This window comes from Manduca sexta, chromosome 20 (assembly GCF_014839805.1).
Source record: "Manduca sexta isolate Smith_Timp_Sample1 chromosome 20, JHU_Msex_v1.0, whole genome shotgun sequence".
Lineage (NCBI taxonomy): Eukaryota > Metazoa > Arthropoda > Insecta > Lepidoptera > Sphingidae > Manduca > Manduca sexta.
The window spans coordinates 1,502,649-1,624,544 of NC_051134.1; the positions used below are offsets into that span (position 1 = coordinate 1,502,649).

Sequence of the window (121,896 nt, forward strand, 5' to 3'; positions counted from 1 at the left end):
CTACAACAATGTTCTTCATATTATTTATTTCCACGCAACTTGCGTTATTTTTTATCTGTTGAAGTAATTTATCCTGAAGACGGTTCTTTATATTATTATCTCACATAAGAATTCCAATATCGTCCCGCCTTCGAATGGCAATATACTCTTATATACTCGTAGCGTTCCGTTCGCTGGCATTCTCCTTCCATGGCAGCGATCGTGTGTTTCAACGCATTCAATATTGCAAATATTGTGCCATATAACCAAATAAACAGGCTATCAGCGAATAGAACTATGCTTCTGTTATTATACCAATAGTACGCTGCGCCATATCTCGTTCGTAATAACAGTTCGAACCGATGTACTCACAAATACTTATCAATGTCTTCTCTACTCAACATCTTTATTAATATTGTTGTATTTATGTACGATTGTAAACTTCGTATATTTGTTTTGTACCACTAAGAGTTAGGGAAGCAAATCACACACTCGTTCTATGCTGCGCTATACGGACTGATAAATGGGATATTATTGTTATATGGTACTCTATTAGTACTACTAGACTAGACTGCATTATTACAGTTTTTCTAATTTGCCTACCGCGCTTTCCCCTTTCCACTCATAACACTATCAAGTACGCACACAACAAATACTTTATATTATGTTATGTACTTGTTTACAGCATTCCCTTTAAAACACTATCTACTGTGGTACTAATAAATAAATTGAAGTCCATTCGATAACAACGAATAGCACTGTACTGAGGTATAAATTCTATCATTTTAATAATAAATATTAAAATGTCGAATTTCAAACACAAAAGCCGAAAAGACGTTGATACCGATAATCCTACAAGCTATCGCGTATTTCTTATTCAAATATTCAGTCAGCGATTTTAATGTTTTAACACAGCATACCATCAATCTTTGCCGAGCCCGAACGTGGACCATTACGACCGCCCCCTTGCAATTATCCACTCGAATAAAAACGTTTTAAGTGTTAAATTAACGATATCTCAGCGGGACGAGAGCTTGTCTGCCTAAGTGATTAATTCCAACCCTGAGAAGTGATAGTGGAGCGAGTGCTCTGCGCTGTACCGCCTCGGAAACTCATTTATATCTATTATTACTGTCGTAACTACAATATATATATAATACATAACATAAGCCTTCCTCTCTGAAGGAGTAATAGAAGCACAACACTTGCGCACTGTCAAGCTTATTTCCGTCCCATATAAACAGGTCATAGGGTGATGGAGATCGACTGAATTGGCTATTTAAAGTGAAAAGCTCCCTAAAATATTAATAACCACATTTTAAATCAAACTCAAGATCTCTCCAATTTCACAATCAACTGGTGTACTTAAATGAGGGTAAAGTAGGTATCCTGAATTTTGAAATATTTGTTGGTTAATGTTGAACAAAAATCGGTAATCATCTAACATAAAGGAATGTTAATATATAACAATTGAACTTTGACCTCGGTTGAAACAGTTTAAACTGAATCTTAACGTCAAAATGTGTTTTGTCTAGTTGTAACTAGTTTTCGCTGATAGTTATTTTAGCAGCAGTTATTCTAGTTGTAACAAAGGCATTTATGGGAAAACTAGCCTAAACTAGTGAAAACGCGTTGTAACTACAACGTGTTCTAATTGTAACATATACATCGCAAAATGTCGCGGTATTAATGAGCTACAGCTGTAAAAATCTTTATTATTGCGAACGTTTCCTAGTCGTAGTCACTTAGCTGCGTAAATATAAACAACCGTCATTCTTCTTTACGCGCCTCGGGCGGAGAGAAAGAATGACAAACGAGTTAAAGAATAATGGAAAGTAAATGAAAACGGTGAAATCGCTTTTGTCAACTGTTTTTCTTTGTGCATTGTTGACGTTCTGAATATTTGAATTTTATTTTAAGATACAAATGAGTTAATGGGATCTCATAAATTCGCAACATAGAATTTAGCAACAATTCATAAAACAGACTAGACGCGTGGAAAAGAGAACACGTTCAGTGAAACGAGTTCCATTTAAGCACAGATTTTTCTGTTCATGAAATTTGTTCCAGCTTGCCTTTAATTAACGCTTCTGCAGTGTTACAAAGCATTATACAGTATCTGTAATTTACTTTTTACTTTATTGTATGAAAGAGTACTGTTCCCATTAATTTATGTGCGTTTATTTTGTTAAATACTTAATAAAATACACTAGGGATAATATAATATAAATGATTACAAGTCCTGAATATCTTAAATTTACAATATCTATTTTTATATCGCGAAAACTTCAAACTAAAGTTTCAGTTATTTTTAAGCTGCGATCTAAAACAAGTGGTTTTATAAGTTCGCCCCCTTTATCTGCCTACCTGTTTGTTTAAGAAGTTCGACCTTTTGAACTTTTTTTTACTTTTTGTTTTAAACATTTAATCAAACTCTCGTATAAGTACAGTCAGCCCAAAATTACCTGAATAAATTCACAATTTCAAAACGTTTCTACACATAAGTTCAATCAAAATATTCTTTTTTCTTTGTCTAAAATAAAGTTAAACCCTTTGAACTCTATTTTAATAAAAAAACAATTATTCATTTAAACATTATTAAAGGCGATTTGAAATTTATAATTTGTTCAGCTACTATTGTAGCTGACTACAACCAAAACAGTAATGTTAATGCAGGTATATTTTATATAGAATATTTTCATCCTATACATGCACATCACACGTGACGAAGAGATACTCCACAAGAACCACGTTTTAAAACCTTGTTGCCAGTAATAGAGATATTTTTTATTAAAATTATTACATAATGAGGCTACAAATATAACATTTACGCTACGTGATGGTTTTCACTTTTTACGAACAGAACTACAAATGTGTTCCTGTAAAGTGCTTCACTTTGTTTTATAAAAATAAATTCAGCAGAAGAAGATGCATCTTGTTTTAAAGTTTTTGCTAAGTTACAGCGTAGTACTGTTAATGTATGTTTCGAAATTGTTTCAGAAGAAATATAATATTTCCAATTCAATAAAAATGAAATAATATTTTGAAATTGTTTAGATATTTTTCAGTCAACATATTGATATTTCATCAAAGTTTTTACAAATTACTTTCCATTAGAGTGAAAATAATTTAGCTCAACAGATGTCACTTGGCGAGTAGTGGCCCAACGTTGTCTGTCTCTGTCAGCACTAATCAAATCATCGTGAGTTCGGGAGATTTGATTTTAACCATTAAAATTTGTCCATTTTTATTCAATTTACATTCTAGATATAATACTATATAGTGTGGTATCACGCTGCTCATTAACTAAAATCTATTACAGATTAAAAAAAAATCCTTCCTTCATTCAAATTGCATTAATCACCATCTAATAACATCTACTGTCTTTCATCCAGCTATTTCATGAAATCTAAGGTAACAGCTAAGTAAAAGCCAAAACAATTGCTACTCAAACGTAACAATATAATAAAAAATAATATTAACACCTATATAATAGTTTGTCGTGCTTTCTTTAATATCTGGCGTGAAATGTTAATCAATGTGGTGGGACCAGACCAAAGCAATACATACTACGGAAAGCAAACAAAACCTTGAAATTTCTTATGATTCTACCCTGTACACTCCTTTTATACTTATTAAATAACATATGATAAGTACATTAAAACGAAAAGGGTTAATTTTAATTGTTAATCATAATTACCGCGCGGCGACATAAGCACATGTAACACGACCTAAATAAGCAGTAACATAGTACTACGTTTATGTTTCCTTGCAAAGAATCCAACAACATTAAAGAGAGGATGCGAGGGTTCGCACGGAGCACCCTCAGGTAAAAACCAAATTGAATTTTCCCTCGGCCAAATAGAACGGTATCGCGTAGATAAATCTCGAAGCTGCCTCATCCCGTATCTACAGAAAACAAAGTTTAATAGAAAAGTAAATAGAAAAAGTGGAAGTAAAATCACTGAATGTTGAAACTTTTAATTCATACCCGATTTTCAATGGAAACGATTAAGTCTCTATCTTTTAGTTATACGTGTACATAAATCAGATCAGTTGTATCGATAAAGTATTTCTATAAGCAAAGCAAACTTTCTAAACTGGGAAATCTTCATAACATTCCATTTTTAATTTATATTCGCATCGAGTGGGTAGATCACAAAGAGCGTGTTCTTATTACTCCGAATAATTGTATTAATAAAGACCTTTTAAATAAACCCGCAGTAACATCTTCATCTCATTATTATAATCTAATTTATAACGAGTAAAAGATGTGGGTTTAATTTGAGTGCGGTAAGGGGATGCCGCGCGCGTTTGTGGTGAACTGCAGTAGGGAAAACAAAGGTATACTATTATATACCAGACATTCTAATAAACAGCACTGGTGCAATTAAATTGAGTTACACAATATAAAAGAATGTTAATTTCTCCATTAAATGCGTGTTACACATTTCGTCTCTATATTTTTAATTAAAAAGAAAACGACAAATTACCAATTCTTTAAAAATTTTAAGTAATAATGTGTACTTATTGCTTAAGATGTAATAAAACTTTTATTATATACTGCGTCATTATTGGAATCGGGCATCTTCTACTAATTGGACGAGTTAACCCTTTGGTCCACCGTATTGGCTTAATGCGTTTTGGTCTCTACCAATTTCAAATTCCGACGAGATTCCTGTAGAGATTTTCCTGGTACTCAGGATTACACGCATCGTTTTCTTTCACTGTTAAAGTATCGTATAATTTAAACTTCAAAATAAAATTATTGGTTCTTCCAAATGTGCGTTTAACAAATTAATTAATAATAAAAATAATAACAATACTTGTTGATGTCACCATTACGCATGACGATAACCTTGATAACGCCTAAAAAGATAAAATGTCTAAATATTTAGACTTGGCACATGAGGTTGCCGACATGTGGGACGTGGACTCTACAATTATTGTCCCGATTGTCATTTCTGCGCATGGGTTGATACCAAAGAGCCTCTACCAACATCTTCGGAAGCTCTCAATTGGCCGTTGGGTCGGAGGCCAGATGCAGAAGGCAGTATTGCTGGACACGGCGCGCATTGTGTGGAGATTCCTCACTTTAAATCCCTAACCGCCGGTGGCCTGGGTCTTGAGCTTCGCCATCGGAGGGTCATAATTGTTTTTTATATTTTTATATGCATGTTTTTTTAAATGTATATGTAAAAATGTAAAAAAAATACCTTTAAAATAAAGAGAATTGACCAAAATAATAAAACCAAGTAGTAAACGAAAGCAAGAACGAGTCTTTAGATTTAAAATTATGCTCGATTGCACAGCGATGATTACGGGACGAACTTGTATTTACCAACTGCCGCGCCATCGTTGAATTTTGTCACAAATTAAGCAACTTTTAAATAATTAATTACATATACACAAACATACACATCCACTTTCCGCTGTGTGTAATTATTATAATAATTTACGAATTAACATTTTTTGTGTACAGTGTACCTATATTGTAGTACTTAAGCCTCTAAAAGCAACAAATCTACCCGCATTAGCGGGTTTCAAAAGATGTATTCTACTTATTGTTATTTAAGGCACAAATAAAGGGGTCAATAAAATGAGTCTCAAATATTGCGTATGAACAAAATGATAACCTTTTAAAGAGAATGCCTGGACTAGGTCATAACACAGAATGTGATGCCTTAGAATTAATATCTAGATATTACGCCTCATCAACCGTTTTGTATAAGTGTCTTGCCAGGGCACAAAAGGAGACGCACATGACATGAAATCTATATTTTACCCATATTAAGTAGTACCCATATAGTATATTATATACATATATATAGTATACTATCATTTCAAGCTTAGATTCATAAAGTGATTCTACGTTAATTGTAAAACGATAAGCATGACCATGCATTCGAACCTGCTATTTGATGATAAGTAGAAATTTACAGATACTATACTAATATAAAAATCTGTATAATCCAACACTAAGCGTCATAATGTACCAATGTAATCAATATCAATTTAACATCACGGTTCTACACCGCGGCATGGGTCGCATCACCGCGTGATACATTTCTGGCACAATGTCGTAGCAAATAATTAAAAAGTTTAGATTCATTTCAACAGTGTCAAGGGGTCGAACGAAGCAGAGCCGCGACCGCGCCTGTCAGAAAGTTGGGCATTAACTTTTCATTTGCAAGTTTGGAACGAGCTTCGCAAGCTATCGCTTAAACTTTCCAATTTTCAACCACTTACGATATGTAGAGCATGTGAGTGGCATGCCGGTGTGTCAGCGCCGCGACTTACAGATCATTTCATATAATTACTGTGGGGAATGGCGCTGTGTGTTGAGATACAGGTTTCAAACCTAGTTCGGCATATGGAGGCTTATTTTTGCTTTATATCATAATTTTTTTAGGGCCTTTGTTGTTTGTATCATTTTATTGTAATGTTACGTGCAAATAAATAAATTATTAAAATTATTAAATTATTAAATTGATGTCTTTATATTCGTTCAAAGTGAATTATGCGGTACTACTCTGGTTAGAATTACTATACTTATACGAACAAGCTTTTGTTCGCAGCCCCACCACTTGGTCGTTCTATGAACCCTTTGGGTACTCCGTCGCAGGTTAATACATGATTGAATAACATATTATTTCTAAAAATAGGTAAAATTTGCTCCGACCAGATAAAACGCACCTAGCCTAAAGGCCAGCTGTCAGTTGATGTAGCAAATAAATCAGGAAGCAGGAAATGGATGAACACAGATGATGTTGAAGTTAGAGCTTAGCAGCAATTTAGAGTGATCTTATATGTTTATTTACGTAAGTTACCACGGCGCTCGTTATGTTGAATGACATCTTTCCCAGCATTTTAACAACTTCGTTTAACTTTCCCGAATTAATTTTCATTTGATCATTTCATTGGGAGATGAGTTATAATTGAAGGGGCGCGTCGAAATCGCTCTGGATCCACAAACGGAATAATGTCAAATCAATTAAAAGTTGAATTCGGCGGGCAACGCGCCAGTCTCCACCAGAGTTGATTCATTAGTATGAGGCAGCGGCGCGGCCCGCTTTCTCTCACGCCGACTAAGTATTTTACAATATTACCGGTTATCGCCGCTGCGCAGGCTAGTCCGACTCCCATACGTTCAAATATTACCGACACATATATTTTATTCTGTAATCGATACTTTACAAATCGTAAAAGAATTTTTACGGATGTGGAAAAGCAATATTAAAAATAAGCATTATTTGTGAATACAAAAATCTACAATATCGCTTAAGATACATATATGGTTATACACAAACGTGGTGGTGGCTCACTGCTTCAGTCGTGTTGCTATGTTTTCTTAGTAAACGCAATAACATTTGCATAGGTCCCGTCAACTGCTGGCATACTCATAAAAGTAATACGAAAGGGATCACACTTGCGCTCCGTAATAGTAAAACTTTTCTGGGGATCAGCGAAAGTAATTCCCTACCCTGACTTTACTAAACAAGGGCTATTTACAATACCAACCCGTTAGAGGCTTTTACCCTAAACGCCTGTTTAGTAAAAAACAAAACATGGGCCATGCCTTACGAATCCCTGTACTTCTTATCGATATAATAGTAATACAGCCGTGTATTTTATCCTGCTTATTGCTAAGCACGGGCCTCCACTACTATTGAAAGGGTTTAAGACAGTCCATAACGCCTAGTATAGGTTGGCAGACCTCACATATCTTTAAAATTCTTATAAAGAATTCTCAGGTTTTAGGTTTTCTCACGATGTTTTCTTCACCGTTCCTACTAAGATTAAATAAAAATGAGAAAATATGTGAAGAAGTTTCAATATTTACTTTAAGTTAACGTAGATATCGCTGAAAAGAAAAAGATGATAGAAACACATACTTGTATACCGTATCCTAGATTGAGATTTACTTAGGCCGCTTTTTATACCGGTGGTACTTTAATTCTAAGTAGGTAAATATTTTCATACGGCCGAAACAGTAAAAGCAACACCTATACCTGAGAAACATGATAATGGTAACCTCATTTCAATAACTTGAGCAAAATACCAAATTTTTCGTCTTATATAAACTTGTAAATTGTAATTAGTATAGATGTTCATTTTTTAATCAACAAATAAGATCTAACGGACTAAGAAGTCTGTAAACTTATAATATTTTTATATAGAAAATAATCAAGTCGTTTTATGAAAGTTACTTGCCAATTAAAAATCAGTGCAAATTATAATCAAGCGTGTGACATTATAAAAACACATGGATTTTCTTCTATGTTCCTATATTGCTCTATAAGCTAGGCAAAAATTAGTAGTAGGAAAAAGGAAAATAACACAAGTTAAAGGCTTGTCCACCGCGGGCGATTTATTCAAACGACCAATAAATATTCAAGAGTAATTAACCGCCGCGCCGCGTCGATACAGCGCAGAATATTTTTCGCTGCCGTCAATTTTACGTTAATCCCTGCAAAGGTAGATTACGAAGTGTTGCAAACTCGGTAAAACGGCCGCGGGGAAATCCATATTTTACGCTAAATGGAAATAAAAACGGTATTAATAATTAATTAGACTTTTTAATTACTTTTGTGTATTATAAGGTATTTATTGCTGGTGGATTCGACCGCGTGATAGACCTTTCGGAAAAAAAAACTCTTTATACGTTTATTGAATGAAAAGCAGCTTATCTATATTACGATAAGAACACGGATTGACTGTGTACCTTTCATATAAATCATTTCAGCGATTTCTACAAATCTACACATTCGAAATTTCGCCATTGTATAGGTAATATTATAATGCTGTAATTAAAATATACTAGTAAATAAATCAATTTACAGTGCCTATTTTAACCTTAGGTAAATAATTCTGTAATAATATAATATTCTTAGAAAAATGCTACTGATTTATATGAGAATAAGTATAGAATAGTAATACATATTATTATTAGTACAGCCAGTTTATAACAGGTCCAGTAAAATAACGCTTGGATCACTATATGGTAAGTGATCGCTACTAAACACGAACATCCACAATTTCACGGGAATCAACAGTGCGTGCGGATGTTTTCATTTTAGCACAAAAGTTAGATGAATTTTTGCTATCATTTATAAATTTAGGTATATAAAACCAGGCATTGCAACATTTTTTGTAACATAACACACATTTAAGAATTATTTTGTATCGTAAAAAAAGGTAAAACATAACAAAATTAGTTCACTAAAACCTCGTCTCTATTCCGTCTGAAGGGAGCTCAAAAGATTTCAGCCAGCGCGGCACGACGCGGCGCTGACTGCGAGGCAGCGGTTACGTTGCAGCTCTATTGTCCGTTGATATCACGACTCCCTAGAATCGTGGCACCACGCTACAGTAACCTTACGAATAGAGGCAAATCTTTGTTCATTGCCTAGAACGTTTGGGTTTTTTTTTAATATTCGTTTGTCTTACATAATTTTATATTGCGATAGCATCATACTCTCAAATAATTTACTAAGATAATATTAGTTGATTCTAGAATACTATATAGGTATTTATTCAAGGACCTATTTACATCGTTATGACTTCTTACTAATATTGGCAAACTAAGAGCTAACTTACATCATAATATTGATTTAAACTTCCAAGTAGATACGTTGATATTTCTGAATATATCAGTGGGCGAAGCGTAGTCAATCAATAAGGTTGTAAATACTTCATGGCTTTCTATCGATCTAAAGTAAACGTATTTGGAAAACGATGCGGGCAAGTTATTTACAAAATTTGAGTAGTATATATTAGCAAAATATTCGATTATAGAGTCTGTTTTTTTATTGAGCATAACTGATCGAAGAAAACCTCAGATGAATAGTCTGCTCGTGTGTTATTCATTGCATTTCGAAAGGCTGCCTAATCTACTGATCTGTAACTGCGTTTACTTCTTACAAACATCCATACATTTCCTCAACATTTCGCTTGTATAATATTAGTAAGAAATAAGATAAGATTACCTCCACCAATAATCACATAGCCATGTTACACTATATTGGCCGTCATAGACAATATAACAGTCGATACCTACCGTCAATTTATAAATGTAGATAGTTACCATGAGAATTGCATTATTAATCATTGATGTACATAATCTGACACAACTCCCCTGCCCATACATACCAATGCATAATTTCCTCCCTCTCGATTCATCCCTAGAGGCCCTTAGCGGGGAAATCAGACCGTCACGAAAAACGTTCCACTATTTCCGATAGTTCGTTTATTGTTTAGCAATTTGAAACTATTAGTCAGATTACACCCAGCGGGTAACGTTTGCGAGAATTTGTTGTAATTGGATCGAAGAAGTATGCTTAATTAAGCATTAGTCAGTATTAAAGTGGACACGCACCTAATTGTTTAATTTAAACTTTAAGAACATATACAATCCAAGTTGTAAGCGATGTCGTAATTTCTAACTGTAACTATACCGACAAGTCTATGCATTTTGTTAAATGTAGTGAAGTAACGTTTTATCCTTAAAATGTTTATTGTAATGTACATATAGACAATTAAATACCTACAGTATTCCCATTATGGGAATTGGAATGCTATGTCCATAAGGTATAGTTTAATTGGTTTAGTGGATTAATTTCTTAAATTCTCCTAAATTTGCCATCCCTTTGATATGCCACGCCACTTTTGACAAGACGATATTTCATCGCCAATCACTATGTTTCAGGAAAGTATCTTTGGATTTGTAGTAGCTTCTCGCAATGAAAGACAATCAATGTTTATGTTATCTCAAGAGTGATATAACATGACATGCGGCTTTCTTAAGAGAAGAGTGCCTAAAATTTAGTTAAGTGCAAATGTTTAGTTCCATTTTCCTCAGAAATATACAATTCAACATACATGTTTTGTTATGGACTGATTTTTTAATCATCAATTCGTATGATTTAATCAGTAACTATACCAAAAATTGTATATTTCAAATTATATATATCTATAATGAGCGATAATTAACTTCTATATGATAAATGCTAATAGAAAAGCAATATAATTTCGGTCTAATAATACAATCCTTCATTGGCGACCCCGACGAGGCATCACCCTATCACCGCATCTACACCGACATATGGAAAACGTAAACGCGTACCCTTATATGGATCGAAGATTACGTTTGGTGTTCGAACTTGGAATCATAGTGAAATTAAATTAGTAATGTGACGAATACAAATATCTATGTTCGCAGAATATCGCAATTATGCCATGTTGTGGAAACGTACAACCGTTTCCTACGAAAATAATTTTATGAATATAATAAATATGTTTTTATTATACCAGGACCCCTTATGAAGGTAAGTAGAGTACCTATAATAGACATGTGTTATAGGCGGACAGAACATACTAAAATTAAGACATTGAGAAAATAAATGTGGGTTCATCTATTCAAATACTAAAAGAAGAAGGAATTATAAAATATGATTTCAAAAGAGAAGTTAACGTATTTCCATGTTCATGTTTTTAGGTAAACCCATTGAATAAATTTTGATAATTTATCCTGTCTCTCGTAATTTATTTACACCATTGTTATTAATCACGTTACAAGGTGGATGGATATCATCGTCGAATAAAATCTTTATTCTAATAAATTGTTAACTATTTATTGTTCTTTATATTTCCTTTTTTTTTTTTAAATCGTATACAATTCTACCACCTATTTATAAACTTTTGAATTCTTCCACATTACCCACAAAATAAACCAAAACAACTGAGGTTACATTGACATTTTCAATCACGTAATAGGTATGTGGATTGTGGGACATTTCCAACACGGCCTGTATTCATAATACGACTTTTATTTACAGGGACAACCGACACTAATGGACCGCGCTAATTAAATGTACGTCAAAGACCCTTGCAATGCAATGCTTGTATAAACATAGGTACTCGCTTAGTTGCTTCAATACATGTGCTTAATTAAATCTACATAAATCTTGAGTTGTGGTTCTTTGAATACGAAGTGCTTTGAACCATATTTTTAAAGGAAAAATCGTCCAGTCTAGATTGTTAGTCTTAAATCATTAGAATATATTTTCGGCTACTTACACCTAAAGTTAAGATACAATGTAAAAAGGGAAAGGAAAACTTGCAAACAAAATAAAGTTAGCCGAAGCATTTAAACAAGCTACTTTAGAAATTTTTACATTAAAAAATGTAAGGTACATTTTGAGGCAAAGCAAATAAGTTCAGAGTCCTTATGCTAATATAAATGGAAACTAAAACCGACTTATAAAGATTTATGAAAAATTCTATATCTAACAGAAAATTGAACTCACAGATGTTACAAAAAGAAACGACCCTAATTTTATACAAGCTGTCGCTGCTAACAAAAATAAAATTCTTTAAAGTAGGTATTAACTTAACTTGATAATTTAAGGAAAGGGTATTTTTAAAGACGTTCTTAAATACTTTTAGTTTGAGATAAAATTATGAAATTATCCTGAAGGGGTACCTACTACCTATAGACGGAAGTAGTACATCTACGGATCTTGTGATTTATTTTAAACACTTCTATTTTGTAGAGCAAGCCTATTACAAGATCGGGTAGATATTCCAAACTCTAAAAACCGCGTGTTCTTCGAATTGTAAACCACATAGGAATTTTGAATATCCCACCTGGGGATCGAATCTACGACCTTAATAGTTTTAAAGACTTACTATACTCCCTACAAATTCAATTAGGGATACAAACTTACTTACTAGTAATATTATTAATGCAAAAGATCATGAACATGTTCGTATGTTTGTTAGAAATAAACGTGGTAACAATTGAACGGATTTGGAAATCTGGCACACGAGTTGACCATGTCCTGCAATAACACATGGTAGGCTACTTTAATCAAGGTTATTTGGTGCCATAGGAAATAATACATTTTTATTCAAAGTTTCTCAATAGAGGGCACTGGCTTCGTATCTTGTTTTTGGAATTTTGTAGCAGTAAAGGCTTTCCATGCGGACAAAGCCGCGGGCAATACCTAATCTTCAATGCACATTTATAGCACTTGATAAGACGACGTTTAATCAATGATCTTTTTTGTTCAAAAAGCACAGGTACAGAAAAATAAATTCTTATTAGTTTACCTTAAAAAAGGCAACACTAGCGATAAACGTCCCAGCGATAGCTTATGATAGGGGTTTCTCCTCTAATATTTTTGCCGCAAGCAAAATAAATACCGGGCGCCCAAGCGAGCTTTGAAAGGTTGAAGTCGTTGCAGGTCGCCCCGTGTAGAGATCCTTCATTCACTGCGTACGTGACGTGACTTTGTGAAAAGATGCGAAATAGTGCTGTAGCCCACACTCCACTGAACTATCGATCGCGCGTAAATACGTCGACAGTAATGTACGCCAAGTGAATACTGATCGCTTAACATTTATATTACTAATATGAGGCTGCCGCACTTAAAATGTACCACTTCAATTGGAATGATTGCCACGCAGTGTGGGTCAGACCCTCAGGCACGCTAGGCTTGTATAAATTCTATAGATGCTTGTATTATATTATATATGGCTTCATGTACAGCTGTAAGTGTATATAAGTATACCAATTACCATATCTTGTATTCATAATTTATTTTTCACGTTCGTTTATTCATTTAATTGTGTGGTTATACTCAAATATAATCTTATTATTGTCGAACAAATGAAGCATCGGGTAACATAAGCTACCTGAATTCATTGCCATTTGTATTGAAATCTACAAAAATATAGAAAAAAAAGAGAATGTAGGTGAAACTGTTTGCCATAAAACTATAATCTCTCGCTTATTACAGCTCGTTTTACCTAAATTTACATTTCTACTGATTTTGTTTTGATCTTTAGTATCCAGATACCTACATAATTGTAGGTGTTTCATATTTTTACTCAAAGGCAACATAGTAGGTACTTGTAAAACGTGAGTTATTCATAATATAATTTACTCATATTATATATTTGATTCCTTTGCGATTTAGATGATAAAGCATTAGAATTACAGTTGAATATAAATATTGAGAAATTAGCGAATATACCTAATAAAGCTACTCCAATGTGAATCATTTTTTTAAGACTATTTTCGTTAAAAATCATTTCACTTCCATTGAAGTAGAAATTTAGAGTTAATGGTGTAGTTAACGAACAACACTACGATCTACTCAAGTGTGCCATTGCACCAAATGGATTTTTATTCCGTTCAAGTTACGCGAGCCAATTAGTTTTGTACGAGTGCACCGAGAATGTTCGCAACCTTATTACTTATCTCTTAACTTAACCACTATTCATCTCACGATTGAAAAAATGGCTCGCAATATGGCCAACAGTGTGATCATATCAATAAAACAACGAAACCTCTTGGATACCAGGCTTTTAAATGTTAGGGACGGTTCCGTGCCGCTATCTCAGTTCTACCTCGGGGCTATCCCGTAAGCGTTGAAGAAAACCACTGCGTATTTTGGCTGGTATGTTGATTTAGAGTATACAGGGGTTGAAGACTTGGTCCAATGCGCGCTCGGAAGATGATATGCTGCCGACTGTCGGCATTGGGCCGTAAGACCGGTGAAACCAATATACTCAATCATTCCACTGATCCCCAAGTGGTGGTAGCGATAACGCATTTTTTTTTTCGCAAACAAGGTTTTAAATGTGGTTAATTACAAAATGTTGTTGCCAAAACATACAGAATAAACGCGTCAGCAACGTATCATCTCAGTCGACTTTTTTAAAGCATAGTTGGAAAACAAGCTACATTAAATATCTTCCATCGAATAAATCTTATCAGTGGGAAATTAACTACATTTATTAAAATAAAAGTGTATGAGGTACATAGATACAACACAGCCCGTAATTAAAAACAAACATCGTCTGCAATGTTTCTACAAACAACGATCTTCTGAATGACACCTCACTAGTTGCGTCCCTTAGAATTTGTAAACCCTTGTTCCCCTTTTAAGTAAAAAAATATATATTTTTCAAAGCGGATTATATTTGCAAGGATGAAAATATCTGCTCAGCATCCTTCATAACAGACTAACAAAACAGGAGGTAATTAAAAGAGTATAAAATAAAAAAAAATATCAACCAAATCCTAAATTATGCTTCGAATATTAGTTATAAATCCCCTACGTGTTGCTCGCGACTTCGCCGTTTTGAAATACCTTTCCTGCTACGCAAGTCCTTAAAACATTGTAGCGGTTCAAAGCGAATTACCGAGTTAAAACTAGCCTATGCGTTAACCCTGTAAATGTGCATCCGTATGTCAAATTTTATTTAAATCAGTCCAGGTGTTGCTGGTATTACTTTTGCAAATATCCAACCATTTTCATAAATTTTTGCATTCATATTAATAATATTGCAATAAAATAGTAAAATTCTAAATAAGAAGATAAAAATCCATAATTTCACTAATAAAACATTTAATTAAATACACATACTTTGTAACAACCTTACATTAATTGTGACAAGATTAAATAATAACAGTGAACCACTAACACGGAAATTGTTCCACTCTAGGCGTCTTAAAATTCCTGCCCGGCTTTCGTTTCTTGAAAGTGGTAGTTTCACAAAGAATTTGTGTCAGTGGGAAAACACTCATGTTCTGAATGACTTGTTGAAGAGACCTACTGCCTAATGAGGCCACAAAATGTACAGGTACGTTTTTATAATTCAAGCACTAATGAACACGGGTTTTGTACGCGTTATGGAAAGGGTGACTTGATTAATAGGTTTATACTTTATAAATATAACAAATACGTATTGTGGCATTAAAACAAGTTATTTCAAACCATTTCTTTTTACATTTGTAAGTCATATTATGTGATTATATTACATACATTTCATGTATATGATTATATTTTGTAAACAAGGCATTTTAGTTACCACTACAGGTATTAGACGGAAATATATGGATAGCTTGTAACAGCTATTCGTCCTTGTCCAAACAAAACGGCATGTAAGTAGTAGCACTGTTACATTTCCCAATTTTGTCTACAGCTGAAATGGGGTAATAGGATGGTAACTTCTCATCACAGCAAACGTCGCCACCTGTCAAGTGGTTCTCTTGCTAAAGTGAATTACTAACTATATTTGCACACATTACACTAAAATATATTGTCTGGAAAATAAACTTCGAAAAACAAAAAGCTTTTATATCTACTATAGGAAATCAACCAATGTTTTATTGAAACCCAGACTCGCTTGTTTCCACATTGTTAGCCAAGGATCAACACAACAAGCGAATTCGTACTCTTATAATATTTTGTTTACCTATTCGGTTGATCTCCTGCAAGCGAGGGATTGATTTATTTCTGCCGGATTTCATCCTTGTCTTCTCGGTTGCAAGACGAACTTATCTGTCGGCTTACCCGTGGCTACCTGAAGGGTGAATTTTTATTCGACCCTCTTAGTATTCAAAAGAAGTGGGCTTATAATTCGCCCGCGGGTAAGACCACAACTGGTAACGCGCTCACGCGTCCCAGGCCTTCTTGGGGCTTTGTTCTGTCATTCGTCTTATAAAAAATATGTTTTGGTAAGTAGGACCTACGGCCTCGATTTTATAAGGGAGTGCAGGACACTTAGATTTTTTTTTAACTATGCACTTGGACGTATACATTCTTGATTCTTATACTTAATTTCATATTCATATAGAAAATTTAGTTAGTCATGACTTTCTACGAAAATAAATAAGGAGTGTGACCAATGTGTTACTTGAATATTTGTAACAATAATTTAAGAAAATTTTGCAAGGGGATCCATAGAGGGAGATTGGTATATAATTACTTGGACTAAAAAAAAATTTATTGTGTAATGAATAAAGATTTTCTAGATTTAAAATTGACAGTTTCTTTAGATAGAAAACAAACTTCTATTATAGGTATTTAAAATGTATACTAATTAAGTATGATATTATTTAGCCGAGCAATTATTTTACATCTACATCTAGGCATTTATCGGACGAGTTACTAAATCGAGATAAAAAGTCTTAATGGTTATAAAACCCTCAATAAAACCGCATTAAAGACTCGTTTCAATTGTCGTTTGTGGAGATAAAAAAGAGATTCTCAATATTATAAAATTTGCATATACACAAAACTTCTTGACTGCATAGCGTTTGCTGCACGTCGTACAAATTGAGTTTAAAACGCATCATCAGCTCGTTTTAAAACGTTTCGTCAAGTCGTATAATGACTATTATATTAAAAATAGTATTTTTGGTGATTATACTGCCGTGCTAAGCGCAAAAGCGGTATGACAGGGAAACCTTATTTCGAGATAATAGAGGTGTTTTTAAATATAGTTTTATACTTTTGTATGTAAAACTGAGATAGAGAAACTCTTTTAAGAATTTTTATAACAAGTTCTAAACAAGATACTGTTATTTAGGTAAGTTCGTTGGATGGGTATTTCTTTAAGCTACTTATCTAACGACATAAAAATCAAGATTATGTTTTTTTTTTTTGAGATACCGCTTTTGAGCTTAATGCGACAGTATAGTTTACAGAGCTGTACGTAAATATTCATTTCAACACTACCACAGTGCTGACTCATGGTAAACAAGGGCCAGTAACATTTGGGTTATAATAAATGTTTTACGAGATATATCCAACTGGCAGCATTAGCACCCCTGCTTCGACAAAACGATTACACAGCGTGTGCAATTTTTCATTGTTGCTCACCCCTGTTGCTGAGTTTACGATACAATTTATAACACTGAGAATGATTTTTCAACATCCATAAGTTAGATTTATATTTAATAGCCGAAGAAGCCAGACTGCGAAACTTTTATAATGTGAAACCGATCCGCTCAATCTTATAAAGATGTTTAAAGTAGGTAGGTGGCTCAGATACTTGCTGGCATTCGACTGTATGTACAATCTACACAAATAGGGAATACTATAACAAAACGTTCAACCATAATGTACATTGTACTGGTAGTGTTGCATACATAGCAATTAAAATAAAATCCCTTTAAATTAGTGGGATTCCAATATGGAAAACAACCTGCGTCCACATATACCTAGTTAATTAATTGGACCGAAAGCGAGATAAACGCGAGGTAATTTATTACAATTCGCACAACAGCCGCCCCATTACTTTCAAAATATAGCCTCACCAAACAAAAATTATGAACATTTACCGGAACGGATTTATAAAATATACCTACCTAAAATGGGAACAAATCTCTTTCATTCTTTATTGAAACATTACCTCTGATTTATGCATAATGACTGGAATTAGTGCGAGTTGCGTTATTATAATTAATCACTGTGTGTGTGTAGTATAGCGGCGATAGCCTAGTTGGGTGTACAACGGACTGCTAAGACGAATGTACGCAGGTTCAAATCCCAAGGGCACACACCTCTGACTTTTCTAAAAATCATGTGTGTATTCTTTGTGAATTTATCGTTCGCTTTAACGGTGAAGGAAAACATCGTGAGGAAACCTGCACATCTGAAAAGTTCTCTATAGGAATTTCGAAGGTGTGTAAAGTTTACCAATCCGCACTAGGCCAGCGTGGTGGACTAAAGCCTAATCCCTCTCAGTAGTAGAGGAGGCCCGTGCTCAGCAGTGGGTGAGTATATAATACAGGGCTGATATTATTATTATTATGATTACTGTGTGTAACATGTCCCGCGTGTGTGGTGAAATTCAGCACGTTTGCACATCACTCATCGCGTCACATTTGGTGTCTTACAGTACATTCCAAATAGTTCCGCAAACTGACCTAAGTAAACAGATCTATTGTCTATTTAACATATCTGGGGCGAGCAAGCACGGGACAAATTCGGCCGCCAGTCTCGAACACTCAAATTGAGGGCATGCATGAGACGCTACGCCAACAAATATCCGGGGCGGCGTTTAACGTGATTTATGATGATATATTGAGAGATGATAGATCGCGAGGACTGCCAGGTCATTCTAAACATTAATTTGAAAATAAACATCCGTGTTAATTGATTTATGTACACATGTTAATAAAACCATTTGAAATGATGGAGATACTTTAACTTCAAATTCATCTCATATTTTTAAGACAATAGATCCTTTTAAAAGTCACGCCATTTCAGCTATTACACAAATTATTATAATATTTTATTATAGGTATAGATCGATAAAAACAACAATTATATAGAAATAATAATAATAATAATAATATCAGCCCTGTATTATATACTTGCCCACTGCTGAGCACGGGCCTCCTCTACTACTAAGAGGGATTAAGGCCTTAGTCCACCACGCTGGCCTAGTGCGGATTGGTAGACTTCACACACCTTCGAAATTCCTATAGAGAACTTCTTGGATGTGCAGCTTTCCTCACGATGTTTTCCTTCACCGTTAAAGCGAACGATAAATTCACAAAGAATACACACATGATTTTTTAGAAAAGTCAGAGGTGTGTGCCCTTGGGATTTGAACCTGCGGACATTCGTCTTGGCAGACCGTTCCACACCCAACTAGGCTATCGCCGCTTATAGAAATATACTTAGTTATTTACATTTACAATAATTGTTTAGTTACAAAAGAATTTAGAACTAAGTACCTCGACATTAGCAAAATTGTGGCATAAATTCAGTAACAACAGGAATGCAGGGCGTTTGAAAATGCCTGCATAAACCAGCCAGGTATCTCGATAAAAGCCTATTATCTTCATGGCATTGCTGCCGAACGGCCATCGCTGAATACTAAGCAATGCCGAATTGATAGGACGGCACAGAACACAGTACACTGCACAGGTAGAGCCGGTAAATGACGAATAGTTATATCACATACGGATTCATTGTTTCTTAAAAATATCTCTAAAATTGATTATTTTCTAAAATATCTCAGCGTAAATAAACTATATGCTTATATTAGGTTTGATTACATAAATTTAGAGCGTTTTCTAAGCTACAAACACAAAAAAAATATTGAATAAACTTGTTTTAATCTTATTTAAATAATTCCTAAGATACATGAGATACACCTCTGAAGTGTAGATATACGATAGCTAAATTAATTAAGACCGACGTGCCTTCGTTAGCAACGTGTAAATACTATCATCTAACCACTATTGTATAGTACAGTCTGGTAAAACACCTCACCTGTAATTTTCACTGAATTGTTTAACACATGGTTGTAACTTTGATTTTGTTTAACTATATGAGTATTTAGCGCTTGTCATTGTAGTAAAGGTCGATCAAATACTAATAGAATTCAAGTTTTAAGTATCTGTACATTAAGTATGTGTATTTAGGTAGATATATACCTATGTTTAAACAATATAGGGCTTTGTATATATATTTAATTTGCTGTAAAGCGTTTCTAAAAGTTTGCATAATTATGAATGTAAGTATGTTCATTATTTTCGTACACTAGTGCTATCTGTAAAAAGCTTTAAAATTTTCGTTTTTCTACATAATTTATTTAGAAAATCGTTCAGTACCAAATTTAAAGTTTGTTGGTTTCATCGATCAATCAAATATCGTATACAAATGATACATAATATTTATATCGATTTACGTTAAGAAGTAAGAACTCTATTTTACGAAAAATGTCATTCTAATTTAACTTGTTACCTCAAACCATTTCTCAACATAATCACACGAACAAATAGAGGCGCACAGCCAAGTGCCCTATAAATGGTCCGTTTCTCGATAATGAGGTTTGGATCCCTAAAAATTATACGACCCCAGTGCACCGTTCCTGCGGTTAACTCCCTTATGGAATTAGAAAGATTCATTGAATAAAAATAAATTTGTGCGTTGCTGAAGCTGATTCTTTTTCAATTAAACAAACAAAAGCGTTTTACTTTTCAGGATGTAATATAAGAAAAACATATCTATAACTCGGAACAGTCAACATACGAACAATTTTTATATGAATTTCTATCAGTAACATAGTATATGAACGCTTTAAATTCGAATTTTATCTACATGAATAATGGGAACCAGTAACCTATCGGTAATAAGACTGACGTGGAATATACCAATACACATCGCAATAAATTTAACAAGTTGGGTCATAAAATAAAATAGGCACTAGAAGAAGACGCAACGGAGAGCGGGAGCAAGAATCGTAAAATTTTGCATGTTCCGCGGATCGCACGATCGCTCGAGTAGAAAATTTCACTCGTACACGCCAGTACGCAACATTTACGACTTTTTCATAATGTTCCACAAGACTGCCTGTTTTTCCAGACAGCCATAAAATCTTTCCTTTACGTTTCCCCTCATTAAAATTTTAATTTTGAACAACTAAAATTGGACGGTAAGTAAGTTATTGTGGTTCTAAAATCTGGGATGTTGTATAAGTGAACCGCACCGTCACATGTTCGGCAGACAGAAAAACTATCATTTTTTTTTCAGCTTGTACATATATATGTTGTTTAGTTAGTCTATGTGTCTGGCATACGTGGCCGTTTTAAAAATTGCCCTAGACAGGCCGAACCAGTTAAAAAAATCTAATTAAGGAGATTTCACTTTGCATATCGTGGTCGATAATCAGTACATACCGTCGGCAACGAGAAGCCGTAGCAGCAGACCCATACAGCATACTGTGTACCTACCATTTTTTCTAGCAGACAAGCCACTTGCACATCCTTTAATTTAGTTATAGATATAGTATAATATATACATTGGTCTATGGGCTGCAGACTGCGAGCGCCGCCATAGGTAAGTAGGAATTATTAAGCTCCCACTCCTTCACACAGAGATTGCAAAGAATTTAAAATGTTTTAATAATATCCTCATATAAATTATAAACTCAGCGGCTTGGCTGTGTCCCTGGCATTGCCGATGTCCATGGGAGACCGTGACCACTTAACAATAGGACCTTTGGGGCCAATAAAAAAAATATACACTGTCTACAAAGTTGATTTTTAATATTAAAATGATTATCTCCAAAATTGTAAGTCTTTTTCATTTTAATTTTACGTGCATTTTTTGTCAAAAAATATTTTATCAAAGATATCTTAGAACAAATAGGTATTAATCTAATGTTTTATTAAACTGCTTACGACAAGGAAAGTGATACCTACCCGTAGCCCTCCTTGAAATGAACCTCGGCTAAAGAGGGCCCACGTCCGGAGGGCGGCGCCCGAACTATAAATCTCATACGACGACAACAACAGCGCTGCGCATGCCAACGCACACCAGGCACAACACCACATTAGCTGCGACAGACAAATGTCCCTAATATAACATCTTACACGTACCTAATGATGCGCAGTGCACATGCTGTAAACATCATTTATTATAAAATTATCAGTAAATACTTAGTCCAACTGTGATAGATACATTATCATATGTTACTCATTATGGACCTCTCAGAGTGGGGTTTGTTTACGTAAAAACCGTAAATGGACCTAAAATATTGAAATATCCTTTCTAATAGATAAAACACACATTTAGAATTCACATTGTAGGCCTAGTACTAGCGATGGTTGGTTATCTTTAACTATAACTACCGCGGACGTAATAAAAAAATGGGTTGCATTATTTAAAAAATATTTTTTTTTACACAAAAGAAGTTTTATCCTCTAATCTGATACCCCATAGCCCAATACGTAATCTAAGAAATTCAAAACGCCTTTTTAAGATATCTATAACGTATAGAATGGCTCATATTATTATATCGATTTAGTTAGCTCTATTGGGAATGTACTTGACTCAAATAGTTACATGTAGATACAGATCCCAAATTGGATTGTAGGGTACAAAATTAACGCGTTTGTGGCAGCTTGTGGCTATGTTAATGACGCGAACACAATCGGCAACTGGTTAACACATATGTTAAAGTATACTACCAACATAAACGCTCCCATCGATACCTATGGTTATCGTACATTATAGCAGCTTTGGAGTCATTTTGATTTTACTGTTTATAGTTAGCGCAATCGCAGTCCGTAATCAAGTTGATTGGTTATATAGGCATATGTTAGCTTTAGTCAATAGTATTTAATGGTACCTATACGAAATATTGGTAAAAATCCTATCTATTAGATGTCAGGGACCGCATAAGTCTAGAATACATACAATTCCTATTTTTAATACATATAATATGTACACTAAAGTAAAAATTCCGTCAACAGAATGCAAGAAATTAAACATTCCCTACGAAAATGTCTGTTGTATAAACACAAGTAATAAACGAATAATGAACTAGACTGACTAGAGAGTAGAGCTGTATAAAATGTTAAAAGGCTAGGTATGTTCCGGCCGTAGTCCATAAGTCTTGATTTCAGCAACCATTCATCTGCCAGCGGTTGGGCCGATCGTTTGTCGTGCCAGATTAATGGCGATTAGATTTGTTGCTCACGTTGTCTCCATGCGCTCGGAAACTTGGACAAAATTAATTGTTAATAAGATGGTTTTGATTTTATGTAACTGATTTGTAAATTGTTACATAACTGTATTATAAAAACTTTACACCGGAGGCAATCATAAGTCACAATGAGCTAATCATTAACTGCACAAGTGGGCAATTTGAACATTATTCACGTAATTGACTTGATTACACAATTGTGAGAAATTCTAAGTAAAATTGATTTTTCATTTAGTTACAAGAAGATATTAATGAAAATATAATTAATTAATTAAATAATGGACTTTGGATAATATACGGTGCACAGAAATGTTGTTAGGTTAATGGCAAAATTGAAAAAAAAACATAATTTACAAAGGATCATCTTAATCCATAGGCAGATATTATAGTAGGTAGGTACTAATGCGTGTAGATGATTTTAGCTATACCATGTCCAAAGCCAAAACGAATACGAAATAAGTCTTTGTTTACTCGTCGTACGTTCTGTCAAGCGACATATTATTTTTTAATCCGAATATATTGCAAGCGACATTTTTCATTGCAAGGCCGCGTTTAGCTCAGTCTGTTTGTTGTTGTGCCATATTGTGAAGAATTGAAAGAGCGCTAAAGCTCACATGTACAGAAATATAGCACAAACGTTGAAAGGAATTTATGGCAACGGCCATTCACTGCGACCAATTTGTCTTTTGAAACAAACATGAAACAATATTTGCTAGCTTTTCCCACTTATTTTCTACTATAACATTTATCCTAGATAGATATTGACATAGATCCGGCAAATTTAAAAAATACCTTCCCACAGATATTGCTTATAATCGAGAAGAAGTTTTTAATAGTTTACTCTAAAGTGGGAATAACACTTTATAATTAATAGCGAACTACAAGCAGTATTAGACTATTGATTCGGAGTTATGGCTGACCATTGACCAAGAATTGGGCGGACGCGGTTATTATAAGATTGCAAAAAATAATTTACTACTAAATTATTAAATTGTTCCTGAGTATAGTTAGCTAATTTTTAATCCGAGAACGGACTTTAAGCAAGCTGGAGTAGAAAACAAAATCTGCTACAATTTATCGCAATTAAATCCAATAAACATACTTATTTCATTATAATTAAATAAAATAAACATATCTTACTTTTTGAGTACGATTGAGATAAAGCAACACCTAGATTAACATTTTTATACATTTAAACCGGAGTTGTTTTAACCCGAAAAAAGACATTTACACAATGGGGCCTATCTACCGAAAAAGGTCTTTCACGCAGGTACCTGATCATTCAGTGAGAAATAATTTTCATAATAATAATGTTTACACGATTTTCCTACGGTAATTTTGATAATACGTAACGGGGTAAATGGATTGTGTTTGTTTTCAATAGCAGCCCTGCACTGTATTGCACTGTAGGCTATAGACTAATAATATATAATCAAATATTACAATCACAAACCTGGCGGCCTGAATTGTTTTGAGCTCTGTGAGATTTTGAACAGCGCTATTCCACCAATAAATATTCATTTCGCTAAAAAAAATTACGACCTCAAATTATAATACCATTCGTAGATACAATCATCAACAATTTGCTCAATAAACGTGTTAGAGAGAACGCTACGATATAATAAAATAGGTTTACTTACCCCGTTAATTGCCCTATTAGTTAGGTACTTACTCATAATTATTTGTATAATTAAAGTTTTGAACTTACCTCAAACCGCCTCGGCTTTTACATGTTGACTTATAATGTTTTTTATAAGAACTTCTGAGTCTTAAATAATTTTGGTGCATTTTACTTTTGACTACTGAACTGGTGCTAAAGCAGCTAATGTTTAGAGCAGTCACGTTATAGGGTCATTATGCAGATTTCGTGAGCAGCTCCAGTAAGCGACCAGTTGCCTGAATATATGTTTTTAATTATAGATAGAATAAACCTTTGTTTACGAAATAAAAAAAAATGTATTCTCAATTTACGTGTTGACTGGGATGTGTGGAGTTATGCAATATAATAAAAAAGATATTTAAATTAACAACTACGTTTTCTTTATAAAATATTGTCTACCTTACTCATGCAAAGTGTTCGATTTCTAAATGATATAGTTAACAAACTAGGATCGATTGATGGCAATTTGCAACCAACAAGACTTATTGCAAAAAAAAAGACCGCAAACTAAAATAAGGTGCTTAAGGCGATACCTCAAGGTCCATTTTCATACATTTTGTTTCGGCTTTAATCTGGGTAACTAAACAAGTATTGGCAAGTAAAGAATTTAAATTCACGTCTAGTTAGTGATTAGTTCTCGCAGTTGAAAGAAAAACGTAAAAATAATTAATAATCATGGATATTTCGGCCTTTAAAATTTCGTCATATTAAATTTTAAAGGCCGAAATATCATGTATTTTTTCAAGCAGCTTTACTACCTATTAAGCAAACAAAATATAAATGGACCTTGAGCTACCACCTTAAGTAAATATGTTAAGGCGATACCTCAAGGTCCATTTTCATACATTTTGTTTCACCTTTAATCTGGGTAACTAAACAAGTATTGGCAAGTAAAGAATTTAAATTCACGTCTAGTTAGTGATTAGTTCTCGCAGTTGAAAGAAAAACGTAAAAATAATTAATAATCATGGATATTTCGGCCTTTAAAATTTCGTCATATTAAATTCGCATCGTAATAGAACTACGAAACCAAAGCAGTGTAATCATTTCATAAAAACCACATAATTTAATACTAAGTATAGGTTCATAATATATAATGTATTGATTATAATTATTTCATATTCAATTATGTTTATTTAAAAAGAAAAATAATTATACATATTTGGTTTATACACAGGTTTGGTTTTATCACTTTAATTTTATTGTTAGAAGTAATGGTCACACTCTAACACACAAGTGGTCATTATCGAATATGTTTTTTATCATTATGAATGGCGCTGCGATGTTTTATATTTGATCGATAACCAGACTATATTATTTAAAACTAATTTACATGATGTCCATCTATTTACATGTAAAAATACATCATATATTTTGACTTGTCTAAAATTAACAACTCGTAACTAATTATTTGCTAACCGGCCCAATACTAACCAACGTACTACATCATGTCCTGGATGAATGAATATTATGCTACCTACCTTTTATTCTAGCGATTTGTCCACTAGTAAGTAGATGGCGCCGGCGTCATACAGATCTTAGTGATAGGGAAAAACACATACTTATATTATAAATTACATGATATTTGAGATTGTATATGATTTTCTTGTTATTATTTATTTTATATATAAATTGCTAAATCGCCTTACACGTACTAAAATAAGTAACCTTAGTTGTATGGATCCAGCTAATTGTTTTAAGATGAAACATTTAAGAACTGGTACTTATTGCATTTTAATTTAATTGCTTTCAATGACTTCTGCTATATGAGACGAATAAAAATCAGTCATTAAAACAGGTACATTTTTATTGAAAAAAATATGTACACAGCAAAACAAATAAATAATCTTATGTTGTATATTAGTCTATAAAACATTAATTTCATTGAAATAATATACTATACATAACTACAGTAAAATTATGTACATAATACCATCTCACAAGGAAGTGCTATCTGATTATAATAATAAACAATATCCATTTAACATTAAATACTATACCGTTATCTGAAGTCACATATAGGAAAGTTAATTGGAATCTCTAAGTTTTAAATACGATATTATAAAAACAGTAAGCTACAATAATTCCTTGTTATTTATTTATCGGACATCCAAATTTTAAAGATCATTATAATTTCGCACATTAATATATCTAACAATGACTGTCAATAACAATTTTACTATAAAATGTAATTGTGATGACGCGATCTATTTATAATATTCTACCTAGAATTAAAAAAAAGACCTTTTATATATTATTCCCGAACGAATGAATCCAATTCTCAAGGTATTTTACAAGATTCTGAACTATAATGTGTAAGAATCAAAATATATTTCTAATGAATAGCTTGATAAATATCTGTAACATAATAATCATGAGATAGTAAAACAGGTTTAATGTTTTTATCGGCTGCCCCTTGTAATATATTAATAATACAATAATGCTATGCCCTGATAATTGGATCCATCATTAATCACTTGTAAATAATAAAAACTTTAGAAACGTTCTAAATTAATCTCCCTTGTTTGTCCATTGAAAAGTTACATTTGGGGTTGCGTTTTTTAGAGGACGCAATTTTATTTTTTTGAAGTGTAGGGGGGGTCAGTGTAAAGCTAAAACCAAGTTTGTGGGGTCGCCACCCTTGTCCCACGGCCGCCATCTTGAAAATAGGGGTTGAAATGGTTTTTACGATGTATCTCTTAAACTATTTATCTGACAAAAAAAATATATAAACATTTTTTTGTTGCAAATTAAATTCTCTACAACTTTGGTTCAGTAACTTTTTGTCGTAGAACTATAAATAAAAAAGTTATAAGCGAAAATGTTAAGAAATTCAATGTTAAGCAATGTCCATTGCAACGTCATCAGAACGTGTGTTTATAAGGTTCATAATACTTTATTTTGTACTCTCATTTATACCCAAATACCCAAGGGACCATTAGGGAACAAAAGAACATCTGCCTGCTATTATTATTATTATTTGTAACCTCTCTTATTGTAAGAATAGCTGATAATATTGTGTTGAAGTTGTCGTTCAACTTATATGTTTTAGTTGTGCTACATATTTCTGTACGTGCAGATGTATTTTATTCTGTTTTTAATTGTGAAGACGATTTCGAATGATTTTAGACATGATTTTAACTTTAGTGAAAACTACTTTTTTTTTATTAGCATTTTGACTTTTTAAGTGTGCTTTTTTATTATTCCATCATGAGTGATTGTTTTATTTGTAAAAAAACCTTTAGGTGAAAATAAAATAAGAACTGTGAAGGCAAAAGGTGTAAAAACTTTAATAGAGCGAGTTGTAGCAAAAAATGATGAGGTTAATGAACAATTTTTACGAACTGTTTCGGAAGTTACTGTACATATTGCGTGTTATTGTTATTACGTGGACAATCGAACCGATAATGTTGTTCGTCGTTGCAGCAGCAGCTCCAGTAGTTTATTTTCAGTTTCAGAAGCTCCAGAGCCAGACTTTGATTTTGTGAACAATTGCTTCATCTGTGCCAAAGCGATTCAGGATCCAAGTAATTCGCGTACAAGCCGACAACCGCGGGTTTGTGTTGTACGTAATGAGAGTACAAAAAAAGTATTATGAACCTTATAAACACACGTTCTGATGACGTTGCAATGGACATTGCTTGACATTGAATTTCTTAACATTTTTGCCTATAACTTTTTTATTACAGTTCTACGACAAAAAGTTACTGGACCAAAGTTGTAGAGAATTTAATTTGCAACAAAAAATGTTTATACATTTTTTTTGGCAGATAAATAGTTTAAGAGATACATCGTAAAAACCATTTCAACCCCTATTTTCAAGATGGCGGGCGTGGGACAAGGGTGGCGACCCCACAAACTTGGTTTTAGCTTTACACTAACCCCCCCTACACTTCAAAAAAATAAAATTGCGTCCTCTAAAAAACGCAAGGTAAGGCCTAAAAAATGTAACATTTCAATGGACTATGTACCGCAAATTAAACACTTATCAATTAAGCAACACTACTACCGTGACTATCATAAAGTTAGAACTTAAAATTGAGGTCACGTTTAGTCTCTACAGTTAGGCTAAAGTGTGATTGTCTGTGATGCGACACCATTATATATGGCTGCGTTTTTTTTTTTCTATAAATCTCGAATGCCCGTATATTTTCTCAAATAGGCCCCTTATTACAATAGACTTTTAAAAATTCCGTACAAAATGTGACGATGTTATAATTTTTTTCTCTATCAAGATAGTAATCTATTATTATAATATTATAAAGATTGAAATTTTGACACGAAGTCACATATAGTAATGCCAAAATTTCAACCTAAACGGCGTTATTAAATTTATTTATATCAATCCTAGAACATTTAACGGAAGTATATAAAATCAATAACGTAAACAAGTAGCACAATGTTGAAAGTAATAATGTATGATCTGTACTTATAATATTAAACCCAAACAAGTCGACGTATCGTCTGCGTCCCGGAGCGGGGACGCCAGGCCAGCGTTATTGTCAGTTAACACATCTATAATATCTACATTTCAATATGTTCAATATTTTGACTAGAAATCGTGTTATACTTATTACTTTCTAACAAAACACATAATTTACAGAATATATAGCATTTTTTTTTAATAATTTACAGTTTACTATAATTGTACAAGACATCGATGGCGGTCGTGGAATTTTACAATTTATTACATTATATCGTGAGAATCCAGTGAGGTTACTTAAAGTTATCACTTATTTAAAATATTACGCGGAATAACGATGATTCAAAATCACGTTTTTAAATCTACACTATACTTACAACGTACTTTATAAAATCTGTGATAAATCATTATTACATTAGCATCTCTTTTATAATGGGAATTATTTCAATTTCGCATATAAGTATTTATTAGGAACATCTAACGTCCCGAAGGAAATCTGATCTAAAGATGACATTTATATCGTAATATTCACAAAACATACATTGTGATCCCAATTATCAAAAGGAATGGTAAAAGTCACCTATAGATAAGCAAGAAATATACTCGTTACGATTTTTTAAATTAAGCTTTATATAGGTACATACATAAAATCTCAAATTAATTGTTCTAACTAGAATTAATTTAAATTTAAAATAGCTACATTTTATGTTAATGTCATACTGCGGTGATGATAGTAATTTGATTATGTGATGATGTTCCGCACATCTTATGCCGATGTTAAGTCTTATTGGACACGTACCATGTAACGTCTTATCAAAATATTAATATAACATAATATGGTTACCCTTGGAACCCTATACAATAACTTTAACACTATGTTAATACCATCCATCAAAAGTCATTTACGCCACCTACATTATTCTAAGGAAAGGTTTACGACAGCTTCATGAAATGTTCTCCATCAATATTACCGCGTCGTCATCGGGAACTGCGCAGCCTCGCATCTGCTGGTTTGTTTGTATTAGCTGATAATTTTACAATACTTTTCTTCTGGTGCTTTTCCCTGTTCCTCATTTTATCCGGCCTTTTTCCCCTCTTTGGAGTCTCCGTCACTACAGTCTCCTCATTTACCTGTTCACGGGCCCGTTCATTAGCTGATTTGTTTATCATTTCTTCACTCTTCTTGTCAAGTTCAGCCATGGCTTCCTGTATTGCATTCTCGAGGAGACTGTTTAATTTTCTACTCCTGTTTTAATAAAATAAAAAAAAATACCAGTTATAATATCGGTAAACACTTAATAATATAATAAGTGGCGGTCAATTTCAGCTCACATAATTTTAATACTTCGTCACACAAGTCTTTGGGTTGGGTTAATCACACAATTTCAACGACTTCATTTCACCGCAAACAATATAAAGCGTTAGGTACTCTTATGCTTATAACAACGGCTCGAACACAAATGTCTTCGTGATTACATAATAAAGTAACCGCTCAGCGGTGTGTGTGGTGTGTGTGGTGTGTGTGGTGTGTGGGGTGTGTGGCGTGTAGTGTGGTGTGTAGTGGTGGCGACTCACTTCCGGTGCCTGGTGCTGGCGGCGTGGTGCGCCTCGAGCCCGTCGCAGAGCGAGAGCAGGCGCGCGCGGTCGAGGAGCGCGACGCCCTTGTCGGCGCCGAACCAGCGCACGGTCCAGCGGCCGTCGGCGGCGCGCGCCTGCAGCTTGCCGGGCCACGACGCGTACCCCTTCACGGGCCCCCACACTAGGTCTCCCGGTTCGAAGTCGTGCGTTTGTTTGTCGCAACTGGACTCTTGCGGCCGTTCGTCGACTTCGTCTTCGCTTTTAGTATCTATTGACGTTACACCTGACTGAGCCTACGTTCTTTTTGTATCGCAAGTACTTAAATAACCTCCACCGTACTCCACCGTCACCATTAAGAATTTACGAAGTTTTACCAAATTTTGAGGACGCATTTTGACCCAATGCAGTAAAGCTGCGTTGGACCGTTATTTTTATTTTATCAGAATTACCTTCAAAGCTAAATATCGTAATGTAATCGGTATACAATTTAATATTTTCTTTGCGGTAATGAAGATTATAAAATAAAGGTGAACGAAAAAAGCACATATAATATTTTAACATCTAATACGTGAAACATACACATAATATTATACTTTTTTTGCCACCCTTAAATAATATTTAGATAAAGACCGAAGTATGTGAAATGTGCTTACTTACAATGATGAACAGATGAAATGATGATGGCTTAACAATGATGCGTTAGTAATGGAATCCCAATTTGTGAGCCAATTTGGTTACGTTCAAATGTGGTGCAATGGAAAGCGACAGAAAGCCGGGTGAGAACGTTTCAACGCTGAACATCTCTGTTTTATTCTGATTAGTTTCCAGTACACCCTTTATTAACAGCTGTATCTTGTATTAACCCAACCAAAAGAAAACCAATGACCAATAGTATTGCATTATGTAGAAGCTGAAATATACCACAACACACATCATTATGACGTAATCAGTGATAACTATATGTTCATAAAGTATTTTATTTAATTTAGTATGTCCGATGGTAAAAAAGCAATCCAAAACCAATACAAGACACAACATCATAAAAATTTTGAATTTTGTTAGCTGTGACTAAAGCGTGAAATGATTTTGTTTAGATATATTAGTATTATGACTTTATCGGCGAATTAAAAATGGGAATATTTGATGGAAGTGTGATTTTCATCACATAGCATTTTACAAGCCAGACTGCTAATCGTATTAAAAGTAAAGAAAAATAATGCAGTATAAAATTTTCCTACTCCTGAATATTGTGAATAACTTAATCTAAGATATTTCTAATGGACTACACACAAATGTATCGAACTCATTTAAAGGCCATATAATTATTAAAACCGTATACATGAACAAAAATAACATGGACGAAAAAACCTTTCATATATCCACATAAAAACAACCATTAATCACGTCACGAAACCAAACAATGTTTAACTTGTATACAGAGTTGATGCGGAGTGCACACTGAAGCTGATAAACAGAAAAATCCCGATAGATTAAAATTGTAAACTGCAAAGAGTTCGAAGCGTAGCAAAGTGATAAAAATAATAGACATTTTGAAAATGTACTTACCATCGCCCGACCCTAAATGTCGGTCAAACAACTTTGGCAAAGATGACATCTCCGAACTGGATCCAGATGGAAAATGTCGCGTGTGCGATTTGTCGTGAGAGCTAATACCAAGCGTGTCATATTCTGACTCTTTGGGTAGTCCGTGGATTGCATTGTAACTGTTCGTCCTCATTATTTTGTCCGATCTGTACGTGGAACCATCTCCGAACTCATTCTTCCTCTTATATGTGTGAGTTCGGTCGTAATAACTATTTGACGTCATAGCCATTATATGTTGGTTGTTCATAGACGGCGTGCTCATATTTTGATTGTAATGTATGTCGGTAGATTCCACGGTGTTGTGAGGACGATTTGACCGCATTAATGTAATGTTTGAAATCATACCTGTAATAAAATATCCCTAGCGTGAAAAAAATACCTCACAGCAAGTATAAGATGTAGCAGTAATAAGGTTGACTAGAATAGAATAAGATCAATGGCGGATTCACACACTAAGTATACGAAATTCTGTTGACTTCATTATTATTTGTTTATTATTTGTTAATAAACATGCATATTCAACCTTCTAATTAGGACCCTCCCCCGAACAAATGGCTTTGAACATTCTTTCCAGCGCTACAGTGACGGGCTGATATATTCAAATATTTACGAATAAAATCTATTTTTTTTTAAGTATTTTTGAAACTTTTAACTACTAAAGGATTTCTTCTTTAATAGTCTATAAACTAGTGTTGGTTGTAAAAATAATGTGTACTTTAAGAAATGCACGGAATTGTCAAATTTAGTGGCATTTTCATTATGAAATGAATGAAACAATATCCACAGTAAATAATTTAAAACGACCAAACTAAAGATAATAATAATTTATTATATAAACATGATTACTTTTTTTTCTATATGTACTATCAATTTCGCATAAGATATATTTTAAATATTTCGGTTCCAGTTAGAGCTGTATAAATGTCGATTGATCGAACAGCCAAGAGGCTTTTAATAGGATTCTATAGCCACACTTGTGACTCTGATTTCATAAACGTCCAAAGCCAACACTGCGTTTAAGTAAATATAGATAGTATTAAATGAAACATTTACTTTGCGCGTCGTTGTCTGCGCTGAAGTCATTGCGTGGCGCAGACCACGAGTGGTCGCGCGAGTCGGCCATGTCCTGCTCGCTGCTGGACACGCACTGCACCATTGCCTACAAACATTTTTATTTAAATATAATTATTTGCAAATATCTGTTACCGAAAAGCGGCGATAGCCTAGTTGGTTGTGGAACGAACTGCCGAGACGAATGTCCGCAGGTTCAAATCCCAAGGGCACACACCTCCGAATTTTCTAAAAAATTATGTGTGTATTCTTTGTGAATTATCGTTTGCTTTAACGGTGAAGGAAAAACATCGTGAGGAAACCTGCATACCTGAGAAATTCTATAGGAATTTTCGAGGGTGTGTGAAATCTACCAATTCGCACTAGTCCAGCGTGGTGGATTAAGGCCTAATCTCTCTCAGTAGTAGAGGAGGCCCGTGTCCAACAGTGGGACAGTATATAATACAGGGCTGATATTATCTCTTATTGGCTCGCTGTTGAATACGCAATGTATACAGGGTCATTTTGACATTGCGTTACTTAATGAAACCACATAACCAATCTTCTTGAAAACAACAACTTACAAACTACTCGAACCGTAGACGTGAAATAAAAATTTCGAACAAATTAATACCAATAAAAGATAATTTTAATTTAACACGCCTTAAACACTACTACTATAAGACAATTATTTGTAGAGGCAATATCACACCATCGGTCAGAAATAAACTCTTGCACACGCCATATTTGCACTAAACTACACATTGATAAAAAAAATCAGAGAGGTAAAACCGAGATTTTTTATGAAAATATTCGTTACTCGTGGATGATTTTTCGCACAATGTTAGCAGAGGTTAACTTATAAGGGGTACTTCAATATGAAACTCACCGAGGAGTTAGCGTCTGCCGGCTCCGGGGACTCGGTGGTGGTGTCGGCGTAGTTAGCCTGCGTGGAGAGGCACCGCGCCGCGCACAGCCGCGGGCTCGGCGCCGGCTCCAGCGCGCCCAGCGGGCTGTGCGTCGTGGTGTCGGGCGGGCTGCCCGTCGCGCCCGCCGCGCCCGCCGAGCCCGCGCACGCGCCCCCGCCCCCGCCCGCGCCCGCCGCCTGGTTCACCAGCGTCTGCGTGGACACCGAGTGGCGCGCGTGTCCATCGACCGCATCCCTGCCGTCGCCGTCCGCTTGGCGCTGGCGAACGCCGCCAATGATCTTCCGTTCGACGATTTCCTCAACGCGGACGTGTTCCGCGGCCGCCTCGGCGAGCGTCCTGCTCTTATTCTTGGCGCCGAGCGCGTCGCCGAAGGGTCGGACGTGTGGAGCGGCCGCGAGCGCCACCTGTGCGGCGCCCTGCGAGTTGGATACCAAAGTGGTCTGCTGCTGCACTATGGTCGTGTTCTGGTGGACGAATGTCGGATTGCCCCTGTTCGTGGGTGCGGAGGCGAGCGAGACACGCTTCGGCGACAACGGTACCATTAGCGTCTGTCCGGCCTGGTTTGTCTGGATGTATTCCTGCGTCTGAACACTTCCGGGACGCATTTGAGCAGCTGTGTTAAAAGTCACACTCGTCGGACTGAGATTAGCGAGCAACGGGCTCAGTTGACCATTAAAATTAGGACCATTCATGACGACTTGGCCGTTTGGAGACAAAAATTGAGCACCGGGGCTGTGTTGGGACTGTATTATTTTGCTCTGTTGATTCTGAGCTCGAATGACAACTCCACTGTTTGGGCCGGTGGCGAACACGCTAGAATTTTGCATGGGAGTAAGGACATTCTGTCCGTTGACCGCTTGCAGTTGAAGCTGCATAGGCATTCCGGTAGAATTATCTTGAATAATGGCAGTACCGTCGGCAGTCATTACCATACCGCCGAGATTAGGCACGATAAATTGTTGGAAAGCTGGAAAATTTGGCATGACGCCACTAGCATTGTTCAATAAGTTAACTGGTTGTAACAGATTTATTTGTTGCGACGGGGACGTGTTGGCGATTATTTGCTGGGAACCATAATTATTTGTGTTACCTTGTCCATTCATTACTATATGAGCTGGAGTTCCAGATTTGCCCGGCAATATAGTAAGCGCTTGCAGCATAGGTGTGGGTGATATGTTGTTATTTGGAGACAGTTGAAAATTCCTAGGTGAAAATTGTGGACTAGTATTGTGTTGAGGCGAGGTATGATGCACCATTATATTACTAGGGTTCGGCTGTGGTGCCGCTATTTGTAAAACATTCGTTATGTTAGGCGATTGAGTCTTCTTTTTCTTATTTCTCTTTTTTAAGCTCTCTGGAGACAACATGGCTACACCCTGCACGAAACTATGATGATTTTTAACATCGAGCTGCCTGGTGTTTTCGTTCGGTGATTGCCCTGGTACGATGCCTCCAGTCATAATTTGTGGCAACACGGCATTCTGTTGTACGACTTGGCCGTCCACGGCTACCATTGGCGGCTGCAAAACGAATGGCGCTGGTAAAGTATTCACCACCACTGTAGGTTGATTCACCATCGGCTGTACCGTACCCACTGTCGGTATAACTTGAGTAACAGACGCGCTGACATTTGTCACAGCGCCAGAGCTTTGAATTGCCGATGTTGCGGTCGTAGTCTTAGGGGGTGGCGGCGGCATCTGATTGTTGGATACAATTATTTGACCAGTCGAGGATATGAGAATTTGGCCAGGTGTTGTTGGACATGTCTTCCTCAATTGTGATAGAGAGCCTGATTGTGTGATTCCCGTTTCCGATTTAGCTGGCAAATTCCCAATAACATTTTGCACCATTTCTAGCGGTGATTTAGTAATCATGCTCTGCGCCGTTGTTCCAGCTATATGTAAAGGATAGCTGGTTGGTAAGTTTACTGAATTAAAGAAGGGATCCGGTTGATTATTTGGTATTGCGTACGTGGTGGCTAAATTGATGCTTGGCGGTGGGGGCGGCCTAATGAAATTGGCTTGAGAAGCATTTATTGATGTAGTTGCAGTATTTGCCTTACCAGCTAGCACCGAGGTAACGGTATCTCGAGTGACAGAAAATCCACTAGCCATAGTCGTTACAAATGTTTGGACGTAACATGTTTGTATTAGTGAGTGGGCTGGACCTCCGCCAAGATGCGGAGGGGGACAGTAGCCCGGCATGGTATTTTCTATCCGTCTTCGAGATTCTAGTCTATACATATCCGGAGACGATTTTAAACCGGATTTTACTCCGACCATTGTTGATATGTTATCTACTTCCATGAGATTTTTATTCACGTTATGATTCGATATGAAATGCATCATTTGAGTACCAGTAATAGACTGGTTGTTTGGCGGTCCAGGGGAATTATAAGCATAAACTTGACTGCTGCCTGGTGTCGGGGGATTACTGTTAAAATTGTCGCGACACGAACCGGAATTCGAACATGCCGGACTTGGTACTGGATATGAACCGTTAGGTAGCACTTGAGAACTATTGCTGCCGCTACTATGTGGAGTGTCCGTGTTCCTTGAACTATTTGATGACGTCGGCGATGGTTCTGGAGGTTGAAGAGTCTCTGTGAGCGAAACGTTGCTGGTGCTAACAGTTCCAGCCTGTATAGGACCGCAGTTGTCGTTCAACGTGGGACTTCGTTCAATGAATGTCGATGTTACTGGATTATCATCATAACTATGCTTGGGACTTGAAATTGCATGGCTGCCATCTATTTCCATCTTGTATACATTGTGCTTCATATATTTAAGTCTCACCTGATTGTCTGTATACTCAGGGCTATTATTCTTCATTGATAGATTACAACCCTTACAACACTGAGGCATAACGTTGTCCGGTAACATGCTACTGTCAGGTATGCTGGTCGGAGAAAGTGATGGATTTGGCACATTGTGTCTGTAGATGTTAGAAATTTCGTTAGATTTTACAACGGGCTTGATTTTCTCCACCTGGTTTTGCGTGACGAAGCAACTGTTATTAGTATTATCATACTGATTGTTATCATATGACGAATTTATCCCTACTTGTTTCGAAATAGTATTATTCAATAATACTGTTTGCTGGGCCAAGTATCCATTAGGGTCTTCCATAAAAGATGGAACATTATTGCTCGATAGATCGTCACATGGCATACCTTTTGCATCTTGTAAGAGGCGCATTCCGTTACATCCAATCGTGACAACTTTATTTTCCGCTGGACTATTTTTCTTTTTACCGCCTTTATTACCTTTAGTCTTTTTCTTGTTTGTATCTGTGGCAGGCCATTGTTGCCCCATCATGGTGTAGTGTTGCGGTAACGGAGGTACACGCGAGCACATCGCTTGATTCACGGCTTGTTCGTTACTCGAGAACGAGCTGTAGGAACTAGAAGAATCCTCCGATATGTTTGTATTAACTTCATCGTAATCTGTATTATCTGGTTTTTGTAATTTCGGTCCGGGACTTGTTATAGGATTAGAGAAATTAGAGTCATTCCTCTTCACTTGCCATGGAGGCGTTTTCGCTGGATTTGTTTTAACCACTGCACCATTCTGTATTACTAACTGAGCTTGAGGCACATATTGACTTTGACTTTGCTTATTTTGGCTAATATTTTCTATCTGTGTCCTAAAACCTTTCATTTTCATTTCAATTTGCTTCTGATTTTGTTGTATAAATATCTGTTGTTGCTCGTTAATTTTTTGCATTACTTCTGGAGTTAACGGTTGGTTTAAACCACAAAATATTTGTGATTCTTCCTCTTTGTAAGGGTGTTTTAAATTTAAAGAATGGGAATTTTGCAACGTCGTTACATCTTTCTTATCTTCTTTTTGTTCAATTTCTAAATTCTGAGAAATGGTTGAAATATTTTTGTAGCTTGAATGCTTACTAAGTCCAGTATTAACCCCAATTATTTGGCCGTTAGTGCCTAAAACCGGCATTCCAATATTAATAGAGGAACTAGCTGATACAGCAGAAGACTGGCTGAGCTTCTGTCCATTGTCAGAATTCTCCTGATGTTGTGATATCCACCCGCTGTTCACTGTGAGATAGTGAGAACTCCGGTGGACGTGGGTATCTTGCCGTATATCTCCATCTTGGGAGACTGCGCCCTGTTGCGCTGGTGGAAACGTTGATAGACAAGATTGTTGCGTGTTGTTCCCGCGCTGTATCGCGATAGCTGATGACACTTCGCGACAAGGTTCCGAATCTTGAGACTGAAAAGGTAAAACGGTATCATCAGGTATTTAAAATGATAAAATTTTGTATAAGGTAAAAAGTTGCAATACCCACCTTTATCTCGCCATGGGAGCGTTCCCTCTGCACCATTAATTGGGAGACACTCACATTAGTTGCGAATCCGGACCTTTTCTTCATCTTTTTCTTGACTGCTGTCGACTCGGTAGCCGCGACTAAAAAAGTATTAAAAAAATATTCTATCAAATTTACTGTTTTGGTGTTCTCATTTAAAAACTTACGCAGTACAAACATTAAATGAAATAATTCATTAACATAAAGAATGCCCTATTGTATGATTTAGTGTTTAATACACTAATAGATTGAACCCAGATGATTCAATTTTTAGTTGTTTTACTAGCATAAAAATATATTTATGTAAATTACTGGATTTTATATGAAATGATGTATTCGTGGTTTACTCAATTAATAATAATAAACTAATAATAGTTAATATTTTCAACTTTCGTATCAATACCAATTTACAATATAAAATAAAAAACAAAGGTATATTCAACTGACAATTTGTTTTAGTAACCATTAAATAAGAAATGTAAACTGATGCCCTATTTAGGAAGACCTTGATTTGTCCAGATAGTACGTTAATGTTTTTTATCATTGGTTGTAAAACAATAAATACCTACATTATAATTATTTTGTATTTTTAAGCATACCGTTGCTGCTATTGTCTTGTAACGTCAATGTTTATCTGTAGTTTTGAACTTTCCCCCTAAATATTAATGTTAACATTTTTAGGATCCTATAGTAACAATTATAAAGTGAAATACAACAAATGCAACCATTAGCCAATGCGCTGAGTACGCGAATAAACTCGAAATCTTTAAAATAATTTGACTGTATAAGAGAAGATCGGTTCTCGATATGATTTTCCTCCACTAACTCATCAGTGGTATTGTATCAGAATATTCTCCTTAGTGGAGATAAATGTCAATATCCCTATACTTAACTGCAGGTCCAGTCGCATTGATGGGGATACCTTTCGTACGCATAGGCACAGATCCAATATGGGAAAGTTTTCAGCGCCTAATGAAATCCAGAGTACCTTCAATGACATCAATAGGTCTGCTTCTGTTAATGTATTTTCGAGTTTCACTTTTTATTTAAAAAGACAAATCCTGCAATCATGCGTATCTAATACTTTATGAATACTATGCTTGTTGTGTTTTCGTTTTTATTCTATTTATGTTGGTATTTTTTGTATTTATGTTTTTTATGTTAAATTGTTTTAATTTCTAATTTTGAAATTATTTCCTTCAATATGTTTCTCTTTTATATAAATACTGTTACACATTTATAATTTGTGATTAAATTCGTTCATAACATTGTAATTTTAATTAAGTATGTTGTGTCTATTCACTGATGGTGTGCCTTTAAATAAATAAATATTAAATAATTTAATTCAAAATGTTAAACAAATGCAATTTTATTTTAGCATGGATATTTTATCGTCTTCAACTTCTAAATTAAACTAATAAAATACGCGATGTTTGGCCAAAGTATGTGAGATGCGGTGAGGCCGACCCGGTGACTTTGAGCTGATCTCTAGACGACCTAACAAATGGAAAAGAATGAAAAATGAAATATTTTTATTTATTTGGGCAGTCTCTTCACATCAATAAAGCTTTGTAAGTAAATATTTGTGGATCTAATTCGAATAGTTACTTTATTAGTGCGTTAAACATCAATAAATATATCCCGCTGATACCTTTTTTTGTAAAATGAGTTATCAAATATTGTTTTTGTTGGTTTGAGTGAATTTGTTTTATTACTTGATCCATCATAACGAAATATATTTGTTGGAGTACTGAGGCTGTGGGAGAACGTTGGCCGCCTCAGGAATATTCTATAAATTCTCCAGCTCCAATCTCCAAATAAACTGTGTCGAACGCAATTACAGCAGATAATAGTATACTATGAAACTATTTATTTATATTTACTTATATATTTATCTTTCGAACTACGAAAGTACTCTTCTCATTAAATGAATCGAGAATAATCAACGAAAAAATATTTTCTTTTATTTTGTAAATTTTTTCTTAGTGAAAAAACCTTGCATCGTCTTGTTTCACTAAAGATAATTTTTGTTCTTTAGGCTGCGGTGTCATCGCGCGGTAACCACGCGGCGGTATCCCATCAGTAGATGTACGCGAAGAAACGCGCGTGGGACCACGGCCTATCAGATCAGGCGACCTTCGCCTCCCGCACTACGCTCAGGCCGCGTAAATTTTTTTATTAACATTTATGGAGTTGTGCGCAAGCGCAAGCTGGCATTCTAGCAAATACGGTATAATAACTATCGACAATTAACTGAATTAATAAAAGTAAAGAGAATAGATATTTCATTAAGTATTCATTAATCATATTACATAAATAAATCTAACTTTTACTTCGAAATCGTTGCACGCTGCCCCAAATTTCAAGTGATTGTTACAGTTACTTGATTAAAGTTGATCACGTTTATTCATAAAATGTTAAGACCGTCTGCTTATAATTTCATAGCGTTCCAAATTAGTTAGCGAGCCGAGTATAATGCCGTTATCTATTTGCACATTATCTGCCGATTTGCAATTAAAATACGGGTTGCGCTCGTGGGGTGGTTCGAGGCGAGGGTGGTCTCCGAGGCGCCGGGCCGGGCGTCGGGCCGGGCGCCGCGGCCGGGCGGGCGCGAGGCGCAGGGTGGCCGCGGCTCGTCAGATCAATATAGTCGGCGGGGCGCGCACCCACCACACCGGCCGCCACACCGCTCTGCACCACCGCCGATTGTTTCAAATTACACCCGCCTTTGTTCCCGCCACTGATCGACTCGCCCGCGTTTTTGTTTACACTGAACGGGAGCGTTCCTTTACGGTAATTACGCAATTCTGCGTTTCGCCGAGTTGAGATTTGTCCGTTCTGAGGTCAATAAATTTTATCCGCTTGCAATATCTTCCTTTTGAATACATAAGCACATATTTACGTTACACTTGAAATGAACATTGTTATAGTTTATTGCAACAGTTATAAATCTTAACATTTACAAATAAAAATGAATTTAATTTAATCAACTTCTGAAACTTTTTGTAGTTTTAAATTTGATAGATAACAAGCGATGATAGATTAATTCGGACAAACGATGCAATTGAAACAGGAATTTGATATGAAACACACAAGTCGAGATAAAGTAGCGGGGCCTGCGAGGGGGGTTGGGTGCATTGCAGGTTGTTACTCCCGGACGGACGACTGACGAAGTGCAGTTACCCGCTATTCATGCCGCACTAAATGCACCCCTGCACCCCTGCACCTCACACCCTGCCTGATGCCACTTAACAACAAAGACACCGCTCTACCCTCTTTGTTACAAGAAACAACTGCGTACAACCACTTATAAGCATCAGTGTTTTTTTTTTAATAATATGTCTTGGTGATTATTTTTATCTTTGTATAATACTTTTAAGGTACTGTGCGTAAATATAATAAAACTCATAACATAATCCTAAGGCAGATGCTGTATGTCTTTTAATTTATCTTGTTCTTGTATGCTGTCTTAAAACCGATAAACATTTATAGTTTTATATTTTTAACTGACTTCAAAATAAAGAGGAAGTTCTCAATTCGACTGTATTTTTTTTAATACGAGTACATTTGACACCACCAATATAAAGTAATCTGAATGACCTTTAAGGATATAATTAGTAATTAATAGACGTCGTTGATATAGTGAAACTATATAATAGGATACATTAAGGTAGCAATTAGGTAAAGCATTTTTTTAATTTTATCGCCCTACATGGACGCTATAGAGTCGGCATCGATCAAATGTGGGTCATCCATTTTAGAGTACTCTTAAAGAACTTGCGTAAGAATGAAAACTTCAAGGTAGATACTGCTGTCTATAAAACCATTCAAGTTATTTGTTTCAGTCTTTTTAAGGCTCATGCTGGAATTAATCTTACTTATAGATCGAGTAATAATAGAACATGAATAAGGCGCAAGCATTCCCAAAATGTAAATATTAATTGTGTTTTAGTTTTATCCTAGATACCAACACATTCCATAAATAAATAAGATGTATTAAGTTTCGTACAGGTTTTTTATTTATTTCTACTTTACAAAGAACCTGACTCGGCAGTATAGCAAGGCGTTTACATTAATTATTTATAATGTACAAATAAAAAGCACTATCGTAGACTTCATAGTTTAGCAGTCTTCAGCACTTACGCACATTAATCTTTAATTTCAAACCACAAATTAGCCAAAAATAAATCTCTTCAGCTACGCTATATCAATATTGGTGCATTGTATCGTTTCTGTTTAGCACAGATAGCCCGTAGGCAATAGTCAACACACATGGGGGTAAATCGATCGGCTTTGGTGGTTTTCTAACGGCCTGATTCCCTTAATGTACCATACCTCTAATTATCTATGCGGGTACACTTTCTTTGACGTTTAGATATTTACGTACCAACCAATTCTAAAATGTTTCTCGTTTTTAAATTATACACAAAAACTAATTACGTATTAAAGTCAAAATGTAAGCTGAGCATTAACACAAATGACTATTAATTTACTCGGCTAGCAGTTAATTATCATACATTAACAAAAACACCCGTAGCGTACCAACAAAATAAATAAACGTCTGCAGTATTTATATTAGCAACAAGAAGTTAATCGCTACGCCATTTAAAATTGTATAATGACTGGATCAATCGGTATGCGTATGATAAATTCCACTTGGTTTAATGTGTATCAAAGACAAACCGGTAATACACGGGACGCTGGTTTCCGGGCTAATCCCGTTCGATTCACACTCCAGTAATTGGATGAAGGCGCGCCGAGCAGATATCGTGCAGCGTACATTTATGTACTTACAAAGATGTAAATTTGTGGATCTTTGATCAATATTTGAAATATAAAAAAAAATAACAAAGACAACCGATTTAAAAAATATGTCTTTGCATATATACATATTTCAGACTAAAATATACACACACCCAACATCACGCATTTATCCCCGAAGGGGTATGCATAGGCGCAACCCGGGCGGCCACTTTTCGCCAAGTCTAGTCTGTCCCATGATGTGATAGGGGGCGAGCCTATCTCTATAAGAGTAAAATATGATATTCAAAATTTTGGTATTGTACAGTTAACTCTACAATAAATAAAATAAATTTGTTTGAGTACTTCAGCTTCGAAGTTACATTTCTATAAAGTTTTTTTTTTTCAATAACCTGGTGTATTATACTTTTAATAAATCCTGATATTTTTTTAAATAAATATCATAACAAGCCTTACTACATACAATATTAGAGCACGACTAAAATTATGAATGAATTAATTAATTTAATTAACGATTTGTGACCATTTTAAATACTTGCATTTAATAGTTGCGTATAATATAATATACATAAAAATGTTTATACAACAATTTTACCTTTTTTTTGTTCAATATTCTGCGGGGGTGGCGTAGCGGGTGACTGGGAGCGCGCTTGCAGTGTTGCCAGTAGTTTCCGTTTATGATTGCACAATTTCGTCAACTCTGCCCCAGAAACAGCTTGATAAGGTTTGCTAGCCACCTGAAAATATTTTAATACAACATTAGTTTTTAACTACAATAATTAATGTTACGACATATTTCTGCAATAGTTAAGAATTGCGTCGATGACAGGTTATTATAAAAGAAAAACGCGGGCGTAAACCTATCGCTTATAAATTAATTACAGGCGTGTACTTGAAAACTACTTTTGTTTCCTCCTCACTTAAAAAACATTTTATTCTTCGGCACAGATCACGTTAATTTAGTGCCTTTAAATAATGATAATCGAATATAAAAATAATATTAAATAAGATCATGATCGTTCAGCATCACTCACACTATTGCACAAAATTCACGCGTTTAAATTTACGCTAATTGTTGTCACGTCTTCTTACGATTTGTGTACTTGTAATTATTAATAGCATGTGTCATATAAGGGGTCGGGGCGTGCAGTGAGAGGCTATCTTAGCGCCCTTGGTACTTCATTGTATCGCGTGACCTCGAGATACGCTGGACGCGCGGACAGTTCGTCTCGTCCTTCATTGCGTTAGGACGTCTGACCTCCAACTACACATGGAGATCTGCTGCAGGGTGACACTGTGCAAAGACCGTTACAGTTGCCAGCCGGGATGCTTCTTGCCCTAAAAACATCCCTAGAGCACTCAGTAATCTCCTAAATGTTCCCTACTTTCCCAGCGATGTAAACTTAAATCGAATGACTGGTGATTTTAACAATAATGTTTTTAATCATTATTCAAAAAGCTAAGAACTGGACCGGGAGTAAGAAATGCAATTTCTTACACAAAAACAAAAATATATTGGCTGATAGTATATGACGTTGTACAATGGCAAATTAAATCAGATTATAATCCATTCCGCTAAATAGTACACCATCGCGAGTTGGTCCATAGCATTCTTGAAAATCTTTGCTAGTTTGATTAACGCTAAGCTGACCTGGTGTATCCCGAGAGTACACAGTTTTTCTAAAGGAACGCTAGGTATAACCGCGAAGCACCTGCGCACAAGTGCGTATGAAGAAAGTTAGATGGTAGGGGAAAATCCTGTAACGTCGGACAACACCTAGCGTTGGACTCTCGTACTTTCTCCCCGAGTAATGAAAGGTTCAATTAAAAGTCGGATTAGATAGGTGCTGGGAACTATAATGTTAAAGGCTCACGGTATGCCGTTTGCTAGGGACGCTGTAGGGCAGAATGTATGAGTAGGCGATTGTTGTTATTAGATGGAGTACATGCTGCTTCATATTTGATTTAAGTGAGTATTACTGCGAGTTTAATTGTTTACAATAATTTATATAAAAGAGATGTTTCAGTATTATTAATAAACTGTAAAAAAGTGTTGATTTAATAAACCGATATAATATAGAAAACGTAAAAACTGTCCTCTGTTTCCGGACACAAAATGGTCGCTTAACACCGAACTATAATAGTCCTCTTTTTGCTTCACAATTTTAATTTAACTATGACTTTATGCGTTGGATAGACTTGTATATTGATTTAGATTATTAGATCCCAGCAGTGACTAATATTTAATTGAAAGAAGTATAAACAATCTCAAACGCAGCAAATTGCGAATTACAAATCAGTCAGCCTAAACCAACGACGAGCTTTAATTCAGATATCGTCCCGACTCTTCATAAATTGCCACCATTGCCAAATGTTGTCAAAAACGACCAGCGTGTCGAAAATTGTTTGCCATATCGGGCATAAATTCCAGAGTCTGGGCTGATAGTGAGCAGAAAAACCCAATTTCACTTTGCCCGCGCGAGATACGAACTCAGGACCTCAGAGCAGTGTGGTATCGCGAACGCTTTACAACTACGCTATTAGGCAATTCATTAGCTAAATTTAATATTGTTTTTCAGGCGATAATGACAAGACCATGCAGTGTAATAAAATCAAAATTTCAAGCATATTTTCGACTTGCAATCCTAACATCACAATCGACTTTAAAGTGTTCTGATAGTGGGTCAATTAACCTGAGTATGTTTTCAATGCACTTGAGTATAGACTATAAAGGTATCATCTATCTATTATAATGCATAAAAAATAATAGCATGGCATCAGAAATAAGATAACATTTCCTTAAAAATATAGTAAAACTAGCATGACATACAGTTTATCTATTTTACATAACTTAACATTGACACATATACATGATGACTTTCTTTCTATCCTAATCAAACAAAAAACAATCCAGTAAAAAGCATAAACATAAAATCTAAAAGAAAGCAAATATCCTTTCCATAAATTATTATTATCAACATTGAGCTTAATTTACTTAGGCGCAATTATTTTCCGGGGCACCATTCAAACGTGCCTATATCGTACAAGCAAATTGAGCTTACGATGTGAACACAGTTTGCCCGCGATGGTGTTGTACTTGATCTACGTACGCGTCTGCCATTCATTATGGACGGACGCCCACTGTGCACGGCTGCACATGCAAATTGCTCCAATGTTCCCCGCTGACACAGCTGTACACAACTTGTACACAATGTTTGTGCAAAACGAGGAAATTGCCGTTCCCGACGTCGTAAGTAAGTGGTGCGTGGTAAGAACGCTGCTAATGGGCGCGTTGCAACTACGCAGCTAATTCTCACATCATACACAACAATGAGTGAACGTTTTTTAATTTGCCACGTTTATAAATATATTGCCAAGCATGTTTCAAAAAACTATCAACGTTAATTAATAAAAACTGCAATTTTGATATCATTAACTCATATCATTAACGTCTTATAAGTTTGTAATTACATGAGAGGCACTTGTTTGGCATAAAGTAGTACCGAGTTTATAACTGTGGTCGGCACACCCGATTTTGATCAAATACAATGTGCATATTTAGTCGAGGGACCTATTTAAACACACAGTAGCAGGTCATGCTTGGATGTAAATATAAAAAATGTATGGAAAAAAAATACAGAGTAAACCTATTTTTTTCGTAATTAGACTCCCAATGTCCCATACATACATACAAACTATGTTTTATTTCCGTCATGCAGCATCATTTATCCTTCCTAAAGTCTAACAAAAATCTATACGATAACTCTTTCCGACTCGCTAGTTAATAACGGGCATTACAAGCGTGAAAACGCTATAAATGTTCAAAAAAACAAATTTTTAGATATAGATAATTTCGGTGTTACCATCCAGGAGAATATTTATCATTCTTCAAATTAAATCAAAACATTTATCCTGAACTTTTTATACCGTGTTATTTTTAGTGTTCGTATTTTGAGCGTAATTAATCAAGCAACACTTCAATTGTGGTCTTGCAAATGAAATGTATGTGCCAAATAGTATTAAGATGCAGTGTCTGAATTTTTGTTTATACTATATTTGAAGTATTATAAAGTCTAAATTACGAATACGTGTTTTAAAAATCCTATCAAAACACAAACTCAAGTATCATTATTTCTGGAGCTGTTATTTGCCACTTGGCTTAAAAGTATTTAAACTAAAAGCTATACTCTAGTACGCTAAATGCTTGGGCCTGCAGCTGCACACTGACGGGATGAAATGGGATTTATACTCCCCATTACAACAAAAAATCATACTTACGCGGCCGAAAACAGGTCCTAATATAAGTTATAGAAATATCTAGAGCAAATTAATGTAAAAAAATAACATTGCTATTGCTCCATCGTAAATTATAGATTTATGGCAGTGTAATGTGCCTCCATCCGGCGAACAGAAGGTCTCGCCTGTCCTTGTACGCGTTAAAGTGCAATCACATTTGCAATTAAACGTCAAATAATGAGTTATACGAGTTATGCAAACATTGAACGATCTGTCAGCTAATATTATTTATATTAATTGACTCGGTCAACGTGAACGTTATCATAACGATCGAAATATACATACTTTGAACAGCTTAACAAATTACTGTATAACCTTTTAATATCCTCACCATGAAATTACGCAGCGAATAAATTATCCTTAGTGCAGCAAATTAGACATTTAAATGTTAGTGATTCAAATTCTGAGCGAGCAAAATAGATGCCTTGGATCCTTTAAAATGTTGCAATCTCCATTGTGTACCGAAGCACAGAGATCATAACTGACAACTATAATAATACAGTCTTTGTCCCAAAGAGAGTTAATAGCAAATCCACCTTAATGGGATGTCCGTCTGGACAGATAGATAAGCTGATGCAATACAATGCAGCAGGTCATTTCAATATGAAACCAATCAACATGATGGATGCGGCTACGTCCGCGTCACATCGGTGCGGTGCGGCGCGCGACAGACACGTTCCATACGGGACATGTCGTGCCAACTAATGACTGCGCCCTAATTAATAAATACGTTTTGTGACTGAATTATATTCATTTCATTTTACCACAGTTTAGATAACACATATAAGTACTAGTTTAAATATTAGCTTAGATTCCCATTTGGTTGGCATTCTACTAGAGCAGCGATAACTCAATGTAATAACCACTCAATAAAATGTACCACATTTATTTTATGACATACTTCTTATACATAAAAGGTATACAGATGTAATATCACAGACATTCACTGACACTTGCTTATATTTTCGACGCATTTGGCAATAAATGAATAACAACTCTTTACAACAAAGATCAAATCAGAATATGTAGCTACATTGATGGCGTTTTCAAATATCAAATGAATCAATATACCAATTATAGGCAACTCTAATCCACAACAGAATTAATAATGTAATGTGTGTAAATTCAGCAGCACACACTGTATTTGGAACGACGGAATTTTTTCAACTGGCTGCGCAGAAAATCGATGGCCCTGACCTCGATACAAAATGTAGGGGGATGTTAGAGTCAGTTGTTCCCTACAATTGACGTAAACATAACCTAACGTAACAAAACAAACATGAAGGAAAATCACATTTAAAGATTTATGGTGTGGAAGTAACTCGTGTCATTAGGTAGATTAATACCACATACATATTAATTATTGTTATTTACTGATTTAATTATTCCAAACAGAAAAATATACAATAAATGAATTGGATAATAATAATAAAATAAGAAAGGGCGTAATGAATTCTTGAGACGGGACTTGTGCTCGATGAGGCGATAGATTCACGTCTCACATCACGGGAAAGACATACAGTTGAGAAACAGTGGGCGTCTCGCCACGGACGCGACCGTCTGCTACCCCTGCAGGTATATAGATAATGCGCAGGGTTGAATGTACTATAGGTAGGTAATTGAAATTATATTACCAATAATAATACGCAGTTGTTTATAATATGCCGTGTCTTATTTCATAATACTTAATTAATGGAGATGACGCGTAAAAAGTCAAATAACCCAACAGATGAATGTCCTACTTGGATAAGGCATTACCGGAAATACAGCATAATGGAATAACGCCAATTTAGAAGAAACTTATCAACAATAATACAATAATAAAGATTTTTTTATATACCTATAAAGTTACATTATTATTCATTCTACGATAGCTTTCAACTTTGTAAATGGTAGTATCGTGGCGGGCATTCTATTAATCAGAAACAAATAAAAGTTGCAACTTGCAACATTACGGAAACCGAATGTTCAGTAATTTGATGGCCTACGCAAAAAAGTATTCGTGCCCTGACGACACGCGACATTACATGATTGATAACGCATCTCGCGTTTATACATTTGGTTATTGGAAAAAAAATAAAGTATATTGCAGAACATATTATGCACTACATAATGTTTAAAGTGTAAATGCCAAAGTTTTAGATTTTAATTCAATATGTTATTAGTGGTAAATGCTGTGTTCACCTATTAGTAGCACTCTTATCAGATGCTGTACCCTATTGCTTTTATAATATTGATTGATGTAATCTGGAGTGCTGTTGGTGTACCTTATTACAAATAAATAAAAGCATATTATAGTCTTTGTTATGTGTGTAACTGTCTAAATCTCAACAAATACAAATTTAATTTAATTTAACAAGTGCTAATGAACGTATTTCTAAAGCAAATTTCAACCCGTGAGTAAAAGTGTTTGTTTGTACTTGGTAGCATGATTCACTAAATCGACATTTTTACTAACAACATATGACACAATCTACGAAAATGTGTAACGACGTGGACCACAATGCTTCTTGTGAATTATTTATAGTTCACAGTTCGAATAACTGGAAGTTAGTCATTCTGTTGTTAAAAACTTTTGCTATACCCACATAAAGTCCCAAATCTTTGTAACAAATGTGCATTTTTATTTATTTCTAAAAAAACATTTTAGCCTGGAAGGATTAAGCTGAGGCTTTAATAATACATCAACACTTCGACGAGATAATGACTGTCTTAATATAATATAAGAAAGGTAAACTCTATGCGCTATAATTGGCCCTCTGTCGACTTTGACGAATTGTCCACTGCAATTTAAAGCGGACAAGAACGCAAACAATCTTAGAATACGGACTTTATGTTTCTGCAGGGCAGTCGGAACCAGCCAACTTGTGTCTAGAGCGGCACTATTTCCACTCGTATAACAGTTTATTTTTTCTTGTTCTGTCTGCAATCTTAACATTAGTAACATTTTCGTGTTATTACTATTTTCGAAATTCTTATCACCACGATCCCTGTTTTTTTTACGTCATATAATATTATGTAGTTTATTTTTCTGTTCAGATACTATGACAATAAGCTAAATTTAAGTTCTTGCACCGGTTGCGTTATTTTTATAATTTCTGATTCGCTTTTATTTCCTGTAAATTACTTTTATCAAAAGACATTTTTTATTTTGGTTTTAATACAAAATATAACCAGACAAAAAGACTCTACAAAACGCACCGACGCGGCATAGTGTAGCAGTTTAAGCTAGTCTTTACAAACGTTGAGCAGTTTGTATCAAGCGGGAGTGTTACGTTATACCTACGTATTGCCCTCTGCGATCGCTACTTTCACCTCGCACTTTGAGAAAGTTAATAGCGATTAGAAACCGACTCAACATTTATTAAATTGTAGTTGGGGCCTTACGATATAACAAAACATTTGCTATGCATGTATAAATTTGTATATTCTGTTTTCAAAAACAAACACTAACTAGCGTACAAATTCGTACATTATAGCGTATAAAAACGTATGCGTATAATACCTACAAAATATTAAAATTGTATTAATAGCACGAAAGTTATGATTGAAATCCGTAGAGAACAACATTGAACACGGGATCATGACCTCCATCGATCGTTAAATGTCACTTGAAGCGGTTGCCACGCGGAAACGACTTGTTCCTTTGTTCGCTGAGAAAGATTAAATAACAAATACCATAAGTTTCTTGTGTAGTGAGAACTGAACGAGAAACTACAAAACACTAAATAATACAAGAATGAATTAAGTACTACATAAATTTACTTAATTATATGTATATATTTTTATTTACAATAACGAATACAGATTTTTTTTTTGTTACTATAGTTTGCAACATCACAACAAAACACATTATTTATAACTTATGAAAAACGGTTCACTTATATTTTTAAGAGAAAAATAAGATTTACCAAAAATAAAATAATCCGAAGATTATTTTCCGCTTCATCTTTGATTATAGCGTTGATTTGTCAGCTGAATCCAAAGAAATTTTCAGTTAAGATTTAAAAATTATAATGATTAAGTACATAATATATCACACACATTAACAAAGCCATTCAAATACTCACTACTACACCACAGTAGAGTCAATACTCCACACCAGTTTTAATTATATTTTATAGTTTTAATTATATAAAAAAAACAAGTAACAAATGTGCGAAATGTAAAGAATTCCAATCGAATGTATGTCTGAAATCATAAATGTCGTAAATAGCAAAATAATGGCCTATAAACGTCTTGGCTACGGGTGAAACTGTAGTCGAGATGGTATCGCAGCCGAGTGCAGAGCACCAGGGGTTTAGCGTCTACTTCACGGCTCACGACGACAGTTATAACCGTCACGACAAACATCATCAATATACTACTGTTTATTTCTAAGAATATTAAATGTATTTATCATATCCATTAAAAAAATGAACAAAGGAGGAAGTTCACATTTTTATACTTGTAGGTGACGATAAAAGTACTATTGTGTCTCAGTATATTGGCATCATAATTGCACATTTCACATTTAAGTCTTGTACTTTGTTATCTGCAATATATAACGAGATTTGGGAAATTGGGTCCGTTGACTTAATTGTTTATCTGCATTTGTAAACGTTAAAGACAACTTTTATATAAATTCGGTAATCGCAGTACAATTTATCTACCGTCTAGGCATTTATTTCAATGTCTATCCTTATCGGTTCGGGCTGGTCGGCCGATGGTGAATCAGTGAATGCTTGACTCATCATCATAGCTACCTAGTATGTACAAAAGATTGCATGTTTTGTAAAACAATGTAATTATCTCGTTACTATTTTATTTTTAAAATTAAAAATAGTGACCAAAGTTATATAAACGACAATCCGTCGGCTACAATGAATCTCTCATCAAAGCAATTACGATAATTTTCCAGACAAGTTATTAAGTTTCAAAATAATTACTATACTTTTTCTGTTTGACGGTCATAATTAATTTGAACTGACACCGCATTCATCAAAAGTAAGTAGTATAAAGGACAAGATTAAGGTTATTAACTATCCTTCACGATTGCGAAATTGAGGTTTTACGGAATGCAACTCAAGACGAATGTTCCAAACAAAGAGGAATCGATGAGACTGAGTGTGGTACAGTCTACAGAAGGCGAGTGCACCGACCTCCCCCTCCCTCCACACGACGCGGTGCAATTTGTACATTTCAAGTGCTACCAAAGGCGAAGTGGAAGTCACAGCAAGCTCTGACAGAATTAACTTGTCTGTCGTACAAATGCTAGAGCTTACCTATAAACTTGACTTTTATCATGCCACAGCGAAAGTGAAATGTGCTTTGAATCTAAAACCAGTAGAAACGTTAGAATTGCAAATAATATCTTAAACTAAAACACGGAGGTGCATCGCATCATAGCTTTAGCTTACACCATACACTTCTTATTTAAAAGGTTAGAGTAATAGAGGATTCATAAAGAAGTCAATTATAATAATTATTTATGTTATATATTTTAATGTATAAGTATCGTCAAGATTTGCTCGCAATTCGCACTATATCAAAGAAATATTTCACGTTTATTCTAAAAGATATAATTCGAGGAAACCCGAAAACTATACAAGTATTTTGAATTCTATGCAGTAAATTTTATTCGATGCATTATAAAATATTCAATATTCAAAACATTAAAATATTATAGGTGAACGACTAGTGACCTTAATACGAGTGAATTTTAATTCAAGGCAGGAACTGCTTTTTCTTGCAGTATTATATTTATTCCATGTAGCATATGTCACGACGAAGTTTGATTAAAAAGATGGGTTGAAACATAAAAATATGTAGTTAATAAGTGCTATGACAAACGTGTGAAACCGCAGTGGCGCAGTGTTACAATCATTCATTTCCGCTGCTTTGGTGACGGTGAACTAACGGTTAACGTAAATTTAGTATTGTTAGAATCTATACCCAATAATTTAAACATATACCTTTAAACGGTACCTTACTACTACCAGATTGCTAAACATCAATTAGTTTCAGCAATGTTGTAGAATCAGTAGCTACGTCATTAAATAAATTTTCCTCAATCTAATTAACAACGATAATTGTTAAAAATTCCAACCACAAAACCGCAACGACTCACGATACACGTATTAAGGTGTCGATTGACGGCTAAATAATAGCTGTACGTTGATTTTTACCTTTGGATCGAAACTGAATGTAGTCTCCGGTCTCAACGGACAAGGCAACCCACATTTACAAGTGCCAGCCGTCTGAAGATATTCTCGCAGCTGTGATAGAGTACTCAATGCTGTGCCGCTCGGACTGAAACAAAAGAAAACAGTTAACATACAGTTTTTCTTCAAGGATACGACTTGCCTCCACCGTTCCTACTATAATGTGTATGGACTAAGCACTGAATAGTGCCTCGACTTCTTTTATAACGACGTATAGGGTCTAACGATCAAATGGCGAGGTCCTAGCCAAAGCTTTATATTATATCTGTCAAAACACCTCGAAGTTTTTTTATCGTCAAAACAAATTAACAATTTACTAACCAAAAGATGTAGCCTCAACTAGATTAAGTTTTTGTGAATATCTACATTATCTGTCATCCGCAATGATTACTATATATAATATCAAGGTTATTAATATATAAACACCTATGTAAACACATCACTTATAACGACACTGGATGAAGCGACATAACGCTTAAAGCAACCAATATCATCAGAATTTATCGACTCTAACAACCAAACGTTATATTTTTTCACTAGCCAAAATATTATTTGGATCCTTATTGTGTTAGAAGACACAATGACATAAGAAGGAATTATTTATTATTTCCCAATCAATTTTCCATTTTTCTGCTCTTTATCATATGTTTTTAATGACTGATGAGGGTGCATAAATTTGTTTAAGATATTTTTTTTGTATTCGATTTAATTTCCATCATGTTTGCAAAACAGTCCATACACATAATTAAATGTGTATTTTGATATAAAAATATTTGCATTACTTATAACGACTATCGACCAGCGACCAGATCAGATGGCCCCTTCAATGTCGATATAACCGGTTATCACTGTAATTTGTTATAAGTTGTCGCATTAACCGCTTAATGAATTCAGAGGAAATGGTACACACAGGTGAACCAAATCTCAAATTAATGTAATATAAACCATTTGAATCCCGAAAAAAAAACACAGTGAAATTTGTTATTTACATCGGGAAATTATTTTTATACTGACACAGTACAATTTTTTTTATATGTGAGAATTGCAAAATGGCAATTTTTTTATCGCCATTATTGGTGTTAGCGCAATTGAGATTCCATCTTTTTGGTCCAAAGGTAGTGAGTATTATTGTTTATAGAGATTTTGCATTAGAGTTCCGGTTCGAACATAACGTTGTTATGGATTTTCTGGCATAATTTGAGCGAAACTTGATCCCCAGATGTGTGGACGTCAAGCCAGCGCTCGGTTGTAAAAAAGAATAACTCAATCTATTTTGCAACAAGCTTAAAAAGTGTTTTACTCCAACTCTGCACTGGAATGGGATAGACTTTGTTTTCTGTCTTGATTCAATTACATTTAATAAAAACGTATTTTAATTGGTCGACTTATTTTAAAAGCTACTACGCCACAAGCAAACATACGTATAAACAGCAAAAGATCAATCAAACGTCTAACTGCCCTTGTATGTCAGGGGTTAATAACACAATCCGTTTACGATGACAGCACTACATACAAACTAAGGCAGGGTTATAATGCCTCGATTCGTTTACAAACAGCCTCTTTCATAAATGCTCCACATCATAATTCATGGCGATTGTTCACGGTCTGGTACACTCAGTAAAGGTAAACCGCGACCGCAAAAAAGATTTTTGTTTACCGCTTTTTATTTATGCCCCAGAGTCTACAGCTTTGACCACTACACAGGGGATTCGCGGTCGGGTGGTGCGTAGGGAAATTCGCTTTTTACAATAGCGTGCAAGTTTGGGGGAGTGTGTGCAGCGTACATAGACAGCTGCCTAAAATAAATACCTTACACGCAAGCCCTTTCACACCTTGTGGCGGTTATCTTGTACAAAATCAAACTCAATTCTTACCGTTTTGTTTCTCATTTATTTATTCAATTAGATTATAAATACTTATTACCAATTTATTACGGACCCCGTTTGAAATCATGACAATTATTTAAATATTAAAATAATGGTTTAATCAGCGACAACGCAGCTTCAGTCTAATTCATATTATTATAACAACCTCAGAATGATAAGCAGATTTATAACATGGAGTTACTGCATTCAAGAGTCGAGCAAAATTCAATATTTTTGATGTAAACATATATTTACTCTTTTATTATGATAATATAACACTTTCATTAAACTGTTTGTTCCGGAAGAGACGTAAACAACTCACGTCACACGCCAAGACTGCGTTGTAGATATGACTCACTCTATGCTTGAACGAAGCGCACGGTACTTGTACCCTACCTATGACTATACTCTATAGTCTATACTATCGGGGTTACAAAATGATACCTTTATCATAGAGAATCGTATACAATAAATTATTACGTGACCTATGAAGATTTTTCTGACGATACGTACACACTAGGCAGGCTAAGGCGCAATTAATGCACCCACTATTCGCTGTATATAGGTATACTCCGTTTCCGGACCATGATTTAGTATAGGTGGCGAACCTAGCGCTATACGAGCCATACGCGGCGCAAGTTCCGGATTCCGGGTTGATACTGAGCAGAAAAACCGTTCGTTCACTGCCCAACTCCGGATAAAATAATTCATAACTTACGGAGCCACTTTAGGAATTTATGAGCTGTTAGCCTTGTGTCCCTATAATTAGAGAAATTTCTCGCCTGTGATCATCGTCCATAATCACTTCCAATTGAAGAAATATGGGTGCGCTGTCGGCTTTTGATATAAGAGAAGGGCAGGGGGGATTTAAAACCCCATCTATCATGCGAATTCAAACAGTAAGCCATCCTTCACAGCAGTGTTTTATGAAACAGTGCTGCAACCCAGGTCTGCTCAGTCCATTCATAAATATATGTATAGCGTTTGACTCGGCCAAACTTATAATTACTTTAAATACAGAATAAAATTCACATTATTGTCTAAATTGATTATGTAGCAAAATTTCGATTCTAGCAATATTTCACAATATAGACCACAAATCCTGTCTAGACAAATGACAAAGTTCTGGGAACTAACTTTTTGCTGTCTGCCACGACTCTGCCCCTCTCAAACGATTTATGAAAAGTCATAGTATTCTAAAAAACATATAATTAATTTATGTCGTAACTATTATTATTCATAACAAGAAACAAAATTGTACGAATGAGGTGAAAACACATTAGTTGACTGAGTTGCAACTATTTATCAATAATATGTTGATTGATCCCATTTCCTTTGAGGTCGTCGGGCACGGCACTGGATGAAATATTCTGGCATGCAGCCAACGTGGACTGCCATACATAACACAATTTGTTCTATTGAGAAATTATTTAGCCTGGGTATTTTAACCAGCACTAATCGTGCTCTATGCTTTTTTTTCAGTCTCTTGTGTCGATTCTACTGATAAGTACTTTTTAATTAGAAAATTACAAATATTTTACAACCATAAAATAATAATGGTAATATTTTTTTTTTTTTTGAGGAAGGTGTAAATAATGTATAGGATAGGATAAAATATTACGGCAGGTATTTCAGAACATCAAGTCCAATTAAATATATAATATCTAGAACAAGTTTACAAATAATGTAAACTCTCTAACTGGTATTAACAAATCATCATCATACAAACAAAAATTTGAAGATAAAAAAAAGCTTGTAAAAATCACAAAACACGAATCAATATCAATTTGCTGTTTGCGTGTGTTTTACACGCTAGCTTGTATGCCAAGAAGAAATTACAATATGCATCTGTATTGTCCGTAATAACTTGACAAAACCTAAAACTAAGTAATACAATCCTAGGATGAATGAAGTATTAAATTGAATACTTTGAAACATAAAGTAGTTTTGTTACTTCGATTTTTCTCACAATAAGTAAAAGTAATAAAATTATAAAATGAGCGACAGTAATGTGTTTTCTGTTCTCAGAAGCAATGTCGAATTGTTGAGTACAAATGTACCCATCCCCGCCTATCTACTAGTAGCTAACGTCTACCGTTCGGTGGCCTATCAATAATTACCCATTTCCAAGTAGAGCAATTGACGCCAATAAGATTGTTAACCGTGAAACGAAAAAACAAATCTATGGTAAAAACATTCGCGCGTCAGTACGCACGTGATCATGACATCAAGTATTTAAACTTTGTACATTTTCTAATAAAGCAAGTTTTTTGATGTTACATAATATAATTAATAGGTACTTGTGATGTTGCGGTATTATCAAAATTTTGAGACCAAGAACCTGTTTTACAACTTCAAGGAAATTCTATGCGTCACAAGCATATACCGACCAAGTACAAAGGTCACACTCTAAGTTATGTTTCCGAATCAATGGTAATAAAATAAGTAATATTTACAACTCAATGCAGTGTTCAATATAGTTATATTATGAACAAGCCAGTTCTATTATACTTTCCCCGTAGTTTGGCCCATGTCAGCTAATTTTGACGTTGTCATGCGTGCAATAATTTACACAGGATAAATACCCAAGGGAGGACTGTTGGCAATATGTTAATAGTTAGTTTGGAGTTTGGGCTTTGTGAGAGTGCGGAATACACTCAATAGTTATCATCATCTATCATAACCCAACATCAATTTACTATTTGGGATCAATTCCTATTTTTATTTATTAGGTGTTTCATCAAACATTAGTTTTTCTAAGAGTAATGTATTCCTCATGAATCGTGTTATACTTTGTGGTCTTGCATGGAGGCATACTATTCGGACGACGTAAGTTGTCCTTGGACATATTTTTCCCCAACGCCCCAACATCTATGCGTCATTGCGCGCATTTCTTGTGTATCTAATGACTAATACATAGTTTTGGTTGTATTTATAATAAGATTGACACTGAAGCTTATTATGCAAAGGTAGTTAATTTTTTGAGTCAAATTAATTGCAAAACAGAAAAAAGTAAAATCCCATTAGCCAAAAGAAGTTTTATTAATTATCTTTATTTTAAAGGTTTTTTTGTATATTTTTACATACATATTCTCAAAAAAAACATGCATATAAAATTTATGTTAAATTAATTTATTTGTTAATTTATTATTACTAACGATAGTACCATGCAAAATATATATACTTCGACTTCCAAGAGTCACTAAAAATGTATTATACACGTTCGATTGCTTTACGTACCACACCACACTCAAATTCACCTACGGAATTGCGGTTAAAAAATAATTTAAAGCTATTGAAGACAATATCAGCCATATCAAAGGGGTGAGTGGCGATGCTTGCCATCCGATAACAATTTGAGTCACGAAAGGGTTTCCCTGAATGACTCATTGAATGTTTAAATCACACAGCTTGCGCTTATTTAAGGCGATACCTCAAGGTCCATTTTCATACATTTTGTTTCGGCTTTAATCTGGGTAACTAAACAAGTATTGGCAAGTAAAGAATTTAAATTCACGTCTAGTTAGTGATTAGTTCTCGCAGTTGAAAGAAAAATGTAAAAATAATTAAGTAATAATCATGGATATTTCTGCCTTTAAAATTTCGTCATATTAAATTTTAAAGGCCGAAATATCCATGATTATTAATTATTTTTACGTTTTTCTTTCAACTGCGAGAACTAATCACTAACTAGACGTGAATTTAAATTCTTTACTTGCCAATACTTGTTTAGTTACCCAGATTAAAGCCGAAACAAAATGTATGAAAATGGACCTTGAGGTATCGCCTTAAGTACTTTAAACTACAGAGAATATTTTACGAAGTTACATAATATTATTTTAGCCTTTAGAGGAAAAAACAAATAATAATTCATGGACTTATATATTAATAGGTATTAGTGAATTCCTATGGGCTAGTTGGGATATTGTGTATTAATATTATACTCTCATTAAAACAAAATACGTAATAGATGTTTACTTCATCGCAAATTTAAATTATAAATAACATTATTGGACAATCTCACTGACCGCACTGGATACGAATCGAAGTCGTGAAATATCTGCTTCAACCTGTTAAGTTCCAGTGTTTTGCAGACAAACGAATCGGATGCAAATATCAATAGGATTGATAATAATATGTTCAACACTGGGTTACATTTGATTACTTCAGTGGATCAAGCAATTGTGAACATAATTTTTTTTAGAAGTATTTGACAAACGAATGATTTTGATTTATAGAATGCTAACTACTTTTTGAATACCTTCGTTGTGTATATGTTTATGGTTTTCTTAGGAGTATGGAATTATTTGGGTACCTAATTCGTATCTAAAGGTCTGCTGCTAGCTGTACTTACTACAAAACACAGATTTAAAAATATATTAAATACAAAAAAAACTTGCAAATAGATGTGTTATGTTTTGTGAAAAGGCATAAAAGATAAGATGTTGTATATAATATTAGTAATACAGTCCTTTAAGGTTGTTAACATTCTACAAAATAACCCTGTATATTTCATCCGTGTACAACAAAATGAAATAATAAAACAATATTTTGTGTAATATCTTCAAACAGTTACAAACAAATCTGTACAAACACTATTCACGACTATTGGTATTACATAACAGATTGCAGAAAAGATCACCATTTTTCATGAGCTCTCAAAAGATAGTAAATAATTCAATTTTCTATCCGAAATGAACAAGGGTACGATAAAGTAAAGCTCATTTTATACCAGAAATGTTTATCGATGTATGTCGGTTAAACGCGTGAGCCACAAATTGAGCCTTTATTTATTCATGTGAGGGGAGCGAGGTTGATATGGGTCGGGGTCGCTCAATAAAGGACACTCTTAACCCGGCACGCAGTAAAGAAGTTGCGCTATTTGTAGCAAAAACGTCGGCACTACAGATGTTTGTCAACTTTGTAGTCGCTATGATAATTCACTAGAGAGAGACTTAACTTTGAACAACAATTTACAAAATTGAATTATCTTTGATTTCAGAAAAGAATGTTTTATTATTGGGACATATTGTAATCCAAATATCTAAATATTATGCGTTATGAATATTTTGTCGGTCACCGCTTCTCCGATCTTGATATTCAAAGAGTAAGCTATATACATTTTATGCAGGATGAGGTCTTTTATGAACTCAATAGCCATTAATGATGACGACAACAAAAATAATAATTATATTAATAAACATAAAGGTAAATTGTATAATACCCGTAATATTATTATAATTAGCAAACGTTTTGGGATACTCGTATAATGGAAAAAAGTTTAAAACCGGTAGTTGTACTCGAATCATTATCCTAATAGTGCGCACAGTCCTTCATCTCACCCCAAGTCAGGCAGTTTATTGGTGCAAGTTTCCCGCTCTAAGAAAATTACGAGTTACGCTGCATAAGCTCATCATAGGACGAAAATAAATTCGGGAAATGGTGAATCATCATGTGGTTCGACCAATTGTCTTTTTGCCTATCTCTTAAAAGTTACTGACATGTGTTTACGATTTGTTGTTTTTGTTATTTTATTAAAAAATAACTATTTTGTAAGTACACTACATAGACAATAACCATCTCAAAAGTATACTATATGAATTCGATTTTTTTTAAATCTGTCTTTTCTCTTAAATATTGCTGGCAAACGGTTCTACTTGGAATTAGAAACAGGTGAACGGCCGAGGCTGTGTGGCACCGGCACGCAAACTACGTGTTACCTTCGACCATTTGCGAACATTGTATAATGCATAGGTAGATATCATTGATAGTTATTAATATTAACTAGCCTTCGCCCGCAGAACCACCCGTGTGAAAGTTTACTATCGAAATCACAGTGACAATAAAAACTAGGCTAAATCACGGTCACGCATGACTTGGTCTATCTATGTGCCGCATTCAATCCTCTGTTTATTCGTTATTGAAGAGTAGATATCCAAACATTCCAACGTCCTCAGAAACTATCATATTATGTAGTTAAAAAACGAATAGGTTAGTAGAATATATGTAAATGAACAATATTAATTAGTATTGTTGCAAAATTACTAAATTGCGTCAGAATTGTCATATATTGAAATTAACCAATATGTATTATGAAATAAAAACGTGAGTTTGACAACTCTAACATTTAGCAACAATATTTCTTGAAATTACGTTTTAATATGGCACATAATTATTAGAGAGACGTAATCTAAGGAAATGCGCGCGTGATTGGTTGAATAATCAAGTATCAAATAGCCACTAAGATTTTTGTCCTTGATCTAATGTCGCCAGGTAAGCGTATATGGACAGTAGTCTTGCGGGTCCTGAATTTAATTCCCAAGTCGGGCAACACATTGTGTGAGCTGAAATATCTCTATCTCACGTAGAAGGGACGAATGCTGGATACTTTTTAACTCGGTTAAATATATTGCGGGACTTTTAACCGCACAAACTTTTCACGCGGGCTCTTGCCACACGCATGAGCCGTGCGCAATTTCAAAAACATAATATACAGAGTGGATTTTTGAAATAGAGCAGTAGGAGCAGCTGACTTAACCGCTGTAACTACAAGCAAAATGGCTTAAAAGATTATCCATAATTTTTAAGAAATTAAAATCTGCACAAGTTTTGAAAAAAAATGTACTGTCAGCAAGCAAATGTGTGGACAATTTATGCAAAAAAAAAATTATTCCAATCGATACTATTTTTTTATTTACATACCAAAAGACTCAAAAGTAACCATTGGAAGTTTGAGTACTTTTAACGTCAGAAATCGCAAAAAAAAAACTTTCTCGATACATTTTGTAAGAAATGGGGCTCGTTACGTTATATGCAAGGTCAATTACTCTACAAAAACGATCAGAAACCTATCCAGAACCAAAAAAATACATAAATAACGATTATTATGTTTGTCACAAATTTTATATGGATACAAAGCTACTTATACCATGAGTACAAAAAGTGAAATTTATTTTTAAAACTTTTTTCCAAAATATGCGAATGCCTATCTTAATGTCTTCAAAAACTATGGATAGTCTCCTAATAAAGTTTTCTCGCACCAGCAGTGGTTAAGCTAGCTCTGCCTTTATGGGCCCATCTCAACAACCATCCCGTAGAGCTGATAAAATATACTTTTATGCATAGAGTATAAGCTATTTAAATTTGTAATACTATTGTAAAACTATATTCAAGTTTTAATTGTTGTATTATATTTTAAATGAAAGAATTGGGTTAACATCTATGTTTCATAATATGTTTTGTTTAGCAACTCGCGTTAAGACTATCATGAACACTGTATAGATATTCAAATTATAGCTGACGTAAATAGTATTATTATAAATGTATCGTAAAAATGTATTGATTGATCAAATATTAAGAACAAAATACATACCATGATTTTTAATAAGTAGCGCTATTAACAACTAAACGTCTTACAGTTCCTACAGGAGAACGGCTGTCATAATACTGAGTAAAGTGGTGTATAAAATGTTGTCCAGTTGGGTTCAGCTATACGAGTCTACAAGTAACACCTGCCACATGTCATGCGAAACGAAATATCGCATCGAAAAACTTAATAAATAATACACTTCAATGCTGCAAATTGCAATACGTGTAACATCGCCTAGTTTTTATACGAATGTTTTAACATGGTTTTTGTTAGATTCGCATTCGCAACCTTCACTCAGTCCCCTCAGCAACATTTCTGTGGGAACGATAAAGAACGCGCGTTTCGTTTTGCTTCGTCCGTCTGGAGCCCATGTGAGCAGGCGCATCCGGCATACTCTTGCGCCGGTTTCTACGCTACTCGACATCACTGTTTATTTATCAGCCTTTGTTACAATGTGCTACAAGATTAATGACGACTCCACACGCACAGAAAAACAAACTCCACTATACGAGGACTTACTTAGTTCATGGACTTGTTTTCCTGCAGATCAATCTAAAAATAAACATGTAACATATCAGCAAACACACGTAGGTACGTAAGATAAGTAATAAATAGCTGAGGTATAGACTTTCATTAATCTATTTTGCACTGTGTAAAAGTAATCCAGATTTATATTTCGAAATTAAGAACAATGAGACTAATGGCCATAATTATCAGGACCGTAAAATCCGTTTATTTGTTGTTAAGACGTTCTCCACCCAGCTTCGGCAGCGTGCCTCATTTAATAGAGCAGTAAAAAATGTTCGACTTGGCTTACGTAATTCGTATTATTTCCGCGTCGAAGCGATGCGGAGGTCAACGTCGTATGGTCTTACCTTTCGGCGTCATTGTCATTATTCGTTTAGAATTATTTTAGATGCTCAAACAATAACCAGTTTCAATATTAATTATAGATCAGATTCGCTCCAATAACGCAGCATACTAGTAAATTTGATAAATTCTGTAATTTTCCGTCACAGTAAAGGAAAGGTTGAACTTTCTTTAGAAAATCCACTCAAAACTGCTAAAACATTAAGATCTTTAGATCTTACCACTTATATTATGCCAAAATTAATGAAAATTTTTGGATGTATGTTAAAAGTAAAAGCAGAAGCAGCATATCGGATTTGGATGAAATTTGGCACAGGGGTAGACCATGTTATGGATTATCACATGGACACATTTTTATCTCGGTAATTTATTCCTGTAGTCAATATTTTATTACCTAATTTTTAAATAGATGGCACTAGCGTTGTACCGATGGCACTGTGTACTATCGAAGCCTTAAGCAACACCGAATTATTTTAAAAGTTTTCCCGTAGGTAATGGTCCAAAGGAAAGTCAATGATAAACCCAACGGAAATATTAAGGGGCTGTTGTTAGAACCGTGGTCAGGTAAAGTTAACAGATTTATTACACTGGACAAGCTTCGATTCTCTATAAATTCGCTTGCAATGCGCCAGTGCCATTAGACCCTTAACTTTATTTGACAACGGATGAAACAACGGCCCCTAAATTTATTGCTCTAGCATACAGATTCTAAATTTATATATACATATATATTTTTAATTTCAGTCAAAATTTTAGATTTTTACAAAAAATCAAAATTTTCACCGCAGTGACTTCGTATTTGGCAATTTTTTTACGGGTTTATATAGGATAAACCCATAATGATTTTGCATTTTATCTCTTTCATAGTTGTTTATGTCTTGTTCATTAAATATAAAAAAAAATGTGTACATCTTTAATTGGTGCATTAGTTATTAAGTCTGTGTAAAGTATATTAGACTGTTGAATAAATGTACTGTTGATGTTCCTATTATAGTAAATAAATTAATTAATTAAAAATTAAAATTCTTAATACACTTTTTTTCAACTATCAGTTGAACAGTGATTAATGGAAAGTAAATGATGTTCTCGTAGACTTTCACATCTATTAATTCGATTTCGATAATCTTTTCCCTAATAGGAATGTATTAGCTGCATTAGCTGATAACTATGAAGCCGATTTGTTTTTATAATGTGAAAAGACTTTTACGCTGGAGGAGGTCAGGATAATAATTCGTGATCTATATTGTTATAAAGATAATAAAAGGAAATGAATTTTATAGTCGATAATGAATTAATTATAATAACCATTCCCAAACAAATGCATAATAGAAGTGACCTTATCTATATTATGTATTACAACACAGAAAATAAAAACATTTTAATTACAATAATCTATTAGAAAGGTTACAGATAGAATGATTGATAACTTATCGTATCAAGACGTACATGCTATAAGAATAATAAACAATTAATTATGCTTATTAATTTGAGTGTTACAAAAATTATTAAACTAAATAACTTTTATAAAATACTACCGAATAAAAAGTATTTTAGAAAAATAAATACCTAAAATTAATTACTAGCTTGAAGCATAGACTTTGTCGACCATGGTTATGTTAGTTGGACAAGCATGCTACATAATTGTGGAAAATTTATTGAGATATAAAAATATAGTTGAACAAGCAAACCAACGTTGGGATATCATCACGGATTCAATTTGACTTTAGTTTAATCCGTGATATTGATAATAATAGGATTAATTAATATTAGATTAAATATTAAATAGTAATAGTGTACTGTTAAATTTTTTTTTATCGCAATATTGCAATTTAATGTTTATTTACCATAAAAAAAATATCTAGATATTTGTATAAAGTTAATCTATTTTAACAGCATAATAATATGTGAGTGATGTTCAAGATCCTCAGATAAAAACCCGATTTGTTTTCAAATAAGTACCATAATAATAATTACTTACGTAAAAATCTACATCGATATTGATTTGTTGTACGTGGAATAATTTAACAATACCCATTCTCCCATTCATCACCGAATCGAATCGTAAATCTCAAATTAGGGACGTTGTAAAGTTTTACTGACTGCTAGCGACCGCAGGTAGAGTTCATAATTCTCTTTTTTTGTTTCTCCATTTTATGAGATATTTTTTGTAAAAAAAAACTCTTTTTGTCTACTCATGGCTCTGCTAATAATTATATAATTATTTTATCATGATGCATATATTACCCAAATCTAATCAAATAATCAACCATTTTTAATAACGGATATATCGCAAATATCTAGATAATGCTTATTACCTACTGGCTAGTAAAAATATTGGAGTATTGTTAAATTTATTAAAAGAAAGTCGGAACGAATTGTAAATCCGAATTTAGCACCGGGCGACGTCCATGAAATCTCTCGAAACAATCGAAAAGATCCATGTGGGTATTGAAGACGGTCCGACACAGCATTGTGCAACCATTACAAAGAAGGCAAGAGAAATCAACGCATTGACGAACCGACTTACCAAGAAAAAATCTTTCTTTACGAAAAGCGGAGGTTGTAAATCACTCAGTTTTACTTCAATAAGCCTATTGTTCATCGTCACCAAAGATATTTATGCGAGTCAGCTGGTCGTGCACAATAATTGCAGCACGTCGCGTTTAAAGCATCTAATAGTCTGTACCGTTTTAAACCATGAACATTTAAAGATTTTACCTGATGATCGACTTAAAAAAGAGTATTATGTAGTAACAATGTGGGAAACGAGATTGTTTTGAAGTAATGAAGTATGTATGTACACGAAAATGACACCATCATCCATGTATATATTATGTATTTTTACAGCCAAAACCTGACTAGAACCCACTCGAGAACGTCGACAGCAAAATTATATAATACTTCTGATTTAAAAATATGCACATATGTATTATATTATACTCAAAAATTTTCATTTTACTAATAGATTACAGAAATATAATAAGAGACGTGTGTAAACGAGCAATCAATAAATAACATAAAATATATTGTGATTGAAAATGAACATAACATAATATAATATTATTATGTTGATTGAAAGCAAGCTGCGTGGTTTGAGAGTATCTTTCGTCACTTATACCATATCTGAGGACCGCACAGCTGCCGGACTGGTTTGTCCACTTGCGCCCGATTGATTTAGCTTAACACACGATCTGCGCCGCTCGTTTGCTCGTATGTCCGTCGCCGAAGTTTTAATTGTCGCAAAACTATGTATCTTTCAAAGATTATATCGTTAAAAACAAATTGATATATCAGTCACATAATGTACATGTCGATTGGTTGTTAAAAGACATTGTGTAATCTACATATTGAATACGCGAATTCTTCTGGAGACGGTATACTGTGTGTACCCAATAATATTGGAACTTAAAAACAGAATTATTACCCATATGGCTACTAAAGCCATTTTTTTGCATATAGTATTCTTGACGCATTTCGAAATTTTAACATCTAAAATTTATTATTTAAAGATTTGATAACTTAAAAAGCCAGAACATTTAACAAGTCACAGTGTTAATAAAGTTACTTAAAAAATAAATGAACCCTTTCCTATAATTAGCAGTATGTCATTACTTAGACCAGAATTAGATCCTTATTAGCGAGTATCAAATGATGTGTAGATACGGTATTTTATTTGTCAAAAACACCGGGTTCAAATCCTGGTTAAATATTGTTATTCAAATAGGTAAGTTAGGATTTTCTTCCGTCGTGCGGGCTTGGCATGGCAGGCTTCACTTGGAAATTTATATTGAAAAATATTTAGGAAGTTTATCTATATTGTAATGTTTTCCTTATAATTTAAAACAAATTAGAATTAAGAACTACATACGACATTTTATAAGCTATAACGTGCGTGCGCCTCGGGTGCGAATCCGTTTCGACAATTCGTTCCCCTTCAGCTAGGTTATTGCTTCTGTCATATCGATATTTTTTAAAACCTCAGTTTAAAACCCATTTTTAGCGACATATCTCAGAAAATATCTGACTTATACAAGTAAAATAAAAACATGCTGAAAGGTTCTCATTCGAAACTAGCTTTCGCATTTCCGTGTTTCGTTTTCGTATTAAACAAACAGTTTAATAGACTCCCTATAAAAAAAAAACTGCCAACTGAGCATCGGACGGTTGTTCGATAGCTTATTGATAAAAATGGAAAAACGCCTCTTTTCGAGATATCATGTAGGTAATAGTATGCGTTCCTGCAATACAAATACAATGAAGTTCATCAGGATCTCTTAAGGCCGTATTCCGAAGAAATGACCATGAGCATTCGTTCCATATATTTACGGCGTACGGAAATATGCAGATTTACAAATAATTTCTTAATAAAACAATATCCACAGAATAAATATTTAAACCAACCCAAATTAGATAACATATTGTAGAAACATGATATATCATTTATTTCGATATATGTATAATAAATTTCGATGATAGCTTCAAAAATACGGTTAGCGTACGGTTTTGCTTAGGGCACTGCCTTTACAAGTCCGGTGAGTATTCGCTAAGCGATTAACTGTGTAGCTGTACGGTTCGTAATATAAAAGAGTTGTAAACAACTCTAACGTGTTAAGGGTACAACATTGAATGATTGCATACTCACTATAATTATTAATAAAATATTATATAAGGTAAGATTGATATAAAAATATTACATACAACATATCTGTATACCTCCTTTTCAGTTTCTACTCATATTTGGCTATGTATACCTACAGTTTGGGCCGCGCGTAGACAAGGTCATCAATGTTGTATGGTTCGCTTAAAAGTTTTTTTAGAGACTCAGTGATGCGCGGTGCCGCATCCTTATATCGCACTAGATTTTAAAGCTAACATGTGTGGGAACAACAAGCTTAGCGCCAGTTATATTCCCATATTCGTAAATCTCAAAGCTCTTACATTGATGACGTTCGACATTCCCAAAAATGTTGTAAATGTTATACATAATATGTATAATGTTTATAATGATATTATTTTATTTACTAAGTAGACCTAGGTTAAGGTGTATGTTTGGTTTGATATCAAGATTCCACTTTTTTGAACATGATCTCAAAACAAGAAATAATGAGTCCCAATATATTTAAAAGTAGCAGCGTTATTAAATTGGGTTTCCCCATGCTCAAAAACACACATTTTTAAAAGTACCTACCAAAAGTCTCTGCAAACTATAAATTTACAGATTTTTTTGCCTCAATTTTGTTGAATTTCAATGCCAAACATTCACAATAAATATAGGAAATCATTGTGTTAAAAATTTGTAGGTATTGCAGCCTAAGTGGGCCTATGCATTAGTAGAAATATTGAAGTGGTTAAATGTTTAACCAGTATTTATATACATCCAATATGACTAATGGCTGTAGTCTTGGTGCACTGTCTGGTAAATTCAAGAATTTGACAATCAGACACAAAACACTGATTATAGTAATCACTGATAAATAATATGTTTATTGGTAAAGGATTAAAAGTCAAAACCAATTACTTCACTGATTACATATTCACTTCACTAAATATATGGTTTAGTGACATTTCATTTTAAGAGAAAGAAATGTTTTAGTTTTGATATCAAGGACATATTCCGCTCCCAATAAAATTGAGCAATGTTTTTTTTTTCAACTAAAAGCTGATGCAAATTTTTGTGTCCTAGTCAGGTGAATGAATCCAGAACTTGTTGTCAAGATGCACAACCAAAACAACTTGCCGTTGGTCCAGTACAGTAATAATGTTTTAACTAATACTAGCATTAGAATGTCTGTGTGAACAAAGTGTTTGTGCAATTATTTTAATGTTTATTATTTTAGTACTAAATCATTAAGCAATATGAAATCCTCTGTGATATTGTGATCATATTTTTGATTAATTGATTTTTGCATAATATATCAAAAGTTAATAATTTTTTTTTTACTAGAATTAGAGGAAGCAAAGCATGTAATAGGCTATACAAATGATATTATAACTGTGTAGATAATAAAATGATGTTACCTTATATAGAGAACAGATGCACTATTGACAATCCTTCTCCAACCCAAGGGCACTATTACAGTCTGTGTGGAGTCAGTAGACACCGGCCTGGAGGCAGGCTCTGCCAGGTCACCAGGCTGTGCTATAACTGGGGCAGGCAACACAGCCAGGACCATACCATCTGCAGTTCTAACTAATTGGGGACCACTGCCACCATCACCTTCACTGATAATTCCACGATTTACACCCACTTGTTGATTAAGAATGCTTATACTTTGATTCACTATAGATTGGTGTGACACACTCTGTTCCAAAAACTGGTAGTTCACAAAGCCCTTACTCACAGATAGCTCTCTGTCACTGCAGTTTACTATGTCACCACTGTGTACTGTCACACTCTCACTGAATTGATTTTGACCATGCCGAATTTCTACCTGTTGAACAGGATGCATAGTACTATCAGAGCTTCCTGGGATTGTGCATCTTGGATATGTAGCTGCATCTAAGGTTTCCACAGGTAGCTGTCTATTAAATGTTTCTACACCACAAAAATCTATACCCAATTGGTCTGCACAATCACGCTTCACAACAGAGCCACCGTCACTTGCATTTCTACTGTTGTCATTTTTTATACAGGGCTCTTTGGCACACTGCCTGGAACTCGGACACAGGTCTGCCCGTTGCACTACCCCATCTGCAGCCCCATAAACACTCAACTTGCCTTCAGTTTCATTCAATGGTTTGTAGAATATGGCGTTGGAAGGATTTCGGTGATCAGGCCTATCCAAGTTAGGCCTGTAAGGAGGCCCGCGGGGCAGCGAGAGATGAGGCTGCAGGTTATCGGGCAAGTAGAGCGCGTCGAGCGGCGGGTGGCGCGCGGGCGGCGGCTCGGGTCCCGCGGCGCCGGCCTCTAGCTGGCGCGGCTCGGCCACGTACACCAGCACGCGCGGCGAGCCCGCCACACCCGCTCGCGACGCGCCCACACTCGCGGGCTTGCCCGACATCGCACACACACATCACACGCCGCGTCACTCTGCCGCTCATTAGCTGAGCGTGCCGCGACGTGATCCTCCGACGGACCAGCTGGAACCTCTTTCTGCATCGCTTCCAGCCCACCGATCATCGCTTGTCGGCCTCCTCTTGTTCCGGGGCCGCTTCACCATCGTCGACTGTTGTCTTTTTTTGTATCGAAATCATGAATTGTAGTTTTACGATCGACAAATGTCCCTGTTGATTATTTTATGGCGGAGCCCTTTTCGACCCCATTGTAAAACTATTGTAACTTCTTGAAAAAACGAGTAGCTGCGGTTTAGTTTTTTATTATCTTCGACAGAATCGCATAATGTACACTTTAGAAACCACAGTGTGTAAAAAGGTCACATAGCGAGATGTGTCCGTCTCATCATCATGTATGTCCACTTTTATCACAGCTTGATTCAGTAGAATGGGATCACTTGTTTCTCACAAGAAAGGTACCTTTATAAACCACTATCACTAAATTATAATAAAAACAAATCAATCGCAATAAAAGCGATGCTTACAAAGTGAAACACTGCAAATAACGAATGAAAGGAAAGAATTCGTACAGTACACATGTCCACGCAAGATTGTACATATACACATACAATAATGCCCTTCCATTTTCCTCTAATGCGATATGACAAAAAGAGATAGACGACGCAACTAGCGACACCTGAGTCTATTTTTCGTAGTTTATGAAACTGTTCAACCGATATGTACTCTTTGATATACCACATAAAAGCAATGGCGACCTCAACTTCGACGTACAACAAAGTTGACACTCTCGTTAATGGCAATAATATCAGTTCATCTAATTCATAGTAATTTGTGACTAATTTATTTTATTATAAATGAAAAAGTCTATATTACAATGATAACCATAATACTATCAGAAAGATATAAACATAAAAAATCCACAAACTGAACAATAGATGATATGATACGCTTCTTCATCTGGAATGGCATTCTTAATTCAGATTCTGAAAAATCAACACAAAGTGGTCCAACCACCTTACAAAATATAATTTTACGAAAATTAGCTAAATTACTTATTTTAAATTGACTTTTTAATAATTTTCTTTTCCCTTACGAAGTTTCCAATCATTATTTGAAGATAAATAAAATATGAAAGAGATGATGCTTGATACATATATAAAAACAATGAAACATACCGAAATCAAATCATGAATTGAGTAAATTTAGCATCATAAGAAATATAAAATAAAAGATGCATGTAAGAACATTCACTCACGGATAAATAAAGTTTAAATAAATGACGTAATGCTAAATAGTGTAGAATCAGGAGCAGTCTGGATTCATGACACTTCCGAATATATAAGCCCGACCTAAGAACAAATCATCGTGTCCAAATTTCTAGATATTGCCCAAACAGTGGCAATTAGAAAGCAAAGAACATAATATTAGGTAGGTATTTGTGGTAGTAAACAATGTGTAGTTGGCAACTCTAGTATATTTATCACTGTTGATAACATTGACAAACTGACAAGTGCGCCGTGCGACAGTGACACTGGCTTATAACCCCTAATTATTTACTACCTTTCAAATTTTATTTTCACGTTTTATTAGAATTTCACAATTAAAAAATTTAATTGAATTGTTGGTATTAAAGGGTAATAAATAATGAAGCGTAAACTATCGAAACTGGACGAAAACGAAGCTAGGTAAGCATTGTATTATCACCAATAAACATGATTTTTTCAATTGAAGTTATAACCTCAAGGAGTATTAGATGATAATAAAATTGTTTATTTTCACTAACATATATAAAACAGCCGCTTTTCTCTGTAATATAAATCTAATATTCTTTAGAATTATGAATTAATTCAACTATAATATTTACCCTTATCCTCAGATTATCTCAACTGCTGTTTAGTAAAACTGAGAACTTTGCACAAAAACTTAAGGTAAATACAACATCTGTTAGTGAACATGAAGATCAAGAATTAGATAAAAAACCAGCATGGATTGATGATGATGATGAAAACTTTGGTGCAAATATTATACCAAATGTAAAAAGTAAAGCATTTTACAAAGAAAAGCTGCAACAGAAATATTCCACATTAGTGGGCACTCCGAATTGGGCCAAATTAAACAAGAAGATTAAAAAAGATGATGAAAGTGATGATCAAATTTTAAGAACTGTAGGACATTTACACAAGAAGAAATCAGAAAACCTCCCAAAGGACTTTTTGGAATTGAAAAATTTTCCAAGACTTAATGCGCAAACAAAAAATGAAGGACCAAATATAACATGTATAGAATTTCACCCCACAATGAGTGTTTCCTTGGTCGCTGGCCAATCTGGTGTTGTTTCATTGTTTTCCATTGGGGGTGATGTAAATAACAAACTCCACAGTTTCAAATTAAAGAACTGGAAAATATCTGCAGCTCATTTCTCACCTGACGGATCAGAAGCATACATCGCATCGAAAAATAATCACAGTTATTGCATCTATGACCTTGTCAAAGCAGAGTCTAAATTAGTCCAGTTACCTCAGATATCAAAGAGACCAAATATTTTTGTATTGTCTCCTAATGGAAAATATCTTGCTACATCTGACTGTCTTGATGAAGTGTATTTGATCTGTGCAGCCTCCAAAGAGCTACTGCGAATATTAAAGCATAATACAAATGTAACATCAGTAATATTTAGCCATGACAGCAAATCCTTGTACAGCTACGGATGTCAAGGGGAAGTTACTATGTGGGATCTTTCTACATACAGACCACTTAGAAAGTTTTATGACAATGGTTGTGTAACAGCTTCCTGCATACAGATTAGCCCTTGTGGAAGACTATTGGCCACTGGTAGTGGTGAAGGTATTGTTAATGTATACCAAACAAGTAATTTGAATACTTCAGAACCATTGCCACTTAAAACTATCTCAAATTTGACAACAAAAATAACTAATCTTAGATTTAATGCTTCCTCTGAGATACTGTCTGCTACATCATCCTTCTATCCAAATGCTGTTAAACTTATTCATATTCCATCATACCATGTTTTTGCCAATTTCCCAATACACACACAGAATTATCATCAGGTCGAAACAGTGAATTTTTCTCCTAATAGTGGTTACATGGCAATGGGAAACAACAAGGGCTATGCTTATCTTTTCAGATTGAAGTATTACAAGAATTATTGATATGTGACATCAGCTGTTTTATTTTTCCTTCTATAAAATTTATTGGCCTAAATTATGTGTTACTCGGTTTGAATTAACAATCTGAATGCTCTATGATCAGATATTCTAACAACTAAAGTACAATAATTTTGTTTCTAACTTTCAAAGTTATGTTTGGCCTTTTATTTAAATGTTGAATAATAGTAAGCTAATAATCCACTAATTTAATTCAGGCTCAAAAAAACCCAGTAATGATCAGTGGGAAAAAGTACTCAGGACATTGTTATTAAAACTGGAATTATGCCTTTTGGAAATGCACCGCTGTATAAATGTTTCTTAAGAGAGGTAAATAAAGAAATAATGAAATGTGCCATTGTATTATAGTCGAACTATTTCAATAAACAATCCCTAACTTAAATCTTCGATCCCATTCAGAGTACAAAATAAGCTAAATAACTTATTTGCTATTAAAATAATAGCATGTCAAAAAACTTTGTTCTGACTGGTCCATTTTCACGATGAATTGTAATAAGCGATTAGGATAGTTGTTTTTTGAAAACTGCAGTACATCATTGTAAACAAAATGCCATCAAGTATCTTGTTATCTTATTCTAAAATTTGTTATTGTCACAGTGACCAGAATTGGCAACATAATATTAACATAGTCGTGAATTTTGTTAAGATGTTGCTCAATCTAGTTTATTATATTAGTTATGGAAATAAAACAAGTTTTGAGACGAAAAGTTTATTATTTTATCCTAAATGAAAAACAAAGCCAATAAACACAATACATTTTAACCAAACCATTCACCAAATGTGATCACAGACAGTGCATTTCATTAGGTATAGATTTGTAAGTATATGAGGTAAAAGGATAATAATAAGGTAATTATCAAAAAGGATGTCGTGTACAAATATACATAATGCAAGATGTAACTCGACAAATTCCTTGAGAAAGAGAAACTTAGGGTGCTTATAGACCAGGCGTATCTCTGGCATTCATAATTCTCTGTCCTGCTACTACTATTGAAATCAAGTGCTTATCGTTGATAAATTACTCGGCGAGAACTACATGATAGGCAAATAAAGACATGTAAGACATCTTACAAGTTTACATCGGTTCTCCATTGCTTCTGGGAATGCACCATAGATTAGGATGGTTTAGTTCTAGTTACGAGCAGAAAACAATGTTTCTACGGATGTTATATACCTACTTAACCAAGGCCTCGCTAATCACATGCAACTTAGGAGTACACATTAAAGATGTACGAACCGCGTGTGTGTCATACTATGAGCATCAAAATAGGTTTTATTTTTTTAAATACGCCCAATCCGCCATTTAATAATATTGTAGACACAAACTATTTATAGATGACAATAGTTTACAGAGTTCGAATTATGCAAATCTAAAAAATACCGACTTACGAGCACATCATATAAATTATATTATCTAAAAGAAATAGATAACCAAAATCACAGTAATGATTATTTTTTTAAATACTACTAACAGACGATACTAGTCAATGGACCTGTTTGCACATGGCATTTAAAAGCTAGGAGTGAAATCTGAACAACTCATTAATAGATATGGAATTATAAGACACTATAACTTATTATGGCCAACATAAATGAGTCAAAGTAATGGATATATACTAGAATTTTATGATGTAATTATAATTGTCAAGATAAAACTAATGAAATACAACTTATTTTTTATCACCTAAACATATTCCATAATCACAACTACTTTTTCTATAGTGTTATTAAATTAAATTGTAGGTAAATACTATATAGATTGAGGGCTACTTTAGTTATCAGCCAGGATAAGGTCCATCGATAGTCTACAATGCGAGTTTAACTGGTAGCGCATTGAACTGTGTTCATTCCAGGATGCTCTTCATCCTCTTCGTAAGCGTGGCCGTGATGAGTGCGCCGTCGTCGCGACTGCTGCTCCGGGTCAAGATCCATTAACTGACATTCTTCTGCCAGTTCAGGAATCTCCACCTTAAATAAACCAAATACTCATTAGTTATAATTTCAAATATACAAATCACGCCTGTATTTGGAATCACATTTCTTACAAAATATTCAGTGAATGTTAGTTGCAATTTATGTCCTTAAAATAACCCTGACAAAAACTATATTTTTTAGATAGTAAAATAATGTGTAGTTCCCTTCTAGTTTAGTCTTTTAGAATTATTACTAGTTGTATGGACATAGAAGACAGAATATGGGTTCATGATATTAATAAAAAAGACGCTTGGGGAAAATAAATTGAGAACTACAATATCATGATCGTTTTTACAAATAATTTTAATTTTCGCCACACTACTTCTTTCTTATATGAATTCCTGTAATCTGGATGCCCTATTAAATGTAATGCGGGAAAACATCGAATTTCACTTATAATTTTTTCGGATTTTACCTCCGCCATTTTGTTTCGCCGCGATTTATGTCAAAAAAAGACAAATTACGTCGTTTCTCTCTCAGAGGCGGAACTAAATTGCCGCGGCGTGTGCCGTGTGTAAAGAGTATCACGAGTAACAACATTAATATTATATAGACAAAGATGCGATTAAAGGAATTCACAATCAGCTATAGCCTTTGGCACACCGACACGGAGTTGGTGTGCAAAAGCCGTTAATGTTTACAAAAATTATAAACAGTCGCCTAAGAAAGTTTTTCTGTAGCTACAGTAGTTAAGATAGCTACCTTACTGCCCCATCTCAAAAATCCATTATGTATAATAGTATCATCCATGGTATAAATGAAATAAAAGTCTATCATGTTTGCGGGTGAAGGGCATTTTATTACACTCATATGTGAGTTGAATAATAATAAAACACACCTAAATTTAAAGAAGTCATGAAAATAGTTGTAAGTAAAAAAACATATATATATACTTACTCTAGGCCTAGGTGGCAAACAATTCTCCAAGGCTGGAATAACTTCAGGCGGAATGCGATTAGGGAAATTAACTAGGAATTGAATAATTAGTTGGCCCTTTTCAAATGGATTTTTGTATGTTGGCATACCTGAAATAAAAATTAAATACATTATGCATCACAATTCCTAACAACTGTGCCATATACTCTCCACAACTTTGTAACCTAGCTGACTGACAAGATTCTATTTATTTTCTAGACTGGACTGGAACTCCTATTTCACCTGAACCAGGTAAAAGTAATTTTGCCTACACCATCCCTAAATAAAATGAATCCTGCCCACTAATATTGTAAATGCTAAAGTTTGTAAAGAGGTTTTAGATATTAAACATAAGTACAAAAATTTGTCTAAAGATAGAAAAGGTCCTGGATAGGAACATGGCGTGCGTTTACCCCCGAAAGGTAGGTTATATAATAATTTTTTTTTCTGCAAAAGATAAGCTTTGACTTATCACTGTATTTTTATGATACATCTATTCCATGTCTGCCTGTAAGAGTTGGTCAGACTATGCTCCTTTATTCTACAATGATAAGCACAACATCACAGTTTTCCCATATCACTACTTAGTGGCAACTGGCATCTAGGTATATTTAAAAAGATTTTAATCTGCTATATTTTTTAAATTATTTTATCTATTTCCATGGTGGTCTGACAGCCTGTATAGTACAGAGTGTTGGACTAAGGCCTAAACCCTCCCAGTAGTAGAGGAGGCTCGTACCCAGCAGTGGGACAATATATGATACAGGGCTGATATTATTATTATTTTATTTGCATGCAAACATATGGCATAAAGTGGCACAAAAAATACCTTCATTCAGGACACACTTCACATCTCCATGTTTTGTAACCTCTCCGGGCATAACAGTTATTACAATGTCTCTGTCATCAAGAGTTCTGATTACTTTCTGGAAACCACAGAGAGCTTCCACCAACTCAATATTTAAGCGTATGATAAGATCGTTTCCAGATCTTCTGAAAACCTAAAAATAAAGTTATAATTTTAAAAATCGGATGGCATTATAAGATATAAATTACTACTAAATTTTATTTTTTTTACACAGACTTACTTCATGTTCCTTTTCATCTAGAACTATAACAAGGTCACCGGGTTCAAGCTCAGGTTCCTGGTCGCCCTCTCCACTAAATACAATCTTCTGTCCATCAGTCATGCCCTTGTCTACATGAACCTCTAGAATCTTACGGTCGCGCACCGTTTTACGTCCCTGTTGATTTCACCAATAAGTAAAATGTATAAACATAAAAAATAATTTAAAATAAAACAAAGTATATTTGCTACATACAATGTAGTAACATTTTTTAAATCAAAAGTTTTTTTATCTTAGTTCTTAAACTAGTCAAATTTAAAAAATTCAACTTGATAGCAAAATGTGTCTTATGATTGTTGCTCTACAATAAATTTAAAGAAAGAAAATAAATCTTACTTGGCACACTTTGCAACGATCTTTAGGATCAATTATCTCCCGCTGTCCACGGCAATCGGTGCATACAGTTTGGGTTTGTTGAATAACACCAGGAACAAACTGATGGATGTGCACTTGCATTCCAGTACCCCGACAGGCGGGACAAGTTTGCACCGCACCCTAATTCAAATGAAATTTCCAATTAATACTTTCAGTAGGAAAAAATAATCGCCGCGCCAGTACACTTATAGCAGGAATACCATACCGTCGGAATTCGATACATATGATGGCTACTTCTAAAATCATCCGTGATCATAAATAAGTGGTTTTGAAAGATGTCCAAATAGAATAAATACTATTATCTATCTGCATGTTCAAAGTCTATTTAATCAGTTTTAATCCAATTAGAATTAAAGTAATGTGAAAAAGAAATATAAACAAGACTTAAAACTATAATAGAGCTCAAGTTTTAATGAAAACATTGGATCATTATTGATGAAAGACTTAACAATTATTAATCTTTGGAGACTGCCTGAAATTAATTACTTTAACAGTTAGAGGATGTGAAGTCTTCACGATCGCCGCGCGGTAGCCGCGTGCTATCCGTTAATTTATGTTAATTCGAGTTTGAAGTTTGAACACTTCAAACAATCAAAACCACGAGGTTGCCGACCGAAGGCCGCGCGCTTGACAACGTGGTCAGTCCAATGCCAGCTATCCGCGCTTGCGCAAAATGTATGAACCAGCAACGCAGTGATGACGTCAAATGTCTCTTTGGTTTATTTAATACTTAGTTGCTAAAAAATAGATCTAATACGCTATTTTACTGTGGCAAAACATAGCGCGCTTCTACTGTAACATATTTGAGAACTATATTTTACATAATATGTTTAACAAATAAATGATTATGATTACTATATTGATTCATCTTAGATTTGTGTGCGCGGTCGTATCATGGTTGCAATGCAACATGTTAATTCAAATAAACAGTTACACACTACTTCTAGCCTTGAAAAGCAATCATATTATACTAAAAAACTTACCTTTTTACCACCGCGGCCTTCACATTTCTCACAAATCACATTCTTCTGGAGTGCTAATTTTCGTACAGCACCGCGATACAGCTCCTCTAATGTCACCGACAACTGATGGATGACATCCTTGCCCTTGCGTTCACGTCCCCGTCTACGCCCTCCACTGAAGCCGCCACCAAAAAACATGTCAAAGAGATCCATGGGTGAAGAGAAGCCACTGCCTCCAGCACCACCTTCCTTAAGAGCCTGTTCTCCACCTTAAAAAAAAAATATTATAGTTAGGACCTGTCCCACCAAGAAATCCCCGGTGCTGGTCCTTGGTGGCGCCATTGGCTGGTGATCTCATTGTGTATCACACAATCTTGGGCAAAGGTTAAGGCCGAGGCAATTGCCGATGATATGGATATTGTGAAGGTGTTCGGCAAGTTACGGCTCAGAGATATTCTAGCGAAGCTACCGTGTCGTTAAAACCCCGAGGCACTCTGCATGGAAATCAACAGCTTTCTTGATGTCTGGATCGACAAGATCGTTATTGGCAGTTGTAACTCTGCAATCATGACCATTAATGATAGTGTTCTGCATTTCCATAACATGTTGTCTATACACAACATGCATTGCTATGCAGATGATAGTGTCATGCGCAACAGATTAGCCAACAGAATGTCCCTACCACAGCTGAAGATAGATGGTCAGAACTTGTTTCTAAAGTTGGAGCTCTGGGGCGGGCTTCCGAATGGGTTGAAAAGAATTTTGTTTCATTCAATCCATTGAAGACACAAGTTTGTGCATTCACTGCTAAGGAGGACACATTTATCATAGCACTATGGTTCCAGAGTTACTCTCCATATGTTAAATAGTATTGGAATCATCTGCATCAACATCTCTAGTAACATCCAATTTTGGAGTCATGTGGAGGAGAAAGCCAAACATGCCAGTAAAAAATTGAGAATTCTGTACAGAGCCAAGCGGTACTTCACACAAGACCATAAACTGGTGCTTAACAAAGTGCAAGTCTGGCCACATGTGGAATACTGCCCACTAACTCTGGGCAGTGGACACCAAAGACTTGCTTAGCTAACTTGACTCCTTGCAAAAACATGCACAAATTGTCAATAATTAAATCTTATGGACAGAGTCAATGCCCTGGTTACATAGAGAGACATCAGACCTCTTTGTATTCTACTACCTCTTCTACAGGGAATGTTCCAAAGAACTATTGAATATGGTCCCTGTGACACCACTTTACCATCACACCACTTGCCTTCACAGTGAAGTGCATCCATATTATGTGGAATTGATCCATTGTAGCTTCTCAGTAGGCAGTAGCATTGCATAAGACCATGGGAGGCAGGCACCACACACCATAAGAAAGTAGGCAAATAAGCTAGCAGACCACTTGCTTATTTGCCTACTTTCTTTGCCTACTTAGGCAATAAAGGAAAAAATAACTATTACATTAATGCAGAATATTAAAAAAATTGCTACAAACGTAACTTGGTTTGTGTTTCATATTAACTATAATAATAATTATTATCTTTATTTCTGACGACTGAAACTATTAGTAGGACAAAGAACTTGGTCACAAATAACAGGTCACATATTATCATTCCATTATAACCATTATTGAACCAAAAGACATATAATTTATGTGAAAGTAAAACAATGAATATCTTTATATTATTTGGTTTACATAGTCTTGGCATAAAAATGTACTTGTCATATTATTATAACTTACGAGTTAGCTAGTATATTATAAAAAATGTCTTTGTAGTTTGAAAAATCAATATCATTATACACACCTTGATCATAGATTCGTCGTTTTTCCGGATTGGAGAGCACTTCATAGGCCTGGGAGATTTGTTTAAACTTTTCGCCCTCATTTGGGTTTTTGTCTGGATGGTACTTGAGAGCCAATTTTCTGTAGGCTTTCTTCAATTCATCCGTCGTACAATTCGGTTTCACCCCCAAAATATCGTAATATGTTGTTTCTTTAACCATTTTCCGTCCCTATGCGGAGATAAATTATTTCATCATACAATAGATCTTTATAGAATTTTCTAGTCTTCTAGGTTATAAGTTGATGAATAATACAAATATGAATATCGATCTGGCATAAGTTCAAAATTTAGATTTATAATCGATAGAATAAAAACAAAGCTTTTGATTATCATTTGATGAAAAGGAGAGTTCAAATCTATGGTCACCATTAAATCTAACTTGCTGCAAAAGCACGTTTGCAACGTGAACCTACTCATATTTATGAATTAACTAATTTAGTAGATTAAGACAAATAAATAAAGGAATCAGTAAAATAAGTAGAAGTTGCAGTCGAAAATACAAAGAAAAATGCATTCGACATTAAAAGAAACGGGATATGAATGAAAACTTGGAACGAAATACAGATTCCAATAAATGATTTTATATGTTCGTTTCTTTAATCTTACCTTTTTTGCTTCTTTAGTATAAATGCAAAACTATAAAATATTCCTCTCTTAGAAACACTAATTTATTACTCGACACTGATTTTTACAAATAAATTGTGGAACGCACTGATCGACCAAATTCTACGCACACAAGATTGTACTGACTGAATCCATATGACGTTTCATTGGAAAAAATTATCTTTACGTCGATATTCGTGCATGTTCCAGAACATTCCACGCCTTTAATATATAAACGACTAAAATAGAAATGTATGAAGCAAATCGCAAGTATATACTTTTCTCTGTCTTACAAATAGATATACCCATAAAGTATTTTTTGGGTGGGTATAACGAAAGAAGAACATTAGACCTCTTAATATAGTACACTTATAATGCTAGCGTACGGTCATAGACAATTTACTCGTTCCGACGTTTCACAAGAAATTTGCTAAGGTCAAAACCTTGCTGCCAAGTCATAAGTATCATAAACAAAGAAAACTTATATTTTTTTAATTTCTTAGCCAAATGAATTTGCCTACACGGGACTATCGTGTCATATTTTGTACCTTACAACTACAATATATTATAATAATTATTAGCAACACAATCATTGCTGCAGAATACCAAGATACTTACTTTGATCTGAAACTATTGGGCATAATATGATTACTACAATACATTTATGACAATTGACAGGCCATAGACGTTGCGACGATCCCACTGGCCACTTCGTGCTTACTGCTTAGAAGTATTGTACTACGTAACGTAACGTTCGGACTATAAAAGGAAAGGAAAGAAAGAAAACATTTTTACTGCAATTAAGGAACGTGCAACAAGAAGGTAAGTATCCATTATGCCGGCGCCACACGTAACAAAAGTATTTAAACACATATTTGAACACTTGTTTGAACTCATGTGTGGCGCGGGTATTTGCGTATTTGTGCAAAGTTTATTTAGATGTTTGCGTATTTGCCATTCGGTATCGGTTTTTCGACCACACATCAAATCTTTCGAAGTTATCGAATTGCTTGAAGGAGAACCGGTTATATGGAAACCTAAAAGTAAAAGCCATAAAAATTGAAATTTGGTCAGTGTTCTGTAACTGTGTTCAAATGTGTGGCAAAGTCTTTGTTTAAATATTTGTCTATGTGTGGTGCCGGCATTAGAGTGTGTACGATCAGCGCAAGGACCATTTGACAATTTCCATCCGTCCATTTGTTAGAACGGCGCGGCGCGGCGGTGTGGTGCGCACTGAGGGTGCGCATTTTTGCACATGCTGTCAGTTGTACACACTACATTTTATATTTCTCTTTGACTGCATTTAATCGAGGTAGGCCCGAGGCCGCACTGACGAAATATATTTTACGGCTAAGATATCACTCCTTTGGGCTGTAAGTTCGGCATGTTTTATATTTTATTTTCATTTGTGAAATATGTAAGTCCGTTTATCCGCTATGAAATTAAGCGCGCGATTGCAGTACAATGATATGAAACCACCCGTGTGAATGTACCCTTACCTTATACAGTCTGTGGTACATGACAACTGATGACAATTTCGTAGAGTATTTTCTGTGATAACGAATTTGATGATAAGTTGATAACGTCCGTCATCCACTGCTCTTCTCCGTGTAGGCTGTACAGTGTCTGTGTACAGTACTGTACAGATAGCGGGTACAGGCGGTAGTCAGTGGAAATTAAAAGAAAATAACCACTACGTTAAGAATTTATTGTTATAGTGTTTATTCTTCTGCCATTGTTGGTGTTGTTACTCAACGTTTGCTTTTCTTGTACTTTAGAACAAAATAAGATAGTGTTAAAACAATGGCAGAGAAGCAAATAAAAAATAGAGTTTGCATTGTTGGATCAGGAAATTGGTAAGATTTGCTGTAAAGAATATGTTATTGCTATTTCATTAAATGACGTACAGAAATTACATCAATTGGATTAGAAACTATGACATAACGAAAATGTAAAACTAATTTTGAAATATAATGGTTGAGAATGTGCTTGGAAATTTCCCACTCTTTTATAGATTGGATATTTTACGGATTGACGATTATTTTAGGGGTTCTGCTATCGCAAAAATAGTAGGTCGCAATGCCGCACGACTACCTAATTTTGAAGATAAAGTTACTATGTGGGTTTATGAAGAAATTATTGAAGGTAAAAAGCTGACAGAAATCATAAATGAAACTCATGAAAATGTGAAATATCTACCTGGGCATCAATTGCCTCCTAATGTGGTAAGTAAATACCATTACCATTTATAAATAAAGCATCACAAATAATAATAATAAAAAAAGAAACTACATGTTATTGCAATTTAATGATAATTTCATTAAGTATAATAACTACAATTCAATGTCATTATTTATCTTATATTTAATTTACATAGAAGTGGTGTCTATGGGCAATTGTAAAAGTGACATTGAAACTGTTTAGTATCACTACCACTACACATGCAATGCACATGGACATTCTATTTTTGTAACACTTCCTTATGAGACTGTCGGTTCACTGCCAATCTTACTCTTCTAGGCCTCTGCTTGTTATGTAACAAAGTTTGTTATTCCTGATATTGAAATTTTCTTGTGTTCACTTCAATGCAGAGTGTTCTAGCTGTGGTTTGTGTAACAGCTGCCTTAATACCATGTAACCTTTTCAACAAAAATTATAATGTGATCTAGGCATCATCATCATCTTGGAAATCTTAATCTGTTGTTCATGAATACTGCAACTATATTAATAAAGCTCTTAAAATATATTGTTATTATTTTGTGAAATGTAAAAAAATATTGTTTCCTTATTTAATAATGAAACTATTATTATTGTAGTCAAATCATTTTAATATACAAATAAGAATATCTTTAATATTTCACAATACATGTTGTAGGGATGGGATTAAACCTATTGGCTATCTTACAGTTGTTTATAGTATTTTTACAATATTGTAGCAACTTCAATATTGTAATATCATAAAATAATATTAAAACTAAAGACAACTTCTAGGGGTGATAACAACATGATAATGGACAGGTTAATTTAGTGAAGAAGAAATGCAGTATATTTCTAATAAGAGTATTTTTTGTATAGGTAAAAAGTCAAATGTCTTATCTATCTATCTGGCTATCAAACACGTTCTTCAACTAAAATAGCCATAATATAATTCACCTCCATGCATGGAATTGGGCTAAAAATCTATTTCATACAGGGTGTCACAGAAAATAGTGTTAAGCAAAGATAATAATTCGATCTCTTATCTCCTAAGGCCATTGTAATTGCAGGTAAAGGAGTTGCCCCACATTTACAACCCATAAACCATGAGAGTGAATCAATCATGCAAAATTAATTGAACTTAAATTAAACATAAAAATATGCCAAATGTTTAACTCATAGCTTTCTTGCAGTCATTTTCGGTTAGTTAACAAACTAATTAACCTTGGGAATGATGAGATGTCAAAAAAAATAATTGTAATCTAATGGCAAATTTTAAGAATTTTCCACCTTGCTTGTCTTTCATTTTAGCCAAAGTAGCCCCAATGATGTACCATGTTTTTTAATGAACATGTAAATTGAAAGTCTGGAGAAGTTTTTGACCTACCTTAGAACCACAAAGTCACCTGTTTAGATTTTTAATTTTAAACATAATTCATAGAACATAAGTATAAAATAAATACACCAATATTTTCATAATTTTCATTAAAGTTACAAAGCTGATTGTTTTTAGAAAAAAAGTACAACTAATGGAAATTTTGTTGCAACAAAAAAAGCATAAAGAAGCTTTTTACTTAAAAAAAAAAACAATATTGTTTAAATCAAAAATTCAGAAAAATATGCATAACTCAAAAACTATGAAAAATCGCAGAACATACACAGGGATGACTCGGATACCCCAAGAGGTGCTCTATCTCTGGATCTACACTTGACACTATTTTTTGGGACAGCCTGTACATAAGTAAATTTGTAATTATAAAAATAATATCCACACCACAATGAAGAATATCACTAGGTCTGTAAAATCACTTGACACTTTATGACCCTGTGTAGGCTATGGTCTAGAAATATACTTGTTTCATTTGAATGAAGCAAATAGTTTTCAAGTTTCCATTTTAAAAAATTTCGCCTAATTTAAATAATTCGTGCGGGCGCGCCAGGTACGCGTGTCGTCACGTTTTTAAGCGCCACTCAGCGCTCTTACCATATTGTTTGTAGTGGATGTTTGCTCATAATAACTTTTCTCACTAAAATTTTATGTGACTTGGTGTTACAGTAGTGCTACAAGTACAGAAGTTAAAATGAGTGATGATTTTTAGAAGGTCCTTTTTGAAAGGATATTCTGATAACATGCTTAAATAAAAGATGACTTATAGAGATGTAGGAGACAGATGAACAAGAAGTTGGGCCAGATGCGTTGGGTTTGACCTGTTGTGGGTAGGGATATTGGGAGGACAAATTGTAAAAAAACAGTATTTTTCCTTTAAGTCACAATCCTCTAAAGTATAGCACAAACCAACCTGCGGTTAGGGGTAACTTTGTGACGTGCCACAAAATGGTTATCGCCATTCAGACCCAAGCTGCATAAGAAATCGTATAATCAATTCTGCAACTTCTTAACATCAAATTAAAACATAAAAACACCCATTTGTACTATGTATATTTTATTATTTTTAAGAAAATATACATTAAACAAACTGTAAGGTAAAATCAAAATTTTATGTTATTCTTAATTGCATTTTTAAAATACTGCTGGTTGAATTGAATTCCATGTAACATCAATAATAAATTAACATAATGAATAATTGGCATTATATGCCACCAGACTGACTGCTTTTGTTAAATACTTATCATGTTGTATCTGTATATATGGATACTTATGTGTGTATTGTGGTGCTGCAACTGCTATTGGCTATTTAATTTATTCATACTTATATGAACGCACAATCATCAAGTGTGCTATAATTGATCACATTGAATTGGTCATGTGAATTTAATATGCATTGTACCTACATCTGTAGCGGTTCTATTATGCTCTCTTGATAAGATTAATGTTTTGAATATAAATGGTGAAACTGTACATAATATTATGTTATTGTACTCTGTATGTCGTAATTTTATTGTATTTCTGCGACGAGGGAGATATTTAGGTCTAGATACGACTTTTATCGTATCTGGGGAAAGAAAAACTTTGGCACTTACTTTCTTTTAAAATAATCCGATTATTCGGCACTGTTGATTACTCTTGATTTTAGAGATAAGTGAAAGAGAGTAGGTACTTTTAAAATGTTTTTTCTTCCCCCTTGAATTTAGTACTTAAATTATATTTTAATAATCAATTTGGTACTTATTGAAAGTAATTAATATTATTATGTAGGTTAAAATAAAATGATGGTCTATTTATATTTTCGCAGCATCTTATATTCAAACGTTGATTTCGAAGAGGTTTGTAGGTGGCTGTGCCCGACGTAGTAGAAGCGGCGAAGGATGCGGATCTTCTCATCTTCGTAGTGCCTCACCAGTTTGTTAGAACTATTTGCTCAACCCTTCTGGGAAAGATAAAACCAACGGCAGCTGCGCTATCTTTGATCAAGGTATTTAATCTTCTATCTTTGATTAAGTTCTTAAATGTTTTATCAACTTTAAATTATGAAAATTGACTTCATAAAAAAGGATGTTATGTTAATTAAAGTCAGTAATTGTGATTATAGAATGTAAACAATTCAAATTAGATACGATTTTTTTACTGCCTTAATAATAGTACACCATAATATTATTTGGTATCTCAAGTAACTAATCCAATACCATCTCCACAACTAGAGAAGGCGGGACGACATTACACTTCACTTACTTAAATCGCTCATCGCCTCATAGTCCGTCATACTTACGTACCTACAATCCAGGCAAATAAGGAAATTATAGTACATTCTATTGAAATAATAGTAAAATGATTGTTCAACTAAAAACAAACAGAAAAAGAAAAATTATCCTTCTCTTAAATGATCCAGCGTCCATTAAAGCAGACGCGACTCTTCAATTTATTTCAAGTTGATCTAACCTGATTTTGAAAGTGGCTCCAAGCATCTGAGAAGTTGCTCCAAAAGTTCAACATGTACCCCACCATAATAATATGTATCTAATATTTGTTTATTTATTAAACTGGTGGCATTCTAATCGACGGCAATCGCAACATTCCACCACGGCGTAGCGGCCTTACTACGCATGCAGTTTACCTTGAAACATAACTCCTCTTACAGATCACTAAAAGCTAAATATGTATGAATGTGAGTTATTTGGCAGGGCTTTGACATAGCTGAAGGTGGCGGCATTGACCTAATATCACACATTATAACTAGATGTCTGAAGATCCCGTGCGCTGTGCTCATGGGTGCCAATATCGCATCTGAGGTAAGAAATTTATATTCTACAGGTTTGATTTATGATTTAAGGCCATTTTCTTCATCGACCTTTTTACTGTAATGTAAAGTTCTTTTACCAAAGTTATGATGTTTGAGTTATAAAAACTCTTAGGGCTTTCAATTTGACCACTACTTTTACTTATATACAACTTCATGAAAAGACTCTCTGTAAGAATTAATTTAGGTAAATATTATTGCCGTAATGACCCAAGAAAACCAATTGGACTAAAGCATCGAGACTTAGTTAATGTATTTTAAGAACGTACAATGATGTTATATAATATAATTAATGTGTGTTCGAAAGCCAAGTGCGTTAAAACGTGTAATCGTGTAGCGGTGAAACTAGAAATAAATTTGGGATCTCAAAACAATTTACATAAAACAAAAGATAATTATGATTCCGTAACGAAACAAATTGCGTTATCGTCGTACCTATCATATTATGTATCACTATTTGTAGAGTAAAGGCTAACGAAAAACGATTTTGTAATTGACATAAATAGATTACTTAATGTCTGTTATAAATAATAATACAATCATTACTTAAATAAGTTCAGCTCATATATTTAAAAAAATATAAAATATATTCCGCAGTTCTGTTCAAGCATTATAAAAGAATATCTGCCCTTTACATCTATCCTATACATTGTATTTCCTTACCCATAGTATACTTTCGTGACAACCGTAAAGTATACTCAAATATGGTTATCTAGGTTAAGAAAGCAGAATTAACTGGTCACGATAAAGGAATTATGTACTTGAAATTGGGCAGATATATTTATTTACTTTATTAGAAATAGGTTGGTTTAATAAACATTATTTATCTATCTAGTACGTAATATAGTAAATATGTATTCGTATATTTAGGTGGCGGAAGAGAAGTTCTGCGAAACAACAATCGGATGTCGAGACGTAATGCTCGCGCCTATGATGCGGGACATCATTCAAACCGAATATTTCAGAGTGGTGGTGGTTGATGATGAAGATGCTGTCGAAATCTGTGGTGCTCTTAAGGTACGCCATCATAATTCTAACTTATTGCTAACCTATATAATAGTATACGTAATGTACCTACCAAATGCAGTATTTGCATTAGAATAAAAAAACACATTTCCTTCGATAAAACTCTATTTATCAATAAGATAATATTGATATTAATGCTATAAAACTTTTGTTGATAATAATCATTAGGCATCATGTGACGTTTTTATGCTTGATGAAAAGTGAGTGCACATAGCACAAGAAGCGCTTCTGCCCAACTCTACGGGGATAGAAGTGTGAGCTTAGATATTTTTTATAGATATACGATAAAATCAATGTACAACATTGAGAGTTTTGTTAAATTCGTGTATTAGTGACCGTATTCTTCGCAAGTATATTTCGGACCATATAGAACAAATACCCCCGATCCGTCTAGGGTCTGGGTGTTGGAAAGCGATGAACTCAAAAACTATCGAACGGATTTAGATGAAATTTTGTATGGAAAATGTTTGACACCTTGCGAAGTACACAGGCTACTTTAATCCCAAAAAATAAGTAGGGGGACTTTTACCCCGGAAACATTTTTCACGCGGCCGAAGTCGCGAACAAGTTAGTCAATAATAAGTCTTAACACATCTGTCGCATCGAGCACTTAATATTTTCCTTGCCCATAGAACATAGTGGCGGTGGGCGCGGGCTTTGTTGACGGTCTCGGGTTCGGCGACAACACCAAGGCAGCTGTTATTCGTCTAGGGCTTATGGAGATGATCAAATTTGTGGACGTGTTCTACCCGGGCAGCAAACTGAGCACGTTCTTTGAGTCGTGCGGTGTTGCTGATCTCATCACCACGTGTTACGGTGAGTATTGTTTGTTTACTTTCAAATAAATGTTTGTGTTTGAGAAACAAAGCCTAGTTTCAATGTAATGTTTATTTACTTTTTCTAATTATGTTTGACAAACAATGGTCTTCTCTCCTTGTGAAATATTAAACTTACTGCTAACTTTACATAGTTACTAATGCAAATAATAGTAAATAATATGTAAAGTTAGCAGCCTTGTTCATGTACTACAATAACATAATCGCATGGCATTAGTTTAATTGACCAAGTACGTATTGAATGTTGATTATATGCTGAAGCCAATAAGGCTTATAATCTAGTATTAGAAAAATCAGCGGGCCAAACCCAGTATCGCACGTAATGTAGTACGGCGTACCTGTCTGTTATTTTAATAGATATAGAAGTTTATAATAAGTAGAATTAGCGATGTCAATTTTGTTTTTATTTCATAACATAAGTAGTAATAGTTCGTATTGAAATAGAACTTGCTTTGTTCAATCGCAAGACCTCGCGGCCTTGAAAATATTAGTTACGGCTTAAGACAGTGCCACCTGCAAAACGGCGTGCGCTTGTCGTATTTTTAGAAGCTATCTATTCGAAACTTGTAATAAACATAGAAAAAATACAATAAGTATATTTTTACAATTTGTTATCTTTACTTTAGTTATTTTCTCTATAATGTAGATATTGTTACATTTTCATAATGAAAATGTCACTATGTTGATTCCGCGCATCTCCTAAAGTACACATTATATTTTGCAATAAACTATTAGATAGACAATTTAACGATGGTAATTACAATAGTAGTATTTTTTTTTAAAAGACCTAAAGTGAATCTTTAAAGCAAAAATTTGTAAATCTGCATATTCCTGCCAGTAAATGTATGGAACGAATGCTTAAAGCCGTTTGCTTTTTTTAGGCTTAAGCTAAATTTCTCTGAGAAAGATTGGCTACAGAAACCTTTACATGGGGATTTAAATGTGGCAATGTGGTAGATTCTGTTCTGTGGGGTAATGATTATGATTTGTCGCCTATGAATACTTATTTCTATGGGAATAAAACCTTACTTAACTCGTTATCTTATTCAAAAACCTAACAACTGCGAGTTGGACTCGCGCACCGAGGATTCCGTAAAAATTTCTAATTAAGTATATTATACCTGATTCCAAACTTGACAAATATAAATTTGCCGTGCGATCGCTACATACGGTTATTGCACCAACCGCAAATAATAAATTTGTAATACTTAATTTCCCTTTTTTTTGTTATTAAAGTACATATTTACGGTTTTCAGTATTGTTCCCTTACATGTGCTGTAAGATATTGATTCTTGCAAAATTTTATGATTCCAAGTCAATGGGAAGTACCTTATAGGTTTTGATTCTCTTATGAAATATGCGATATAAACGGTTATTAATCGCGTTGATTTGCGAGTTAAATTTTTTCACACGTTAAAGAGATCGTAGGAACGAGTATTTGATATAAATTTCAATTTAACACTTTACGCGATTCTGAGAAAAAGGGTTTTGACAGAGAGACAGACGGACAACAAAGTAAGGGTTCCTTTTGGGATAAGGAACCCTAAAAATTATGTTATGGGCTCTGTAATGCTAACAAGGTCGATAACCAAAAAGTAAATATTTTGAACACAATTTTTAGAATTTTGATCAATAGAACTAGGAAAAGGTAAATTTTACCTACTGGGGTAAAATAGGCGATAACCATCTTGATGCTTTATTTAGATAAATATTGATAAATTAAAATTCACATAATACAATGATTAGATATTTACCACTTATTTCTCTTTGATAAGTTTATTAATCAAGCCAAAACCTCTAAGAAAATCAATACGTTCCAATGGACTAGTACAAATTTATCTAAATTCGTTGGAGCCCTTTTTCAAGTTACATTTTTATTGACTTTATAAGTATTCTCAGTTTATTATCGTACGGAATATGTACCTAAAGTTAGTAACTTCAACTGCTGTGTGAGTTTTATTTCCTATTTTAATGAATTTCAAAACAATAGTGTTCGGTCAGTTGCCTCGTCATCGGTACTGCCTTCAATACGCCGAAAAATATAGAACAACGCTTTAAATGACACATGGAAATGTGAGACCACTAAAGAGAAAAAACACAATCTATAACAGAGAAACTAATCTTTAAGGTTTAATTGAAGCCATAGTGTTATAGCGCAGTATAGTTATAACTACTGTATCTAGATAAATCCAGTTAGTAATAAAAAGAAACTATATATTTTATTGTTTAGTTCATTTCTTTACAATAATATTATTGACGTTATATTTTGATAAGGAATTCATAATTAACGAAGTGCATGTTGTTAATGATTGGAATAATGACGACCTCTTTAGCATGACTAATGAAAAAATATTAGCAATTAAACCTATGAATTGTGTTTTTTCCGGTTCCATCCGCATAAACTAGTAGAAGTACATAGTCCAAAGTGCAATATATAAACTTTGATGTATCCATAATATATTTGTCATGAGTTTATGTACAAAGTGATAATTTTGCTTATACAAACACTTATTGCGAAAAGGTATTAGTCCAAGAGGTCGTTACAATGACTTTAGAATAGGTATATTACGTTGTTGTTAAATGTTTATCTAGTGAATGTATGCATGCTGATTTTAACGTAAACAGCTACGTTTGCGAAAAATCGATAAAATGTGCATTTTATAAAAATGCTGTATTGCGGACTGCATAGCTGGAAATCCCGGCGCCAATATGGCCCCAATTACTGTCAGCGTCACGGGTTATAGTACAGTTAATATTTTTTGCATTAGCATTTCCTAGCAGACTTTGACTTTGTTATATTTTTTCTTTATTATGTTGTGAGGACTCTGCCGTGCCAGGATAAAGAGAGACGCGGTGATAATTTGGAACTATTATCTAACAGTTACTATCAAAATATGTAGTTAGACTCTAACAACATATTTTGATAGTGAAAGTAAAACCTAGCGTATTACGTAAGCTAAGTCGGAGACAGAATGCGGCAACCGCATTTGAAATAATTTTAAATTATAATAAACTGCTTACGGTCAACAACCGCAAACTGGTTAAGAATTATGATAGTGAGTAAATACAGTCTAATTGATTCGTGTAAATAAGCTATTACAGTTATATTTAAAGAAATTTGACTTACAGAATACTATTCCACGCACATATCTTGAAGATAACATGACACGGTCGCGTTACGCGTTTACACTATCATACAGAATAAGGGCCCAGAGTAATCACACTCTCTCACATAAATTCGACGCAACGTAAGGTAATAGCTTGCTGCTGCGCTTTGTTTGGAAGTCCAAATAAACTTCATCCATCCAGTTCTATCGTATTCTTTATTTCGGCTAGGGCATTCATGATTCCTTCGGAATTGTGCACACATTGTATGTATAGGAAATACGCAGTTGACATCACATAAGACCTACTTTATCGTTGCTGGCATATGCAATAAAAAAAAAACACACACAAAATGTAATATTTCAGCAACACCATACGATAAGATAATGTTATGTGTCAAGTAAATACATCAATGTACAATCCACATGATTGATAATACTTTTGACTATAATTATTTAGTCTGTGATCGAATATGATAACCTTATGCCCTGTACATACTGACCCAATATAGTACGTTCATAAGTACTCATTATGTAGTTATATGAAATTAAATATTTAGAGTTGCTAATAACATAGTGAGAGGTTTTAAATATATTCTACAAATAATAATTTTATGTTATTGTTGTCCGTATTGGTATTAGATTTTCTATATTTGGGTTTATTTATACTAATTAATTTCCATGTCAGTCTCAATATAAAATTAGTATTTTTCATAACACCTGAACACCTTTTGTAGACAATTAAAGTTCGTAGCTGAAATTAAGTGTTATTTATTTCTGGGCTGTTGTACTTTTGTGTGCAACAGCCTCGATTGTGTACTATTTTCACCATCAAATAAAGTATAAATAAAATATATTAATTACATATACATATGTATATGTAATTAATATATTTTATTTATGATATATGCCCTAGACTATCCTTTTCATCATTCTCTCTTATTCCATACAATGGTTGTAAGAGATTGCCTCGAGCGATAAGATCGCCAATTGTACCTTCTTTCAGCCTTTATTGTTTTAATATTAAGCACAGTGTTTTGTTATTGTGTACAATAAAGCTATGAAATAAATAAATATATTTTAATATATGAGGCATACTGAAATAAATACAGAACTCCCATATTTAAAGTCTTAATTAATAACTAACTGACCATGGCGTAATCTTTTTGGCTAACGCAGTTAAGTTTTACAATAATAGCTTTTGCCCGAGGCTCCGCAAGAGTAATTTTTTTCTGGGATAATAGTTACCCTATCGCACTCAGGAGTAATGTAGCTTCCTATTAGTGAAATAATTTATGAAACAGTTTGTTTGTAGGTACAAACAAACTCACAAACGTGTCCTCTATATAATATTAGTACAATAATGTTTGTCGCATGCTTACAGGTGGTAGGAACAGGCGAGTGGCAGAAGCGTTCGTTAAAACTGGCCGATCGATTAAGGAACTTGAGGACGAGATGCTAAACGGACAGAAACTGCAAGGCCCAATCACCGCCGAGGAAGTCAATCACATGTTGGCCAACAAAAATATGGAAAACAAGTCAGTACCCTTATTTAATTACCAAACTAATTTAAGAGACTCGAACCAATCGCAATTGTATTTGGAAGTACATAAAATATAAGCATTTTATTTACGACCATTGCCTGTTATTGGCATTGTGTAAATATTATTTAAATACCATCTTTTAATCATCTGATCAAATACGTACATCAAAAGATAAAAATAAACAGATAGCAGAATGTAGATCGCTTGAGAAGCGTTACATTATTGCAAACGACCGGTTGCGCGGTTGATATGTTGATTATGTGGACAATTGCAATTCTACGTCAGATTACTGTAGGTTGAACTAAAATAATCTCTTGGCCGGTATCCACGCGACGTAGGTCAGTGGAAACATTAATCCAATGATATCGCCATTTTATGTGTTGGTGTTGCAAATTAGCAAATTATCGAACTACACTCCAATATCAACTTAAAATTATCTGTAATATATCATGATAAAGTACATAAATATAATACTTTTTTAAAATCAACTCGTTTACGCAATTTAATTTTCATTCGTCGTTTTCAGTATAACATTGTTTATGCGCAGGTTCCCACTGTTCACGGCTGTGTTCCGCATCTGTCGAGGCGAACTGAAACCCAATGATTTTATTGATTGCATCCGCAGTCATCCAGAACACATGTAAGACCTATTCCTTGCATCCGCTTCCTTATCTAACTAGTTTCTAGACCAGACTGCTAGAGCCTATTTACATAACTGTATGTAGATTAGAGCTGATTAACTTATTATGTAAATAACAATATAAAATCTTACCTATATGTATGTTTATTTTACAGGGTGTTAGTACTTATTATATAAAGATTTATTATACGTAATGTTATTTTACTGTTGTCTATGACTGCAAAGATTTAATCGCAATAACAAGTGTTTATACATATATAATAAAAAATATATGAAAGTATGTATAAAACGGAATTATTCAGTAAAACTGATAATACACGTTGCTTGCTTACAAACATGATTCTTATTATGATGACAGAAAAGTCAATAAAGCGGTATTGCTGACGCTATAATTGAACTAGTTCTTAATATACACGCAATCAGCAAGTAGTTGATAAAGCTCACCGCAAACGCTCGTAGCGACAGACTGATATCACGAGCGGTGTAAATATACCTACCTATTGGGAAATATTTACAATAATTGCAGTCATACAATAAATTATCCAATACTTACAAAGCATGTATTTCTTATATTGTTGTATAAAACATACTGACACATGTTGTTTTAATAATGTTGGTAATATTGAATAAACGATATATCGTTTCTGATGTATTATCTCTGAAATAATGTTTCGTGAACGCGGATCTGTTATCACTTATCATGTTTAGCATAGTAGCTTCAGAATAAATGAACATATTCGAGTGGTCGCTTGTTGAGATAAAGTTTATTGATGTTTACCAGTCCAACGTAGGTGCTAAATACAAATACCTATAGAGTATAATGTTGTGTTATGTATACAGAATCATGTAATATATCATCTAGCTTAATCTTTATCATAACTGTTTACGTATTTCTATTGCACGTTGCCCTGTAGTTATAATATGTGATGTATCCAAATGACTAACTGCAGACGTAGAGAAACTAAATAAATTATTATTTTAGAAACCAACGTACTTTTATTGTTGTTTCTTGTCTATATTTCCTGTTTCGTATTTATTCGGTACTTCGTTATGGTAAAGGCTTTTTGCCTATTGTAATCATTACTGTTCTTATTAAATGGAATTTGCAGATTACCATTAAAATATTTTACTACAAATAACACATGTGTGAATTTATGATGCTTTGACAATGGATGTACTTAAACTATCTTCTTTCTGAATTGCGCATAATTTTAAAAATTAAAATCTTTCTTCACCTCGTCTGCATTTTCTATTGAAAATCTTATTATAACATATTCAATAACATGTTTCAGATTCGCTCCAAAGAATATAAGCATTTATTAATATTCATTTCATTCCGAACGTCACTTCTGTTGAAACCTATACGCTTGCCTGTTAGTCTTCTGTGTGCATGTGCATTTGTGTTCTTTCATTGTTATGCATTTCTAACTCTGTTATTATAAATAAAGTCTACGTTTCCTGGGAACGGCTGTCTTTGTATTTGTTTCTCAATTGTTTTTTTTTATTTAATAATTTTCGTTAATTGACGCGATAGTAATTTTTGTTTTACTAATATTCTAGGAAACAGCCGACACCCAAATGTTCACTGTGACCCGAGTGAAGTGCTTCTACAATCTTTATGTCACAAGATTCGCATCTGTCATGTGATGCACCAAATGCATTTATCATTCGTCGGATTTAATTTTCTGGTTAGAAACACAGTCCTTTAAATCCACATTAAAATAATTGCTAGTATTTTTTCGTTGGAATAAAATAAACAATCGTTACTTATTTCAAATTTATATTTGTCCATCCAGTTAGGCTTGGCATAGTTACAAATTTCAATGTTGCCACAATGTGCAAAAGTTGTTTTGTGGTGATTAGTAATTGGTAACATACATATTTAATTGGTTAAAATGATTAATAGGTGCCTATTTCGAAGTATAAGTTGTAAGGTGTTCCGCTCAATCTGTCTGGTTCTAAATTAAATAGTAAACTTGCCCCAAAACGGTTTAACGCACATAAGAGACAACGGTAAAAACAGTACCTATAGTTTTACTATATCAAGTAAAACGTGCTTATTCTAATTAAAATAATAGACTGTGTCTCTGATTGGACCTGCTTACAACGTCATTTGCATGTACAATTTGATATTTTACATACAATCGTTAATCATGTGATGAAATTATTTTCTACAGTTCCGAAATTGTTTGTTGTTTAGTAATTATAATAGAACGGAAATAATGTCATAAGTAAGACTGTTTTATGTGTTTATTTTAAATGGATTACTTAACTAGCCCACGTCAAGGGTGACGGTATGCTAACGGGGTAGATGTAAGTGTTAAAATCAATATAGGCTAGACAATACAATTGTTCATGCCCTAATCTGAGTCGATGCCTAGTCTAAATAGTCAATTAGTGAATGTACTCTTGTACTTTTTTAAAATGAAGAATACTTATACATTTAGTGATTGGTAATAAATAATTCAGCAAAATTATTAAACGATAATAATTCGAAAACTGTGTTCTGTAAGTTTGTCATTAGTCTTGTATATATTCCATAGCCATCATAATATCTGTAGTTTGTAAAGTCACCGTCACGTGCATTCTGTCGTTATAACAACCATGCAAGTGAATGAGCGAACTTCATTTTATCGCTTAAACAAAAAACAGAAGCCTTTCTTCAAAAGTATGAATACAACGATATCGAATGTTTATTTTTTGCAGGCTACGAATAGTTAGAAAATCACATTGCTGTATATGCTAAAATAAATGACGAGGTAAGATATAAGGCTTCTGTTTTTATTGTGATCATTTTATTACTTTTGTACCGTGCCATATCATGACGATCATAAATACAGTATGATTTTAAAAATTGTCTATTATTTCAGAAATTGTACTTTTAATTTTATTATACGGTATAGAGTGATACCTATGTATGTTTACCGAATTGAAGGGATAAAATATAATGTGCCTGCATAAGTCACATATTGCATAATTGTCAGTGGTTTTTTGATTACAGACTTGAATTTTTTTAACATTGTAACCAATTTGTTTGTTCAGTCCTACATAAAATAGATTAGTGATTAACCTTGGTAAGTATCAATTGTATTATTGAGTTTCCTTTTATTTTAATAACTGTCTGTGTCTCGGTGGGTGATTCCGCTGTGACACGGGGGGCAGCGGGTTCGAGCCCCGCGCTGAGACAAATTTTACATGCTCTGCAAATGCTTGTTTCCGATTCTAATTTTTGTGGGACTAATAGTTCCTAATATTTAAGAAATAAAGCATGTATCCTGCATCGAGACAATTTTTTGTGGAATCTGCAAATATTAGTTTCGAATATATTTATTGTGGAACCAACATGCTTAGTTCTTATTACCTTCGTAATAAGACACGTATCCTATTGTACGGAATAGGATATATATGTGGCTGTTGGATCGATTGTGTTGTAAATAAATATCTTAATTTGTTCAGTACATAATTTGTCTATGAAGTAGATAATATTTAAAATGCCATTTTTCTTTACAGGGTAAAGGTCGCCATGAAGTAAAATTGCAACATAGTAAATCAATAATTCTTATGTAAAATACATATAAATACTTTCATAGACTTAGATTGTTATTGTAAGTATTTATTTTTTCTTCCCGGCCTTTACTATTCGCAACGATACAAATCATAGATTATTAGATACGTGTAAGAGTTTATAATGTAGTAGTTGTGTTGCGTTAGTAAAGTGTGTAATTGATACTTTTTATTCATTATTTATTTATGTATTTATGAATAATATTTAACCAGAGCAAATTTAAAAAGTGGATTTCTATAAAATTTTATGGCTCTACCATAGTAATTGCTAGCGGATCTTTGCTCTCCCACCCAAAATGTATTCTATTGTTTAAAAAATCTTTGGCGTTCCACCTCTTACCGAACTGTTTCCCCTATTCTAATATTTTCTCGATATCCCGTTGTATTGACTACAATATCCACTCATTGATTTGCTATGTAGGATTAAGAATAGAGAACCCCACCGTGTTTTGTCTTTAAATTCCTGTGTGATTTAACCCTGGTAACTCCTGATGGAACAGGCATTATGATTGTGTTAAGTATACTGAACTACTTTTTCTGTAGGAACTCTTGTCTGATTGATATATTATGTCCAAATATATGGTATATATTCAACATTTTATCAGTAACAGTGCAGAGTTTCTATATCTATTATAACTCTTTCGTGCAGATTCAATAGTATTCTAGTGGTCGTAACGTAATATAATAGAACTGAAAATTTGTTACATATATAAAATGTAAATACCATAAACTGTTGCTATTTCTTATTGGTTGCTGTTACAATCAGACGAGAATCTTCCCGTTTCGTTATTAATTTGTACATATAAATATAATTGAATTAAATAGATAACGTATTTACTTATGTACATGATATTAATCTATTTAAATATTATTTGTTGTTAATATTATTGTGTATATGTTTAAATAAATACGATAGTTGTTAATATGTCATTCCTTTTTTACTTAAAAACATTGTGAATAAATAAAAAGAACACGTCGTAACTTTGAAATTATTTAATTCGATTAATTTCTAACGACTAGACCATTTCTATCTTTAATTGCCATATTTTTTATGTAACCATTATAAAAATCTATGGCCTCTATTTGCCTCTTGCCAACAATTCTAAGGGATTTAAAGTAAACATATCTTTTGTCTTTACACAGTACTCTTATTGCATCAGTTTTATTGCAATATTCTAGATATCCTATAGGGTTATTGTTATCAACTTCGTCAGGATTATGTATAAATGCATCAAACAATTTCAAGTGTTTGTCTCTAAATTTAGTTGAAAGTGGATACAATCCGTATATCGCTCTATGTAAGTTATATACATCCCTGGCAGTCATGTCGTGCCATCTTACTTCACTAATATTCTTGTTTATTTTCTTTGCTGTAAAAATAAATTGTTATTAGGTATAATAAAGAGTATTACAAATATAAACAAAACTAGGTATCTTTATGTTTTTTTTAATTGAAAAACGCGTGTGAGTTGCTTGAGTGTGCCAAATTGGATTTGTCCTCTATACTAGGTATTGCGAGGAATTTGCCAAGTTTATAAGCTTTGCAAATTGAGTAAGTGCACTAGTTATACCTCTGCCTAATCCGTCAACAATAAAGAAGTGAACTTTTGTTAATAATATCTAGAACTCTGAGAATAAACATATAATACGATTTTTTAAGTCCACCATCTATCACACACAGTCACAGTCTATGGGGGAGACTTGAACGTCAATTTAACGGTACTTTAAGGCTGCAAAAACTTCGATACATCGCGCGAAAATTATAATTTTAAAAACTGCGATAAAATCCGTAATATACTTTTATTTCAATGTCTTACATTCTCGTAAACATAGGAAATCAATAAGCATAAAGAACAAGAGATATTCGTTAAAATGACGAGTGTCTTCCTATTATTAAATTGGTATTTTTTTATTTTCATGAAATTTTAATTAAACAAAATGAGTTAGTAAATAAAAATAGTTTCCCTAGAAAGACTAGAGACAGCCAACTATTGCATTCCATGGGGTTAAAGATTTCCGGATACCCAATTGCTTTGTTTTCCCTAGTATCATATTCCTTATTATAGTTGGTAGGGCATTTATTATGAAATATGAACTGTAGCTGTCTATAAGTGATGGATGTAATTAAAAATCAGGTGACTTCTGAATCACATGTCTGCTTTTGATTGCCAATTTTGACTATACAATGATTATGTATAGTGATTGCACTAGTTGCATCAGTGCTCATCTAATGGAGAATAAACATGAGTTATTGTAAACTATAAATATATGCTTACCATAAGTAACTCCCTCATTGTTTTGTGGGTAGGCATTGTTAATGCTGTCTGGTAATGTTTTTAAACATTGTACAAGCATATCAGCACCAATGTTTGATAGTTGCTCAGTCAGTTCTGGTAATTTTATATCTTTTGATACTGGAACCTTACATTGACTGATTATCTCACCTGAAATAGAAATGTTTTTTTTTTTATATTTGGTATTGATATTCTTTATTCATTCTTATTATTATTATTGATTTATGACATTTAGGAAAAAAAACTATACATGCAATATTATTTATCTTTACTTAAGTTGTCTCAAATTTATTACAAAGATATTGTTTCAATAATTTCATAATGAAAATACTACTAACATATTTGAATGTGTGCTTCTCTTAAAGTACAAATTGTTTTAATTGCAACCAACACTAGGAATATTTTGGTAGTTTAAAATTTTCTACAGATTAAATTGTCTTTTTTTAAAGCAATTATTCATAAATATTTGCACATATCTGTCTGTAACTTGGGCACTGTCAAATAGAGAATAAATGCTCAATGCCATTAGGTTGGGACAATGCCTTAAAATCAAATTTTATTTGTGAAATATATGTGTGAAATGTATGTTGCTTTCACTATCCAAATGAGAAACAAATATTACATACATAGTAATTTGCATAATAAATCAGGGAAATTATATCCACAGTGCTCATTTCAATATATTCCTATACAGTACTTATGTGCAAGTGATAGTGGTAATGCTGGGTACTTAGCCACAAATGTAAAAACAGTGATAATACAAGATTTTCATATATAGACAACATCACAATAACTGAACACTAACAAAGTGTACAAATGTTGATACAATAGATGTTATAGCTAGGTAGCTAGTGGTTGATATTGAAACTTACCTACATCAAATATGTCTGCTTTTATTTTCATGAGTGTTACTCCAGTGATTTCATCCCCATGCAGTAGAGTGTGAATAATTGGAGCAGCACCTCGCCATCGTGGCAGTAAACTGGGATGAACATTTACCATGCCTCTGGAATATATGTTTTTTAACTATTATACAAGTATGTATATAGCATAAACATAGGAAAATGAATATTTGTAAAATAATGACAAATTGCCGATAGGTATAAAATTGTAGGTTTCAAAAACCTCTTCCTTAAAACTAGTAAAATGTACTTCTAAGTTCTCTTGGCTATGGTTTGTAGAGAGTTATAGTTGTATAGTACTATGCGGGCCCACTCTAGAATTGCATTAATTACCTCCCAAATGCATTAAACTGTCACTATTTTCTTATCTATTTGTATTCAAAAATAAATGTATTAAATACCTGCATAGTAAAAAGCAAAATAAATATTAAATACTTACAATGGAAATTTATTTAACAAATCTGCCTTTATGAGGTGACCAAAGGCAACAATAAGCCCCAAATCATATTCACCAGCTTGTAAGTGTGAAAATGGCCACAAAATCGTCTTAATATTCTCTTCTTGTGCATATTTTTCTATTTGTGTTTTATTTTTTGTATTAGTATTGGTAATCACAAGGTCTATGCAATCTATAGATTTTTCTAATTTGCTGAAACAAATAAATATAATAATTAACTGCGAAATTTACAGTTACCAGAACAAATGGGAAAGGTTATGTATGAAAGGGGTTGGTAACAATTTACATTTTTAAAATATACCTACTGTATACTAATGTAATTAAAACTATCTAAGTAGTGATATAGATAATCTTGTTTGTAATAAAAAGGCACTTAGTTTATCAACAAAAATTTGGCCAAAAAAGAGTACTGTAAGTTAAAAGTACTTATATACTTAATACATAAAAAAAAGAAAAAAGAACAAATGTTTTAATAAGGAATTACCTGAATTCATTAACTTTTTGGAAACTTGTGAATGAAATATTATCAGAACCGAAGAACAGCAGTTTATACGGCTTTTGGTCACTGCATTGCCGGATAATTACATATTTTTCTTTCAATATTTTATGTAGATTCTTGGATAATTTATTGACCATTAATAACATTGCTACAATTTATAATAAAAGTTGCATTTTAAAACTTAAACTAGGAACATTTGGGTAAATTTTAGGTTACTCTTGAGCACAGAATAATAATACATAGTTTGACATTTTTGACGTTTGAAAGTTCATTAATAAGGCCAGGCTTATACAGTCGGAATAACAATCTGAATTCAGATTCTGGAAATCAAATCAAATCAATTTATTTTACATAAAACATGGTATAAATTATGATGTTAAATATCTTACATACATGCAACATGTTTCACCATTTCAACGGTATGCAAAAAAAATATATACGTACTTATAATTAGAGAACGTAGTTAGGCAAATTACTGTATATCTGTATAAATGGTCTATCATGCTATTTATATCTATTTTCTTAGCGGTTGGACTATAGATTGGACCTTTCTTTATTCAGAGTTTTTCCACTTTTTCGTCTCGAAGTTATAAAGAATGCTAGGCCACCTTGGAAAATGTACATTTATAAAACAGAAATGACAAATAATTATTTTTACGGAAAAATTTAAAATGTGTGTGTTACAACGCCAACTGGTATGTGATTGGACCGCCTGGAATCAGATTCTGAATTTATAAACCCGGCCTAAATTCTTTTAGTCCAGGAAGGAGTAGAAGTCTTTGAGATGAATATGTCCAAAATCTATGCAGGTTATTGGCAAAAACAACTATTTTATATGGGAGACAAGTTGAAAGTGTTTAGCGGTACAAGCAATTTGCAACTCTAAAAACCTCAGACTAAAAACCCACTACAATAGCGCTAGTGCAGCAAGTGAGTACGACAATTATTAGTTGCAAACGTAGCGTGGGACGCCCTCTGACCAGATGGCGGGACGACTTCCACAAGAGGGCCGGGAGCGTCTGCGGGAGCGATTGGATGCATAAAGCAGCAGAGTGCACACCGGGCTCTGTGGGGTACCTATGGAGAGGCCTATGTCCAGCAGTGAACGGCAATGGGATCATGATAATGAAACAGAGTGAACAGTAAGATATGTGTGATTAGTGTAGTCTTAGAGTAAGTTCCTATGGACGAAAATAAAAACAAATGATACATCTCAGACTTTGTCTTTTTTGCGACCATATGTAAAATATATTTTTATGAATTACTTATTAACCTACTTTTAAAGAGATTTTACTTTTATAATCATCATGATAAATCATAACATTAACATTGTTTTTATCAATTTTCAGACAACACTTTTGTTGCTAGGTACCTCATTTAACGCTTTTCAATGGTCACTTTTTTAGACACAAAGATGGTTCTCCACTCTACCGTCCTTGACAAAATCGGAACTAGCGCCCGTGCTAAAGTCTTGGGTTCGAATCCCAGGTCGAGCTAAAGTATTTGTGACTGGGTTTTTCCATCTTAAAATTTACTCAGTCGCAACTCGGAGTTGGGAAGTTGGCAGTGTGATACTCCCGAGCCTCGGAAATCACGTCAAGCTGTTTGTTGGTCTTACGCCTTATATTTCTCCGGTCATGTCGGATTGCCGTCTCACCATACTATGAGAGTGAAGAAACAGTCTTCGACTGTGTATTGCACGCACATTTGTGCACTATAATATCTCCCGCATACTTGGCTGATCTCCGTTGAGATTGGACGCCGGGGCCAAAATTCGGCTAGAAAGGATTCATTCATTCATAAAAGAAGATAGTTATATTATGTACGTGTATTTAATTTAAAATTTCCAATAGTTATTATGTTTTCCAAGTCCTCTTAGCCTAACTGCCATAAATTATTCAAGTTGGCGGGAGAGGGCCCAGGTTCAAATTCTAAGTCGAGCTATAGATATATAGGCTTTTACAATACGAGTTAATTTGCATTAGATCTACGGATAAGTTTTTTTTTTGGTGTATCGAATCCCGCAGTCAACACCGGGGGAAACCTATGAATGTGATACTAGAATCCCCCGGCTTAGCAACTGCAAGGACCTGGGGAAATGTAGGGAGGGGATATTTGGGGAAGAAAGTGTGGGGGAAGGAAAAGGAACTCTCTTAGAATGGGCAAAAAGGAGAAGGCTAGGAAATATTTGCGAACCCGCGTAGGCCTTAATGTGAATTGGCAACCATGAGGCATACACACTAATGTGCCTAGGGTGGCAGCAATTGTCCTCTCGTGTATGGACGTGCATTCGGTTTAGAGACCAAACGCATAAGAATACCCTGGATAGGTTGACTATACTATTTAATGTCTTATGTAATAGTAGATATTATAAAAAGAGTGTGGCGTCGACCCCACGTTGGGATGACGTGTGGGCAAATGGAACATAATCAGTGTGAGTTGCAATTTCTTTTACATTTGTATTTCATGCATTTTTGCATGGCTCATAAATGTACGTACCTAGTTAAAGCAGTTATAGGTCTTGTAGTTATGTAACGTACTCTTTATACAGGCAGTTTATCAAAATTGTCTATTAAAAAAAACTTGCAATATAAGAAGTAAATTATATACGTACGTTATTAGAATAAAAAAAAGTCTTTATTACGTAAGAATTATATTATTTGGAATCAATATTGCAATTTGGTTAGTTTTTGGGTTGGATAATTTTTACACAACATGCACGATTTAATTCCGATATTTATTGAATACGAAAGTTCCTGAAGTTGTTTGAATATTTGTCAAAAAAAGTGTAGAGGTAGAGCAGCGATGAAACTCGTTCATTCAACTCATTGGATGAATTTGTATGAAGTCGGCACATGGATACATCAAACTTTGTAGGAATTTTTACCCCAAAAAAATCTACAGTGTAAATGATACTCCGGAGGTAGAAACAGTACTTACATAGGCGGTGTCGTGCGGAAGACCTATTTTTATTTGAAATATAAGCAGTAGTGTATTGATAAGGATTTGGGAGATATGCAAATTAAACAACGATTTTCTTAAAATATTTATTATCGCAATTCTATTAGGTAGGTACTTATTGACATAAGTCTTATATTTGTAAAAATACATTTTACATCAATTTTGTTGACTTAAATAATATATAATTTTCGAGTAGAGTACCTTTGGAGTTGTAGCGTATTTAATATTTGTAGAAATGTTACATCTGAATTATATTAAACAGCTGGATCGGTGTTTTGGGAAACAACACTGCGTGAAGAACTTCGATGGAAACTCTTTTTTTTAACAAATTGCGGTTTGCAATACCATGACGGTGGGCTTACAACTGTTTCCTCTAAACTTTTCATACTTATACTTCTTTGGGAATCTTCACGTTGGGTCACTCTGGATGAAATAGTAGCTAATTTTCCAGTAGGTTTATTATAAAAAATCTCATTTTGGTAAGGGATGTCTTTCATTTCAAGTATCTCTACTTCAGTTTCGCTTAAATCTTTACTAAGTCGGTGAGCTCTATGTGCCTCGTATGAGTAGCCTATAGTCTTCATTGTTCCTCTCATGCGTTTAGATTTATCTCTAAACAATAGTTTCTTAAATTCTTTACGAAATGTTGGATGTGTTATTATATAAATAAATGGATTTATACACGCAGCTGTCTTACAAAACAAAGCAGGTATCATTGATGTCAATGGTTTGATAAGATCTTTTTTACCAAAAATCCCTAACAATGCAACAATTGCATATGGAGTCCAAGAAACAAAAAAAAGAACGATGACTGCCATAACTAAAAAGGCAAGTTTGATTTCAGCTTTGCGTTTTGTACGTTCTTTTACATGTTTTGATGAAAGTCTTTGTTCTTGGTTTTGTGTTGTAATATTTCTATTACAAACAACTACTCGGAATATGCTTATATAACAAAATGATATCGTGCAGAAGGGTAATAACCATGCTGCACAGAAAAATATAAATATGAAATATCGTGATGCTAATTCTTCAGTAAGATAATCGAAACTGCAGCTGGTTAAAAAGCCTTCTGGGACATAATGTCCACACCCGATATCTAACGCTGGGATTATCGCGAAAAAACAAGCGTATATCCATGAACCAACAGCCAGTAGTCGCGCGCGGATGACTGTCAGAGCTCGAAGAGGTTCTAAAGGTCGAACAACAGCCCAGTAGCGATCCATTGCTATGGCTGAAAGTGTGGCGATCGATGTGGTACCCGTCAAACCACCGATAAATCCGTAAATTACGCACCCTGAAACAGAGATACGAACGTGCTTACGTTAGTATATTTTAAAACAATAGACCTGATGTTTACAATGTCGTATGTTACAAAAATCAATAGACTGAGATGACGATTGTTAGCAAAAAGCGGGATAACAAGTAGATGTACTTTGATCGGGGCCTTCACATACAGTGTTACATACAAAATACGTGTAGGTAGTTCTTAACGCGCGTTTAATGCTTTTCATCTGAACGGGATTTATGTGTTTGTATTTTGTCCTTAGTTATTTTTTTAAATTTAGTAATTTTTTTTAGAACATCATCATATTTAAAAAAATATAGGTAACTACTTAATTAGTGAGTATGTGTATTATACATATTAGATTTGTTTTTTTTCCTATGAGCACGTTGTTAAGTAAGTAATCGGTCTATGTGTCGAAAAGTTGATCAAAGAATAATATTACACCATGGCCAAAATAATGTTTTTGGCGAAATATTTACTTTGTTGAGTAAAGCTCTAAAGTATATATTTACCAGGTTTTCCAAGTGCTGGTCCAAGGTTGAAAGAGTTGAAAATGAAGATCGGTGTCTTGGCAAGCATCATGAAATCGCTGAGAGCTAGATTTGCCACCAGAATGTTTCCAGGAGTTCGTAGAGTTCGACATCTGTAATGTAACAATTCGGTATTTACCGGTTTGTTTAGATCATTTTGCATATACTTAGTTGATACGATTATGTTTTACTCTTTAAAAAAATCATCATAATGATGTATGTTCTCTCAGGATTTCTTCTTTTCTTCTCTAAGGAATATTGTTATTTTTACAAATTATGCCGACGTTAGGCTCGTCGGAGACGCTGTCGACTTGTTATCGAAAAATTTTAATGCCAATTGTAGAGCTACTAAGCATCAAGATCGTGAAGAGCGCGCCTCAAAAATTTTATAGGCCGCTATTGACAAAGTGATAATACATCCTCAATCTTATATCGCGTAAAACGATTTTAATCAATTGATTAGATTCGGAAAAACGTGCGGAATCTATAATCAAAAACCTTGCTCGTCAGAGCGTTAGGAATAATCAAATACAGGGTCATTTTCACATTGCGTTAATAAATGAAAGCACACTACTATACGCTAATAATTCTATTGACAATTTTTTTTAGTCGAAAGTAGGAATAAGAGTAATGAAATGTAATTTCACATGGCTGTATGTGGGTATTTGTTTAGTTGCTTAATTTTTTTTTTTGAAACTCAAATTAATTATATTATTTTTATACTGTATCCGGTACCGCTATAACATAGCACTTAATTATAATAATATTCTATTTTTTAAGTCATGCATGCCTAAGATCTGTATGTTTATATTGTATCATAGCATTGTTATGTCATTATAGAATTTTAATTTATGTAATTAAGCTATTGGTATGCTAAATAAATAAAAATGATATAAAATACTCAATTTTACCACTGATAACATTTTGCCAAACATCAAACATGAGTAACGAATGTTAGCATCAACAATCTCGGTCTTACTTTTCAGATTTTATTGTGATTTTGTAGTTTAGTGTGAATTTGGTGTCTGCGTGAGTGAATTCTCTTAGAATAGCAGTAGTGGCATTAGGGTGTGTAAAATTAAAATTACTTTTTATTGATATGTATTTTGTTCGGAACTTACACTTTTTTACTTTACATGTACGGTTCGAATAACATATTGTAAACTGTTATTTTCAAAAAGATAAGGATATGGTTTTGTTTAGTAACGCAATGTTAAAATGCCCTGTATATGGAAGCATAAAAATACTTTATTTTTCATAAAATTAGAAATTATTAAATAAATATAAGTAATATTATGTACTATATAACGTAACCTAATATATGTATCAGAAATTAACGTTATTTTTCACAAAACGTAAAGAAACGATAAAAGGAATGAATAAAATGAACTCGCCGACATTTTTGATACTTAACATCCGACGAAGATTGCGTTCGGGTACTTATCACGAAAATTGATTTTATTCACTGAGGCGTAAAGACAATTTTAATTCTATCAGCTCACCAGTAACTGAACTTACCCTTCGTATTATGAATCTTCAGGTTGTGGTTTGTTTATCATGAAAGCCGATAGATAGGGAAACCGCGTTGAGATATCCAGTTAATTTATATTGGTCCTAGTCATTTTATAACTCACGACATATTCCGACATCAGTTAATAAAATCACTCATTTGTTGGAAATGATATTTAAAACAAGCGTGACAAATTATATCAAAAGGTAATATGGGCTCATTACATAATAGGTAAGTAGGTAGGTGCAAGGTTTTTAGATATGTAAACGAATCGCTAACAGACTTTTTAGAGACATGTTTATACAATTAAATGAGGAGACGAACAAGTTGCTCACGTAATAGTATGTAAGTATTCGGGTGTACTGCGGATAATAAAATTATTAGTAACCGCACCATTGCATACACTGAATAACAAAGCTTCATTAACGCTCCTCATTTCAAGTTATTAGTCGCAGGGCCACAATCTAATGACTACAATTAAAACCGGAATATGCAAATTATATGAAGGGGTGCCATCTAGATAGACGGATTCCTAAAAGGTACATACATTAATTATACCATCTAAGAAATAAATATAAAAAGCGTTAACTTTTTATCTGGAAGGAGTCGTCACTGGGAATAAAGATATGGTTTTTTCGACCTTAAGGCAAAAAATGTGTCGTTTTATTTGATTTTCAGCAGAAAATTGGTTTGTTATAGAGATTTTGCCCTAGTTCGCTGGCCGATACTTTCCCTAAACAAAAGTTTTTTGAGCGTGGCTCTACCTCTTTTAGGTTAATAATGGAGTAATTACACCATTCATGTTGACCAATCCTAGGAAGAATTCAGCTGCCCCTAGATACTAGAATGGTCAAAGACTCAGAGTGGTGTACAATTTGCAGGTATTGGGGACAAAAATGTGACGGTAGGTGTAGAAGAGGAGTGTCGTGGATAATTTTAGGCAAATCAACTCAGCCACTGTTGGCATTATAATATTGTACAAGCTCCTTTATAATATGAGTGACAAACACGTGTGTATTCCAGATATTTTTGGATGTCATATCACGTAAATACCCGTAGACGTAACAGTAAAATTAGGTCAACCATAGACTAACTGCAGTAATTTAGTATTTATAGGGTACGAAGTTCGCAGAATCAGGAAAATCATGGAGCATTCCAGATTGCATTCGTCCTGTAATTTAAAATGTAGGGGTACAAAAAGCATGATATTTTAAATAGGACACAATATTACTATTATTACGTGGAATGTACTCAACTATTGATTTTTGTAGAGTCGATATTAATTATTACATTACATTACAATGATTTAATAAAAAATGGATAATTCTTGTTTAAGTTTTAGGTATGCTGACTTCCTATTAGTTTAAATTCGTTGTCCACTTTACCAGGCGTCGGGGACATTAATGCCTTGTTAGAAGCTGGGAAAACTCGGAGATGTCGTTAGTGCGTAAAACATTAAAAACATTACATTATGTTCACATTAGAATGGCATTCTTATTATTTTAATCTGGCCGTCTCACCGTCTACTTAGATTCAATCCCAAAGGTCTGCTTTGTTTCGTATTGCTTTATAAATAACTGTTTTTTTACATTGCAGTTTGCATACATGTATCATTGTCATTCAAGTGCAGTTTAGAAATTCTTTTTAGGAAGTAATGTTTTAATAATAATATATTACTTGGTTTAGGTAACGAAAATACACTTTTGTTTTTCTTCGTACATTTTGTTTTCTCTTTTCCTTATCTTACTAATATAGAGTTTTTTTCGTTATTTTCAAAAAATAGGTCAAGTAATACAATTTGTATAATAATATTACGTGTGCATCTACTCACTTATAAATATGAGACCAATTGGGGAAACACACAAACAAAATAAGTTTGTGGAGATGCTCAGCGAAGTGTAAAGAGACATATAAAGCGGATAGCGGATAAAATACATGAAATATACATGTGTCGAAACTGAATTCGTCCTTAATACACTATTTCTACAAAACTTTGTTCAACAACCGCAAAATATGAGACAAGAAACTTTTTATCCAATTGTTTGTTATACGTGACCTGTTTAAATAGAACGCAAAGACTATCTTTTTACAAATTGTCCGATATATTTTGCTCTACTTTTATAAGTATTACTGATTGAATTTTTCTTCTGCAATTGAAATTGTATTGATTAGAGACTTTGAATAATCGCTCCCTTACAAAAAACTTAACTCTTGATTTTCACAAAAGTGACGCTAATATTACAATAAAATACTATGTAACGAAAATAATTGTAGTATTTTGTTTTGTATCCGGTATTTTTTATTAAATTGTATTATTTTGGGTTTCTATAATTATAGGCGTATATTTTCCTCCATCACATGTATGTGCAGAGAGTGCAAGGAATACACGATGTAACATGTTGTAAAAACTTTTGGATTAAGGTATTAGAACCAGCGCTGTTGCTTGGCTGTTTTTATGCCCAGCAATATCTTTACGCTATCTACAATGTTTCGGGGTTAGATGAGATTGCTTTAGTTTTTATGAACTGAAACCTTGCGATGTAACGTTCCAAAATATTATCATTATTTATTATAACTTATTCTTGTCCACGTCAAAGTAAATAATACTATATTAATGAATACGAACAAAGTAAAATATGGAAAAAAAAATATACTTATTGGTTACTGTGGATAATAAAAGATATTACGATATTTTAGTCCTAAAAGAGCTCATCTAGACTTTCAAGTTTGTAATGCAGCGAATTAGTACGAAACAATATCGTTTAAATCATGAGTAAGAGGCAGTGATGATGAAAAATGTAAATATTACTTTTTATATGGTTAACACCTCAAGGACCCTCAAGGCAATGTCGAATCGTCGGTACGCGGGAGAAGTCACGATAATTCCCAATTTGTCATATCTCTTTTTTTTAAATATCGGATCTGAGATATTCTAGTTTTAAATATTTTAGTACAGCTACCAACCTATCTAATCTAATACATATAATAAAGTTCAAGGTATCATTAATATTATGTATATTTTATTTTCGTTGATACTTTATTTAAGGATGTAATTGTATGTGTTTGTTATATGGTGTATCACCAAGTCCGTCGTCTTACGAAGAAAAAATATAAACATGGATTCTATGACTATTTCATATCATTACGAATTTTATATGTTATAGGTACAAGTGCTATGTTTTATGGCTATATTATAGGAACTCAGCAAAAAATAAAGGCATTTGTGAACTAACCTATGGTACATGAACATCACAAAGAAGTTTCCAAAACATCCGATGGTTACTAACACGACGTAGGTAATTGCTAAAGAATATTGCAGGACCGCACGAGGTGGTGGGAACTGCAGCCAATGAGTGTTGATCAACAGCAAGAAATCGTCCGAAAATAAGCTGTACTGCCGCCACAGGTGTATTGGCCAGCGCTTTTCAAATATACTGATTATGGGATCAGCTACATGTTTGTAGCCGAAATTTAAATGCTCGTTATCTGCTGAGGTTTCCATCTCTCGATACTCATCAGTTCTATTAAATAAAAAATTAGACATTCGACGACGTCTTTTCCATTGTCTAAGGTCCCAACGTCTCCATTGATATTCACCGTCACACTTAAACTGTTTAATGTAAACCGAGTCACCAGATTCACACATGTCATTATGTTTCACAATTAAACTGTTATTAAGCGTTTTGTGATGACGTCCAAAATCTATATTCAAACACTGTGCCATCGTAATGAATGTGAATAGTAAGATTTCTGTGCCAACGTACATGGTTATTTCTGACGAACTTGAATTATATTATTAATAGGACACACAACCGTTCCCGACGGTTTCTGTAACAAAATGAATGCGCACTCGAGTGGTTCACAGGACATAGGAAAAAAATACTATTGCTTACTACAGTTACGAGTTACGACGCGAGTTTCCATCAACAAATGTTTAGTTCTATTTTTTGTATGTATTATACATTGTTAAACATCTTATTGTTTATGAAGATATTTATAAAGTTTATATGAGATAAAGAAGATAATATTTTATAGCGAAGGTACGCCCGTGTCCGTACGTGTTATGTATTTTATATTCAATTTGCCCTAGGTCAGTTCTATGCTAATCAATCCAAACTTCCTTTAGTTCATTATCTGATACGATTTACAATTTGCATACAAGAGCAGTGTGCAAGTATATTTATCATTTTGACGATTGTAATTTCTGGGTATTGTGAGTCTTATTAATATTTCAGTGTGATGATGATGGAGTCTCATGCTTTGGTGTTCGACGTTCTGAGTCGTATTATTATTGTTTGCAGTCATCACGTAAGACATTAGAAGTCATTTATTATCGCATGGTCCACGAAAAGCTTATTAGAGCGTCAACTGCAAATAGTGTTTCATTCTTCAGGGCTGTAGGTAGGTACTAATTACCTTTGATCTTCGGGCTGCAAGCATGTATAATTTATCCACTCGCTTTTTAAGGTGAGTTTTATATTAACTGATATAAATATAAAAGGTAGATATTATTTAATTTCATAAGTAGTGATTAGATTAGATAGAAAACCTTCAAAAGGTATTTTCCGAAAGCGATTTTGGCAATGTAATAGTCATGGCAAACCGACCTATGCAAATTTATGACTGCTTGCAAAACTTTGAGTAAGTCGCATTTGTATTAGAATTAATAAAATATTGGCGCTATTTTTAACGCGTCTGGAACTTCTTACCTAATATATTACTGCAAGGACTTCCTAGTCTAAACTTAATCACTAAACATATACCTTTAAACGTCGAAACTAAAAATAAAAATCCTAAAGTTAGTCTTATTTTGATGGATAATATTAATATAAACTAAAGAAATAATTATTCATGTAGTAAGAATTCTCTAACTTAATGACCCATCTGCTTATTTTTATAAAAGGTTATAAAAGTACTTCACGTGGTGCCTTATATTACTTCTCCTACGAGTCCTTGTATAAACAGTCATATACGCTACGACACGTTGTTCGACAATTAAGTAGAGTAATTGAGCACTAAAACTTCATGCTTGTCTGAGAGATTATCTTTAGTTAAATTAAAAAGGTAGGAGATTTTTTATTTTACTTTACTTAATACTTTTGGAAATTGAATGTTTATACGCACGTATGGAACGATAATCTAGTACGATTAAATAATGTTATGGCGGTATAGATTCTGTTAGATAATGCTCCAATAGACTTTTAACACAGCATATATATTGTATTTTGGAACTTAGTATTCGATGCAGGATTAGGATTTTGCAGGATTTATTATTACTCAAATAAAGTTACGTTACTGACTACTGTGAACTTCAATACAGTAACGTAGTAGCGATACAAGGCCTATTTGTTTCTCGTAAGTTCCATGGTGTATTTTCAAAATCCTCAGTTAATCACCAATATTTTTAATGTCAATACCCTTTGTCTGTGAACTCACAAAACAATAATTATAATCAAACCTTAATTTATTTAATTTATCAGTGTCTATTATACTTCGTTGTTATACGTTTATTTATAATATGATAAAAACAATCGAATAAATGCGCCAGTAATATTAAATGTACAGCTCATTCTTAAATATATTTATTCATAGTTTTCGTGCAAAAACAAATTCTTATGAAAACGTTTTTACCTAAGCGGAGCTGTTGTAAGTATTTTTTCCGTCTATACAGCGATATTTAGGCCGAGGCTTACCACGTTATTTGCTAGTAAAGTACACGTACAAGAAATACCTTCTTTGTCATGTCAAAAGGAGATTGCCAAAAATTAAATACATAGCAAGCGTTAAAACTTTACGAATGTTAATGTTATCCTGGGTGTATAATTAAGAGATGTTGTGCTTACATGTTCAACAAAATTAATCTAGAACATAGTAAGATATTACGAAAGTTAGTAGCCGAAAACTGGATGTAACTTTTGCGGTATGCGTCAACCCGCACCTTTAAGGCCCTACCCTTCAGTAATACAGCGCATTAACAGTTGTTTTAGAAGCTATCTATTATAAATTTATGATACATAAAAAAAATTAATTCATATTTCTGCAATATATTTATTATTTGTAATATGGATTGCACGGATCGCATTTTTTATAATATGGATATTGTTTCGCCAATGTCATAATGAAAATGCGAGTAAAATTGTTGAAAGACTACATATTAGACAAAGACATATTTTGGTAGTTTAAAATTTTCAAAAAGACTTAATTTGAGTTTTTTTTTGTAGAAATGATTTATTAATCTTTGCATATAGGTATATATCAGCCCGTTTATTAGATAGGTAGTTTAAGTGCTATACTTATGAAGTACATTATTACAAAACTTAACACATGCGCAATTAATGAAAACACCCAGTTATGAAAGACAAAGCCCTGTTTTTGTTTTAATTACAGTTACAGTAACTCTATAGATTAAGATTGTTCAGTGTGAGTAGACGATAATATTATAAGGATGACAGTATACTAAAATTATAATTTTCCCAGTAAGTTACATTAGTTAATTAGAAGACAAAATAGTTTGAAATAACTTTACAATAATTTAGCGACATAACTCAGTTTAAAAATATAGGGATCACCAACAATAGTGCAATCACCTAAACCTTAAAAAGTCCGCCATAGTAGTTTTTATTTCAATTTGAGGTACAAAATATTATAGATAAGTCACTTGAATTTAATAAAATATATACTATTTTTAGATGCTTAATGTACACGTTTGAAATGTATTTTGGAGTTTTATTAAACTCAATTCATTATTTATTAACATTTATTTACTATTAACGCTTTTTCGTCTTCGCTCGCATGTAAGATTTTTCTGGACAAAAGTTATCTTTATATTTTTCCCAGGAAAAAATAACCTATGTCCTTTCCAGTGTCTGAAATTATGTCCATAATAAATTTTATCGAAATCGGTTCAATGGTTGTCATGAAATCGCAACAGATAGATAAACAGACGGACAGGGTTACTTTGGCATTTATAAGTATAGACTTCCGACACCTTCTAGAATCAGATTTTTGTTTATATGATTTAAGACAATTTAAGCGTTTAGTTTAATCCATTTTTTCGATCCAATTTATGCCAACCATTATCTAATACATTTAAAAAAAATAGATATAATATTATTTGTTAAATATTATTTGTTAAACAGTAATATCTTAATAAAATCGTTGCTCACCTAAAATACATAAACAGAACGACGATGTTGCCCCAACAGCCCGCCGTAGTGAATAGTACGTATGTCCCTCCCAAAGCTTTCTGCAAAAATTCGTTCGGCGGCGGAAATCGCAACCAGTGTTCGTTGATTAAATCCAAATAGTCGTCGTAGAAAAGTCCATACACCCGCCATCTCCACACGGGCCAGCGTCGCTTGAAATCAGCTATGAGTAATTCATGGTCATTTATACGAGACGTGATATTCGAACTAATATTTTTCGAATTATCAGAAATTGACAGACGATAGTTGATTTCTGGATATGCTTCATTTGATATCATTTTATTTTGTGCCATTTCGTCTCTGTAACTCAAAGTTGAACTCTCATAGTTGAATCTTTTTTTTATAACTCCTTTAAATTCATTAGTCGGAGTATTGCTTGAAATTGCTCCCACGTAGTCACTTTTTCCTATTATACTTAAAACCATCACAATGGAAACCCAAAAAAACAATACTATTTTCATTTTCCGGTTTTAGACAAGCTGACGTGTGTTTCGTATGAAATCTTGTCGTGTTTTACAAGGAGCAATCAGGTATTTTTGTGTCGTCGGTATCTTCAAGACACTTGTTTTTAGCGGCTATTCTCAGAGGGCCGCTTCGAATTTATGCTTAAGTGGATTAAAGTGGCTTTCAGCTAAATCTGAATAGAATCGGTGGTTAATAGAGCAGCATATTAGGAAGATTAATAGAGCTCGTCATGTCATGCCCATAATGATAGTAAAGGATGGTAAATTACAAATTGACTAAATATAATAAATGTATAGACAACATTGCTCGTTTTAGTTTCATGTTTCTTATAATTTCTAGAAAATACCTTTGCATTTATTAAAATAATGCAAAAAAAAAATTTGTTGGAATATAATATATAATTTGTAATTTGGGAATGTATCGAATACCCTGTTTGTAATATTTTTGTGGTTCTACTGACTATTAATATTTGTTGATATTGATAATATCGCTGATTCGATCCACTTTGTGACGGATATAAGTTCGGCGCAGTATGGGTGCAATAGTTGTTTGCCCAAACCCTTTGAGATAAAGGTGTGAGCTTATGGTTATCTTTATAATAATATTTCGTCTAACATATTTACGGAAAAAGAAATACAAAACATGTAAGAATTGTTTTAAAATGTTAAATCTGCAAAAGTTTTAACAGTGGTATAGAGAATCTATTAGTGTCGCATTGCTGTCTCATAAAAATCGATGCGATCATATTGATGTCTTATGTACACGCGAATGTTAGACATCAAAATAAAACAATGTTTCGTATTTTAACGCAGTTTTTATACATATTTAAATTCTCTCCCATTATATTTTACAAAATTAAAATATAAAAAACCGCTATAAAATCCGAAACCTTGTTTTATTTTGATGTAAATGCGAACAGTGAAGTGAGGGCTTGCTGTTATCTTCCTATGTTGAATGAGATTTTTGGAGGCTCAAACACTCCTTCGCTGCCCACCATTCACATCCGTAATTCTTCTGATATCTGCGCTGTGGACATTACTTAACATTGCGTGATCCATTGGCTCTTATTTGACATTCTACTTACATATCTAATAAAAAAATAGAATCATATATATTTTTATATAAATCTAACGAGTTCCACAATTTTGGAACACAGATTACGTACATCATGTTCCAAACGGTGTACCAATATATTTGTTCTGTTCTGTACCTAAATAAATTTGCTTAAAATAGTTACTTAGTAAATATAAAATTTTCGAACAAATAATTGAATTAGTGGTTAGTTTGTGTTGTATGATTTATTAGTAACCAAATTAGCAATAGAGTCGGCAACTATATTAACATGAAGGTTAGTTATACTCTTTATTGGATACCACTTGATCTCATTATGCCAATGTCACTCGTAACGAACACCACTCATAAAGTTAATCTTTAACGATTAATTAATTGGGTACAGAGTTGACCTTTATGTTGTTAGATAGAACAATATGTTTGACAAATGCTCATATTGTCTCAACATCGTAACTTTGCCCGAAAAAAAAAACATACAATATAATAATTTTTGCGTATTTTTTTTTAATTTTATGGTAAACTTGAAACCACAATATTATCTGATATATCTAGCTTCTAGGAAAAGCTACGTAAAAAGAAATTATCCAATGTCTGATCCCTTAAGTCTAGCAACACGCTCGCCTCGTCATTAATTTTCTTTAAAAAAGATCTTGCATTTTAAGGAACGCCGGTCTTACATAAGCGCCGGTGCACTTCAATGACTGCACATTATAATAATGCAAGTTAGAGGTCTTGATATTAAACCGTCTCGTACACATAATAAAATAGAACCTAAGTAGACCAGACGCTGACGTCGAGAAAAGAATATTAAACTTCGCTACCCATAGTTCCGTCCTATATATATATTTATTTACGAATACCTACGTTACTTGCTATAATAAGATTTGTTTATGATAAAAAAAATCGTCTTATATAACATTTTGCGAAAGGCAGATTTAAGATAATAATAGTTTTGAAAGGTTTTGTAGTCATGAACGAAAAACATATAATAATGATGAAATAAATTAAAATATTAGATTTAGTTTCATTCCGCAATACCTATTTTTTTTTAAATGTCTTTTTTCAAATATTTAATGAAACAATTGCTTTTAAAGGTACATACAACGGTTAACGAAATGGACACAAAGCTCATTGACAAAATTGCTTTTAATATGGATAAAAGTCAATTCACTAGATATTAATTAATATTTCATTTCGTTAAATGGGTAAATAGCATAGCGCGTTATTTGTGCAAGTTTAATGTATAGTGCATACATAATTATAAGCTTTCACTCAGAGTTCCGCCCGCGTCCTGATACTGAAAGTAGCTTTTGTGATATTCCACATTATAACCTATCTTTATACCAAATTCAAACCAGATCCGCTCTTGCGTGATTAAGTTAAAAACATTCAAACTTTCGCGATTTGTAATATTATACCAATTGTATTACTAAATAACTATTCTAATGGAAGTATTTAATATATTATTGGAATTTATGTTTATTTATATCACAATCTAAAATGTTTACCGACTATCCATACATGATAATTAATAAATTGTTAAGTTTGGGCCATGAACTTAAAAGGGAGAGGGGGTACTATTGGACTCTATGTACAAAAATGTTATTACATTTTTTTTTAGTTTTAAACATATGTTACATGTAAATAAAAGCAAACCAACAGTATCTAATGAATTGTGTTTAAGAAAAGAAAACATGTAATGAATATATTTATTGAGCAGCATGTTTTCAACGATTATTGCTTTTTTATTACTATAGTCATAATCTGCCTCTCTTGGCGGCTAGTTAAGAAAATGTTCTTTTTAGCACTGCACGGGTAATGACCCGTGCAGTGCTGATGGTACTCTTGTAATACTTAGAAATGCGTGTGACTATGTTTATGTCGCCAAAAAAAATATATAGAAGTACATTAGGACATTTATAAAAAATAATATACCTTTTAGGTTTTAAAATTAGAAATTTTCTTGAAAAGATACCTAAACTTACTCAAAATATTTAAAACCAAATCATATCAAACAAAACACATTAATACTCGTTTTCCCTATATAGTCCCCGTTTTCTCGGCAAAAAAGGTAATTGCTAGCGCCCAGCCCTAAGGGGAAGCTGGACTGTTATGGCTCACAAAACATCCATTACAATAACAACAGGGACATAGATATTCTTGAACCTACCATGAAATATATTTATCTTATGACGTAGACGTCAAAAACTGCGGTAGATATTCAGTCTTACTTTTAAAATTTCCGCAAAGCTATGCTTAGTTAAAACACAAATTGACTCGATCATCTGTAAGTCAAAACCCGCCGTCTTGCCTTTTAATAAGGTTTAAACTAGGAAACCGGTGACGATTTTGACAGCTTTTTAAGCAATTCTTAACCACCTCTTAACGCTAAAACAAGTTTATAAGTAAGACTGATTGAGTCTTATAATACTTAAACACGAAACAAAATATATTGATGCATCACACATATGAATTATGAACGAGAATCGAACCTATAGCCTTATGTTTTAGTCGTACCACCTACTGCGCTACGAGGCCATACAAGTATTGAGTGCTCTACAAACGAAAATTAATTAAATAATTTTCAACAAACATCAGGCAGTTTGAGTTAAAAGAAAAACCAAAACTACGTTGAAACATGATCACCAGTGATTCTAATAGTTAATTTCAATTTGAAACGACGGTTCTCGGTATATACATATATACTATTTCTTTAGCCGCCTATCATAGATAAAATTAGTCCATGCGCCCACCCAACCTGCCTCATACGAGATATAGTAAGCTTATTTGGTCTCATTTCCGTCGGTAGAGAATACCTACGTAAATAGCACTCTAATATGTATTATACTATACCCGTCAACACGCTATTAACACATGAAAGACAATCCGTATATTAAACCCCCGCCGCGTCTCAGGACACGTCTCATAGGCATTGATATTCTCCTTATTGAAATGCATATGTGATGTGAGGTATTCTGGTTTGCAGCCGTATAGCATATATTAGTTTGTTGGGGAGCCATTCATACGGTCGCTAAATATTGTGTTTGCAAATAACGCCATTCATTCGGAATTCAAAGTAATAAGTATTATGTACTCAATACTTGGGTGTGGTGACCGTTAAGCTATTCAGGTTGTCACTTTTGTCCCGTGATTCGTCGTGGTTCTTGGTAACCTTTTAATGGCTTGAAGTGACCAAAATATTTGTCAACACTTTTTGTTTTTTGGACGGTGTAAGAATACTATTAACTGCAATGTTTTCATAGTAACGTAATAATGGAATTTTGGCATATAATATTACAGTCTGGCCACTATCCCCTACGACGACAGCCGACTAATTGTCGCAGACTGTTAAATAATACTGTCCAAATCCGCATCAACTATTACG

The 121,896-nt window shown here is 33.9% G+C and overlaps 6 protein-coding genes across 10 annotated transcripts; 2 read left to right on the top strand and 4 right to left on the bottom strand.

The window, feature by feature from the left end:
* Nucleotides 1-29,017: 29,017 nt before the first annotated feature.
* LOC115445393 lies at nt 29,018-71,959 on the bottom strand. Of its 3 annotated transcripts, none has more exons than XM_037440575.1 (9): nt 70,240-71,958; nt 54,082-54,205; nt 44,214-44,355; nt 38,840-38,958; nt 34,489-38,763; nt 33,603-33,708; nt 32,511-32,894; nt 30,942-31,212; nt 29,018-30,612 (listed from the first exon to the last, which is right to left on the bottom strand). In XM_037440575.1, exons 1-9 carry the CDS (start codon nt 71,220-71,222, stop codon nt 30,345-30,347), a joined length of 6,672 nt encoding a protein of 2,223 aa, XP_037296472.1. In that variant the 5' UTR covers nt 71,223-71,958; the 3' UTR covers nt 29,018-30,344. The 3 variants fall into 3 exon arrangements, 2 of the variants coding, with proteins under 2 accessions (XP_037296472.1, XP_037296473.1); XR_005112646.1 differs by lacking the exon at nt 29,018-30,612 and adding an exon at nt 31,602-31,854 and having other exon boundaries at nt 31,108-31,212; nt 70,240-71,959; XM_037440576.1 differs by lacking the exon at nt 30,942-31,212 and having other exon boundaries at nt 70,240-71,959.
* Nucleotides 71,960-72,714: 755 nt separating this feature from the next.
* Nucleotides 72,715-74,412, top strand: LOC115445563 (U3 small nucleolar RNA-associated protein 18 homolog). Its single transcript, XM_030171885.2, has 2 exons — nt 72,715-72,920; nt 73,112-74,412. Exons 1-2 carry the CDS (start codon nt 72,880-72,882, stop codon nt 74,403-74,405), a joined length of 1,335 nt encoding a protein of 444 aa, XP_030027745.2. The 5' UTR covers nt 72,715-72,879; the 3' UTR covers nt 74,406-74,412.
* Nucleotides 74,413-75,110: 698 nt separating this feature from the next.
* LOC115445574 (dnaJ homolog subfamily A member 1) lies at nt 75,111-82,455 on the bottom strand. Its single transcript, XM_030171897.2, has 8 exons — nt 82,230-82,455; nt 81,585-81,792; nt 79,795-80,042; nt 78,773-78,931; nt 78,398-78,553; nt 78,139-78,310; nt 77,292-77,419; nt 75,111-76,388 (listed from the first exon to the last, which is right to left on the bottom strand). The coding sequence occupies exons 2-8, from the start codon at nt 81,781-81,783 to the stop codon at nt 76,239-76,241; spliced, it is 1,212 nt and encodes a 403-aa protein (XP_030027757.1). The 5' UTR covers nt 81,784-81,792; nt 82,230-82,455; the 3' UTR covers nt 75,111-76,238.
* Nucleotides 82,456-83,740: 1,285 nt separating this feature from the next.
* Nucleotides 83,741-99,337, top strand: LOC115445402 (glycerol-3-phosphate dehydrogenase [NAD(+)], cytoplasmic). Of its 3 annotated transcripts, none has more exons than XM_030171664.2 (9): nt 83,741-84,082; nt 84,274-84,451; nt 87,656-87,796; nt 88,503-88,610; nt 89,489-89,635; nt 90,277-90,460; nt 94,969-95,122; nt 95,676-95,768; nt 99,279-99,337. In XM_030171664.2, the coding sequence occupies exons 1-9, from the start codon at nt 84,030-84,032 to the stop codon at nt 99,298-99,300; spliced, it is 1,080 nt and encodes a 359-aa protein (XP_030027524.2). In that variant the 5' UTR covers nt 83,741-84,029; the 3' UTR covers nt 99,301-99,337. The 3 variants fall into 3 exon arrangements, with proteins under 3 accessions (XP_030027524.2, XP_030027515.2, XP_030027531.2); XM_030171655.2 differs by lacking the exon at nt 99,279-99,337 and adding an exon at nt 97,329-98,622; XM_030171671.2 differs by lacking the exon at nt 99,279-99,337 and having other exon boundaries at nt 95,676-96,754.
* A 973-nt stretch (nt 99,338-100,310) lies between these two features.
* LOC115445419 (methionyl-tRNA formyltransferase, mitochondrial) lies at nt 100,311-103,737 on the bottom strand. The gene is made up of 5 exons (XM_030171683.2): nt 103,470-103,737; nt 102,968-103,177; nt 102,499-102,632; nt 101,609-101,776; nt 100,311-100,702 (listed from the first exon to the last, which is right to left on the bottom strand). Exons 1-5 carry the CDS (start codon nt 103,628-103,630, stop codon nt 100,335-100,337), a joined length of 1,041 nt encoding a protein of 346 aa, XP_030027543.2. The 5' UTR covers nt 103,631-103,737; the 3' UTR covers nt 100,311-100,334.
* A 2,893-nt stretch (nt 103,738-106,630) lies between these two features.
* Nucleotides 106,631-113,628, bottom strand: LOC115446153 (opsin, ultraviolet-sensitive). The gene is made up of 3 exons (XM_030172721.2): nt 113,004-113,628; nt 108,243-108,373; nt 106,631-107,739 (listed from the first exon to the last, which is right to left on the bottom strand). The coding sequence occupies exons 1-3, from the start codon at nt 113,534-113,536 to the stop codon at nt 106,700-106,702; spliced, it is 1,704 nt and encodes a 567-aa protein (XP_030028581.2). The 5' UTR covers nt 113,537-113,628; the 3' UTR covers nt 106,631-106,699.
* Between the last annotated feature and the right edge of the window lie 8,268 nt (nt 113,629-121,896).

What these genes read in the sequence shown, in the direction of transcription:
- LOC115445393 (XM_037440575.1), bottom strand. Translation starts at nt 71,222, where the DNA reads ATGTCGGGCAAGCCCGCGAGTGTGGGCGCGTCGCGAGCGGGTGTGGCG. An exon ending in CATTCAGTTTCGATCCAAAG is followed by an intron (nt 44,356 to 54,081) that starts GTAAAAATCAAC and finishes AAATATTTTCAG; the next exon opens with GTGGCTAGCAAACCTTATCA. An exon ending in GAATATTGAACAAAAAAAAG is followed by an intron (nt 38,959 to 44,213) that starts GTAAAATTGTTG and finishes ATACTTTTTTAG; the next exon opens with TCGCGGCTACCGAGTCGACA.
- LOC115445563 (XM_030171885.2), top strand. Translation starts at nt 72,880, where the DNA reads ATGAAGCGTAAACTATCGAAACTGGACGAAAACGAAGCTAG. An exon ending in CTGGACGAAAACGAAGCTAG is followed by an intron (nt 72,921 to 73,111) that starts GTAAGCATTGTA and finishes CCTTATCCTCAG; the next exon opens with ATTATCTCAACTGCTGTTTA.
- LOC115445574 (XM_030171897.2), bottom strand. Translation starts at nt 81,783, where the DNA reads ATGGTTAAAGAAACAACATATTACGATATTTTGGGGGTGAAACCGAAT. An exon ending in ACGACGAATCTATGATCAAG is followed by an intron (nt 80,043 to 81,584) that starts GTGTGTATAATG and finishes TTTTTTTTTAAG; the next exon opens with GTGGAGAACAGGCTCTTAAG. An exon ending in TAGATGAAAAGGAACATGAA is followed by an intron (nt 78,311 to 78,397) that starts GTAAGTCTGTGT and finishes CTTTATTTTTAG; the next exon opens with GTTTTCAGAAGATCTGGAAA.
- LOC115445402 (XM_030171655.2), top strand. Translation starts at nt 84,030, where the DNA reads ATGGCAGAGAAGCAAATAAAAAATAGAGTTTGCATTGTTGGATCAGGA. An exon ending in ATTGTTGGATCAGGAAATTG is followed by an intron (nt 84,083 to 84,273) that starts GTAAGATTTGCT and finishes CGATTATTTTAG; the next exon opens with GGGTTCTGCTATCGCAAAAA. An exon ending in ATCAATTGCCTCCTAATGTG is followed by an intron (nt 84,452 to 87,655) that starts GTAAGTAAATAC and finishes AGAGGTTTGTAG; the next exon opens with GTGGCTGTGCCCGACGTAGT.
- LOC115445419 (XM_030171683.2), bottom strand. Translation starts at nt 103,630, where the DNA reads ATGTTATTAATGGTCAATAAATTATCCAAGAATCTACATAAAATATTG. An exon ending in CAAAAAGTTAATGAATTCAG is followed by an intron (nt 103,178 to 103,469) that starts GTAATTCCTTAT and finishes TATTTGTTTCAG; the next exon opens with CAAATTAGAAAAATCTATAG. An exon ending in AGCAGACATATTTGATGTAG is followed by an intron (nt 101,777 to 102,498) that starts GTAAGTTTCAAT and finishes TTTCTATTTCAG; the next exon opens with GTGAGATAATCAGTCAATGT.
- LOC115446153 (XM_030172721.2), bottom strand. Translation starts at nt 113,536, where the DNA reads ATGTACGTTGGCACAGAAATCTTACTATTCACATTCATTACGATGGCA. An exon ending in GTGATGTTCATGTACCATAG is followed by an intron (nt 108,374 to 113,003) that starts GTTAGTTCACAA and finishes GTTACATTACAG; the next exon opens with ATGTCGAACTCTACGAACTC. An exon ending in ACCAGCACTTGGAAAACCTG is followed by an intron (nt 107,740 to 108,242) that starts GTAAATATATAC and finishes TCTCTGTTTCAG; the next exon opens with GGTGCGTAATTTACGGATTT.